Here is a 144,179-nt window from a genome sequence, read left to right as displayed (position 1 = left end):
AGGGTAACTAACTGAATTCCCAGAGAAGGCAAGCGGGTTAGGGGTAGAGAGAAGGTAAGGTGCGCAGATGAGATTAAGAAGTTTGCGGGTGTAAATTGGCAGCAGCAAGCACAAGACCGGGTTAACTGGCAGAACACATGGGAGAGGCCTTTGTCCTTCATTTGGCGTAGTCAGGCTGGTGATTATATATATATATATATATATTTATATACACACACACACACACACATATATATATATATATATATATATATATATATATATATATATATATATATATATATATATATATATATATATATATATATATTACACCCCTTTTTCTTTCTTCTCATTTACAATACATTGGTTCTAATAACTTCCCCTATACATTCCTTGGTATTGTTGTCTGTTAGATCTCATTATTATTGTGTCAAAACTCGGAAAAACGAACCCTCAGGTATACACCTCTTTCCTTTATTCATTAACGATGGTCTCGTACTGGCAGACCTGGTGCCGTCAGGTTGTAGGTTGTATACGAGGGACTATTGGTCAGCTTCCCGCTCGTAATAAGTTCACGTACTATGCGATGCCACACAGGCTCATGAAAGAGTGTTCCACACTCGCTGCTACGGCTGAAGATGGCACTGACTGACACTCCTACGTTTAAATTCACATATAAGCACAATAAAATGGCTGGAGGGATGGCCTCTGTGATAGCTCAGTGGCTAGAACATCTAACGCGTTATTCGAAGGTCGTAGGTTCGATTCCTGCTCATCGCAAGTTATTTTTGCTCACTTTTCTTTCTTCTTATTTACAATACATTGGTTTCAATAACTTTCCCTATACATTTGTTGACATTATATTCTGTTAGATCTTAATATTATTGTGGCAAAACGGGGAAAATGAGCGCTTAGGTATACAGTTCTTTCCCTCATATATGTATATATATATATACTTGCTAAGACACTTTCTTGCTGTTTTATTTTGAGTAGCCTATAACAATATGAAGAAAAAAATATAAGGGCTGAGAGTTCTTTTTAATGCTTTAGTTGAAAAATTAGGTGCTGGGGAAGATAACTTTTAAATGGGGAAACTTCAATCGGTTCTTGCTACAATAAATAACACCTGCCCAAGTGTACGTTTTTTGTTTTGTTTTTTACTTCGTAATAGATTTTTTGCATAGTCTGGCAATTATATTCTATGAAACAAGAGCAACTTTTCTTGTAAAATACTGGTTGGCAATAACGTTTGCGTCAACTTGCGTCGCAAGAAGACAATAATACCAGCCCACTTTGTGTAACCACAACGCGAGTCTTGTTCTTCTGTTCTACAAATATCGTTGTTTCTTACTTGAAACTTCCGACACTGCTAACGACAGTTACATCTGTGATAGACAGCTGAAGCTTAACCTTAAATTGAAGTCATTGTCGCTGAATACAAACAACGACACCTTCTTGTCGAGTAGGACGTTTTCCGCAACCGAATGAGAGATGTTCTGTAGTTTAATGATACGTTCTACGTAGGCGCATGAAGAAAACACTATCTCAAATTTCGATTGATTGATTGATTGATTGATATGTGGGGTTTAACGTCCCAAAACCACTATATGATTATGAGAGACGCCGTAGTGGAGGGCTCCGAAAATTTAGACCATCTGAAATTTCTCAAAAGCCCGAAGAATAAATTTTCAATAAAAATCACTTGAACTGCCTGAAAGCACGTGACTAGTATAACATCTTCAAAAGTAACCCACAAAAAAACATCAAAAGCGGATGCTTCGAGACAGATTGTTTCTGGGTCCAGGTGTTGGAAAAAAGCTGCATAATGTGGGACACCTACTGACTTGATTACCGTAAGAAAAATTCGAAAAAGAGAAAAGCCCAGCGGAATTTCGAAACTGAATTTGCATATTGAGTAGACGATACGGAGTTATCATGCACGGTCCATCGGGGTGACACGGACAGGCTCACGTTGCTCGAAACACCGGTAGAAAAATAAAGTTGGGTGTCGGTTATTCCACCACGAATAAGATTACGTGGTCTTATTATGTAGAAGCCGTCACATTGTTGTTCTTCCACATAGAAGCTTTGTGCTCAACTTCGGGAAGGCTGCAGTGACTTACACGTGCATACTCACCTCTTTTTACGTGACAGCTATGATTACGAAGATGGCAGACCACGTTCCGAAAAATATGCCGGGTCATTGTATATGCGCACAAACTGACAGCGTGCCTCGTCGGCATTGTCTTAAGTTGTAGCCGCTGATATAATTGCATTCTTAGCACGACGTTCCTTAGAAACCTATGAGAAACGTTGTCGACACAGCACGGAAAAGAGCCTTTTTGGCTGGACTTTTCTGCATCATTATTTTCCTTTTATTTTATCAGACCATACCCTGTTTCCTTTTCCTGAAGGGCTGCTGAGACAGTCTTTAGTTCAATTTTATTCTGGACTAAGAAGATATTATTTTAATAAATACGGCGCCTATCGTAACAAACTATACCCACATTTTCCATGGTATAGATAAGTCAGTGAATGAATCTGACGAGCGAAACTTACTTTTTTCAAACTAGTTTTTCTTCAAATGCAATTACTCGACGAAAAATATACAGTCTTAAGTTTCATCGCCTACTTACTTTTGGTTATTTTTCCTAAAACACATTATTCGACACCTGGAGATATTCTAATAATGCTAGCAGATGCTTCGATTTCATTTTGGCGGAGTTGGCATTCACATAACCATTTAACATTGACGTTACACACTATAAGGTGTAGTCATATTTTAAATGCGAAGCATTTCTTAGTGAACTCCAGCGACTTTGGACGTATCTATCAATCTATCTATCTATCTTATATTTGGGTGCTCTCATGGTCACCTCCTTAACTTGGCGTGAACCAAAATCAGCATGATAGGGTAAGATGGTTTGATGAATATGACGCGCTGGTCAAGACATGAATAATACCACAATTCTGTCGCGTACCTCGTCAAACACTTCCCGCCAGACAGTGACACTTACCTACGGGTGAGCATCTGCCACTGATATGCGGGTATGTGCCACAGGTGATTGACACTTAGTATCTACCCAGGAACGACGAAAACACGCATGGGCAATTTTAACGCGCGAAAGTTAGGAAAAGCCCGACACTGGTAGGGTCCACCTGACGAATGCAAAGAATAATTGTAAGGGTCCCACCTGGAATTGAGTCCAAGTATTCTGCGTAGCGATGAAGCCTTTTACCACAGAGCTACGCCAGGTCTCGCAACTACTTTTCAAATAGAAGCTAACCACGTTAATAGTGGTTGCAGTGCTGTCTACCCAGTTTTATAAACATTACATATGTACACATTGGATACAGATGTCACGTTGGGGTAACGTCAATTGTGGTTAGTTGCCATGCGTTGAAGTTGATGAATGTAGCAGTGCCCAGGGCCAGCATCCTCACGAGCATCAGCGCTTCATATCATCTTCTGGTGTTGATAATACGCATGTTGCAGTTGGCATCGTCGCGCAAGTGAAAACAACTGTTTATATAAGCATATGCAACTTTTCAACATATGTCTGTGCGCGCAACATTTGTACATATATTTAGCGTCATGACGTGACGTGTCACTCAATAAAAAAAATTAACAATGGCCACCTGTGCTCCACATGCTTCGCATAACGTCGATTCCCAGGTGCGTGGGATCTACCGAATATTTATTATTGTTGTTTCTATTATTATTATTATTATTATTATTATTATTATTATTATTGTTATTATTATTGTTATTATTATTATTATTATTATTATTATTATTAGTTCAGTATGACGATGGCTTTCCTATAAGAAACTCAAAGGTAGCCTTTGAGTTTCTAAAGCAGCTGCTTGTTCTTCAACAACATTATGAACCATCTCCCCGAAGGGAACCCTGATGGGATGGGAAGCAGCAGTGGTGCGCATGGCGTCGACCAGGTTGAAACGGGCGTCGGCGCGGGTGCTGGAGCAACGGTTTGAAGGGAAACTCGATGTAGCGTTCACTCGAGCAAATGTTTGTTTGAAAAAGCAAAGACACGGGTGGTGGGTTGTGTTTCAAGTAAAGATCATTGAGGAGAAACTAACCGAAAAAGCGTTTTCACATGAGGTGCGGTCAAACGTTGTGGTTGGAACGGCGAAGCGAAGGAGAAGTGTGTTGCGAGCGGGTGGTGCGCCCCGCCGTGGTGGTCTAGTGGCTAAGGTACTCGGCTGCTGACCCGTAGGTCGTGGGTTCGATTCCCGGCGGCGGCGGCTGCATTTCCGATGGAGGCGGAAATGTTGTAGGCCCGTGTACTCAGATTCGGGTGCACGTTAAAGAACCCCAGGTGGTCAAAATTTCCGGAGCCCTCCACTACGGCGTCTCTCATAATCAAATGATGGTTTTGGGACGTTAAACCTCACAAATCAATCATCGAGCGGGTGGAGGAGCAGGCAGCTATGGGCGCTGCGGCGAGCGTGCTGCGGTTAAGGGAGAGAGTGACGTCAGTGTGTACCTGGGAGCAGATCTTGCGAGGGGAGCGTGAATTCGTCAACGCGCAGTTGCGGCGTGATCTACTTGGCACCGCTCCAACATCTGACTCGAGGGGAAAGTTTTGCGGTGCGCAGTACGAACGCATTTACGTATCGCGTAAGAGATGTTTCGCATCTATAAAATTATAATCACAGTAGTATAGAAGTTTGCCCTGCAGTATCGTCATATTTGAGAATAATTTTGTACTCACGTGAGTGTTCTGTCATTGAATTTGCGATCATGTTGTCACTGTCACGTTGGTATAAAAATTTAGAATGGAGAAACACAAAGTGCAGATTGGAGTTGAGGCTCTGTAACTTGCGCCAGTGGGAACAAATGAAAATGAAAACGTTCTTTGTGTATCAAAGTCACAGCAGTCACCGTCGTTGGTCACCCATACTGTCACAGCAGATCTGATACTTTGATAGTAGTACAAAGACTACAACCAATTTCAGCATACCTGACAATAGTCACGCACGTTTCATAGCGTATTGTGATATTCGCGTAGCGCATGAATCTCCATCGACTAAGGAAAAAAAATTGAGAAGCTTCTGATACGTTAAGGGGTAGATTGCGCAAAGAGAGGCGGAATATCTCAGATGCGACAGCAGCAGTTCGACGTAATTTGTACATTGCGAAGAATATGGGATTGTCTTCGGCGATTGGAGTGAACAACTATAGTTACGCTTTCAGTGACCATTTCGCAGTTTCTACAGTGCCTCCCCATTCTTTGGCATCTATACACCACTGTGGAAGCGTTCGTCTGTAGTGTAAGTCTCCGCCTCCCTCCCTCGTATATTTGTATATGCCAGGAATGCGTTGCATCAGAGGGACACAAAAAACTGCCTCACGGATCACGTCAGAGCTCAACCTAGCTATGCTGTCTCAACAAGACCTGACACATATTCCTCGTCGTGTCTGCATGTTCGTATAATGGAAAAGTTGAGTTAACTAGAAGGTTATGCTCGCGCACACGAGCATTAGGATTGGGAACAAGTATCTTCGATGAATATAATACCCCTCCATTTATGTTCTTGCCCAAGTGAAAATTTCTAGTATAGTGGCTTAGAAATAACTAGCCAGGGACAAGGAATAACTACACTGTCTTTTGCCAGCCTATGATATCCTCGCAACATTGAATGCACGAGAAAGGCGGGAAGTAATGTTATGCATAAGAAGCGCCCCTCTGAGTATTTTGGAATGTGACCTGGATATAGGACAAGAATAAATAGTATTTCGCTCAACCACTTGGTTTCACTGCTGCATCAGGAAACATGGAGCGAAATGTACGAAATGTCTTACGCACATAGTCCGATGTTTAATATGTTTTCACAAATGAGGCTATAATTATTGTTCGCAGTAATGCTGAAGTGGGTAATTTGCGGTTGTTGTACAGTTATTTTAACCACGAAGCTGATTAAGCCAGTTGTAAAACGTCGAGCTTGTCACGATGCTGTTATCATGAACAAGTGTTTACCTCAGAAATAGGTTAAAATTCTACTTCTGTGGTATACGTACTCATTTATCACCAATGTGCTATGCTCGTACTCACAACTGGTAGGCAATAGTTATTCAGCCATGTACAATTTATCCCGGCTGCAAACGCTACTTACCATATCTAATCTGACAGAAGAGTGACGTTGTATATTTCGGGCGTTATTATTAGTGCAAATTAGCCGCCAGATTTACGCGCGACAAGGTAGCACGTTTTGTTTTGTTCGAGTTACATAGCCTACGAGTCCACTCATGTCATTTTGATATCGAAATACGTGCGAGACACCATCGCATAGCAACAGCTCAGAGCTTCCGTGGCTTGTCTTTGTTTGAGCAAGGTACGTGGTCTTTCGTTTAATCCTTCATCGTCTTTACTCCCGCGATGAACCCTGTGTGGTAAAGATAATGCCCCTTTACTTTGAGAGCTACGTTGAGCTCTAAGACTGTTTGTTTTGTAATTAAAGGATTCTTGATTGCCCCTCAAATGCTTATCTACTTGAGACAGCTGGAGGTAATAAGGACTAAAGGAAAAAAAGTGTTCGAAAAGCTGTGACGTATCAATTTTTTTTCAGTGAGGCGCATCGCAAATGAGTTTCTCATTTGTGATCCTAAGATGGTGTGCACTATGGTGTGCCTTGATGCTAGAAAGTATATTTCTATATTGAAAAAAAAATTTGCTAAATCTGTTATATTAGTAAAGATTTACGTAAGGGATCAAATGTTTGTTATGTAGGTTATACAGATGAGAGATCGAGAAATAACTTGGTACAAAAGCCCTCCAAGGAGATAAAAATGAACTTTTGATTGCACTTCAAATCTACACATATAACTATAATAGAGTTATCACTGTGTTATTCAGGAAGGTGTAGTCATCCAAGCATTTCATCAATACAATGGTTAGTGAAATCATGTCTGCCAAATTACATAGGTGGTCTTTACGCAAGCTGTATTTGCTTGACTAACTTAGATTTTTCAGTAAAGTTTATCAAAATAATAATAATTTATCGTGAAGACCTGTTGCAGATACCTCGTGGAGGTACTCACGCATATAAGCGACGTATTATTGCAATGATCTAGTGAGTTTGTGTGACCTAACGTGGCAGCAGACATATTTACGGCCGTAGCAACACAGACATGACATTTTCGCGTCCTAATCACAAAGTTTCATGGAATTGTGAAACTGTTGAAGAGTGACTATAGTTTTCGTAACTCCTGGTAATCACTGAGCTTTGAAGATGATTGTCACAGCCTTAGTCAACGAAGTCTTGTGATTCTTCATTACCTTGGATGTATAATTTCGCGACTTTGTTGATAACACAGTTGCAATATCGGATCATGGAATATCCTTTCACGGCAGTTTCTCAGCAAATATTTTCATTCTAACGTAAGAAATCAAACGATTCTTTTACGCGTGCCGTTAGGTCGGAGTGAAATTAGTACAAATGAATTTGGACATGTATACACACAAGATAATGCTGCTTTTAAAGAAACTTCCTATGTGTACCCCTGATCATATCGATATTTTTCCGCAACACCTTACTATCGAGTGTCCACTTCCTTATTTTATCTCCTTAACTTCAAGTACGAGAAATTAAAATTTATTCTCATATGTGCCGCCTATTGTAAAAATTGCTTCTCTCGATCTTTTACGAACGTGTACACTTGATATGCAAACCCACCACTAACGCAAGACAAATTCCGGCGTGACCTCCCGTATAATAAATGTTACTACCACTACTATACTCCCACAGAGTTTTCGTCTTCTCCGAGTAAGTCAGGCATGCATGGCGTCACTGCAATCCATATAGCGAGAGTTTTATGACCCTAGACACTGAGGGTAAAAAGCGCTTATTGCGAGGACACTGCCTTGGTGGACATCGTTCACGCTTTCGCCGTGACGTCTACGGATCGGCGGCCATCAGTGAATGCCCGGAACCTAATCACGACCCCCCTCCCTCCCCCTCCCTATAGAAACCATCGGGGTATACTCAGACGGCGCCAATGTGGCCTTACGAGTGCTGCCAGCTACGATGTCCTTGGTGTCGAAGGTCAGTCATTCGGGAATGAGTCAGGAGATAGTATACAAATAAAAGAAGCACACATTTCTCAACGAAAACTGCGAACAAACAAACACTCATAAATATTTACAGCAAGTGCATACGTGTATGAAAAAAAATATTGGATAGAGGAAACAAGAAAGCGAAACGATGGTGCTCTTTTTTTCTACTTTTTCTTTGTTTTGAGCAAAGTGACCATAGTCTAATGATCAGCCGGCCATATTATTCTTTTTGTTAACGATGATGTTGTAAACAGAGCATAAAAACACCTGGTAGAAATCTAAAAAATGCAGGGTGCCTGAAATAATCACAAGTCAAGCTTAGAAACTGGTCCCAATGAGTGAGTGAGTGAGTGTTCAGAGCTATCGCTCTTTGCAAAACCGTGAAACGATGACAGAAGCTAAGAAAGTGTTATGCGTAAATTGCATTCAAAAACTCAATCAACTCAGCACGTGGCCATGCTCTAAATAAGCATACGTACTTGGGGTGCAAACACTGGTAAAAATACGCAGTACTGTTTAGAACGCTAAGAACACAGCGCAGATATATGAGGAGATGATACGTTTGACCACTGCCCCTCCTTTTCTGCATCTTCCTCACATCAACCCACCACTACCTCCCTTTTCTTGATTCCTTGCTTTACTGTGACAAGTTCAAGGGCTTGTTTTTTTTTTATAAGACAGAAAAACAAGCCGTTGAATTTACACAACTTTCCTTTATAACAAACGTGGAAAACAAGGTTATACGGAAGCTTCGCTTCACAACTGCGCCGAGTTTTGAGCGGTCGCCCGCCACGGGTATATTTCACACTTATACAGCCCCACTTTTCAAAGGTACGTCACCGTGAAAAGAAAAAAAAGTTGCCAATGTATTTTCAGCTGGCAAGAAGTCAGCTGGTGACATTCTTGCATGCCCTTTACTTAATTTTATCAACAATTTTCGTCGTTTTTGTTTAATTGTTTTTGTTGTCATTTTACTGCTCGTAGCCGCACCGTTCACCAGTTGCGCCAATTGACGGGGCTGCACCATAATAGATATAGCTGCATATGTCACATGGTCACCATAATAACGCATTCACACCTCTGGTTCTCGCACAGTCAGCAGTATGACTTCACCGACATAACCACCTAAAATATCGTTAGAAAGCCGGCTGTTCTTCACACTGCCAGCTGGCACGATAGCTTTAGATAACCGAGTGGCATTTACCAATTGTAATTTTTACGTGTGCTTATATTGTTACCCACCTTACGCGATGAAGCCCGCGAGGGTTTGATTTTCAAGATCGCTTTGAATTGGCGTGCCAGGTTTCTCTCGTTGATAATGTTGCGTCTTCGTCCAACAGTGTTTCAAAAAAAAAACTAGTAGCTTTCTCGCGCACGATTACAACCGATGAGCGAAGCTCCTTCGAAATGGGACGGAAACGACTGCACGCCCAATCTCGCTGCTGCCATTCATGAAGGTGGTAGGGTGGGGACGAACGTTAGTGGAATATTGTTCGTGTGGACAGCGTCTGCTGCGCTCGGTAGCAGGAACGACTGAGCGAGTGATTGTGCGACGTGCGCTACCCAGCGCGCGCCATGTACCGTTGCGCCTGCACTCGCCGGGAGCACGCACCTGTTGTTTTACCTGGCGCATTTGCCCGGCGCTGGGAGCTTCGCCTGGTGCAAGGTCCCTATATGGAACTTTCATCTAGGGACCTTAACCCGGTGGCGATGGTGGAGTGCCGGTCTAAGCAGCTGCGACCCCCATGGTTGTTGAAAGGCCATTCTTAGGCCTAATACAGATTTTTCGGCGGATGACACTTTTGAGTAAATAAGCGTTACTCTTTGGTTATTGATTAATAATTTATAGCCCCGTAGGCCTCAGCCGTTTAAAAGGAAGTGACTGAGGGCTGAAATAATTTAATATAGTAGGTGAGGAAAGTAGACTTGTACACAAGGCACGAGAACCAGCCAATACAAATGCCGCACTCTTTATGGGTTGCGACAGGCCACTTATGACGATCACAATGAGAAGTGACTTTAGGGTATACCATGCAAAGCCAAAAAATACGCGTGCAAACCCAGGAGGTGGTAAATAAACAAACCAAAATAATCTCGCCCGAATCGACTGTCAAGTGCTTCCTCACCCCATTCAGGATTAGAAAGTGAACGAGCAAACCAGAAATCAGCCTTAACTTAAAGCGGCTCTAACACAAAGCAGCTCTGACCGAAGGTGCCCCGAGAATTAACTCCAATGAATCGTTGGCACCTTTTTCGGGTAGCTCTGGTCATGCAACTTACGTTTTCCCCTTTTTGTCCTGTGTTATTCTTTTGAGTGTTTTCTTTTTGTGCTTTGTCAACTATGGATGGTTCATTTTTTTTTGTTCTTTATAGCTGTGCTATTGGGTGCCGCCGCACCGGTGAGTTACTTGGGGACATTAGGTACGGTGTTTCTAGCATGCTCTTCAATTGAAGCTCACTGTATACTATATTGGTTACAAGAAGCGCAGTTTTTTTTTTTTTTTACAGCGAAAGCTGTTATGAGATCACAACAAGGGTCGCGTGCGCCGTATTTGACCGCCAACGCCGCCGGTGTCCGTAGCCATCATCGCTACCATTAAGGGAAAAAGCGAAGTATATAAGAAGCAATAGGGACAAAATGGGATTCTAACCCGGCTCCGCTCCGTTCGAGCCCAGTATTCTACCACAGAGCTACGCCAATGCTTGAAATAGCATATAATCTAGACACTTTGCATATGTGTCCTCTCGTTGTACAGCCCGATCAATTTTTTTTATGCGTGTTTCATTTTGCTTCAGTATTAGCGTGAAATAATAATTTATGCTCATATATAATAGTTTGTAGCATTCGACATATGTCGTGAATACGTTCGGACAAATATGGCTTCTGCTGTGGCTTTGGAACACGATTAGTTCACCTCAGGGCACATGAGTACACTTAATTTTTCGTTAAGAAACACTTGCCTTCTTCCTATAGCTTTTTATCGGTGGTGGATTTAGCGTGACATTTGCACGTAACTTCCGAAGTACTTTTGATTATGTAAATGCAAATAATTTTTTTTCACGTTGACTGACGCATCTACTGCTTGCTTCAGTCGTCAATGGTGAAAGCGAAGTGATGGATAGCGGACAACCACCTATATAGGCCCACAAACGTTTTTTTTTTTTCTGAAATGGTAGAGATCAAACGTTTAAAAGCATTTCTAATAGTTTGATGTCTTTTTCAAAGATCAGGAAACTGAAATAACGAAGGCTCTGGTATAGATAAGATCAACATTGTTCTTAGAATGAACAGAAAGCGCAAAAAAACACACGAAGCCTCAAGAATGGAATCGACTTGATCTTCGTATTTTTACTTTTTGCCTGAAGGTTTATGGGGATAAAAATTAGAAAGAAAACAATGCATTGACTTTACAGTAAGTCAATGAAGAAAAAAAAGTTTAAATCCGCGTATTGTTTGTGCCACCTAAAGTGCATCCGACAGAATTATTGTGTACCTAACTGCTTCTTTGAGTCCCGACACCACTTTTCCGGGTGTTCGGAACCTTTTCGCAAATTCATTGCTTTCTTGGCTCTGCTTTCTTTCTTTTCCAGCACTTTCACTTTTGCCATTACCATCAGCAACTTTTTTTTTTTGCTTTCTTATATTTCGCAGCGAGTAGCGCAGCTCGTTATTCCTAAAGTCTGTGAGATTTCAGTGAGATGCAGACCGCGATGCTGGGACGCTTCCAAACTTGAATAAGGCGACACACTGCTCTCCTAAAGAGCAAACGAGGCACCTTGTTTTTTCTTTGTTCTTTTTGTATGGTGCTGTACTGCAAAGAGCATATGCTCCGGAAGAGGTACACGAAGTTGACACTACAAATAAAAGAAAGAAAAGTGTTTTTCGACAGGCCACTACGTCTAAACACAACCATATAACGGATGGAGACGACGTGAGCTATTATATTCTCGAGAGTCGACTGAAAGACTACAACTTGAACACAACGTATACAAACAGGTTCGCCAACGGTGACTGAATACGAGCAAGTTGAGCAATAACGTACGTTCGTATAAACTGTAAAAGCGAAAATAGTACATTGAGAATAACGAAAAGTGCTCATACATTTTTGCTCTCATACATTAAAATATGAAAGACATAATCAAACGCAACTTGAACAGAATTTTGCAAAAATATTCATACTCAGTTTACTAAAAAAGTTGGTTGGGATAAACCTGAAAACGTGCTGCACAAAAAATTACACAGGTCATTTGAGAGGCCTCTCTCATAAAAATGTGGTTAGTTTGGGTCGTTAAACCCTACATATCAATCAATCAGGTAATCTATCAGAGGGCTGTGAAGCTCAACTCGACTATAGGACAGTTTTAGAGTAACAACGTGGACGCTGCGCCAAGAAACAATGACACTCAATTATCAGATACACCAATTTTTCAGCCACACACACACACACGCACACGGACACATGCGCACGCGCACAAGCACGCATGCAAAAGAAAAATGCTTCGCTTACTATTGCTGATGTAAGCGTTCTCGTACTACAATGTGGCCCATTCCTTGCTTTTGTTCTATTACCGCAGGGTCTCATGCGAGCCACGGCAGCTGCACTTCAGTGGCGGCGAAATGAAGGAACTTCGGTGAGCACAAATTAAATACATGTCATAACTCCAAAAGTTGAAAGTTCATTCAAGTATGTTTACTTCAGGGTGCTTCGTAATCTTATTGGCATGCTAAACGCCACAAATATTTGGCCGATATCAAAGCCAAACAATGGTGTACGGAGGTACGCACAGTGTGTCAAACCTTCTGCGCCCTTTGTTATAATTCAACGGTGACCCAAAACATTCAAACGGAGCACCTTACTCACCCAATAGTCTAGAGTAAATTAGAAAATACACTACGCTTAACCAATGAGGTATTCAGAAGTGCCGACTGGAACATGAACATTATTGAAAATCACAACTATAATCTTCGGCATATCTGGAAGGCTTCCTCAGCCTTAAGAATTTCGCGTAACACATGATATGTATATAAAATACTGTTTGCCTTACAGATTTATTTAAGTGTTCTATTGCTCTGTCCTCGCTCTTCAAAACAATATTGAAAAGATACCCCGGTAATACCTAGCGCCATGATACAAAATTAAAATGTTCACCTCATTTTGTCATCATCACAGGAACAAATAACAAAGGATAACAATAGACAAGAACACAACTGAAACGTTCTCATTGAAGTTTGTTAAGAACAAGTATTTCGCGCGTCGCACAAGATTATCCGTTCGTCGGATCTTTTTGTAGTGCACATTCAGTACTAGGCAGGCATTTCCTTCCTTCTTTTTATTTTGGCATTTTGTGGATGTTAAGAGCTCATGTCACTAAACATTTGTAATCGTGTGGAAGAAATTATACGCAGAAAATTTTTCAGAATGACCATACCGGGAATCTACATGTTGAAGCGCTCCCAAAAGTGCTCAGCTCATGCGGAAATTTAGATTCAGCCCGGCACACATACAGACAAATAGGAAAATAGAACAAGACTGAACGAATGATTGTAAATAAAAATTGACTTGCGAAAATTACAGGAGGCAGCTATCTGCTCCAGGCAGCTGTGACGATGAAGCGGTCTCTCTTCATTAAATCGTCGTCTTAAAGGTACAAAAAAGGCGAGGGTCGTTGCCCGGTACAGCTATCTCTCAAATGAAGATGAATTATTACTAATTAGTGAGAACGTGATGAGTATGTCCCGTACAAAACGGCTGACTCGCGTGTTTTCTCGGTTGAGCATGCGACATCGAAGAGAACATGACCAGGTTGAGGGACAAATCAGTAGCATAATTAAGCGGGGTGTTGTTCGAGCGGGCACGTATACAGGAAGCACGACAGCATACAACGAGTAATTACATGAGGCGCTGGTTCGATACCTTCTGCGTGTGCACTGTTTGTCAGAGTCATCGAGCTTTAGCTAATTACCTGTTGCTTCACTAATTACAGAGGCGCTATGCGCGCAGCACGTAATCGAAGTATACTGAGTGACTTTTATTATTGTTGAGGCACCAGTGTTAACACCCCAAAAGAGAATTATCGTTTGATAATTTTTTATTTCAGGAGTCGAATGTCTCGTACCACTTTGACAACTAACACTTTGTAACAATTTACCAAAAAATACGTATGCCTTTTACAGAAAGTGGTGCAAATCACCATTTAGGGAGGCTGTGGTGTGCCGAGTCTGGAACTGTTCCGACAGATGTAATATCTCACAATTGTGAGCGAAGATTGGGATCTTCCTCTCAAGTGATTTGTTTGATCTGGTGGATTGATGATTTGATTTATATGTGGGGTTTAACGTCCCAAAACCACCATATGATTATGAGAGACGCTGTAGTAGAGGGCTCCGGAAATTTCGACCACCTGGGGTTCTTTAACGTGCGCCCAAATCTGAGCACACGGGCCTACAACATTTCCGCCTCCACCGGAAATACAGCCGCCGCAGCCCGGATTCGATCCTGCGACCTATCTATCTATCTATCTATCTATCTATCTATCTATCTATCTATCTATCTATCTATCTATCTATCTATCTATCTATCTATCTATCTATCTATCTATCTATCTATCTATCTATCTATCTATCTATCTATCTATCTATCTATCTATCTATCTATCTATCTATCTATCTATCTATCTATCTATCTATCTATCTATCTATCTATCTATCTAGCCCCCTACGTTCAGGTGCTCTCGTAGTCACCCCATTTACTTGGCGTGAACTAAAATTAGCATGAGAGGGTGAGAAGATTTGACAAATACGATGCGCTTTTCAAGGCATAAATAATGTCGCGATCCCGTCGCGTACGCCGTCGAACACGTCGCACCACACAGTGGCACATAACCATGGAAGAGTATTTGAACCACGGAAGGGTATGTGAATTTTCGTGAACCGCTAATAGTGGTTTCAGTGCTGACTATCTAATTTTACAAACTTTACAGATGTACTATTCTGATACAGCCGTCACGTCCAGTCAACGTCAGGTGTGGTTAGTTGCCATGCGCTGAAGTTGATTTATGTAGCACTGTCCAGGGCAAGCATCTTCACGAGCATCAGAGCTTCATATATTCTTCTGGTGTTACTAATACGCATGCTCCAGTTTGCACTGTTGCGCAACTGCAAAGAACTGATCATAGAAACATCTGCAAATATTCAACATATGTCTGTGTGTGCGACATTCGTACAATAATTTAGCGTCATTCTATGACGTGTCACCCGTTACAAAAATTGCAACACGGTCACATTTCTTCTGCATGCTTTGCATAACGTGGATTCCTAGCTACGTGGGATCTGCCGGAGTTTTATTTTTTTTCTTAATATGCTTTAGCGGATGTGTAACATTGGTAGACCCTGGTGAAGACACTTTATGCCTGCCTGCAGCATAGCATCACGTGGTTACACAACAAGGGCAGAATGCACGAGTGGTACATCATCGATAGACATTGGTGAAGCTATCGCAATATGTCAGCCAGGCGTTTTATGCCTGCCTGCTGCACAGCATCACGTGGTTACATGACACGAGCAGAATGCACGCGTGGCACAGTTTTGCTGCTTTAGCGGAAGCATAACATGGAAAGACACTGGCGAAGCTATCGTGCTATGTTAGCAAGACGTTTCTTGCTGCCTGCTACACGAAGTCGCGTGGTTACACAACGAGGGCAGATTGTGCGCGTGGGCCCCTCGCCAATAACGAAGACAAATGAGAGACTGCAGCGTTCTTTTCATGGGGATGCAGTCAGCGCCAGAGATCGCATACTTCAAAAACAATGCTTTTCTCCGCTCATTCCGCACCACTTGGGAAGTCACCGGAACGACGGCGGCTAAGGCGAAACCCCGGCATCTTTCAGGATCATAAGTTCTCGTTCTGTGCGCAGTTGGAGACCGGCGAAGCTGGCACGTAGACGACAGAGCTTGTTTCCGCTTATATGTTTCCCAGAGCTTTTGCGATTCGTGCTCTTATTTTTTCTGTTATTTACTTTTGCGCTGGCTGCTTTTGTCGCAACTTGCGATGCAATTTTTCATGCTGTTTTTGTGCCGGTCACGAAACGTGAGCAGATCGACCGAGGTATGCTGATGTCGTGTCTCGTAAGAGTGGAGGAAGATTGCGGCGTAAGTATGTCGTTTCTTATCTCGTTGTGGCTCTTTATTGGCATATAGAAAAGGAAAGGCACAAGCGCTAACGCAGCGTAAGTCTTGCGATTTTGTTAAGCGTGATCGACGAGCATTAGTGTTCAAGACAGCATGCATGTTACTTCAGGAATGAAGCAATACACGAAAACGATGTATCGCAAAACTCAATTTAGGTTGCACGGACCTGTCGTGGAGTTGAAAATGTTTCTTGCGTAGATACTGCAGAGAAAAAAAACTTGTACAGTTAGCTGCTCCCAGTGAGCTCTTCAAAGGCTTGCTTTTTTAAGCAAACGCAGCTTCTTTGCAAATGTTCACTCCTTTGCTGCAGTAGAAACTTAGAACTTTAAACACAAATGTGATGAAGAGCCACGTGGGAAACTTAGCATGATCGTTCGAGGGATTTTATGCACGGTATTCTACAGAGCTTCGAATGCGCACAAACAGAAGAGCAATGCAACTGAAGCGTTATTTATACTCTCATTATTTGGAATGTTACGCCCTACACCCTTTTTTTTTTTGCCATGACGACTTTCTTTTGCGGGAGTCTTCACGCGTGGTGCGAAGACAGCCGTTGTGTGAGGTGAGGTGGAACAGAATAATCCGACAGAAAAGCGATTGCAGAGACTGCGAGAAAAGTTGTCAGTAGTTTTCTGTGCGCCTTTCATTAGTGTAATAATGAGATGGTAGCGAGCTTTTTTCATTACCGCCTATACAATGTTTTTCACGCAACCACCTTTATAACAGTGTAACAGACCTGTTCACCAGTTGGCATTCAGGCGCACATTTACGTACAGTGCAGCAAGAAAAGAGAGCGACACGTTTTCTCGCTGTACCATTCTTTTGCTGTTCTCTTTCGGTCGATGCCTCCAAACGTGGCCAAACAACTGTGCGTGAGACCGGCGGTAGCAGGTCGTTTCATCACAAGAAGCGACCGTGCGTGATCCGTCGGTGCTCGCTTTCTTTTCAGACAGATTGGACGAGCAGGGCGTGGAATAAGGAAGGAGCGCGCTGTGTACTACACGAGTAGCTCAGCTGCGCCTCTCTCATGTCGGAGGCGTGTGTGCGTGCAGCGGAGATCCACACGGTAGTCAGCCGACGAACGGTATCAGTGGTCGCGACAAGCGCTACGTATCGACTGCACCGGCGGGTTCGATTGGGAGCTGTACGTGCGATGCCAATCGATTTCAGGTGGTTCCGTGCGTCGCACGTGTGTGTAGGCAGCAGCTGGCGTACATCTCATCTCCTTACTGATGGAGAAGACCACCAGCTCTGGATTGTTTTGTGTGGCTCTATTCTCGCTTCAAACATTCCCTGTTCCCTTGATTGGAAGTTGGCGAGTTGTTGCTTTGTATTTCTTTTTAAACGTGTTCGTACAAAAATGGGGCTGTTGCAGGAGATCAAAATGAAGTTTCGGGACGACACTTCAAATACGAGGTGGGTAATAAACAAGCACAAGGCGTCAGTCCATTCTATAACTCCTATTTTATTTTGGGTCTCTATTTCGTTTGGGGAAGAGAAAAGTTCTGGACGCAGGCGTATATCCAGTTGCTTCTTTTTTCCAGCATCTGCTATGAGGCGCATGGGAAGAAGGGGGGAGGAGTGCTATTTTGGACATGGTCAAGCTCCATTATGAAAACGTAGAATTTATCACTCACCGGATAGGTCGTCATGTCTTTCTGGGCCAATCAGACCTGACATAGCGGCAGTCTTCTAAAGATGGTGGCAGCAACAGCACGCATGCTTGAGCTCGCTGGCTGTGCGTAGATTAAATCATTTCAGGAAAGTTTCGACTTGTTTGTCGACATATGCAGCTGGTGTGAACTTACATGAATAGCTTGTAGAAACAGTGGGGTACAACCACTAATTATTTAATAAAGGCACACTTAAGCTCGAGTTTCCCTTTGCTAGCAATGTAGTATACAGTGAAGCCGAAAGGGACCATACAATAAATACTCTGTCACGTCTACCACGCTACGTATTGGCTCATGCTGTTATATTTCGTATTAGATTCTCAATAAACAAAAAGATATGAACACTTGGCTTAAGACACTCAGCTGCCTTCAGAAGGCGAATGGGGCCAGGGAATGTAGTCATCTAATTTGCGCTTCGCAAAGCTAACTGCCGAATGACGGGGCCAGCCACACAAAAAAAAAAAACCGAAAAAGATCTTTTGTTTGGTTCCTCTGAATCTTTCCCACAGAGAAGACAAAGTGATGACTGGAAGATCACACATGGAGCTAGTGTTAAGGAAAGATCTCTCTCATGAGTGCACTCGTAGTCTACTCCTCATTTGTTGCTCAATCTCATGACTGATTCTTTTATTCGAATAAAACTCTGATGGTTCTGGTCTGGGGTCTAAACGACGAAAAAATAGCCATAAACAAGTGCAGTCCAAGTCAACAGGTAAAGATAAATAGAAAAAGGCACCAAGGTACAAGGCAATCGATAATAAAGAAGTGCATTTTGTGGGTGGCGAGAGGCCAGAGGGTAATAATGGCACTCAGCTAGTCTTCAATAGAAGGGGGTTGGGCGAGCATCATCAGAGGTTTAAGCCCAGGAGAGAAAGGTGTCTAAAGGCATAGCTCATGATGGCGGCGATGAACAGGAAGAGAGTGTACGTCTGAAGTGGAAGGAAGGAGGTCATCTTGGCTTGGCTGTAAAACACCGTCTTGCACAGAACAGGGATCTCAGTCTGCTAATGGAATATCTAATGCCCACGCTGAGGAAGGAACTGCACGAAAAATAAAAGAAAGCCGGCCAGCACTTCACCGAGGGTTAGCCCTACGCTTTTATAGTCCTGATGTAAGCTCTAGTTCTTTCTTTTTCTTCTTCACCAAACCTTCTGGTTATTTTGGGGCCTCATTCATGTCGCTGGGCAAGCGATATTAAATTCCATTGCATTTTCGTAAAACGGGATTTTATCGGGCGTGCCAGCAAGCCGCACCGCCTGAGTAATACGAAGCCAAGTGCTGACGAGATAAGGGTGGGTAGGTGCACGAGGAAGTACTAGAAATTTTTTCCAAGGGAATATTTGAGTGAAATTATGGGGTGAGCAGTTGACTGAGTTTTGAAAGTGCGCCGCCCTTACACGGAACGATAAATTCTACGGCTGGGAAGGGCAGGGAAAAGGAAAGGGGGGGGGGTGAGAAGGTAGGATTGCCTGCGAAGAACGCTATGAAGCTAATAGAATGCATTGCTGGCCTAGTTGGTTCGTAATCTTAAAACTTGAAAGTCCAAAATTTACGAGTGCAGGAAGGCGTCCTGTCCTTTGTCTGCATCTGTGTTCCTTCCTGTCCTCGTCGGCATTGCAATTCCAAGTTTTATACTTTGATGCTAGTGATGATATTGTTAGATGCATCACAGTAATTTTCTCTGCATTAAAAAGTTATCCCATCGAGAGAATTCCAATAAACGATGCTTCTCTACGGGCGTCACTTCAACATCCAATGTTAAATGACTCGCAGTGATGCTAATGCGTTCAATACAAGTTACAAGCAGTACTTTCCGCCTACAGAATCAATAGACAAAAGCGTAGAAAGTCGCGCTGCCCAAGAAAGTCCTACAACCTACAACCTACAAAGTCCTACAACCAAGGAATTAAGATACTACTCCATTCCCGAGTTCAATTAACCTCACTCATTATTTCATCTCACTCAACCAAAGGACTTGCTTACTCCGATTAACGCGATGATCTTGAGTACACGCAATAAATGTGGACGGCAAGGAAAACTGCTGACTTGAGGCGTTTTTGAAATGGCTCGATTAGAAACGAGCTATCGAGCGGGCGAAATTAGACACCTGCGGGCTAGAACGAATGGAGCTTAGTCTACTGAGGGTGGTTAGAACTTCCGTTCACTCATGATGTTTCTATAAGTGTCTGGTAGCTACAATAGAGTGGTCTCAGGCAAAGCAAATCTTTTTTCTCCCAGGCCAATATGTGCCTCTTCATATCCGTGTCGTGTAAAATCGAGCTCTTCTTTCAGCTCTTTAGCTTCGCGAAGTACCTCTGTGGGACGCAGTATTACGGCTTTTAAGTCCACGTCACCCCTTGAAAGTACAGTGTATTACTCAACGTATGTAGATCACAGAAGAACCCTGGTTGAGCTTAGAATTGAATGAAACCTTTTGGTTTGTTCTGTCGAGGGCGTGAAATAGGGCATAACGGGCCTAAGTCAAGCTAAACCACGTATGAGTGAGGCAATGCGGGCTCAGAAGCGTTGAAGAAGGATATAAGGCGCAAGTGTCCCCGACGCAGTTTCCTGGAAGCATTTTGAAAAGATCGGAAAAAAAATGAACTCGTCAACTGCTGCAACTGCAGCGTAAATTCATTTAATTGATCTCAAAAATGAGTCGGAGTCCGCAAACTAAGTTCAGTTTGTTTAACTTAAAGATTTTTCCATAAAGTTGGAGAACCGGTGATTTTTGAAAGTTCATTATTGTGAAATATTCGTTAAACCAACATTCCTGGAAGTGGTTCACTCTAGTCCGCCCAACATCAACAAGCATGACAACATACTATTCTAACAGTGCCTTATGCATAGACTCTTTTGCAGGGCTGGATTACCTGTGGGAGTGCCTGGTTCAAAAAATGGGAGGGGCCCCTCGCCTCGCCTCCTTTCTTTCCACTTTGTCATCTGGTCTAGCTTGAGACTTGACGCTTTTTAAATTTTAGCTGCGAAGAACACAAGCCATAATTATTCTAAGCCTCTCCAGAGTGTTTATTATTACCTGGGTGTTTTCGTTCTCGTGGAGCATGTGGAGAGAGTGTCATCGTAATAAATGTCTATATTAAGAGACGAAGACACATGGACAGAATCAAGTTTTGTCTGGTTTATTAAATCGTACTGAACGAGGAGTAAATTGTGCGAGAAGTCAAGACAAAAAGAAAGAATGCATACCACACTTAGAAGTGCAGTTCAAGCACCTGTTTATTCCATTCGTCTTAACCAATAGCGTTGTTTACCCTTATTTCAATGTAGGACATCTTCCCTCAAAAGGCAGCGAGGGCCTTTGTGAAAAGTAGCTTCCTCTATCTGCTTCAGCTTCACCGATTTGTTAGTGCACGCTGTGGTTCCCTGTGTGTGAGCACTGCTGAAGTGGACAGGCGGGCCTTTTTCAGAAACTGTTCGCACGTATTTACAGTAAGTGCGCTACCAATCGTCAGGTTACTTTTGATTTCATACAACGACACACATTCGAGCAACTGTAAGGCATCATTTCTACAGTGCTGTTATGCATATTCCATATACCATAATATGACAAAGAGGTTTCAACTCCCGTATGGGGGCCTTGTTCACAAATGAAGTAAGATTACTCGATTTGTGAGCAAAGCCTTCGTATGGGAGCCGAAACGTCTTTGTTCTTTCTATGTATTTTTGAACGGCGCCCTAGTTTTACCTTTTGACCATAATTATTCCCAATGAAGCAAGTTTTCGTTCAACTCGTCATTTCAACGAGGGTAATACCTTGTCATTTGGCCTACGAGACCTCCAGGTGCCTTCGATCACAGCAACGTCGTCACCGGCCCAATAATTTCAAAGTGCGCAGAAGGACCAAACCGTAAAAGATGGTATGCCGCAGTAACTGTCCGAAAAAGAAAACTGGACCATATATCCAAGTTCGAGCTCCAGTTTTAGCGCCTAATGTCTTCTCATGAATTTCTCCACCTACTATTTCGGCCCCACGCTGATCTTTCGTTATTTGTACAATGCTGTGCGTTGCAGTTCCATATGCTTTATCCTTCTGCAGATGAAAAATTGGTGCTCGTTACGCTACCAACAATGTGTCGAGATAAGGGCAAACAGAAGTTTCTTGAGCTCACATGCTACACCATATCCAAAGTGCCTTTTGGCAATCAGTATTACCGAAGTGAAGTCAAACTTGCCAGCCCTTGACAGCCTCGAAGTCACTTACCATTTCGGGATGCAGCAGCGTATGACATTATATGTTCGCTATTCGTGATTCTTCTCCGAATAATCACGAAGAATGGCACAGTGAATGCCTGCCTACAACAAAATGTATAATGACCTAGTGCGTACTCTGCTAGTGTGCGTGATTGTTACGCAAAGAGTGTTTAAAAAAAACTCTGAAATGCCGCTCTCTGAGCTTTAGCTGTGACATTGCCTTGCGTTCCACGCACGACGAATGTTTTTTTCGCAACAAATATTTTTCTGTAATCTTTCATTCACTTACCTCTTTTCCAATCCAGTGTTCACTCTCAGATATGGCACTCAGATAATGCACCCTCATAGATATGGCTAACCTTCTTGTCTTTCTTCTTGTTTTTTTTTCTTATCCCTTCCTTCTGTGGTACGTAATAGACTGAGAGGTAATAACGTTCTGCTACATATTCTCCTTTCCTAAAAAGTGCAGGAGACAAGGGTGTATATATGGGCATCTTACAGAAGTTGTCCTAAATATTACGCAACATCTTTTTAAAAAACTAGGAACGTCGTTACGCGGGGCACACATATAGTGCACATTGTTCCCGGCTGCTGTACAAGCCTCTACAACTTTTTTTTATTGTGGTTTGGTTAACTTGTCGTTATTATGTTTATAACGCAACAAGTACTCGCCAAATTATTAAAATGGTAATGGGGCATTGTTTTGCATCGTCAATGAGACATCTGGCTGCGTTATTTTCAGGAACGCAGAATCTACTTGCTCATTTTTTTCGGCTGATAAAGGCAGCTTCCCAAATAGGAGATATAACACTTACCTATACACTCCCACTCATAAAATGTGAGAGCGTACTCTCGACTCGCAACCTCGCAGTGATCGTGCTTGATGACGCTGGTTCCTGATAGACGCTACAGTCAAGTCACATCTTACCTTTTTAGATTGCGTGGTATTTTATAAATTGAGCAGTTAGATGTCATTTGAGCGTATATGTACACGTTTTAATGACGCAATAGTGATTAGAAGAGTATTTGTCGAGTTAATAATAATGACAGATTTGATTAAGCCTTATGGAGAAAAAAATTTAGCAGTGACTACTACGATATACTGGAAACAGTATACCTTAGGTGTGCTTCATAAAAAGGCGTTCCTCTTTTTTTTAAATCATGCTGCATGATATATGGGACCCCATCAATACAGAGGTAGAAGGTATAGCATTTTAGTATCCTTCACCTTAAGTGTAGGGTTACTGAAAGAGAGGCAAAAATGGCACCCGTATGGCAAAATTACGAGACCTTTGATAGATGGCTGCAAGTCGATGTAGGTTGGCTCTGCGTTTGAGTCACGCCCAGAAGGAGTCTTTACTCATTGCTGCTGCCAGCAGCCGCTTGCACAACAATAGATATCCTCCTTCTGATCAACTCACTGAGCATTCCGCAGAACCAATGGCTCCCAAAAAATACCCCTGGGTGCAAATAATTTGCAGCTGCATTTGTAGTGTATTATTCTACTTAAAGTGGTAAGTTGGACTACTAGAAGCCATGGATATTGGCAAAAGTAAACAATCCTGCTTCAGTGCACCATTCTAACTGCAAACAAAAAATCATGTGAAGAACCATACAATATACTCTAAATGAGCTATGAACTCGCCATATACTTGTGCAAATATTAAAAAAGTCAATCAATGTACAGTTTACATTATAGAGGTGTGTCGTCTTTTATTCTGCCATCATCCTAGTACTTGGCTGCAACTCTTCTGAGTTGGGTGTATTGGTACGTGATTACGAAATACTACAGTGCACAAATGTCACAAGGACAGAATGAAACTACAAGAAGGTCAGACTGGGAATGGGCTTGCAGATAGTTCGAAATATAGTGCTTGCTATGGTATTTTATTTCTTCCTTTTATAGTTTGTGTGCCTCTCTTGTATTAATTGTTTTGAGAGGTTCGTTTCAAGTACTAATGAGTTACCTCAGTTGGCTAATCTTAATCGTGTAGCGCAAACAATGAAGATGAGGTGCTAACGACTTTAACGGGCCCGTGTTGAAGGGCTCAAAATGACACAACAATTTGCGCCCTCATGCTTTTAACGTTAAACAAAAATACCAGATGTGTCAGCAAATGTAGGAGCAACCTGCCGGCACCTAGATTTTATGTTTGGTTTGGCAGAGAGCAAGTTTTTAGGGGATATTTCCTCTCCGTTTTGAGGTGGCCGCATACACTACTTCTCGGTGGTATGGCTGATAGCACCGCATTCTTGTTTTGACTTGTAATGTGCAACCGTAACCTTCAAAAACGGGTCTTTGAATGTGTAGTTCATTGCACGAAAGTTCTCAGTAAAGTTCACGGAAACAGAAAAGATTTACAAAGTTTACCCTAACTGTTTTCGAGGCACGTCATGCTCACTTTGAATTTCTGAGACATGTTACTGTGCACAACGTGCTATACAACATATTTCGATTACTGCGGTCGTTGTGTACCTTCGACTTACTTTCAGAAATAGATGAAAATTTGATTAGACAAAACACACAAAAGTGCTCGAAGACGGGCTGTCGCTAAACAGAACGTTTTGAAAGCCACTCTTGTGTTATCGAAGACAACAACTTTGGAGCGTACAAGACCCCTTGTCGAAGCAGTTGCTTTCCTTGTTTAAGAATATTTTACTTTGCCGCGAACGCATGTCTTATGCATGATACAAAGTGCAAAGTGTGTTATCTCATGTATGTTCTAGAGAGTGCGCTGAAAACGTTTTTCTACAACATCATGTATATTGCAATGCTCGCATCAAGTTTATCTGTTTCACGCATTATAAGCCATCGGTAAAAATAATTTTTAGGGTTTATTTTTCTTTCAAAATATTCTAAATGTTGGACCTCAGGGAACCTTGCTTGTACTATTCGGACTTTTCAACCCAGCAGATCACAAACAAAGCAAGAACTTTCTTGAAGAAGCGTGCGTGCTCTCATTCTCCTCCGGAGAATTCACACATCTATAAATAAGCGAAGCTAACCAAAAATTAAAGTTCGTTTTCTTGCCATATTTGTTTTCTCAGACAATCAATTACTTCCGCATACTTGGCACTTGTTGGTAGTTTATTTCGTTACTTTTTTGATCAAATTTAATGTGCCACCACTATGAATTTCCACATGCAATTTGTTTGCTGATTATTTTACGTTTAGCTGCTCTGCCTTGAAATAGTAAGCCCCGCGCGAGAGCAAAGAAGCTCTTTTCTGTGACGGTGGTGGAAACATTACTTCTTATTAGCCTGAAAAACGACCTGCAGTATTTTTTTTCTGCTGAAAAATTGAGTATGCGGAAAACCCTCCAACGTTGTGCTTCACAAGAAAAAGGTACATGATCACAGAAAGCGAGAAGCCTTCGTGTTCTTCAGAGCGCAATGTACATATATGAATCACTTGCTGTTTCATTTGCAGTAACGCTAGAACTACTAGTTGCCTCTAGGCTTCTTCCGGCCCAGAATTTTCAGGTTTACATTAACTACCTCATGGAATTTCATAGTTTGGATTTTCTTTCAGACTGTTTAGTTTACATAGAAGAAATAAAGCGCATGGTCAGACGGGAGTGTTATACGAAAAAAAACTGCAGTTCTGACAAACTTTCCAGTGTTTCTTATTAGGTTAGAACGTCCCGTAGACACGTCGACTAAGAATAAACCACGAATTTGCGTTGCGTCAATTTCTATAAAAGAAAAAAGTCTTAAACATATCGAAGCAGGGTTCAAAGTGTTATCTATCATACTCTGTCATTGATATACTTCATCTAGAGAGTATATCTATAGAGAGTACATCTCTCTCAGTATGAAGGAGGGCTCGACGCTACGTCAAAAAAGCACGCGCCGGCACTTTACGATGAATACGTGGGGTCAGGCCTTTAAGGGCTTTCCAAATTTCGCCTTTCCCATTCGTCTGAATATGTTTGCGGACGATGTTTCTACATATACTTAATGCGAGTTCAATTCTGCTCAGCAAAATATAAGTTTCTATAAAACAATGAACCCCTATATTGTAGTCAGTGGCAAGGAATAATTAAGGAACCGAGAATGAGTACATATTCATTGAAGGAAAAGCGACTCACGCCTTATAAGAGTGAATCTTACTTCTCAGAGAAGATCACATGGGATTGAGGTGCACTTTTTAGATTAGGTGAGACATAATTTTTTTGAATATCCTAATATAGAAAAGGGATGTACCTTGTGATTCGAATCATGATTACTGCAGCATGCACTTTCTCTCGCATAAAAAAACACCTTTCTTAATATTAAATCCAAGTTCTTGCTCACGCCAGTGAACTTCTTGTCACTTCATCCACCCTATTTTTTTTTACTCTAACGCTCCATATGCTGTGTTTCAAAGCCCTTCTGGCATTTTGAAGTCAACGAACGTAGTAACGTATTCGCAATGTACGAACTCGAAATTCTTTCATTAGATGTCGTAATTCTGCCGATGAGCTTCCCGCTCTTTTTACGTTTCTCGCCGTCTCCTCTTCAATACGTAGCAACCTGAGACAAGCTGAGTAGTAGCAACACATGAAGTCGTTTGAAAATCACAAATTATCAATACAACAGAAAATTGTGACATTCTTTGAACAAGGTTGTCGATTTCACAATATGCTCCTCGCGATAAACAGGTCTTGTTTCGTAGGACTCAAAAATTATGCCCGTAACTATTTTGGCTACTCTGCGAATACACATTGAAGCTGCCAGCAAAATTAACATTAAGGTAAATTTGGTAACCAAGCCTTTCGTGGAACTAAAAAGGTACAGCCATAACTGTGGGAGTTTTGTAAGGCAGTCTTATGAACGCTAGTCATAAAGTAAAAAAAAATTGAGAAAGTGAGTTAAGAATTTTTAAAAATACTGGGGTCACACATTGTTAATTACTCTTCTGCTATCGGGTATTATTTACAATTTATTATTGTGCATAGGATTCAAAGACAATGTCTACCGCCCGCGTTAAATGGTCGCTGTTAGCATTCCAGTGAAAGAGTGGCAAGTGGTATAGCTGTCTAGTTTAGAATCTTTGTTGCGATCGCAATTATGATGACACTCTCGGCTGCATTTAGCCGTCACTCACCGTATATATATATATACGTGTCCATATACATGAAAATGCAAGGAAAACGAAACTCAGAAAAAGACTCCAGCGCGCGCAATCGAACTTGGGCCCTCTCAATTGCGAGTGCAAGGCGTTAACCACTGAGCCACCGAGGAGCATGCTGCGCACTGTTCCAACGGCAAGCTATTTGTATCTACCACTTACCGCTGCTGGCGGGCTTCTCTGGGTGGGGGGAATTATTGTGCTTTCAGCAATACCAGCAAGATGGTGCATTGAGCACCCGTATCCACATTGCGTGTTGGCGCGCGCTATAATCTCCCGCGCTTACTTTTCCCCGCTTAGAGGAAGAGAGCAACGCTCCCTCGTGCGCTCTTATCTCGCGCTGGGGAGGAGGGGATGATCCTACGTCTCGGCTGGCCTCGGGCTTTACGTGTAACAATTCTGTTATAGTTACCGGGCGCACAAAGTTCACTGAAATCATTGCAGTCTTTGAGGTAATAAGCAACGCGAGTCAGGACAGCGTGTGCCATGGATGTGCCATGATTGGGGTGAAGCGTTCGAGTGTCTAGCCGTCCATCCGGACGGACAGAAGCATGGACACCCAGAGACGGACTCACAAAAGTAAAGTGAGGAATAGGGCTAGTTGGTAATTCATTCTTATACTTCTGAGCGCGAAAATTTCAGACAACGAACACAAGAAACGAGGACGAGTATCTTGTGTTTGTTGTCTAAAGTTTTCACGCTGGGAAGTTTATTAACGGACTCACATATAGACGGACGGAACCACGGAAGGATGGACGGCTGCTTCGCCCCTCATCATCATTCACTCTGTGAATATGCGTTGACAACCCCTAACGCCATTTAGGTATATTATTTCCAAGGGCATGTACACACGCGTCCTCTATTGATCAGCTCATAAACTAGAGGTGACTGCATGTCACTACTACGACTACAGAGGAGGGAACGACCCACGACCTGAGGAGCTTCGCCTCTAAAAACACACTGTGGCTCTTTTCTTCAACTCTAAGTGAAGAATTGTAGTCATCCATTTTCCACTTACATATAAAAGCCTTTACAGCTTAGTTTTACTAATTGGAAGCAACCCATGACCTAGTTGCGTTACCTTGACGAGAACATAGGTGCAAATTATTAGATGGTCAGCAAAAGTGATAACAAAAATGGCAGTACGCAGCACAAAATTTTTATTAGGACTCACGATGCAGTGATTCATTGTTCCCAGAAAGTTTACAAGATACATTACGCATCAAAGCACACGTACATCCTTCATGCAGCTTATATAAAGGTTACTTTTATAAAGACAACAACTTAATGAACAAATCACGTTTACACATTGGCTACAACTTTCATACGCTCAATATTTAGGAAATTATATATACGAGCAAAAATGAAACTTTTCATATAGACCTTCATAAAAGCCATTACATCTGAAAAGTGTTCTACTCTGAAAAGTACAAGTTTAAAAAGAAAAAAAAACATTGGCACGACACGTCCACAGACCACACACCGCCCTTCTCATTACATAGATTAAAATTTTGGGTGGTTTAACATCGTAAACTTAATCAAAATAGGGTGTAACATGGAAGTCAACAAAGCCTAACAGCGTGACAGGTCAGGTTTTCGCAGTGAACAAGAAAACGTTGTGAGCAAGCTTCTTAGACAAATGAGGCGACCTGGCTTCACATGGCTGGATTGGTGGTTATTGCGTTCGCATGTGGAAAGTTCATTTTTCTCCCTTATAGCCGGGTTTATCGTGTCTCTCTATGATTTACTTTTTTTGGTGTACTTTCCACCATATGGTTTACACATATAAAAGAACCAGAGATCTTGCCTGCGTGAGGAGAAGTACTGTTGGGCGGCCTTGGCTAGGCTGTTAATGATATCACACGCTGCGTGGTCTGTTGCGCAAATTTGTCTCGTTGTGCAAACATTTCGGCATCATTTACTCTTTCCATTATATTTTCTAAAAATGTTTGTTACTTCTGCACACATTCATTATGGCTGGTTTGTTTGTTTCTTGGTTTGTTTGTGGGGTTCAACTCCTAGGGCTAGCCAGGGTGTAAATGAAAGCACAGGGGAATAATTCCAAACATTTGGCTTGACGGAATTGTTTAACCTATTCAGAAACCACACAAGCCCCTCTAGCGTTTGGCATTTTTCGAAATCCAACGACCACGCCCTAATCGAGCACACGTACGTCTTATGCGTCAATATCTGAGCACCGTAAACACTATTCGACTGCAGTGGCCCATTCATCACCATCCTCATCATTTCATAGTAGCTTGAAGCCACAATCATTAAAAATTTTGTCAAAGTTAATATACATTTAGTTATTATGCCAGCAAAAGCTTTAACTTTCTTTTTTTGTTTGTTTCGGTGGTACCACATACTACGGCTCTTTTTTTTACTAAGATATAGTGTAATGGGCTTGTTCTTCATTTACTTTTCTCTGTGAAGGCTGGCCTTTTTTGCTTGTTTGATAACTGATAACCATCACAACCACGAGACAATAGCCAATCATGCATATCGCTTTTCTTGTGTGCTATCACATTCATTTTCTATAACATGTCTAAACCACAACCTAAAACACATAACATTCGAGTTAAAGGTCTTAAAGGTCTTAAAGGTTTAAAGATCTTAAAGGTCTTAAAGGTCTTAAAGGGTTAAAGGAGTTAAAGGTTTCGAGTTAAAGGCAGCTTGGGAAAGCTTCCCGGCATGTCACATGAAAGTCAGTGATTCTAAGCACTAACAAGCAAACTGGTTTTTCTATAATAATCTGCATCTTCATCTTGCCGCACGTGTAAGCCGGCAGGTCAGTACTGTATCAGAGCTCATGATTTATCGCCGGTAGTACTGCGTGGGAATATGTAGATGACACCGGCACCTAGTGTTAGCAGACCCATTGTGCATTTCTCGGCCAACAGAGGGCCGGGCATATGCCCAGTGACGCCTTTCCTCTCGAGTCATGCATAACAGATAGCGCCAAGAAAGGGCAAGAAAGGACGTACGAAGAGCCGCGAGATTTGGTCAAGAAGGTCAAGGTCGCATCACATTCACCGCAGACGCTATGCATGCACCCCTATACAAAAACCTGCAACAGTATATCACATGGTTGCCCAGACTTCCTTCGCCAGACAACAGTTGTCCCGCTTCTCAATCCAAAGTGTCTTATTATCTATTCATGTTCCCTTCATGTGGATGCCACTTCAAGCTGTTCTGCTTCGTTGGATTAACTAGTTAACCCTTTACAAACGCGTACAAACAAGAGACGACGAGGAAGTGTTTTTCGGCCAAACGCTGCTTATTTCGTTTGGGGTTTTTGTGTGTGTGTGAATTTAAGCATTCTCCGAGGATCATCGTTCTCCTGCGGGAAGCGATGAATCCAGACCCCACAGTACGCAATCCGGACTTGGCGTCACCTTTCACGTCAACCTCAAGGAAGCGCAACAGCCGCGAGAACGACAGCACCAGTGACAGCACTGAACTCTACACGGCAAGTAGTGAAGACAGCGATGAAGATTTCATCCCTGCGTGGAAGCGTAAAGCTATAAGGAGAATGGTCGGTGCGTTTTCGCCAGCTAGCGTCTCTATAGTGAAGGCTGCGTGCAGTTCTAAATGCCATACCATACTTTTTGTTCCTGTCAACTCTTCGATCAAACTGAAGAACATGAACAGGCAAGTGATATCAGCGCGTCTCGAAGCTATCGTGCCTTTGAGTTAAAGGATATTAGACTCAATCCACGGAAGAATATATTAGCCATAGACGTTGAGCACCCGGCTGCACTACATACCTTGTGAACTGTCATGGAGCTTGGAGATATCAATCTCAGTTCTTAAAGTCCACAGGATAGTGACACGACGACGGCCATCATTTGTGACGTTGATGTTTCTATACTGAACGCAGACCTCCCCTGCGGATAAAGTCAGCTACTGAGGCAACGGACATATTGCAAGTGTGCTGGCTTGGCGAAACCCGTTGCATCAAGGTGACCTTCAGAGGTGATTGGATCCCATCACATGTAAAGGTTGGTCACTTTCGTCACGTTGTCCAACCATACATCCCAAGGCCACTACAGTGCCAGAACTGTCTAAAACTGGGTCATTTTGTGCTGTGTGCAACAACAAGCAAGCATGCCCAAGTTACGCCGGACCCCACAAAGCATAGGTTTTCCAAGCAACTCTCCTAAAATGCAGCAACTGCAACGGGAACCATGAGACCTCATCCAAAGACTGCCCAGCACTCAAGAAGGAGAAGAGCATGTTGAGACAAATGGTGAAAGACGAATCCTCACAAAAGGAAGCGGTAACGGTTGTTCAACGATGGCGTTCCCGTCGACAGCGGTACTCCAAGAAAAAAAAAGCAGTCTTGTGCTGAATGTGCCTTCACTTACGCCGCCACCGCCACCACTGCCACGACCACAGCGACCTACCCCGCACCCTTCAACAGGTGGGCTTCGTCCAGAGCTGGCAGAAGACACTGTGGCGTTACAAAGAACATCTGGCTCTGAATGGCCCGCTTTACCGCGGGCACACTTGTCTACGGAAACACAACATCGACAGTCAACAATGAATATGCCCCCAGCAGGCAGTCTATCCGCCCAAGAGGTACAAGTTTTTGGTGTATTGAGGTAGTTGATGATTGTTATTCGCACTCTTTTGGCTAGTCTACATATCCCTGCCGCTAAATGCACGCTGCAAGTCTTGGACACACTAGAACCAATTCTTGCCGGACTCCAGTAACAAGATGGCCCACCATAGACCACATCAGCCTTTCCGAGAAAAAAGTAAAGCGTGCTTTCATAATTGAGTGGAACGCCAGAGGTACACAATCAAGAATGCCTGAGTTTAGGCAGTTCATTTTCGAAAATAAGTTTCCTGTCATCGTCATTTGTGAACCGCATTTTTTAAAAATACCTTGACTGTCAGGCAATGAATTGTTCGTTTCTTCATCGTGCATTGAGCAAAGTCAAGTTGCTGTGTACATCCGTAAAGAACTCACTTATGTTCGCCTAAGAGTAGAGTCTCACAATGAAAATTTCTACGTGTGTTTATATGTTAAATAGAAGAAGTTGTCGTTTACGCTAATAGGCGCCTATATAGCGCCGTCACATCGACTGGATCAACAGATAATAAATTATACATTTGCAACGACTCCAGAACCTTGGATATTGATGGGTGACTTCAACGCCCATCATCTACTGTGGGTGGGCATCAGGACAAATCGAAAAGGCACGAACCTAGTTGATCTCGCATCAGAGCACGGGCTTCAGGTGCTGAACGACGGCAGCCCTACTTATTTCCGAGGCGTAACTTATAGCAGCTGGCCAGACTTCACATTAGTGTCGCTTAGCATTGTCACGAAAGTCCAATGGTTCACAGATATTAAAACCCACGGCAGCGGCCATATGCCCACCTACGTGACAGTCAGAGGTTTGGACGATTCTCCTTCCCCCGGACACTCAAGACTTATTGACTGGGAAGAGTATCAGATATCAGTGGAGAGCAAGTGCATGCACGAACCGCCGGAATTCATTGAAGAAGGGATTTGTAGTGCGATGGAGACTTCCACGAAGATATGTTCGAAAGAATCGAGACGTACCGCACTCGACCAAGAGTTGGAAGGGTAAGAAGCTACCTCACAAAGAGATCCATGTTCGTTCTAACTGAAGATGGGCCTGAGAACAAGCATTTCACAAGTCGATGGGTGCCCCAAGGCGGCGTTTTGAGTCTGACTTTTTTCAACCTGGTTCTGGTGGGGCTCACCGAACTGCTGCCACAGACGGCTTATATATCTCTCTACGCTGACGATATCTGCATTTGGGCGTCCGGCGTGACACGGCCTCAAGTATGCGCAATGATACAAAAAGCGGCAACAATGAAATCGGCATACCTTCGCCAGCAAGGTTTGACTATCGCAACAGAAAAATGCACATCGGTGGCGTTTACACGCAAACCGGTGTCATTCTACCCATTGTGCATCGATGGCAGATCAATAGCATATAAGAGCAGCCATAAATTCTTAGGTGTCATTGTAGATCGTGACCTAACCTGGAGCCCGCATGTCGCATACCTGAAGAAAAACCTGTTGGCGTTGAAAATGTATTCGAAGTCCGCCGCCTGAAAATTATGGGGCCCAGCCGTGCACTCCATGTTGCAGTTTTATACAGCCCTCTTTCTCGGAATTTTCCGGTACAGCCTTCCTGTCCTGTCCAACACGTGCAAGACTAACATCCGTGCACTACAGAGCGTGCAAGCCCAAGCACTTCGGACATGTCTTGGCCTCCCAAGATACTCATCGACAGTGGCAACTGTTTTTGCTACACAAGAACAGCCGGTCACAACGCACATCATTGTCCAGACGCTGGTAGTGCACATTCGGCATTTATCACGGCTATACCGTCACATCATTAGCGTGTTTTTAGCCCCTTTCTTTGTTCTGCGGTATTGTGATAAAACATCAGGATATAATACGCCTGGCTTGAAGCTTGCGATGAATCCAGCAGCTACGTTACGGAGTCTCCGTCAACCTGACGTGCGTTTGTCAGTTCCTGGAATCATTAAGAAGGCACGGATGTCACTGCTAACCCTGAAGCAATTGACTTTGAGTCTGTTTAACGAAAGGTACTTCGACCGCATACATGTTTACACCGATGGCTCCACTAATTTCAACAGCTCTACACAAGCAGTGGTTCTTCTATCTGAGAATGTCTTGCTTCAATACAAGTTTTCTCACACCACGACGTCGACAGCAGCAGAGCTCGCAGCGCTTCAAGGTGCAGTAAAGTGCATTCTTCGGCAGCAACCTAGCCGACGGGCCATCTTTTGCGACTCGAGGTCAGCCTTACAGACACTACGGTTTGTTATGCAGCACGGGTTACACAAACAATCAGTATATAAAATAACACATGACTACCATGAAGTGCTCAAAAAAGATCACGGTATTGTATTTCAGTGGTTGCCGAGTCATTGCCGAAGTGTCGGCAATAACCGCGCGGATGAAGCGGCTCGATCGGCTAATGATCAAGGCCTGCGTACGCCCATACCACTCTTGAGAACGGACGCTGCAAGACGACTACAATCGCTTGCTCGCCGTATAACTCTCCTACAATGGATTACACCGGGTTTCTCCAACATGCACCTGTATACGATCGACCGAAACTTGCAACTTCGTTTGTTATCCGGGCTCCCACGATGTGCTGAAACTTTACTGTGTCGCATGAGCTTGGCCGTGGCATTTACGAATTTGTACTTTCGTCTCCTTGGAATGGCGAGCACTTCGGCATGCAACATCTGCGCCTGCGAGGAAACGCTTGAGCACATTCTATGTCATTGCCCAGCATACCAGACCGAACGACGTATCATGGAAGCCAAGCTCTGTTAGCTGGATTCACGGCCGCTTACAGAAGAGAAGATCCTGGGACTTTGGCCGACGGCTTCCCATACGCGCAAAGCCATGAAAGCCCTCTTGTACTTTTTAAGGACCACCAGACTTCACGACCTCTTGTGAAAGAACTGTGCGAGACCGTGCTGTGTAGTCTCGAGCTGTCTACTCATGCTTCTCTTTCTTACTCTTCATCTTTTCTATCTCTTTCCTTTCTATTATTCTCCCTTTCGCCCACCCCAAGTGTAGGGTAGCCAACCGAGTCAAGCTTGGTTAACCTCCCTGACTTTCTTTTCTATTTTCTCTCTCTCGTTCCGACAAAATATAGAAGTTTTGCTGGTGCTGAGATCGAGCGTACTGAAACAACGACCAACGAATGCAAAGCTTGCAGCACTCTTATATAATACCTAATTCAAGCAAGCACACGGTGCAAATTGAAGATTAAGAACCTCTCTCAATATAGGTCGTATGAACAGAAATAGATGTCGCAGAGACAATAACGAACGTTTCGAATGATAGACTTGTCTTCGTCAAAGGCAATTTATATTAAGAAAATGGTCATGCGCATTTCCTTTCCGGTTTCTTCTTTTGTAGACGTCAAATACCGACAGGTCAATACGTGACCTGGCCTGAATTACTAATATTTGTCAAAGCTTACAAGCCATTGATTCTGAGGTGCATTCTTGAAAGAAATGAATTGTTTCCTATTGCAGCCCTCTGGCTTGCAAACACACTAGCGACAATCCCGCAAAATAGCTAGAGTAGAATATGCTCGAATTTCAATACGATGTTTTAGCGGTGCTATTGGAGTGAAGCCCCATATAGAATGAAGGCTTGTCCGTCTACTTCCACGATGTCTATCGCGAGAAAATGTGTGAATGTGAGACATAAAACAAGTGTAACAAGAGCCTGAGGTTAATCTAATGGTGACAGAGCAATATAAACCGCAATAAAGCACAAACCTTTCATACTAGTCGACGACTTCATCTTGCATATTTTGGACCTTCGGACAAAACATTGTCGTCGACTGTTTGTCATTTTATGCCATATAATCTACGTTATCTTGGGCAACGTATGGTTAATCCTCCATGCGATACCCAGAGCTTTGCCTACTTGTCATGAATCACATCGTGGAAATATGTGAATTTTTTAGATGGTGTTGTTTTACATTAATTTATTATCCGTGAAATGGAAAATAATATTTCTTGCACCTGCTCGGCCTTACAAAGAGAATGGAACATCTTCCGTGGAGTAGCATAAAAGCGATGAAAAGGCCATTCATAGTTGAATAAGAAGAGCTGTATTTTGTTTTTCTGGTGACCATCTCCTGGTTGCTTTAATGAAGTTACATGCACGTCAGCTTACTTTATTATATGACCTCTTAGTTTGGTGTTTTTATAGCTACTGTCAATTGCCTAGTATTTCTCAATACAGAATGAAAATAATGAAAGCAAAAGAAGGCTATAGAAATGAGATGAGAGGCAGACTTCATTTCGCAAGTGTCATGCTCACGCTCAGAAGGAAATAGTAGCTAATTAGCCTTTTCTCATGGCTTGTACCCTTTTTGTACTCCACACTGTTGACACAAGCTAACTTAGCATAAAATGTAACTTTTGCAGACTGCCTCTTTTTTCAGGTCGCTTAAAAGCAGTGACTTGTAAAGGTATTGAGGACGTCAGAGCAAACATGCGATGTGAAGCTTTCTGCATCATTAACGTGACCGCAACTGTGCCGCAGTGTTTCATAAAACATGCTTCCGATGTTCTCCTTAAGAATTTTGTAATCCTGCACAAAAAGCATTATTTATTTATTTATTTAGTTACTATTTTATTATGTTAAAAATTATTTGTTAATATTTATTTATTTACACCGGACGCGCAAATAGTTCGGGATTCTTCCAAGTAGAAGTTTCAGTCGCAAAAAACTTCTTCATGAACATAGACGTCACGTAGCTAGCATCAGTTCCTGGTACCGCTGCTATGACGATTAGCACCCGCAGAACCAAAGCAGTATATAATTGAATACACAGAAAAGCACACGCCTACTCGGTGGTTCCCGTAACGTGCAATACAGGTTAGTCAGAAAGACCCTGTATTATTACGGTCGCTCGGGAAGCCTGTTTGGCTTTCGCCACAGACCGCTTTCTGGACTAATCGCGGTCAATAAGGCAGCACTGCTTACTAGGAGTAAGAAAAATTGGATCAATGGCTTAGTGGTTTCCACGCCACTGGGTTCTTGTACGGTACCCATAACTTATGGTGCGTACCTATTACTTGCAGCTGGTCAGACTCCATAGCCAGCTCCTTACTATGGCTAATATCACAGATCAAAGTGTCCGCATGGTGGTCGTCTTTATCCCCGTCACCTATAGGCAGCTCACGTTGCTGCTGGTTGAACACTTCCATCACAGGAGCAGTGACCTAACCGAAATTGGTATCTAGTGAAGCACCAAACCTTCCCTGTAATCATAAATCAGGAAAGTTGAAGTTATGAGCAAGGTACATATAGTATAATAGGAGGCGTGCGCCCGACTAGTGGAGCGCTGACCTTATCAAAAGCAGGATAAATGGCGTGATATTTTACGGCAATAAAATTTCGCAGGAAAGTAGCGAAAGAGTAATATTTTTGTGAGGCTGTGTTGATTTTGCTTTGCCTCCGTGATGTGCCTACCATTCACCAAACGATGAGGTCGTGTGATGATGTCATTATGTGACTTCACGTGATGTGACGTCATGGCGACGTGGGCTGGAAGGCAATATGGCGACATGGCGACGTGAAAGAATTGGGGGCTGGGTTACGATTGCTTTTCTTTTTTATGACGTTGCTTCTTCCAACTTTGTCGAATAGATAATCACTAGCGAAACAACTGAAATGGGCGCATAGTGTGTCACTATTTTCTCTTTTTTGTCCTCTTTTTTCGTGCTACTTGAGATCAAATTAACACGAACACACTTTGCAGTTAAAGCTGATCTACAACCACGACACCGCTTACTGGCTACAGCCGTAAACGGCTGCGAAAGCGGCTACAGCCTAAAGCGAATTGGTACAAATACACACTTTTGTAAAATCTCACCTCTCCAATTGTGCGGAATGAACGGTTTCATTTGCTGTTCCTAGAAATGTGGCATCATTGTGTCAAGCAGGGTCGCCTTGTAGGGGCGAAGCTCCTTAAGCCATGGGTTGTGCGTCCGTGATGTATGTAGTAGTTGTAGTAGTCGTAGTAGTCATCATAGTAGTAATAGGTAGTCACCTCCATGGTCGGACTAGAAGAGCGGCACGCGCGCATTCTTTTGAATTGAGGAGGAAGCCCACACACGTTAATCATAATTGAAATAATGGCAGATCCTACATACAGTGGGAATCAATAATATGCGAAGCACGAATGAGGAAGGTTGATATGCCACTTTCAAATCACCACAACGTTACGAGGTGGAGCTAAATTACGCCGTACACGACTTCCGTGCCATGATTATCATGTTCGGATGTGTTGTTTACCGTCGTCATCTATTCACGATACGTGATACCAAATTTGGTATATGTGGAGCAAGCGAAACGGCCGCGAGCACGGTATGAGTGTGGTATGTTGTCGTGTTCTTACATGACACGCATGTCGTGATTATCATGTTTGGATATTTCATTTAACTATGCCGTCCGGTCGCGTCCCGTATTACCAAATTAGGTATATGTGAAGCTAGTGAAATGGCCGCGAGAGCAACATGAGCGCAGCATGTAGTTGTTACATGACACGCGTCTCATGTTTATCATGTTTGCACCAGTCTCATACCTTCGTCGTCTATTCACGTCCCATAATACCAAATTTTGTATAAGTGAAGCTAGCCTGACGGCCGCCAGCGCATCATGAGCGTGGCATGTAGTCATGTTGTTACATGGCACGCATCTCATGATTATCATGTTTGCATCCGTCAGATACCTTCGTCATTCATTCACGTACCGTAATACCAAATTTGGTATATGTTACGCTAGCGAAATGGCCGAGAGCGCATAATGAGCGTGGCAGGTAGTCATGTGGTTACATGAAAAGCATGTCATGATTTTAATGTTAGTGTCATTCGCTTGTGTTCGCCATGCAATCATGTCATACCATACCAGTTTTGCAACATGTAATGCGAATGAAACTAGCGCAAGAGCAGCAAGACCATGACATATAAATCATGACATTCATGACACATGCCATAATTTTTATATTATGAGTAGACATATGCCTGTCATATAGTCATGTTATGCATTACCAAGTTTGGTATCGATACCATTATCCAAACGGCCAGGAGAGCTAAAAGTCGTAGGCGGCTTGATAGATAGATAGATAGATAGATAGATAGATAGATAGATAGATAGATAGATAGATAGATAGATAGATAGATAGATAGATAGATAGATAGATAGATAGATAGATAGATTGATTGATTGATTGATTGATTGATTGATTGATTGATTGATACGCTCAAAGTCACCGAAGTTCACTAAGAAATGCTACCCATTTAAAAGGCAGTTCTTTCTGATTAAATTACCGACAGAAAAGAATATCGGTGTCTTAATCTCCAAAACACTTTGCCTTGAATTCATAGCTTACTAAATAAAACTAGTATCAGATGTATGCACTTTAAGCACTATCTCACCAGAAAAGGTTGCCACGTTTAACTCGCTGGGCGCATCCTCCTTCGTTTAGCAAAGGTTGGGAAGCAGCGCCATGAGCTAGCGGCGGTGAAAGGTGAGAACTAGATATATATACGAAGCGCAGGCCGTAAGAGTGTGCGTGCGTACCACTCCTCTAGTCTGGGCGTGCCACTTCTAGTTAAGTCAATGTAATGTACGCTGGATGACGGTACTTTTATATGGTGAATATATGATGAAAAGATGCGAGATGGCAGTGCTTGGAGTGGTCACACGATGGATATATGAATGGTCGCACAGACGGACTCATGGACCGACGGAATCATGAACGAACGTATGGACGGAAGCGCGGATGGACTGATGAATGCTTAGTCCCACTCATTATTATACACTACGTGGATATGCTGCGATTTTTTCATTGAGTGTGGCCGTTGGGACCAGGGTTGCAAGGCGACGCTGGTGGCTGCGTGAAAGCGCTTTGAGCACCGGCCTCCTTGAAGCAGCTCACAATGATCGCCTTTTACGACGCGTCATTCAGGAAGTGTGCCCACAGTGGCGAGGTTACAATCTGCAGCGGCGCTAGGACGAAAACGATGGCTTCCTCTTTCTGTAGGGATGTGAAAAATCAATTCTCCTAGTTTCCGCGACAACGTCCTCATATCGTTTCGTTTTGCTCTCTATCTTGCTCCGCGTATCCCTCTCTGTGCAATAGCTTCTTGGCACGGCATGGCCTTTTTGACGCGACACCACACCCTCTCTGAAGAGATAGGGCGCGCAGCATCACGTAGCCATGCGTCCTTTCTCCTCATGGAGAGAGGACGTGGCGGCGCTTCAGAAACCGACGCGCTAACGAGCTGCGACGGGCGCATGTGGTCAGGCCTTTACACGCTGTGCGCTGCGCCCGCAAGGGTGCCACTGAAAGCCGCTTAGCGGTGGCCATCGGAACCACAGGCGGCCTGATTTCACAGCGTGCGTGGGCGAAGTGCGTGCGTACAATTTTCTACTTGTACGGGTCCGAAATAACTACTGCTCCTTTTACAGCGTGCACGAAGGAACATCATTTCATAACAGGAAACATGAGTCTAATTTCACAGGTGCAAACAGGGTGATGATGCTACCGCACGCATCAAGTGTTTTTCACATGACGAGCGTCAACACGCTTTCCTACTAAGTGGCGCTCACAATAAAATACGCGACATTCTTTTTAACGCCCCCAACTATGGACGGCCTAATTTCTTTAGGCATGAACCATAATTTTTATGGACACAGCTTGGTTTGTTTGCCGTTCATTTTTATAGCAAATTTCGAAGAGGCGTTGTCACGCCAGTGAATAGTTTTTGCAGGTGCGGTCACTTAAAATGTCAACTTTGGTGAAATTTCCAGACGAGCGCTATAAAACTGAGAGGAATAGCACGTATAAGAGTATGGGAATAATTGCGTCAGTTCTGGTTATTGTATAGTTTATTCTTTCACTGTTAAGAAAACGCTGGCTGTAAATCGAGGTCTTTTCCGTTGGTCCCAAGGGCTATCATCCTTTTTTAAAATACATTAGGTCACAGCAATGTTGAAAAAAACAAGCAATCAGTAAAGAGTACATATTTGCAGTATTCACAGTTTGAAAAGAAATTCGATGTGTGGTCATGAATATTTAAAGGTAAACATATTAGACAGAGCTCTGTCTGACTGAGTAAACTTACACGAATAAACGGACTCTCCAGCCTAGTTTGTTCTCACTTTTTATTGCTAAAAATTAGACACTAAACACGACTCTAGAGTTCGTTTTCATTTGGTCATAAATGTAGCTTGTAAACTACGTGCTTCTCTGCAATCATATTGAAAGGAGCTGGAATATCACCATAAAGCTATATGAACATATATTCTCAGCATTTTTATGCAAAAGAGAAAAGAAACAAGCATTAGTTTGCAGCGCTACGAAGAATAAAATGAAAAAGAACTTGGATATTTCAGAATCGATGCCACGCATTACCAGGCTTGTGTAAAGTGAATGCACACAAATGAAACGGTTCAGAGCTACATGCTCGAGTGCTTTCCGAAACCATGTCGCTATGCTTAAAGGCATTTAAAGCGAGGTTGTATGTTTGGTCCTAAGCCGTCGATTCTCTCAGGTGCCAGGTTGTACAGCTAACATGCAGGTAAGTGAGACGAGCGCACAGTGAACATTTTGCCCCGATGAATTCATGTCAGTGCCATCGATGCGGCCAATCGCGTATGCCACGTTTGGTTTAGCCGGTGTCTTTTCTGGTGATGCTTCATCTGCTTTTTAACATGCAATATTTTTTAAAAAACTTCTAAGCGCAATGACATCTTTGTAACTTCACTGCGAATTGTCTGCCTTTGTGCCTCACATCATCCGTTTTTTTTTTAGTACAACTAAAGTTTCTTCATTCATTCATTTAAAAGGAGGCGTCGCGTCTCACCCGTAACAACAACCTCTTGTCCATTGTAGTTTTCGAAATAAAGAAAAAGCGACTAACTGAAAGCTGGTCCCGTTCACAAGCATGGATAAACAGAAGCACCCTGATTCTTTAAAGGAGGAGGAAGAAGACGACGAAGTTGAGTGTGCAGCTAACCCTACCCTTGGTCTTCTATTTTTTCTTGTTTTGTGTTATTTTCCGTCGTTTTCGCGAAGACGTCTGTGGCATCAATATTTTGCCCTTACCGGGCCAATTCCGAGAAGACGTGACCGGAAGAAGGGTCCGATTTTGGGACTTTGGTCATGGCTCAGCCATGCAAGGGACCAGGACCGAGGCCTGATCCATCCCAACACACCAGCGAAACTACAAGACCAACGAGCGGGCGAACGTATCTGTGTTGACATCAATACAACCGATGACGACGCATCCACAATAGTGGTACTCGACGAGAAGGTAGACGACTGGTCGGACATGAAGGACGACAATTTCAAGATGATAAGCCACCGCAAAAGCAGGACTGTGGGTATTCTGGAGATTATATCACCTGTAGAGAGCAATAAAGACTTAAGACAGATGAACCCTATTGCTTTACATTCTGCGGTGACATCAGTCATTGACGCTGAGCGAGTTCGGAGTTATTTATCTGCTAAAGGTTCGCAAATGCTTGACGGGGTCACAGAAGACCAAGTAAATGCGCTGTTCAGGTGTGGCAAGCTATGTGGTGTAGAATTTAGTGCTCGTCTTCCTAATGCCTACCTGCGAAACATCTGCTTAATCAGAGGTATTCCGGAGTGGTACACAAAGGCGGGTCTTCTCGGATACAAAAACCCCAAGGCCTGATTCACGTCAGGAAGATTGTTAGAAGAGAAGTTTCTTCTACAAATGAGTGGAAAGTTAGACCCACGGACGTGGTGGTACTTGCGTTTACTCCAAACACCGAGCAACCTCAGACTATTAACCTTGGCTTCACTCGACATGAAACCACTGAATACACGGATCCACCACCGAGATGCATTAAATGCCAACGTTTTGGTCACGTGGAGAAATTCTACAAAGGAGAGCTGCGATGCAAACGCTGTGGAGGTCCACATGGCTTCAAAACTTGCAAGGCAGACTTTAACTGCGCAAACTGCAGTAGTGACCATCCCGCCAGTTATAGTGAATGCCCATCCCGAGTGAGTGCACTGCATAGACGAAAAGCCTTTCTCACGGAGCCTAAACTAACAAAACAAACTACTGTCTGGTCGGTTGCTCAATCACCTGAGAATTTTCCTCCCTTTGTGAAAGAAGGTATATCAACCAGTCCAAAGAATGTACGTGAGGTGCAATCGCAAGAATGCTTCCTGAAAGCAGCAGGCAATGCGAGTCATGCAAAACAAGGAGCCAAGCCAACTGAGTCTATTCAGAACATTTATACACAAGCTACCTATGCCAGAGTACTGAGACAACAATTTTAGGTAAAGACAAAGGGACATGAGAAAAATATCCACGACACTGCGGAGATTGTCCGTGTTCTTTTTGCCACTCAACGTTCTCACCTAGCGACAATGCCACCAGGTACTGCGAAGACCATGCTGCAGGCCGTACTGGCTCTAGAATCAGTACTGCTTGGTTGTTTCGGGCACAACCAGCAGTAGGATGCCGAAGGCCAAGCCTCAGTGTACGTTAAATCACCGAAAAGTGCCTTTCATAATGCAGTGGAATTGTGCCGGTATTGTTTCTCGCATGAATGAACTACACCTGTTTTTGAGAGAATACCAAATTTCGATCTTGGCTCTGTCAGAGGCCGGATTACCGAGACAAAGATCACTCACTGGATACGTCACTCACAAGAACTCCACCATAACGACTTTCCCAAATGGAAGCGCTGCTATGTATATACGGAGAGAGATACCACACGTTGCACTCAATGTGGCGGACTTGTGCACAGATTTTATAGAAGTTTGTGCGATCAGGACACAGATAGGAAACCGCTAAGTCAGCATTGCATCGTTGTATGCGTCTCCTCACAAGAAAATTTCCATAGAAAAGTGTTTAGAAGACTTATGTCATCGTTGCCCAGCTCCGCGCATCATTTGTGGTGATTTCAATGCGCATCACACGTCATGGGGGGACAAGAGTTCGTATGCACGGGGACGTTGTCTGGGAAAGGCTATTGATAAGCTAGACTTATGCATTGCGAATGAGTGCAATGTAACATTTTTTAGGCCCCCAGCCCCAGCTTGTACAAGTATTATTGACTTGACGTTGCATTCAAGTGACGTTCAACTCACGTGTTGCACAGCTCCGGACAGAATGGGCAGTGATCATTTCCCTATATTGATCAACGTTGCTGGCTACCGTTTGACGGTAGCTAAATCCTACACAGTAACTGATTGGGACCGCTACCGAGAGCATCTGGATCACTGATCAGGAGATATGTTTCATGATATGCTGACGAGCAAAGCGGCTGCAACCACTGTACTTAAGCTACCTGCACATTTTCCTGTCCCAGACTTAAAGCTCCGTGATTTGTGTGCGGCCAGAAGAAGGGCAGAGAAAAGGCTTATGCGAATAGGTGGTGAGCCTGCTAGCAAAACTCAGTTCAGCAGGCTTATTGCAGGAATACGGCGATACAGCAACAAACTTCGGAGGAAGCAATGGGCAGCGTTTTGTGAGAGTTTAAGTGTATTTACTCCACTGTTAAGGATATGGCGAGTAGTAAATAGGGTCGGAAGCCCGCCCGAGCTTTTGAGACCGTTTGTTGCCCTCGCGTTATTCAAGGATACATCAGCGCCGTCTCTCGCCGAAGAGTTTGCTGTCGTGTATGTTATTGGAAGAGAAAGTGAACAACCTTACCCACTTTCGCCTCGTTTTTCATCGGCCGTCGACGCACCTTTCACGCTGCGGGAACTTACGCCAGCCATAAGTTGTTTCCGTCGACGCTGTGCACCTGGACCTGACAGAATTACAAACCAGATGATCTCAAATTTGTCTACAGAATTGAAAAGCAGGCTTCCGATTCATTTCAACAATATTTGGGTATAGGTAAACATTCCTCAAGCCTGGAAAATGGCCTTGGTCGTGCCAGTGCTGAAGCCAGGTAAAGACAGAACAGAACTGGCATCATACAGACCAGTATCACCAACTTCGTGCGTAGCGAAGCTTATGGAGAAGCTGGCCTGTGTTCGGCTGACATGGTGGATGGAGAATCACAAGGCCCTTCCAGCATGTATGACTGGGTTTCGGCAACGGTTGAGTGCACAGGACAACATCTTGGACTAGGTGAGTCACATAGAACACCAACGAGCATACGGCTTTTCAACTATGGTAATATTCCTGGACGTTTCGAAAGCATAGGACTACGTGTTCCAAGGTGCGATAATTTGTGGTCTTGCATCTATGGGAATAACGTGGCACCTTTTACACTTTGTTCAGGCGTTTCTTAGTGATCGCTCGATGCAGGTGAAGTTAGGGACAGTGCTCAGTAGCTCAAGGAAAATCACCAGAGGAGTGCCACAGGGAAGTGTCCTGTCTCCAGTGTTGTTTAATGTGGCCATGGCTGGTTTACCTTATGCCCTCAAGACTGTGAGCAAGGCAGTAAAATATCAATTTATGCCGACGACATATGCATCTGGCTGTCTGGATATCAGCATAAGCGATCGGAAATGATTGGTCAAAGAGTTCTACTCTCCTCACAAACCTTTCCTGAATCTATTGTACTAACAATATCAGCCGAAAACTCTCAACTCATGCTATTTCCAGGTATGCGAAGACGAGAAACAAGGAAGAAAGTATTACTTCCTGATACACCAACTAAACAAGTTAAGTACATGAGATTCCTTTGAGCCACACTAGACACCAGGATGAATTGGCGACGGGCAGTAGACAAGACAGTATCAGCGCTGTCACCCCGTGTGAACATTCTTCGAAGGATTGCATGAACAAGCTGGGGGAGTCGCCCAACATCAATGATAAAATTGCATGAGGCAGTAATTGTCAATCACGTGCTTTTTCAATTGCCTCTGATCTCTCCGAGTGAGTCACAGTACGATCGGCTAAAAAACTTCATTGTAAAGGCCTCAGAGTTACTTTAGGAGTGCCAAAGTTTGCAGAGAGCATAAAGGTGCTTCTTGAAGCTCGTCTTCCGCCGTTACGTCTTCTAGCCTCTCAACGAATGCTGACACAGCTTTGCCAACTTGGCGAATCGAGCCCAGGACGAGCACTACTCAGTCACCTTCGGCGACGCACAGAATCGTGAGCTTTCGAGGCCCTAAAGACCCTTCCCTATCTTATCATCGATTTCCCCAAACAAAGACGACTTCGACAAGACCCACCTTGGTCACATGAGGATGTTGACTGTCAGGTGACGATTCCACGGATGCACAGCAAGCGTTCCACACCTACAGCAGAAGTACGTTCTTAAGTACTTGAATATAGTAAAGAAAAGTACGCCGATCATTTGAAAGTTTTCACCGATAGATCAGTCGACATAGTTCGCGGAGCAAGCGCTGCAGCATTTGTGATCCCGTCTCTAAAGGCGTCCTTGGCAGCGCGACTTTAGTGCGTTGTCTCATCGACAGCATGGAAAGCGTGGCAATTCAGGCAGCCCTGCAGAAACTCGAGTTTTGTAGGGAGCAACAAGTTGTGCTCTTTTCGGACAGTAAGCCCGCTTTGCACCGGCTAAAACATGGATTGCTTTTGAATCGATGCACTCGATGCACTCAAAGATCACTGAGAATTCTTAAAGACCTGCATGGCATTGGTATAAACATTAAGTTTTAATGGATTCCATCATATGTGGGTATAGCGGGTAATGAGGCCACTCACCGACCTCCCCGGAGTGCTCTGGAGCTTACATCAATGAAGAAGGCTCCTAAAGACAACCAGGGTATCTTACGAAAAACTGTCAATAAGCATTTTCACTCGTTATGGCTGATGCCTCACCAGCCGTGTGACAAAAGGGCTATCAAGAGAACAGGCCTGCTCGATTCATCGCATCCGAACGGGATCAGCGCGTACACCAGCATGGCTCCACAAGATCAGACTCTCCGCGACACCCTTGTGTCTGAAGTGCAAGTAAAACGGTGATATAGAACACTATTTGCTTAAATGTCGTGAACGTAAGAAGGAATGGCAAGGTTTATTTGAGGAACTGCAACAGTTAGGCTCGCCATGTGACAGCATGACTGATATTGTGTTTCCGAGTGGTTCCTCGATCTTCAGGAAACAGGTGTCACGACTTCTCTTGAAATTTTTATTGCTACAGACCTCGCATGTGACTGGTGATAAGTGACAATTATGTTCGGGGTATGGTGCAGCGAGATGGAGTACCGGCACGATGGTGCACGTGGATTAGCACAAAGGCCGCCGTGTTATGCAGGCTTACTTCGCGCTATGCACGATTTTTATTTTAAAAGCCTGCTCGTGCTTAGTTAAAAAGCAAAGGACATTAGCTACAATTACCAGAGAGGAAACCGGGTGGGGCGTTGCCTGCAAAATATGCAAGGCTAGATGCGCCGGCTACCTACATTATCCTTAACGTTAACCTTGATTCTTCAAACACAGCCGTAAACAATGCGCTTTTGCTCATTTTATACGTCGACCAGCGGCAATCCACCGTCGCCATCACTCGTGAAGAAGCGCCAAAAACTTGTAGAAGTGCGTCCTTTGCGTTCTTGGCGAGATATAGGGTTTACGGTCCTCCTCCTCGGGGCGGGTTCCTTGGCATGCCCTGGCCACTAGTTCTCGAGGTGAGCGTTAGCACTTTTGGTGCACTTCTTTTCTCAACGTCGAAAGCTCAATGAGTGCACATCTGCACGAATTCATCATGAACACCTTGGAAGCGAAGGCAGTGGTGTGGAGATCTTGCAGTGTGGTTGCGATGCGAGCCCGCCGCCAAGACCCCTCATTGAGAGCTCGCAATACTGAAGATGCCAGAGTAGGCATCAATTACAAGGCAGTACGAGCATTTATACGGAGGCGGTGACAGCGGCTATAGAGTTCGTGCAGCCGAAGCTAAGCGGGCTCGTCCACAAGTTGATCGCGAAGTGAGAGTCCGAGAAGCATAGGTGGCATGCAAGTGGTGGCACGAGAACCTTGAATCGGAGCATGCTGGGAGCAGCAGTCAAGCCGCTGAAAGCGGTCACTACCTTAATTATCTTAGTGGCACCGACGCGCAAGGGGCGACTTTTCAGTTTCTCGTTCAGTCACACCTGTCGGGCACACACGCACGAAGGCATGGACGGAGGGACAGGTGGACGCATGGATGGACAGTCAGGTGGACGTACGCACGAACGGACGGACTGATGGCCGCACGGGTGAACGGAGGCACGAACGGTGGCATGGATGGACTGACGCACAGACGGATGGACAGAGAGACAGACAGACAGACAGACAGACAGACAGACAGACAGACAGACAGACAGACAGACGCTTCGTCCCAGTAGTCATTCACTTTGTGGATATACTGTGACTTTTTACTTCCTTCCTCCGTTTTACTCTATTATTATTGTCTTACTTTTTTGTCCCAGTTTATTCCTATTTAGTTCTTTCTTTTTCTATCTATCTATATTTTTCTTTATTTGTATGTCATATTTTACTGTATCCTTTTCTTCTTTTCCTCGTCTTCATGCTCACATCTCTGCTTTCCCCTCACTTCCATTACCCATCCCCTTGCCATTCAGTGCTGTGATTCATTTGCGGGCTTAGTTGGCCGAGCAGTTACGGCACTCGCCATCAAATGGCGGGAACGCGAATTTGATTACGACCTTGGCAGAAAATGTTTTCCGCCGTAATTTTTCTCTATCACTACTCTCTTCATTTTCTCTCTCTACTTACTCACTTACTCTCTCTACCTTTTTTCTCTTTGCCCCGTCGTGGTGGTCTAGTGGCTAAGGTTCTCGGGCGCTGACCCGCAGGTCACAAGATCGAATCCCGGCTGTGGCGGCCGCATTTCTGATGGAAGGGGAAAGAGTGTAGGCCCCTGTGCTCAGATTTAGGTGCACGTTAAAGAACCCCAGGTGGTCGAAATTTCCGGAGCCCTCCACTACGGCGTCTCTCATAATCATATGGTGGTTTTGGGACGTTAAACTCCACGTATTAATCAATCAATTCTTCTTCCTCTCTCTCTCAACTTGTTCGCCAACCAGCATTGTTCCCACCTCCCCCGCCAGAAAAATCTACGCACGTGGCCTAAAAGCGAAATAGGTGAGGAGGAGGAGAGTGCGAGCTGTTTCATGTGGACGGTACTTTCGTGTTCATACTACGCGGTGCTACGAAAAGCTTGAAGAGCAGCGCTGTTAAAAAAAAAGAAAAGTGAAGCTCATCTCACTGTTGGAACACACGTTAATGTCACAGATGCGAGTACATTAGAACAATGTAAGTCAACTGGCTAAAAGTTTCCTGTAGCCGAATGCTTTCCTTGATTCTACGTCCCATATCAGGGACATACCATTAACCATATCCTACCTGTCTTTCCTTTCCTTCTCCCCATTCCTCTCCTCTCTCTCATTAGGCCCTTCACGAATTTCTTTGTAACAAATTGTCCCACAAAAGTTTCTCGTGAATATAGAATAATGACTCTCAGCCTACGTACGTTCTATTACATGCATCAAAAGTTCGCGCGACAAGACATTTCTGGTGTTTTAAGTCCCAAAACTTTGCTATGGTTATGAGAGATGGCGTAGTGGAGGGGGCCAATTGTTTCGACCATCAGGTGTTCATTAACGTGCACAGATTATAAGTACGTGGGTCGACAGCATTTCGCCGCTACCAAAATGCCCCTGCCAAGCCCCGGATCCGATGCCTTGACATTCCAGTCCACAGTGGATCACCGTAAACTCTACACAACCGTAGTGGGTGGAACGTATGAATCACCCAGCTATATTATTGTGATAGCAATTATACGGATGCTATCTACGGGTTTTCGTCGTCGTCTTCATCTCGCGAATACAGTTCAAATTGATAACATCTTCCCGTGTGTGGCATGTTCTACCATCGCATAAAAGAGCGCGAGCTGGGGCGAGAAACTCCGTCACTCAGAAGGCGCATGTAATACCTTCCCCCTCTCGGGGGGGGGGGGGGGGCTGCGGTCGAAATAGAGAGGGAACGGCCGCCCGCCTTGAACTAGAATGCGAAAAATGCGATAATGCATGTCAGCATGCAGCTGTGCCAAAAAAATGTCGCTCTTACTTCAGTAGCCGTATTATGTTACAACAGTGTTTTGCAGTGTCACGACAGATCTGATCCAGAATGTTAGCTGCCAACCTCACTTGTTATAACAATACTATTTGTTGCTATCGCATTGGTTCCTTCTCATTTGCGGGAAAACCGGATGTTTTTGTATGCGTACTGGAGACGAAAACCTTCTTATGGTGCATTATGTAATCACAGGCGCAGTCTTTCAATTTTTTCGGTTCGTTGGAAATTTGAAAATGTTTGTACCGGCACTTTTTGCATTTGCGAATGAAAAATTTCTGTGACAAGAACTCGCCAAAGTTCACATTATTAAGAAATTTGAACCAAATAAGAATTTCGCAGTACTGATAAAGCAGGGTCAATAAAGCAGGGCCTTGATAACACGACGTCATACCAGCAGCAAATAATTTCTCATGTGTTGCGCACCAAAATCACAATCTGAATATGAGGTATGTCGTTCAGGCAGACCGCACATTATATTTCTGCCACTTTTAATTCTTTAATGCGCGCTGAAACTTAAGCACGTGTTTTTTGTGGTCGTCGTGACCGGAAATTAAAACCACACTCCTTAGGTTAGCAGAGTATCCGCATATTGCCCGCTAAGCTACAGCCGCCGGGCACATTAAAGTTACTCGATCATCCATGCACAGTGGTTCCTACAACCTTGAGTGACAATATCGTAAGTGGTTAGTCTCGGCATGGAGTCGTCAAATAACCTCTTAATTAAGTACAACATCAACAATATCAAGCGTACATGACTGCCTGGCTCAGGAACAGGGGAGAGGCAGTGCGCAGGGCAGCCATCTTATTTCACGCTAAGTATGATCTCGCGAGCTTAATGGCATCCTTTTAGCCGTTCCTTCTCACGTGATCGTTTGCGTCGTGAATAACTTAGCGTGAGCCTATAAGAGGCCGAACTTGGTGGGAAGATTCAACCTGCCTAGAATGCACTGCAGCGCCACCGTACTTAGTATGGCAGTACTAGGCTTACGTCCTCACAATAGTGCATCGTACAAGCGTCACGAAGTACCGCCGACAGCTAGGGTGCTCTTGTCGGGGTTCGCGGATCAGTCAAAGGACATTACGTATATGCTGACACATCATGGGTCGTGGCTCGGCATATTTTATCACACTCGTTATCCGCAAGAAGAATTTATCCTCTAACCCTCATTGGTACCGCCAGGGCACGGCGGCGGGGGTTGAATATTCATAAAAACTGAGCCCCCTCCTCTGACACCTGTCGAGGCGAAATGATTTCTTTCAACGATATTGAAACTTTGTTTTCTTTGTTTAGTGTCGCAAACTATCGGTCCACTTAGAGCAGCTGTAATTAACCGCAAACACTGAAGCCTTGATCATGAATTCGCCCACCGTCACAGCCGTCTTCTCCAATGGACTGGTAGATAAAGGGTGAAAAAGTGAAAGCATTGCGTGTTTAAACTGATTGTTTGTCACGTGTTTCACGCAGTTATAAAACAAATAACGACGTATTTTGGTGTCTTAAGGCATAAGCCGATATGAAAAAACTCTCTATCTAGATTTCTCCTATTGCGGTATCTATAATAGATAAGCAAGATGTGGTTCTTCCTTGGAATATAAAAGTGCAGTACAAGTATTTACCTTCATAGTTTTTTATTGATGCAACAGCCAACAAAGACATTAGCTCCTTAACGAACCAGCCAATAAAGACAAGAATGATAAATCTCGGGGTAAATAGTGTGTTCAACAATGGAGCATATGTTCCCAGCGTGGTGACAAGTTCCAGATTACCACAAGGAGCAACTTGCATGCCATAAATTAGTTATTTCTTTTATTTTTTGCAACATTGCTACAAAGATTTAGCTTTTTATCTATCGGACAGAGCCATCACTACCCGTCCTTGGCCCTTCATATCACAATATACTTTTTCTAAGCAACTGTTTTCATTCATGACGGGTTATGACGGCGTACGTCGGAACAACGACACTAGTATACAATATACAAGCACGAACTGGTTACAACACCACTAATGATGAACCTTAAAAACTTCATGTCAAGATTTTTTTGTTGCTAAATGAACTTGACTAGAAAGATTTTTATACAGCCATTCTAATTCAAGCTCGGCTTTCTTCTACATCAAAACTATGACAAAAGAAGACAGAGCAGTCGCATTCTCACTTTAAAGCATGAAATTGGCAACATAGTTTGCAACAGTGTTGCCCGTCCGCTTCTCCAGACCTGCATCTCACACACTTTACACAGCACCACACCCATAAGCCCTGTATCGCAAGGCTATACGTAGCGTATTCTTGCTTCACCTTGTAAAATATGTAGTAGTTGGCAATCCTCGCATACCTATCTGCGTTGTTTCTGTTGCCAAGTTTGTTCAGAACGAACTCTAGGCACGAAAAAACTATGAGCGAGCGTGAATAACCCCCAAGGCTACATTGTATCACTGACACCACCCTTGGAGTGCGACGAGCGCTCCTCATATTTTACAAAAGTGCGTAAAAAATATCCACGCGCAAGGAAATACGTTCTCTTTCGGTTCGGCTTTCCCATCATGCGATTCACCCCTTTTGATGGTGCTTTATTTTTTTCGGCATGATCCTGTAACTCACGATGAACCGGAACAAGGCAAGCACTCTTGAAATGAATGCTGCTTAGATAGCACACCCCTTTTCTGAGAAACGCGCCCTGCTTTCGCACTTTTCGTGCTGTTGCAAGTAGCAAACTGCATCTACCTTTCACCATAGTTCATTCAATCAATCCCTTCCCTCAAGCCTCTTCTACATCTTACATATACCGATAAACCGTTTTCACGTCTCCGCAGTGCTGTATGATTTTACTTCGTAGCCGTTCTGTTGTTTGGCCGTTGAGTTATGTATATCTACAGCTTGCTTTTTTTTTTTTTGACACAGAGATTCTATTTCGCGTATAAGCGATGCTAAAATCACGCTGAAGAGCTTTCAGTGGTGGCTACCTGAAACTTCATGCACGACTAAAGCACATTTGCGTTGTTTTGAATGTAAAAGCTTCTTGTAGGGCTTTATTTTCTTTTTCATTTTCCCGTGTCTCTTTTCACAAACCGGTTTGAATTTCTCATCTGTTGATTGATATGTAAGGTTTAACGTCCCAAAACTACCATATGATTATGAGAGACGTCGTAGTAGAGGGCTTCGAAAATATTTACCGCCTGGGGTCTTTAACGAGCACCCAAATCTGAGCACATGAGCCTACAGCTTTTTCCCCGCCATCGAAAATTCAGCCGCCGCAGCCAGGACTCGGTACCGCCAGGCGAGCACTTTAGCCACTAGACCACCGTGGCGGGGCAAATCGCTCATGTAAGATGCTTTAAGAACGCGAACGAGTTAGTGACTACTAATGTATAAATGATATCAAGCTATTTGAATATTGGTGTCTAGCTATTGCTCTTTTTGTCTTTATCTGGTTCTTGTTAACTTTCCCACGTTTTGAATTGAAGAGCGGGGCGTTGCCGCCACCTATGAGCTGTGAAGTAGTGAGGCATGACACTTACTAGCACCAAGAACAAACGATTCGTCAACAAAGCAGTTAAAGCATGACGTTCGAGGATGCACACCAGCACGCAATTTCGGAGGCCACGGTTAAAGCTGCTCGATAGGAGAGAAAAGTCCTAGTTGCGCTAACATTGGATAGTTGCCGACGGAGTTATGCTTCTATGCCTTTCGCTTCGTGTTACCATATATGACGGCTCGTTGTCGGAGTCATGCAGTGTCCGCATACTCCAACGCTCTTTCGACACCGAGTATACTTCGTGTTCAAAAACACTGACTAACAAACTGTAGCAGTAAGCACTGCAGCAAGGCAACGATGTCGCGGACGAATGTCAAGTCTTGGTGGAGCGAGACAGTGCCAGCGGGACGTGGAACATAATGAGCTCGTTTGCGGTTCAATATACGAAGCTGTACCTTTCGTGTTGCTGAAGCACAATGCGATAGTACGCATGAGCGCAGACGCAGGTTACCCTATTACTCAAGAACGCACACCATGCCGTTTCTTTCTCTGATTGTCGACGTGTTTTGAAATGTACCTATCGAGTACCAGCGTTTAGTGTGTACTTGTTCATGTCACATTCCGTGGGATTCACAACATGCCATGTCCAGGTAAACGTTGCCAACTTCAGCTACCACAAAGGTTAAGTGATGGTTATGGGCGTTAGCCATCGTTATGCACCACTACGCGCCAACGTGGGTGTATTATTTTCGAATGGTGTTATATATAGGTTTCCAAACACCAGTAGGCGTTGTACAAGCTGTGATATATCACCACGCAATGAGCACTACTTCAGTGAACTACTTCAGGATTTATTTATTTATTTCAACATACCCCTGCCCCAAAGAGCTCTGGCAGGAGTGGGCCAATGTAACACATAAGAGCAACGCAGGAGTAGGGAAATACAATACATCAAAGAGCATAACGAAATTCTCTGAACATCACTTATTAGTAATATACAATAGCAATTGTTGTTGGCAAAATCTTTCAAGTGATCCATATCGAACATATATGCCCAGGTAGAGCATTACACAATTCTATAGAACAAAAAGAAACTATATTTAATTAATTCATGATAATGTTGGTTGGTTCTTGATCTAGGGGGTGTGATGTACTTGCTGAGTAGGGATAATCGTGGGCAGTGAATGAAATTACAGAGAAATTTCGAACATTCAACTTGACGACGAGAACAGAGACTGGTCAGCTGAAGAATCGGAAGATGACAACTATAGGTGAAAAACACCTGTCATAGCGAAGATAAATAAAACGTGCGGACTTCTTCTAAACAGATTCTATTTTGGTGATGTCAGAAATTTTGTGTGGGTTACACACAACAAACCCATATTCTAACACTGGACGAGCCAAAGTTTCATAAGTAAGAAGTCGAATGTTGAGAGGCGCTGAACGTAATGTGATTTGCAGGTAACTTAACTTTCTAAGCGCATGGTTACACTTGAGTTCAATCAGCCATGTGTTTTACATCAATACTATATTAGATCATCTAAATGTAAGATTTACCATTTAACCAAGTGCTCGTAATTGACTTAGATAAATACATGCATCCACGTATATCCACAATGACCTAATTGCTCCCATTTAACTAAAACTGTCTCGTCTCCATGGTAGATAAAATGAAGTTCTTAAAATTTAGACCCGAGTAACTTTAGGGCCCCCCAAAAAACAGCGTTGAGCCTACTGCGCACGCGCGAGTCCCAAACAACGTCTTGCTTTTCTGTGAAAGCCACTATTTCTTCAATTTAGCGAGAAGACCAAAAGCCTTCCTCCATAAGCTTCAGCGCCAAACAAATATGGAGGCAGCCGCTAAAGTGAGGGCTCTCGGCCAAGACTAGAGTGACCTATGCAATTGGGAGAATGCCCAAAGCGCCGCAGATTCTATTTGAAAACTTTTAGCTCCTGCTTGTTCCAAAGCGAGCGCATAAAAAGCGCTCTGAGACACTAAACTTCAAGCGCTCTATTTTAAAACTCTTTCATTACTAAACGGTATTGCTCACCCCTAATTACGCAGATTTTAGGCTAAAGAATTTGCGTCCACTGTCTGACATAAGCCGTGGCCTGACATCAATAATCTAAATTTTATGTAGTTTGACAAACCCAGTTTCAACCGTGGAATGCGTTGTACAAGCTTAGCTTTGGCGCTTGAAAGTAACAAGCAACTTAAGCATACTAGAACTTTGCGAGCACTCGCTAATTTGCTTCGATCCAGACGGACTGGAAAGTCAATATGGGGACGCTGCTGGAGGTACGTCTGGTCGATAACACTAAACGTAGCACGCGAGAACAACAGCCGTCGTGCGAAACGACACACGACAACCAACACATCAGGCCTCTCGAAAACTTCGGTTGCTGTGTGTTTTAAAAGTCTCCCATTGTCCTTTAGGTGCGCGCTTCTACATCATTGAAGAGAAGGGGGGAGAATCAACAATGGGTGTTCCTCAGTACGTGCGCCAACTTGTGAAAGAGAGGGTTACAGTTTGACGTGTTTTGGTATGCGTACAACCGTGTGCGACGAAGAAACTTTTGTTGAAATTTTCACTACTTGTGAGCATCTAGTTTGCGCCAAATGCCAAATATTCGATACGAACGCTCGACCGTAGTACCTTTCTAAGTATCCAAATCACAGAGCTACTTCATTCTCTATCATGGTTAGCTGTTTCTTAGGCATGACAGAAGAAGATATCAAAAACTGCGCACACAAGACAACGTTCGTCATCTGTGTAATGGGGCAGCAAGGGACCTTCGCATGCATGTTTTAGATGCGAAGCTTCTTACGGTCGAGCTCAATCCGGTGTGCGGCGTGACCACGCTCACAGCGCATGCTCGCCCCTTCTCCTATCTCTCCTCTTTAGCGCCAGCGTCAACGCCGCCGCCAGTGTAAGCGTTAGCGCCCGCTGCTTCGCATCTCTACGTGGTTCCCTTTAGTGGGAGTTGGTGTAACTTTTTTCGTGTCTCCCTGTTTCGATCTGTTGAAACTTCGAAAGGCTTCGTATCAACTTGTTCAGACTCCTAAATCGTTATTCGTGTTTCGGTCCAACTAGTTGTAGCTAGAAGACAAATATTTTTTGTTCTTATCTGCGGTTTCATAATATGTAACTTCAACACGAGTACCATTCAAAAACTTGAGCTCTTGCAGAATTCACCATGACTTCCACAAGCAAGTAACTTAGTTTCTGCATTAATAAGTCATTCAGTTGCACTTGTTAGCTGATAAGAGTGAATAAAAATAACCAAAAAGGCGTTACGGTAGTAAATAACCACCCGGCTAACGCAAAAAACGCCCACTCATCTTGCTTTATGGAGGCGACTTTCAGGGATAAGAGGCGCTGCTCCCCTTTCGCAGTACATTTACGCAACACCGAGAAGAGCGTACTTTGCGCGCCCCACTCTTAGCACCAGCTCTCACCATGGCACTCCTGTTTGCATTGTTCTTACATCATGCATACGACTTCTCTTCCACTGCAATTACCAATTCATTCACTGGTGCTGTCGCGTGGCGTACACGTGCCTGTTCTACACTCCGCTCTACTCACTTCGTTTCGTTGGTTATCTGCTCGCATCAACAACTTTCCCAGCTAGCCTGCATGTTTAGTTCGTTTCCTGTGCTCACATAAGGCGCCCGACAACTTTTTTGTCAGTTGAACGTGGCGCATGACTGCACTGTGAATTCGAACGTCAGCCCTGTGCCTCATGTGATGATGCACTAGAGAAGATCGCGTGAGGGCGTTGCAGTTATCTACAGGCGAAGAAATGTTGGACGGAAGGACGAAAGAACCTATTTTTGTTTCTTTATACTAGTGTTCAGATAGAGCCCAGTTCTTTTATTCTTGTATAACAGGGCCCGGATTCACAAAACTCACTTACGAAAACATTTTTGCGCAAGAGAAATTTTCTTGCGTAAGTCGATTCACGAAACGAAAAAACGTCGTAAGAGGCCATAGTTGTCACATCGGCCGCTGCACATAAAGCGCGCTGTGACTGCCCGGGAACATGTCAGCGATGGTGATGCAGTTGCTATATTTGCTTACGTCACCGAAAAGTGCTCGTAAGTGGATTCACGAAGCGAAATTGTGCGTAAAAACAGCATGGCTGAGAGAAAATCCCAAGAGTGGTCCGGACCACTCTTAGGAACAATGTGGCTACTTGAAACCTGCTGCCGCAGCGGTATACTTTGGTGCCCTGGCTGGTTTTGAGTTAATTCACGCCCATCAAGGGCTGCCTGATGACTGCTGGTGCGTTTTTATTTCTTTCGGCGCTTTGAGCTTCGCGTGTTGTTTCCCTTGTACGCAGTGGATGGTGTTGACAACCACCATCGTCCAATAAGTACGAAGTCGCAGTAATTGAAAATTTCTATTGGGCGTCAATGGCATAAAACTACGCATGTAAAGATTTGTGGTTGGATGAAAACCAATGTGATACGTGAATAGTCGGTGCATTCGAACGCGACATGAAATAGGATCAACCTTATTTGTTATGTTGTTGTGTTGCGCCCCATCTCATCCATTTAAAAGTGCGACTCGAGATCCTTGCCTCATTGGTGGAAATCACGACCAAAGAGGTTAATGGGAGCACATTCTTTGCACGCTATTGGAAATAAAAATGAGAGGAAGTTTTCAGTGAGTAGTTCCTAAAGTTTGTGCTCTAGTGTACTTTCATTGGCTCTAACTGTCCAATGGTTGCGATCTCGGAAATACAGCTGTCGATACACTTTGGGACGATCTGGAACAAAGCGTACTTTGTAAACCAAAGCGTATTAGGGTTGCGCATAATTACGCATGGAACTACAAACAAATCATGCATCTTCACCTTCACTGTTCAGACACCGATATGGACCGTGATACTATGGCAAGCAATCGGAATGAAATGACCCTAGTAACTTTGTATGACACCAAAAATATGCAAACCCTCACGATTCTAGAGCAAACCTTGGCTGAATTCATCCCTGCGTCAATTACCAGCCATTTAACTTGGCGCACGAACATCATTCAAAGGTAGAGCGAGCCATTGACATGTATTTTGTGCGACGTAGCGACCACTTGACCTGAGAATAATAGCGTTGCGAAGGCGAATCCCCTGTCGCATGCTCTGATCGAAGCAGACGACAAACGCGAGCAGACGACGGCTTGGCTGACAGGCACAGCTTGTGATTGGTTGTGAAGCAATACCCTCTACATCAGCTCACTCCGTGACGTTGCCAAAACACTTCTTTCATCTGGCACGCCTGTCCTGTTCGTCATATCACCCATCTCGCACATAAGAGAAAATGTTTTCACGCCGTGAAAATAGTGCAAGTACTTTCTAAGAGCTCTCTTATTATCGTATGTGCTGCGCAGTTGTCGAAAACAACATGGCGTCGTAAACAGCATATCGGTCGGTGCGACTTTCAGCAAACGCTTCTCGCACGAGTTACTTCAGCGTTTGACCGGATGTGTTGTGATTACAGCAGCTCTTTCGGTGCGTGTAAGCAGTGCGCAAAGCTGTGGCAGTGCAATGGTGCACGGTGAAGCGCAGCGAAGCCTGTGCGTCGGTGTGGTTATCAAGCGGGGATCGGCGTCGATGTATCGACGACAACTGGCACTCGACAAGCCTGCAATGTGTGTTTGTGTGCCGGTAACAGTTCGTTCGCTTGACTTTCCAGTCCCTCAGTTTGGTGCTGTGTGACATTTCGGATTGACAGTGCTTTGACACGTTACTTGAGTGACCCCAAGTACGTACGGAAACGTATGAACTACGCGCTAGGTTCTTGCTTCGCCACTAGTTAGCCCGCACGCTTCTATTTACTTGAGAGCAATGTACTGTTCGGGAGTGAAACGATCTTCGTTGTGAACAGTGGTGCTGTGTTGACGTTCCAAGACTTGTGAACAAGCTGTGCTCGTGTGACCGAAACTTGAAAGACAGCGTTGATAACTGTTTTGCCCTGCGAAGTCGTGGTGGGGCAGCTTGGCGCTTTTGTGTGTTAAGTCGTCACTTCTACTTTTTGTGATAACCATAGTCCTAGCGCTGTGATGTGATCAACCAAAACTGAGAGATGCTACATTCTGTTGTGGATCGTGTTACTTTGGAAGCGCGCCTAGACTGTTCTTCGGTAACAAATTAAGAGTTCTATGTGACAGCGAGAGCCCGTGAACGTCAAGCTTCCCTCCAGCTCCCCAAAAAAGCAAAGATTTCACCGGTGCCTTGCTTTGGATGAAGTTGTAGGCCAATATCGCCTAACTACAGGTTTCCGAGTTCGTCTGGCCATCGTTTTGCACGGCACTAGAGCCTTGACAACAGCCGGTCATGGCCAGTTCTTACACTTTATCAATGGACGTGCACGCCTGGCCAGCCCTTCATTGCTGTCATTGGCAGCTTCCAGTCTGCAGATGCCCTTTGCCTGTTCGCCGTACTTGGTTCCTTATGACACCGACGGCCACTAAATGCTGCCATCGGTGAGTTCACCTTGCAGAACTAAATTTCACCGGTACTATAATTCATGCAGTTCTATAACGTGTGCAAGTTTTTAAGCCCATCAGATGTAATGTTTCTCTATGGTAAGTTGAAGCATGAAAAATTTACTACTACTTTTATATACATACATATATTATGGAGCAAATACATAAAAAGTTTTTTGTGATTTGATACAAGTGAGCTCTTGTTTGATTATGAGGTTGGGCCTGTCGATTGACCACGTTTGATAGTTGGAAAGTTATTGTGAATTTATTTTTCAGGAGCCAGGTTGCACTTTAAAATTTATGTCATTTTGGAAAATTAGTTCTATAGACGATTACCACTGTGGTAGTACTATACTTCAGTAGGACATATATATTGCGGTACGTAAATTTTACATGAGGCTTCAGTTTATTTCAAAGTGATTATAGCAGACTTTGGTCACTTTATCGAAGTGATAGCTTCCTCAAATAAGTATTAGAAGTGAGTGCTTTTAATGATTGTTTTTAAATATCTCGTTTTTGGCTCTTCACAGATCGCAGAGATTGGTTTGTTAAGGTCCTGTGATGCATCGGTTGCACATTCTGGCACATCAATCCTCATCATTACTTGGAGCACCTGTACAAAAATAGGAAGGACACGTTCTCCCTAACTGTGCAAGCCTATGTCACTGCTCGGACTGTTATCATTCAGCGGATGTGGCGTGGAAGCATGCATGGCAGCCTCATCTGGAAGGACTGCAATCTGCTTGGGAGCTTCGAGGGCACAAAACTGCCTAACGGCTGGCTGCAAGGATAGTTTTTCTTTAATACAAACGATTACGTGAACACCACTTACTCTGCACAAATTGAAAACCCAAGCATGGTTGCTTTCAGTGGATACCTGTAATATTCTTACACATAATTCTTATTCCACATTTATATAACTAAATTGCAAGATAATTGAGAATGTTGAAAGCTGAAAGCCTGCAGCTTATGAATGAAACTCCAATAATCTGAGACTCAAAAGCTTGTGCTTTGAAACGAGCACAAATACTTTGATTCCTTATTGAGCTCTCCAGCTTGTGACTCCCTCTGTGGATCAAGTGCTCTGGAAGAAAATAGCAAGTGGGTGAAAATTGCCTGGCTGTTCACAACTTGCAAGGAGAAAGACCTATTGAAGAAGCCTCAGATGACATAAGGCCAGTAACTGCATCTTTTACCTAATGTAGCTTTTTCTCTCTCAGTGCTGTTGCTTGTGTTTCAGCCGAACATGTTCACCACGATTGCATAGTGATATATATTTTTCTACAAATTGTACCTGACCTAAGTATGCATCGTTGATCTCTAAAGGTGACGTTCAGTGTGTTTCAAAGCCATGGCTTCTCATTTCTCTGACTGTGGCTAGCCTATTTCAGAAGCAGAGCGATGCAGCTAGCACACATGCAATCCAAGTCATGGAGCGCTCCTTTGGTGTTCTGTGCAGGACACAGCATATCCATCCGGCAAAACACTGGTATCAACAATAATGGTGAGTGTTGGTGGCACCTGTAGGAGCCCGTTGTGTTTGTTGTGTATGATTATTTCCCCTGATGAAGTGCATTTTTGAAAGGTTTTCTTCATTTAGAATAATAGATGTCAGAAACAAGCACACTCATAATCCACAAGTTCTTTGTGTCTTCTAGACTGCCCATTTGCTCTTATATGCGGTATGGTGAGCTGGCTATGTCAGATAGCCTTAAAGTTATCAACATTGGCTGTTGTGTTGTAATGCAGTCTAACTTGTGTTTCTTAGTGAACTTATTTGTGGTCTACTTCTCGCACCTAGTGTAAAGTCGAAATAAAAGAAACTCTATTGGCTTTTTATGCCTGTCAGAAGTTTCATGCCTTCATCTATAACATTGTGGTTTTGCTCTTGTATCATATTAAATATATTTTCAGCCTTCACTGTTTGTGTGTGTGTGTGTGTGTGTTGAGGCTTGTCATTGGCTTCTGAAAATACAATATCTGTAAATATGAGCACATAATTGACAACTATACACTCTTGCATGTAGCATGGTTGTAACAATGATCTGTATTTTTCTAAGTTCCAGCAGTAACAAGGGGTTCGGTGCTTCACAGTCATGTACAGTGTATCAAGAACAGAGCACAGAAGACCAACAAGTATAAAGGGACTGCCAGTGACTGTTCTCCTGCTCAAAGTTTACAACAGCAGAAAGAGCACATTGTGATGTCAGGAGCAGCTGCTGCTTAACTTCTTAGCAGTGCATTATTCAGCAGTTCCTTTGCTTGCATTCGAAATTATTTAAATTTTGCATAAAATATACCAAACTATGACACTAATTTAAAGGCTGCTGTAGTGTTAGTGGGCAAATATTTTTGAGCTGAAGTTTTTAACATGTGTGTTAAGTGCCTGCGTTCCTCTACATTTGCATGCCAGAAATCACAGCATCCATGGTCGCCAATGGTAACTGTGTTTGCATTCTTTGTAGTACAAGAAGTAAAGCCATGGATGCAGTAATCATGTACTTAGTCGATGTAATCCTTCAGTGTACACTCATTTGTATAGCACCAATGATGCCATGAGTGTATAAGCTCTGGGAAGTGAATCTATGTGGATTATTTTATTTGGAAGGAAGAGGATCATCACTACTCCTAGTATATCTTAACAATAGATTTTAGTGCTTGGGTATTATCCCACTGCCTGTCCGTCCTTCAACAGTCTACTTATCTACTGTGTAAGTGTAACTTTTTAAATGTATACTTTGCTCGGATAGGTTTGTTCATAATGTAATGCAAGTGACTTATCATCTATGCAGCTCTACTCAGACTAGAAATAAAAGTATTTATTTTTATATGTAGCTATAGCATGCATTCACTTGTGTTTTTCTAGGTGCCTGTACAATTGTTTAACCCTACAAAAGTTCTGGTATACTCTAATATTGAATCTGGCATCTTAAAATAGTTTGTTAGTGGAAGTAAGAATGTGTTTACAACCAATATTACTATCCTCAGATGAACTTTGAAAACTCTGTGGAAATTTATTTACAGTTTTTGAATGTTGTGAAGGCAAATGTTATGTTCTTTTATTGTGGTCCCTGTTTCATGCAAATGACCCATAATTACTTGGCAGTGGCACAGTATTAGTTGTTATTTTACACATGTGTACTGAGCAACATCGCAGTTGAGGCCAGCAGCAAGACATACATGCAGTACAGAACAGAACAGAACAGAAGGTTTTATTGTGCTAAATGAAGAAGAATACATGTGCATGATATACAGAAAGAGGTCCCATAGTCAGAGACTGCAAGGGGACCTCTTGTACAATGTAGAATTGAGAATGATTGTGATGTACATAGCAGGGAGACAGAGCTACAGTAAAATGCAATTGAAACAAATAAAGTAAGAATATACCCTTGTAATCTCACAGAAACAATTTAAAAGTAAGAATAACGTGCTAACTTCAATGACAAATGATTACAAAACGCAACTCACAATGAACAGGAATCAATTAAGAAACAGCAAAACAGGCTAGTTAGTTGACATGATATGATTTTTTAACTTCGATTTAATTACCTTCAGGGAACGGCATACTTTAATGTCGGAAGGCAAACTATTCCAAAAAGAAATTCCGGAAAAATGAATGGTTTGTTTGCCATAATTGGTGCGAACTTTTGGCAGTAGAAAGTTATTGTTAAGGGCAAACCTTGTGACATTGTTATTTGAGAGAATGGTAGTGAAATGTGGAAGTTGGTTATTTATAGTTCTATACATGTAAATACCAAGGTTATATTTAACTAGCTCAGATACAGTTAATATATTGTTTTCGTGAAGTAGTGACTTAGCGTTAGAGAGATATGGGCTTGACGTGAGAATTCTTATCACTTGGTTTTGAATTGTCTGAACTGAAGTAAGATGAGTGGTGTATGTGTTGCCCCATGAAGTAATACAGTAAGAAATGTGCGAATGAACAAAAGAAAAATACAGTGACATAAGTATTGATGGATTGAAATAAAGACGAGATTTAATCAGTAGTCGAATGCCATACGTCATTTTTTTTCTAATATATGCAACATGTCGGTGGTATTTCAAGTTACTGTCGAGTTCAACGCCTAGGAATCTACAGCAGTCGCTCACAGGGATGTCATTGCGCGCAATTATAACAGGAGGGATAGAAGGCAAGGGTTTTTGTGGTGAAGAGAAGACAACAAATTTTGTCTTAGACGTGTTAATTTCTAACATGTTATTACTGCACCACCGAACGAGCTGTGCCAGATCAAAGTTTAGTTTTCCAGTTAAGGATGTAATGCTGCTATCGGAGTTAAAAATTGTGGTGTCGTCGGCGTATAATATACAACTGGATGAAGAAAGGCATTTCGGCAAATCGTTAATATAAAGTAAAAACAAAAGGGGCCCCAGAATGGACCCCTGGGGTACACCAATATTAGTTAATTTGGTTGACGAATATGCATTAGAAATTACCACCTTCTGTGTCCTGTTGCAGAGATAGCTACGCAATAATAGTAATGTTGGGCCAGTTATACCAAATGCTTCAAGTTTATTTAAAAGAATGTGATGATTGATTGAATCAAAAGCTTTAGTTAGGTCGATGAAAACACCGCCCGCATAGTAACCGTTGTCAATAGCCTTTTTTAATTGGTCAGTAAGTGAGATTAGCGCAAGGTCACTGGAGTAGCCAGAACGAAAGCCAAATTGACAAGGCGATAGTATATTAAATTTGTTCAGGTAATTCGTGAGACGTGTACAGATCAGTTTTTCAATTACTTTGCTCAAAAAGGGTAAGATGCAAATGGGGCGGTAGTTATTCAATAACGAAGCATCTCCTTTTTTATGTACGGGGATTATTTTACCCTGCTTCAGATCATGCGGGAAAACACCTGTTCTAAACATTAAATTCACAATTGAAGAGAATACATTTGATATAAGGTGAGCTACCATTTTTACATGGCAGTGCACTGGAGCATCACCTCACATAGTGTACAGTCTTTGCCCACCAGTAAAGTCAATATTTTTCAAGCAGACTAATAGACAGCTGTAAGGGAACTGTGTTGGTGTGGAAACTTTGAAGTCTTCTTGAGGAGTGTTTTTCATCATTTTTGTCCAAGTGAAGTAGCTACCCAAGGCCACAACTGGTGGGAATGTGGTGGTTTCCTCTCTCCAAAAGCACTCCTACCAGCTGCCTCAATGTTAGCATGGGGTGAATTCACGAACTGGAAAATAATTGGTCTTTGTTTTCTTGGCCGAAAGAGTCACTTCCACCGTTGAGCCACCACGATGCGCCATAATAGAAACTTTTAGCTAAATAAAGCTGATTCTACTTTTGAGAAGTGTTTTGGGGAAACGAAATGGCACCTATAGCTGTCAATATAAACACTGTTTGCACCAAGAAGCTTAGTAGCTTATATTTGTATTATTCATGTATTGTCTAGAATTTACTCGCGCTGTGCCAACTTTCAGCCCAAGTGTCCTAACATGCTTTGTTAGTGGCTTGTGAATGAGCCAAGCTATGTAAATAAACAGAGTGATATTGCAGACATGTACAAAATATTGATGCACAGCCCTTTTCTTTAGCATGACATTGTCAAGGGCTTAATTCTTGTGTTTTTATAAAGAGTGCTTGTCACTGGGCATCAGTGGAAAACTATGCATCAAGCTTTTGCGAGATGGTTCGAGAAACACCGTGTTCAGACATAACAGTGCCGGTGGATTTCTCTCGTAAGTTACTTTCTGTAGTATATTCAAAATGAGTGTATTAGAGTTGTTGTTTTATAGCCATTCATTTTATTATTTACACCTGAGTGTATGTATGTATGTATGTATGTATGTATGTATGTATGTATGTATGTATGTATGTATGTATGTATGTATGTATGTATGTATGCATGTATGTATGTATGTATGTATGTATGTATGTATGTATGTATGTATGTATGTATGTATCTTTTAAATGAGAATCTGTTTATCATTGGTGAGTAAGTTTGGTAATGATATGGCTGAATTTGTTTCTAGTTATTTCTCTTTTGAGTCATTACATATTTCAATTTATTTTGTACTGCATAAAAATAAATGTAACCTTACACAGAATATGTGTGTTCGAAGAAGTTGTTTTATTTACCAACCTACAGTCATGGGCAAAAAATTGGGTAAAATGGAACGGACCTGCAAAGATTAGTTTAGAGCATAGCTACTCTACATGGCATATCTCGTACACATTGCGTTGGTTGAATATGTCGATTTCAACCTTTCAATTTTAATCAGAATAAGCAAGCTATCACCCGTGGTTGTATATGTGTGTGATATTTATGCATACTGTGATACCGGTTCACAATTACAATTAAGGTCACAAACCTAGTCAAGCTGAATACACGAATTTTGTCCATGCACCTTTCATCTGCACTGGAACTGTTGTCAATAAAAATAAACTTCAATTTAGAAATTTATTCTAGTAACCAAAAGCAGGGTATTTCTTTATCACACAAATCAAATTGCCATTGTTCTGTTCCATTCTGGACAATAGGGGACCCTCTCAGCAGAACTCGATTAACTGCTATAGTTCATTTTAATCATTGACAGCGACATTACACTGAAGCGTGCAGCATGACAAATAGCGGGAGAGAAGACACAAACTAATCACTCTGTTTGCGTCAGCGCTAACTGTCCGTGCTCTTTGGTCTTGCTGCATGTGATGATGCCCACCAAATTAGCACGAAAGCGTGTCCCTTCAAAGGCAGTCAACTTGGCTGCAAGCAGTTAGCTCACTGCATGTGTAGATTTTCTTCAAAACACCGTGAAGACTGATTGCTGGTCGAATATCCAAACACGTGAAAAGTAATATACCAGGTATAATTTGGTATTTCAGCACTCGACACTTTTGCGATAAGAGAGAATGGAGGAAAAAATTATGAACCCTGAATTGTTTAATTTTTGAAGGAGCACAATACAGCGCTTTTGGGTAAAAAGGGGAGTGAAAGAAGCAAGTGCGAAAGCCTACTTCTCAAAAAATTAGTACCCGCCACCACGCCTAATGTCAGGCCGGGCAACCTCTTGAAAAAAAAAAGTTCTCAGTGATTCTGCGAATCGAACCAAGAACCTCATAGATTGTAGATGAGCGCTGTAACCGCTCGTCCACTGCAGCAGTGCTCGCATTTGCCCTATTGCTGATATATCGCCATTCCTTCGAATGAAGCCAAATGCAAAAACGTCCGGTGAAACTTTGTCAAAAATAGAAAAAATAGTTAGAATGCGTTTGCCCAAGGTTACTAGAAGATAGAAACCGCCACGTGTGACTGTATAACCGTGCGCTATTTATTCTTGTACATTACTTTCATGACGTTGGGATAGCCGGCTCTAACGTAGGCTACCTTCTCATAGTTTGCCAAATATAAATAAGAAAATAAAAATATATAACAGCCTGTGACAACGCTAATCAAATATTATGAGTTCACTGTCACTAGTGTCACTTTCACTAGATGAATGCTCAGTTTGCTTCCATTATCGTTATTTAGGAAAGTTGTGGCTCATTAACTCAACTCTCCTAATTAGCAATGATTCTCACATCTAAGAACAGTCACACTTCATCTCGCTTTCTGAGTTGCTGTCACTCCCATATAACGCGTACTCCTCTTTTTTATGCTCTCCGAGCATCTGACGCTGCTTTGCGGAGACTTTCCCTGACGTCTGCTGGGCCAGAAAATTGTCTTTATTATCTATCAATTTCAAGCTTTCGCGAAGCCGAAACGAGAGTCTCTCTCTCTCTCTCTCTTCATCCTTTTCGCACGTGTGATAACGTCTCTCGACCTCAAGACTCGTATACACGTCCCTTGCTTTGTTTGCGCACTCAAACAACGCTGGACGAAATATTTGCACCGTGTTTTGTGAAAAGCATTAGCACTGAGACACCTCCCGACGAGTCTCCCTCATTTTACGTAGACATATACCTAAGCGTAAGCGTATGCACGTTCTCGCATTCTGGCTTTATAAAAATGCCGCGGTGCATGAAACCAGCGAAATTGCGCTCACAATTTCATTTGATTACTGCTGTTATCTATTTTAGCACAATTCGTCTGCAGGCACCAAAGTCGCTCATGTGTCTTGTAATAAGAATATTGTAACAAAGGCTACCTTTGACTATAGGTACAAAACACCCTTACGTTCACCAGTATACCTTGCTAGATTGCACGGAATTAATTAAGTAGCAGTGCAGCTTCAATGAAATGTAAGGTAAGTGGTCGCTTTAAATAAGGGAAGACATTCAAGGCACATTTTCAAACATTGCATGCATCGATTTATGTGTGGTTTCATTTATGTGGTGCACCTGGAGTGTTGTTTACTTGTACTTGGCGAGATAGTGCATGGATTGCTCGGTGGCTTAAGTCCATCAAGCAATTATTTTTTTTAGCTACAGTCGTTGATTAAAGGCGAGTGCTTGGCTTTGCACCGCCCACCAAAACGTCTATTACAACGTACGCGGCATCCCGTAAGCGCTGTAGCAGACGCTCGCGGAACTGAAACTTAGATGCAGCAAATCATTGGCTATCATCGTATACTCTCGATGCTAGACGCTTTGCGTGCTACCTTGATATTATCGGCACACACTTCTTTCTTTCCTTGTCGTTTCATCGGCTATCGTCGGTCCTCCTTGCCCTCTTAAGTGCCGAATAAATTAAATTCATACCCGCGCTATAGTAATCCTTCCAGATAAGAGAATTTCTGGCTAAGAAAATGCGTAGCCAAAGAGAAAGCTTTGTGAATTCGGGCCCAGGTGATTAAAGTTGCAAACAAAAAGGAGCTTCTGACATGTGTAGGCGCTTATGTTCAGGCGTACATTCAACAGATGTACAAGAGCTGCCGCAGATGTTTGGGCCTGTTAGCATTATTCATGTGTAAAAATGCAAAGCCAAGTGACGAACGGTAACTACTTCGTATGCAGTTTCTACATCATGCCTACAGAGTCAACGAAGTGCCAGGTTAAACGTATCTAGTTATTGCTCGTTGGCAAAGAACATTGCATAGTTACGTCAGCTACGTGATACCGTACAAGCAAGAATACCACAAACGTGGCTCCATACTTTTCGGCGCCACCGTACTCTGCCCGCGAACACATCATTCTTACAAGAAAGCCTACTTGACAAAAACCGATGGAATGCATCATTTTATTAGTTGCTTGACGTCATTGTGCTGGTGCCTATAAGCAAGTATGTCGGCCACTATTGCGACGTAAATTTTGCATATTCTACGTCTGTTCGCTATGTGCTGCATTTCGTTTTATAGTTTAACGCTTAACTTGATATCACTGGTCGTGGAACCACGCAGGCGGCAGTTCTTTCCTTGATTTAGGATACTGAATCTTCCTTTTTTCATCAACAATTGTAGCCTTGTTTCTTTTCATTTGCTCATATTCAAACAGGGCAGCAAATATCAAAGCACAGAAGTGTCCGCATGCATGCCATGTATGGGGAATGGACAAATGATACTAGCCTGCGGGCAATGATGTAGTTTTGCGTAATCTGGTAGATATAGTTGTAATGTGAAAAAATTCTCTCCTATACCATAAATATGTCCATAGAGGTAACTATTCTGCTAGAGTAATAAGTGTTGACTGAAAGAAGAAATAGAAAATATGAATCGGATAAGGTACGGTGCTCTCAGCGACACTATATGACAATATAATTTCACACGATTTCCCGCATACGGTGCAGAAGGACAAGAAACGTTAGAGAGTAACCTTCTTTTATTTTTATTTTCATTTTAAAAGTAATTTTTATGTTAGGCACTGTATAGAAAGGTCCCAAATGTGTCAAAACTATTTGACCAAACTTATTTAGCTCAGCGCGTCTTGGACAATGAAATGAACCATAGCATCTAAAGGTCGACGTCGGCTGGTCGACTAGGCATAATTCCTAGGAAGCTAACATTTTTTTTGCTTTTGCCAATGCTCTCAATTTAACTTCATCGCGGCAGGCGGCAAGCTTCAGGATCATTACAGCTGGTCTGGGTGTTGCGAAATGACAGAGTAAATGGGGGAAAACAGTACAAGTCATTCGAATAACTTCTGGGTGAGAAGAACGAGGTCAACCGCGGGCACCGGAAAAATTAAACCTAGAGCAGTTTTTATTTCAGACATTGATTTTTTCCTGAAGAAGACAGGTATATATATGAAAGAGAGAGAGAGCTACAGCACGCGCGTGTGCTTTTTCCTCTGGATATGCGCGTGCTCAAGTCACTGCAACGCGCTTAATCGACTGAAGACAGACATCCTTGATTTACCTGTAATTGCAAACGACTAGGCTCTCCGATCACCGCTGGTACTCTTGCGATAAAGACATTGTAATTGGCCAAGCGGTTATATTTGTGTGTATATAAAGATGGGTCACATAATCACCGGTGTGGGTTCGACAAGTTGCAGTGTTCAGTCAGGCAATATATAATTACTGTATGCGTTCGAGAAAAAAATATACGATCTGCATGTTACACTGCGAATTATCACTCAAGAAAAAATACCTCGACCTTAAATAATAATAATAATAATAATAATAATAATAATAATAATAATAATAATAATAATAATAATAATAATAATAATAATAATAATAATAATAATAATAATAATAATAATAATAATAATAAAAATAATAATAATAATAATAATAATAATACTTTTTACGCAAAGAAACCAGGATATGATTCTTAGGCATGTATTAGTGGAGTTCTCCGCAAATTTCTACGCCATATGGGTTCTTTACGATCAACTTCACCATAAGTTGTACACGAGCCTCGACCCAAATGCGACCATTGCACCTGAGATTGACCCGGCCGTAATGGTCGGTCCGAAAGCTAGATTTCGTTAGCTGTTACCTTCACAAGATTTTATTAATATAGAAATGGATAATTATAAAAAAATCTAAATTGAAAGGTGAGGCTATCACCAATAGTGATCACTCGAAAAACGGCTGCTTTGAAGGTGGCTGCTGAGAAAGCAGAAGTCCCCGCCAGAGGCTGCGAATGCGTACAACAGGTTCAACGCTCAGTCATCCTTGAAAAGCATGAATTTTTGTTTAATATATCGCGCAGGGCATTATGACGGACGCGCATAATCTAAGCAGCTGCCTTTCTTTGAGAGCCATCTTTCTGGCACGCTCCTTTGGTTTTGCGTTCGCTTTCACTTTCATCAAGGTTTCTTCTAAGCAGGCTTTCTTTTCTGAAGTCACCACTACGTGAGTACAGCCTCACAGTCACCCAGTGAAGATTGTTGTTTATAGGTTTTTCGAGCTGACATTCTTTTCTTCTGATTCTCTTGCATGTCATGTTTGTATGTTAGCTACTGTCATTGTTGTTAGCGATAGGAGAAATAAAGAAACCCTGATGTCCTTGGTAGGGGAACGACATTCTATGTTTGGCATGGTGGACAGGAGTTCTGTTTTACTTTCACGGCACAATGTCGGGTGTATACACCCAAAGACCACACAAAAACGCAGAGAGGCCTCGTCTAGACTGACTACAGGTTTTGTCTTAGATGTACGTCAGCCGGAGCATATAACCGCATATTGACTAGACGGAGATGGCTTGTCAGTATGTTAGTGATTACTACCTATCAGTGAAAAAAATTGAAAAGAAAACGTAGTTGATCCTTCCTTTTAGTAATCAGTATAACACGAAACTAAACCGCGTCCTCGCAAAGGCAGTTGAGCCTTCTTTGTACATTGTTTTGCCACAAGGGTGAAGGAATGACTGCTGCAGTAACAAACTGCGATGTCACGCGAAGAACGGCAAGCAGTTCGAACCTCGCAGCTCGCACTTCAAGCAGAAATCACGCATAAAATGAACATACACAGGACAATAGCGGAAACACAACTGTTACAGCTGGACACTGAAAGCATGCTGATCAAACAGAAGGAAAGACGCACAAAATGAAAGCACAAGTGCACACTGAAGGAGTGCGACACAACGGTCACAATTCTTACTTCTTCGTGTGTAAGCAGCATGCTGCTTCAAGCAAACTTGCGGTCGAAGCACAAGACGTACAACCCGCCCGAATCCAGAGATAGCCCTGCCGTGGTGGTCTAGCGGCTAGGGTAGTTGGCTGCTGACCCGCAGTTCGCGGGATCGAATCCTGGCTACGGCGCCTTCGTTTTCAATGAAGGCGAAAATGCTGCAGGCCCGTGTGCTCAGATTTGGGTGCACGTTAACGAATCCCTGGTCGTAGAAATTTCTGGAGCCCTACACTACGGCGTCTCTCATATTCATATGGTGGTTTTGTACGTTAAACTCCATATATGAATCAATCAAATCATCACCTAATCGAATCCGGAGATAACCACGTATGTGAGTGAGCCACCGCGTGCTTGAGAGCACGTATACGCACTTAGACCACAGTATGTAGAGTCGCGCTCGCATGGTGACGCGCGGGATAGCACGATACAATGACCTATAGAGTGCGCACCCAATGCGAGCACGTCGTGCTATCTCGCTATTGATGAAAACGCCTTGAAGTTGCCGAACTAGGAGGACGGCCAGCGCTATATATATAAATGGCTCGCCAGGTGTATATAAATGGCTCGCTGTTTACTTGCTAGAGAAGGGTAGTTCTGTGGCTGAGTGGTCAGCGTCGCGTGCTAGGGAGCGTGAGGTCACCAGCTCAACGACCCACTCCGGATCTTTTTTTTCTCATTTATTTTTCTTTGCAATCTGTTAGTACATATTTTACAATGTCATATCAATAACGGTAATGCGTCACAGAACCATGGCTGACCCCGGCATAAAACTCTTTCATGTTAAAACAGCACAAAATATACGAACCATATAAAGAATCACACAGGACAAGTGCTAGCTAACAACTGTCAGTTTTTTTGTTACAATGCAATATAAAGCAAAAGTGAGGGGTAACATGTATTGTGGAATTTCAAGCTGTTCTTCACGAAACAATCTTAAGAATACATCAAACAATATTCTTCGCAATACAATTATGAAGATTACAATTATGAGAATACACCCATGCACATGAAAGATAGTTAATCATTCCTTTGCTTAGTGGTACCGACAGTTCACCAACTCATGCGTCGCCCATTAGTTTAATAGCAAAATCTGCGGTTATCAGACGACTGTACGCACTCACGTTGGTCTACCTAACAGCGCCCATGCAGACACGACCACTCACTTCGATCTGAACTTGCCCTTGAAGCCCACCGAAAGCACTCACAGTAACAAATAAATGGTGTACTGAGCTTTGGCTTGGTGTACCATCTCACGATCAGGATAAAACATCAGGTATGCCAGGCCATTACAGGCAATGACAAGCTGTCTCTTTAAACACGCCGGTCAAGGCTAACGCACCAAGGATTTCAAAACGGATCATGGAAATGGCTCAATATGGTCTCAATTACATTGCTGTCGAAGTCGCTAAATATTAATCTAAAACAAATGCAAGCGCGAGTTTAGAGCTTACGGGCCAAAGAGCCCACAACCACGACGTTATAAACTCGAAGTCGAGGACCGCAGCGTGCATGGGTGTAGGCATGTTCTATATTTTTCGGTGCTACCATATGCTTGCTGAACGTGTGCGCGCAGACACCAGAGGGACGCCGAGCAGATGATCAGGTCCGATTGAATACATATGAAGGGGCTGATCGCCCATCGAATTGAATAAGTATCTCTGTGGCCTCTACATTGCTAAAGAAAACCCATAAGAAAAAGTACAGTTAGAAAGACAATGCGCTTTGGATAATGAGAACATGGAGGCATGGCTTAACATTTTCACATGTAAAGAAGAGCTTTTTTTACGCCTATGTTTTATGTACGCTGTACGTCACCTTGGAGATGTCTTCTCCCCACCGGTCAGCTTCAACGTGGCAGTAGTTGGTCAAATATGGAGCATCATGTCCCACGATAATTGGGTGCACATGTTCCAAGCATAAGATCACGTGAGTACTTGCACAATGCTTCCTCGAAGAACATGGCTCTCGAGATGCTTTATATTGTCAAGCATAACAGATGGCAGCTGCTGAGAACGAAAGAAATAAAAAGGAGTACTTTACGATATATTCTTCGCGTACTGGCCCATATGTCAGAAGAAGGAACTAGCAAAACATTGTTCAGGTCGATATCCATGCGGGTGCCACGCAGATCCTCGTCACTTCAATATTGTGAAGCGCCAGGGAGAGCGTCTCACAGCGCATAATAAGCAGCAGCACCCCATCGTAGTATCTCGCTCTCCAGCTTTGGCATATCAGCCCAACCCACGCGACCACGCACCTGGCGTGGTTTTTCGGGCTCCCCTAGCACTTCTTTTTTGTTCAACTCTGGGCATGCATAACAACGCAAGGTCCCAATGAAAATACACCTTTCCCCCTATTTTTCATTTTTCATCAAAGATTTCGAACAAAATGCTCGGCAGGAGCCCAACACAGTTGAGGTGATCTTCCCAATACGACGTGTCAACACACGGGGCAACCACCGTTGTCCGCACTGAGAATATGAATTCAAGCGCTGCACGAGGAGATGACGACGGTGACAGGTCGATGCACGCTGTACTCCTACCGCGCGTGTCGTGATTCAAAATCGCAGTTTCGATGTCTTTGCGTTCTTTTTATTATCTTTCCCATACATTTTCACCATACTATTTGCCCAATGCGAAGCTTACTTCATATGTTTCTTCGTTTTTTTTTCTTTGCAAAGCACGAACCTCCTTTCGTATACAAATAATGAGTTGGGAGTGAAGGAGCTGTAAGGTGCGGTTCTGGCCTCACCGCAAGAGAATTCAAATCTCCAAGCTCAGACGAGAAACGACCAACAATGATGACGTTGAGAGAGCTCCCTCCTTCTCACTTTGTGGGAGCACGGCGCAGCAGAGAAGATCAGGTGTCGCATGGCTGCTGAAAAGTACGGGATGGTGGCAGCTGCTGCTATACCACTTGTATATACTGTTTGCTCTAGCTACGAGATATAAGGAGAGAAAGCCTAATACTTACAACAATGTAGGGTATGCCGTGTTGAAAGAGAGGACACATCAGCGCTTTCTTTCCTATCTTTTGTTCTCTCCTTTTGGTTGCGCTGATATGCACTCATCACGTAAAGGCTTATTCGTGCTAACCGGAAACTAGTGTGGTGGGTCGATGGAGGCGGAAATGTTGTAGGCCCGTGTACTCAGATTTGAGTGCACGTTAAAGAACCCCAGGTGGTCAAAATTTCCGGAGCCCTCCATTACGGCGTCTCTCATAATCAAATGGTGGTTTTGGGACGTTAAACCCCACAAATCAATCATTAGTGTGGTGGGTGCCTGTGCCGGTTGGCGCTTATGGTTTCCTTGCCAAAGACTTTTTTGTCTTGTACGCGCTATCAGACTGAATGTAATCCGCAACCATCCTCTACCCCTCCCCCCCAACCTCTACCTATTTCGCCTTGAAATAAAAAAAAAACGTGTTCCTACTTAGTATAAACTCATTTGTATGAATTTGCAGAGTGTGCGTGAATTTAATGCTTAATTACATTAAGCTGATTGGTGGTTTGAAAAATATTAATTGAATAGAGGAGTTGAGCTGCCTAGAAGGCCCACCAACCACTTGTTTATTCATTCTTGGGTCACGTGGGAGCTCCGAATATCTCATTACAAAAAAATCTACGCGTCTCCACGAAAATAGTTATTACGAGTGGGCGAAGCTAGGTTGTAAGGTTCAAAATGCCTACGTTGAAGTCGCCGACTGGTGTAAAGAGTTTGTGCTTATAGCTGCTGTACACTGTTTCATCACAATACTAATTGATATTAGTCAACTAGTATACCACCACCTCTTCCATTTCTATAATGCCAACCGGATGCACCCAATCCAGCCATTCACAATTCTCTCCTCTAGCCCTCTCCTGCTCTCGCCCAACGCCTAGCCTTCACATGTGCTTTGCAGTCATGGGGGAGAGAAACCGTTAAGTAGCGTCTGACGACAGAAATTTTCTCAAGTAATTTCTTGTTCATTTGTGTACAGATCCGTGGGGCGTCCTCTTGTATTCCTCGAGTTGACAATGTTGGCTCTCATGCTGGCTCTGTAAAAGATATGCTGTTTTGAGAAAGCGTGTTGCCGTTCGTGATGCTATACGGGCAACCAATGGAGAAGCGTCACTGCAACGCTATGGCATACGCAAGCCTTAAGAGCACTGTGATGAGATGGTGGCATTGCTTCGTGCCACAAAGGACGGGGACGGAGTAACGAATCTGACTGATGTAGGATATTGAAGTGGGAGTTACGTGTATTGCATCACCGGGGCAAAGCGCTCGGACGCCCGTGTGACGCAAAAAGCACCACGACCTCTCCCTGAACTAAGGCGGTCCGACGGCTATGGTTGACAAGCACGCGTTCGCACTGGCATTGAAGGAAATAGTTGAGGCGTTGGTTAAACCTTTTTTTTTTTGTCTTACAAATATCTTTAGAATACTTTACTTTACCCGAATATTGTCCCATATACTGCATCTGTGACAACGGACACAGTACAAGCCTCGCCCCTGCAATGTTTTGCCCCTAAAAATCGAAGCATCTAGCGAATGCTTGATCTATATGTGTGGTTTAACGTCCAAAAACCACCATGTTTTTGAGAGACGCTGTAGTGAAGGGCTCCGAAAATTTCGACCACCTGGGGTTCTTTAACGTGCACCCACATCTGAGCACACGGGCCTAGAGAATTTTTTCTTCCATCGAATATGCAGCTGCCACAGCCGGGATTTGATCCCGTGACCTGCGGAAAAGCAACCGAGCAGCTTAGCCACTAGACCACCACGGTGGGGCGATGTGGCAAATGATGTTTAACTCACTAACATGAAAACTGAGGAGAGGAAAATACGCAGCGTTTCGCGAGAGATTCCTTTGATGAAAAACTAGTGGCGCCAAGCCTGAAACTGGGCAGGTAGGTGAGGTTGTTACCACTCTGCGAACTTCATTCTAAAACTGCGTCGAAATGTAGCTCACGCTACGGTGGTGCTTCGTCTTCCCTATATTCCAAAATTGAGTCTCTACGGCATGTACATCAGGTTGTTTCTGCTGCAGTAACGTCGTCAGTTAGTAGAGTGGCTGAGTGCTGCCTTTTTTTTTAATTATTGAACCCGCGGCGTGTAGTGGGTTTTCCCATTGTGGTACACACCTGTTTTCATACTGGATTGTGACTACATGACAAACCGTCACGACAGAAGACGCCGACAAGCTATAGCATCTCAGATCCTTTGCACCTGATGTTGTTTACTAGGAAGGCAGATCAGAGCACCCAATGAGCAAACATTGAATAGCATGCACAGCCTTCTGTGAACCAAGCATCTACTGTTCAAAACATGAGTTTGCTATAACAACAAACAAAGATCTTTGATCGTGGTGCGAAGCGCCTGTGTACCCAACTAAAGGTTTATTCGTGAATATTTCAATTTTGTTATACCTCTTTTTTTTTAACTTGCAGAATAAGAAGCATGCGCTGTCTTCGAGGAATAGGCATACTGTTCAATTACGGTGCAAGGACGTTACCTTGTGTTTTTTGAAATGGTTAGTATACTCGGAACTCAAAAATGAATAATTATATTGCCCCTCTGTTGAATATTTCCGTGAATAAAAAATGACTGGCTGCCTTGTTATTGCATTTCGGACTTATTGCCCGAGCAATTTTTTGCCGTCTTCATTTCCAAAGGACCCCGCTATCTCCCAGAATTCGCAACAGCAAACTTAGCAAGATTTTACCAGACACAATGAGAATATTGTTTTGTTACGTCATCATGAGGCTGGTGAGGGCTAATCGGCAATACACGACGCCGAAATAAAGGCTGCAGGTACGATTTTAGTGTCAGGTTTCTTGTGCTCATTGAGTAGCCATAGCATAGCGCAGTGTTATCACACCTCAATACGCTTTCTTCTTAGCACCGATCACTTAATATGAGGGAAAACATTGAAGCAAAGTGCTTCATCTGTCAGTGTCAAATCTCCCAAAATGCGAAGGTAAATTAATGCCCACTCACCTACGTGCAGGCTGGACAATGGAAGTAGTGGTAACGAGCACGATATATAAAAATATTCAATATGGAGGGTATACACATGCGGCCAAAAGGGACAACTTGTAAATTAATACTGCAGTGTCAGTTCGACTTTATCGACAGGGTTTTTAGTTTATTTTTTTTGTAAAACCCTCAGGGTACATTTGTACATTATAGAGGGGAGGGGCGGAAATACAGATGAACAACGAAAAAACTACAGGATTATGTAAACACATTTAACATGAAGATAAATATAATAATGAAGTTTTGCATGCAACGAGTACACTTTATTAAAAAAAACAACTGAACTAGAACCACAAAGAATGCACCAAACAGTCAATAACACTTACGCGATTAGTACGCGATTCTGAGTTTATTATTGCAGTTCACGACTCTGAGTTTATTATTGCAGCCTTAAATCGAGTGGTGTCGGTGATGCTTACTAATGATGCAAGTAGGTTATTCCAATCTATGGACGTCTTAGGGAGAAATGATTGTGAACACGCTAAGACCCTCGTCAAACTAGAGGGAAAATGTTCCACGAGGGTCTCTGTGTTATTCTGCATCTGTTCTATTATTTGCTATCCCGTCAGTTGACAATATTTTCAGTGAAAAAAGCAGATACAAAGACCTTTTTTAGTTATGTACGCGGGTCGGAGGTGGGTGGGTGGGTGGGTGCGTGGGTGAGTAGGTAGTTAGGTAGGTAGGTAGGTAGGTAGGTAGGTAGGTAGGTAGGTAGGTAGGTAGGTAGGTAGGTACGTACGTACGTACGTACGTACGTACGTACGCGGTTAATATTACCATATAGATTGCATTCTACCAGATAGGTTTACCATGACGGGCTTGCCGCTTGTCGTCTACTACTGCCAAATGGATTTTGCGCAATTTAAACTCGACGTACTATTTATGACTCTTTCTCAACACGCGGGATGATTTCTCTGTGAACTGCTTTCTTTTAACCTTATCGATGTCTCACCGAGAGCATGAAGACTTGCCTTTTGCGCAGAAACTGGTGTTTGCTTTTATTCAAGTTAATCCCAGTAAGCGGGAGCATACGTAACTGAATGTGTGACAAGTTTGTTGAACGGCAATTATAAATTTATTACTCTAATTACGTTCACACATGGATAGCATGACAACATTAGGTGAATTTCCCCAATAAAACTCAGAACAGCTCAGAACAGTCTTCAGCTGTTCGAAAAGGAAGGGAAGAGGAAGGAAGAAACAAGCGGAAGGACAGAATTTTCCCGCTAATCATATCAAATTACGAGTTTTTCTGAGTCAATCTCAAAATCTGAAGGTTAGCGTTACACTAGACTATTACTATAACATATGCTTATATTATTTTCGGTCATATCATTAATTTCTTTGTAGAAGAACCAGTGTGAACAGAAAAAGGAGGTGTTACACAAATTAGAAGTAGCTGCTGTCTGTTTTAAACACTCGATAATAGATTACACGTTGTTACTCTCACGGTAAGTACAACAGATTGCTTGCGAAGTATTGGTACCCTGAAATATTGAAACGAGACCCCAGATATGAAAAAAAATCACATACCCTAAGAAAACCTGCTCATTCCTTCTATTTACATGTCTTCGTTTCGGGATGCATATTGCATCTCCTGGAAACAAAAGTTTACTCCCAGGTATTGGTGTATATAAGACAGCATATACACTTCTTTCTTTTTTTGCTTCCTTTGAACATAGAAGTTGTTTATTTTGTCACTAACTCCTACTTCGTCACTAGGTTTGAAACAGCTTTAAACATAACAATTAATTAGCTGAATTTCTAAAATACGGCGTTCAACACAAAGCCTTGCCGTTAATGCTTGTAGTAGAAGACGAAATAGTTATGTTTGATTTTCTACAGCTTAACGCCTTGCTTCGCAACAACGCGAGTTTCTTCTACGCCTCTCTAACACCGCTTGTGCTGAAATGAGCCAGACAGGAAGTCCTTAAGCTTCAACAAAGTGGAAATGTGACGTAAATTCAAAGGCTTTTTCCTCATGCCGAGAACATTTGATTAATCTATTGTATACGTTTACATTTGATAACTTCAAAGAATTATTTGGGGGATCACTTTAGCATTGATCCAAAATTTCTTTCGGTCGCCATCGTCATGCTAGACGCTGACGCGACGAAGGAATTTGCGAGACTACCTCAAGTTCGTTGCTCTTCATCTTTCCGCATTTTTTAAAGCTTGCTTTCCCACCATTCAAAAGTGTGCCACTGCGCCGACATCTGCTGAAGAATGCCGGCTGCACGCATTCTACTGAAGGAAATGTCAAAAGATGGCTTCCCGTCAGGTAGCCAAAAAAAACCAACCAGACGAATGAAATAGAAGCAGTCGAAGAGTTTTGTTCTCCTGAATTGCACATGCCTACTGCGCATACTGTCGTGGCGCACTGACCGTCGCGCGCGTATATCACAATAGGAATACAGAAAGTAAAACTTTCGTTGAACGGTATGTGTGTCTATTATAGTGTTTAAATCTAACAGCAAAACAGCAAACCATGCTAGCTGTCAAAAAAAAAACCTGGAAACTGGCATGTGAGGGCACCTGAAGCGTAACGCACCCTGAAGCCTAAATTATACAAAAACAAACACAAAGAAAAATGGCCACGACCCAACTCCTACTAGAAGAGCAACTGAGAAGCCCAATAAGCTTTTTGTATAATTGTCAGTCATAACTTACACTGAATGTAAATAATTAAAGAGACATGTGTCTAAAAACAACCCTGTTTTGATCATCTTTGATAATGAAGGAAATCAAAATGGTACTGTGGGTGGGAAAATATGTAGATTAATTGAACTAGGGTAATGCTCTGCGTGTCAAATAAGGAACTTGAACTGGAATTGCAAGAGCACTCCAAACCTGTATAGGGCGATGTATTTCAGTCAGCTTTCAGCAGCGTATGTGCAAAAAAAAAAAAAAGAGATGTAAACGATTCTCTTGAGAGGAGACGCTGGCGTAGAGGTTTCTTTCTTTTTTTCGAAAGTATATCCTTAGGCATAATCATATTTTTATTCCGAAATTCACATGCGAATTTCGCCATTAGTGTTACAAGCACAATATCCAATTATTGTGAAAGAGAAATCACATAACCTGTGTGTATGTGTTTATAGATAGCTCGAACAAGAAGCATTCATTTGTGCGTTCGCTGAGCAGATTGTTTTTCTCGCTGAGCCTGACCTAAAACTAAACTAAAAATGACCTAAAACTGATAGTACTAAAGACAACCACCTTCCCTTCTTGCATTATACATCTTCGAAACCACCTAGAAATAACCGTCTGTATTAGGAAAATAATGGACCAAACGACACAAACGCACAATTGCACCGCAAGCCTTGAGAGCTCACATAAGGCATTTTCTCGAGCTCGTAACCACCACCTTGCTACACTGCTGTTGGAAAGACCGTTAGCATCTTACTACGCAACAATCTCGAGCTACTCCGCCTATGTACCACAAGGCTTGAGCTCCGAATCTAAACCATCTGTTCCATCATCGTGTTTGATTCGTACTTCAGTGCACCTTAATGTACCAAAAGTTAGGAAAGGAAAATCTGATATGCCATGGGGTGTCTTGAAACATCTATCTCTGCTTGTACTGTTTGAGAAATACACCAACCAGGTACATATTTGTACCGATGGTTCTACGACCATCCAAAGTTCGTCCCGAGTGATGGCTGCGCCAGCGAGAAGGGCAACCGCTAGTTTTAGGACCGACAACCCAACAACCCCTGTGGCTGCGGAACTCTCAGCTCTTCGGGCTGCACTTTGTGTTGTAAATCATGAACAACGACAACCATGGTCAATGTTCAGTAACTCCAAAGCAGCCTTACAATCATTCTCATCGCCCCGCCGCGGTGGTCTAGTGGCTAAGGTACTCGGCTGCTGACCTGCAGGTCGCGGGATCGAATCCCGGCTGCGGCGGCTGCATTTTCGATGGAGGCGGAAATGTTGTAGGTCCGTGTGCTCAGATTTCGGTGCACGTTAAAGAACCCCAGGTGGTCGAAATTTCCGGAGCCCTCCACTACGGCGTCTCTCATAATCGTAAGGTCTTTTTGGGACGTTAAACCCCAGAAATCAATCAATAATTCTCATCAGCCCTGAGCATGAATCATACGAACAAGTGGCATTCGGGATAAGACAACTCGTTCATATGTCATTTGAGAAGGAGCACCAAGTGAAATTTCCAGGGTTGCTCACTCACTGCGGCGTGATTGGTAACGAACATCCTGACAATACCACCCAGTCATCTCTACAAGGCGACCAGGTCCATACCCTTTCAAGGTCCCATGTTGCTGCCATGCTCCTAAGAATGGCAAAAGATATCGCACTCAACATCACCTCAACATCAACTCAACTACATCAAGAAACCAAAATTATCGGCACCATCACCTAAACGCGTAGTGAAGATTTCAAATAGATATACTAGCTGGGCTCTGCCAAAGAGAGGGCACTCTGCTATCTTGCTTATGGCTAAAGCTGCTTCTACAATGTCATATTCGTTTCGAATAGGGATAGCCCACAACGCTCTTTGCGACACTTGCGGAACCAAAGAGTCCTCTGCCACATGTCTTCCCCCCCTTTTCTCTCTCTTTCTTTACTGTTCTTTCAATCTCCGCCATCCCTTGCCCCTGTGCAAGGTAGCGTACTAGTTATGCCAAACTGGTTAACATCTCCGCCTTCCCTCTGTCGTTTACCTTCCTTCCTTCAGGAAAATAAGGCTACTCATGTTCTTTATTTTTAAACTGATTTTCTTCGTTAATGCATGGCTTGCGCATTACGTCACTATTGTGGCGGCCCTGCTGCGGTGGCCATGTTGGTGCGCAGATAAGCCGTACGTACTAGCCGTAAGGCTGCAGCACTCAGTACGACGGAGCTGAGAAAGCCGTATTGCTACGGGCACTTTGTTTTACAGCGAAAGCTGTTATGGATCACAACTCGGGTCTGGCGCAGCGGCGTAGTTGTCCGCCGTCGCCGCCGGTGTCCGTAACCGCTGTCGCGTGAAAAAAAAGAACTTAGTACCAATGATACAGTTGAGCTCAAACCCGGGTCCTCTGCGTGCCAGCCCAGTATTCTACCACTGAGCCAGGCCGGTGCTTGGGACTTGTTGGCAAACTTCCGTTAGGCAGGCTTGATCTCGGGAGACCAATCGCGTCAATAGGACTTGTAAAGAATTTTAACATGCCGAAAGAACAACCAGTCGTCGCACAATGGGAATTGCGTAACGAGTGGGTCGTCCAATGCTCCATCTGATTACAAACGCTTGTTCTTGTTCCACTACTGACTTTGGCACATACCAACTTCAGACATGATTTCTCATCGTCGCCAGCCACTGCATAAACAATTGACATAAAATTTCTTGCCAGTGTTAAGCGCATACCACTCTTCTTAGAAGAATTCTAAAAAATAGCATAGCGAATGCTGGCCTACTACTCATAAATTTTTATTATTAATGCCGTAGTGGGTTTCAAGCAAGTGTGCTTGCAGCAGTTACCCAATAAGTGTTTGAGGCTCTGAAAGACCGCTCTTCTAGCTTTCACTGTGAATGTGCTTCGCCTATACCGCGCAGGCTTGGTGTTTTTTTTTTTTTGGTGGGAGGGGGGAGGGGGGCGATTTGTTTCTCGAGCATCATGCCGCCAGTTAGAACAAGGCATCAGTCCAATGCTGTGCAGTATTAAGCTAGGTCAAGAGTGTTCTCGCTATGAGAATTTGAACGTAGCATCACCCTCATCGCTATATTGTAACCATGCAGGCGAAAGATGAAAGACGTTCCTGTCAAATGATAATGAAATGCTCGCGAAGATTGGGCTTGCACGAGAACAAAATAGAGACGCATTGCTTGCTCGTCGGTGAAAATCGCGTCCTCAAATGCCTTGCCCGGAAAGCTGGGGAGCCGGGCTTTCAGTTATTTTTCAATGAAGCACTCTTTCCTAAATGTGTCAATCTGCTAAATTCCATCTGCAGAAGTGCCACATTTAGAAAAGAAGCTGCCTAGCCTTATATGTTGTTGTTGTACGTATGTATCTTACTTATGCGTGTGTCATAACTATGCGTGACACTTATTATGCTCATACGGGTACAGTCGCTACTAACAAATTTGTTTTTCATGTTCTGCTGTTGTTAAGATCAATGAAGGATAAAAGGCGTAAAATTAGGAAGAACTTTAGGTAACGAAGACTTTTTTTTCTTGGTTCAAATTTCGGGAATATTAAGTATAGCGCAATGCACTTCACACTCACGCTCTCACGTACTAACCGGAAAGTGCGTTAGAATGGTTGCATCGGTTCTCGGGAATTGCATTCTTCTTCGACCACCGTTCAAGTGCCATTAGTCTCTTTTTCGTCGCGTAGATTTGTGCAAATGAAAAGAATGTCTCATATTTTATGCCGCTAATATATTGGCAGAAACGTGAATGTTCAGAAACAATTCACAACATAAAACTCGGAGTCATGTATTTAGATTTTTTTGCATTGTTTGCAGCTTTAAATTCTGTCCGTGAAATATGTGTCAGTGCCAATGTGACCAGCATGCTATTCTCTTTTAGTTATGATGCTACTCACACAAGTCCATGGACATCATGCCCAGTCTGCATCTCGAGCCGCCCTGAGGGTGTTGCTTTTCCTGCTAGCAGACGGATTTAGAGGCAATCTTAGATTGTTTGCGGACAACGTTGCTTGTTAGTGATCAGATAGTGCTCCAGTCACTACACTTTTTTCCCTACTGTCACAAACTTTCCTTCTCTTCTATTCTTTTACACCTCTTTTTCCTCCTCCCACGCCCAGGGTAGCAAGCTGGAGTCCCCTTCTCGTTAACCTCCCTGTCTTTCATTTATCTCCCTCTCTCGCAATAGTGCGAAAAATTCCATACCTTCCACGCACATGAGGCCTATGGTTAGATCATTACTTTCAGATTATAAAGAATCTCGATGCCAGACCTTCTTTCATATGACGGGGCTTTCATTGATTAAGCCATGCCGCTTGATTACTTCAAGCTGAAAAGAGCCCAAGGCAAAGTATCGTCGGCACGTGTACGTCCAAGTGAGCACCAAAACTGTCATTTTGTACTACTCAGCAGTGAGAAGAAACTTTGCAAACAAGATTTCTCGCAGCACTGTAACTACGGAGAGATGAGCAGCTGGGACGGCAACAACTCACGCTTAAATTTCAGAGTTCAGCGAGAACGTACAAAACAAAGCAGCGTGGAAAGTACCGAAAGCGTCACGGCGTTTTTCGCTGTAGGCAGGACGATTCTTTTTCGAAAGAGTATCGACAGTGTATCAGAAGTGCATCTATTAGAAGCCCAGGCTTTACCCGAGAGCTTCTGTGTGTGATGTGCAAACAGTCGTCAGCACTTCGCACTGCCGCGCGTGAGTACTTGAACGAACGCACGCACATCAGTGTGGATCACAAAGATGACGTTGGCGTTTCGCCCAAAGCGGTTAGTGAGCTTTTTTTTGTTTCCTTTTGAGTTTAGGCTTCCTTTTACGACCAGATACTCACTTGGAGGAGGAAACACAGTAGTTCAGACACTACTGTTGACGAGAGAAAAAAACGAGCAAGATTGAACGAACTCCATTCTCTTGTTTCTTTTTATTTTTTATACTTCAAGAAGAGACTGCAGTGAACGGTTTGTTACAAAGAATCGGCTCTACCTCGACATAAGTATAGAAATCAACACACACAACAATTTATGAGCTTGCTCATGTTAAAAAGAGAACCAGAAAGAGACAAAAATAAAAAAATAGCCACAATGTCGAGTGCAGTGCATTAAAGGAAACCAGAAAAGAGCAATTTGAACAGCTGCAAACAGCACTCGTAGATGTCTGTCGGGGCTACCACACTTCTGCCCTTTACAAATCAGCAGCAAAATATTATTCTGGAAATAATGAACAAAGAAAACGAATTGAAAAACAAAAGTTTTTTCTGAATAATTTCAAAAATATCAAAATATACAGGTACATGATAGAGGCGATCTCTCACAACAGGTTTTGAAGATGATGGTCTTAAAAAATCAGATACCGGTTTGACTGCAAGGTTGCAAGGTTTATTTTGCTCTTATTGCGCAATAAACTGCAGTCTGCGACAGCAAGAAATGGCAAAATAAATTAAAGAGAATACAACACTGCTAACAGTCTGTCCATAAGACCAAAAGTTGCAAATATGGCGACCTCACTTCGAACTTTAAGACAGTACTTCGTTCTTCGATATCATCCTGTTCTTTACTGTGTTTTCACTTTTTTTTTTCTTGATATCGGTACTCGGAGCGTAAAAGAGCTTTGCGTTTCTGGAAGCGCGTTGGCAAATGCACCCCTTTGACAATCACATTTCCTTAGCGGTTCGTCACTGCGCGATGCAGTTATAAAACGAGGTCTTAGGTTCGACTCTCTGCCTTGTTCAGTTGCAAGAGCAGTTGTAAAAAAGGGTGCCTTCTGTTCACTTGTACATCAGCGGTCCTTCGCCTCACTAAAGAGCTTGAATTGTCCGCTTGAGAACAAAGTTTTTCTGACTTACTCTTTGAGAGACACATCGCACACTATAGGCCTCCACCATTTACATTGGAATATCCACCATTTTGATACAAGGCATTCAATCATCTAACAAAGACATACTTTAAGAATAAACACGCTCATTAGTCGCTAAAATGCTCATCGTGTGCTTTTACGAACACAGACACACAGAAAAGACACTAAGTTGCATCTGCAGTCAGGTGGTCATATACATATTGCATCTATAAAAATTCAACACATCCCACGTACCTTAGGTATCACTGTTATGTGGAGCACGCGGAGGGAAGTTGATTGTGTTGTAATTATTGAGACGTTATGAAATGGCGCTAAAAAGACGTACAAACGATTCCACGCACATACCTATATACAATAGACGCTTATGTTTTATATAATCAGTTGTTAGCACTCGCGTTTTAATGCCAACAGTAACATGATTGTTAGCAAAACCAGACGTGGTAAGCTGATATGTAGCGCTTGTGCTCGCAAGTATGGTAGCCTTAGACACTGCTACATAAATCAACTTCAGTGGATGGTGCTTAACTACAATTAACGCTAACCCGACGTAACGGGTGTAATATAGGAATACATATGTAATAATTATAAAATTGAATAGCCAGTATGGCAACCACAGTTGACGTTTCACCAACATGCCCGAACAGTCTTTTTTTTAACAGTTCCGATACTTGGCGTGGCTCTGTGGTAAAATACTTGATCTCCAGGCAAAATCATTGGGTTAGATTTATTAGTGACCCTGATATTCATTCTTTGTATTCGTCGGGCCAATGCTGCTAATTTCAGCTTTCTTTCTTGACGCTTTCGAGTTAAAATTACCTATGCCTTCACTCGCTTATGCTAGGTAGACAAACTGTTAATCTCCTGTGGCACATAGTCTCATAACTGTGGCACATACCCACCCGCGGTATGTGCCACACTCTTAATGTCTTGACCTGCCAGTCATATTCGCCGAACCACCTTACCCTCCCTTGATAATGTTGGTTCACCCCAATGGGTGATCACGAGAGCACCCAGACGTAAGCTGATTGATTGATTGATGGATGGATGGATGGATGGATGGATGGATGGATGGATGGATGGATGGATGGATGGATGAATGGATGGATGGATGGATGGACGGACGAACGGACGGACGGACCGACCGACCGACCGATCGACCGACCGACCGACCGACCGACCGACCGACCGACCGACCGACTCTAAAAGTACCTGCAGTACTCAAAGAAATGCTTCGCATCTAATAAACAAGAAATAAGAGAATAGTTGTGGCATAATAACCAGACAAGGCCTTGAATGAGCTGCCTGAAACAGAGAGAAAGCTTTGACCCCAGTCAACAATAAGATGTTCCTTTGGAGTAATATTACCATGCATACTTTAATTTATGTGCGAACCTTATACCAAAGCCGTAGCCATAGTCGGGAGCAGCGCAAGATGCGAATATAGAGTGCTTGCCGCCTCGGTAAGGTTCGACACGTATGATTCAGTGACAATTGCGGTATATAGAATATTTGTGTCATACCGATAGTAGAATATAGAAAACCAGTTTTTTTTTTCACAAGTCTCTGTGGATATCAAGCGGAGCTCTTGATAATTAAAGCATGTGTTTTCTGACCAAGTAAGCGTTCACGAGTTACGGGATCAAGTAGCTGTTCCGTAGGAGATTACTTACCGCATACAAAAAAGTACACGACTGATATGATATCTTAAAGGGCTAGTCAACAGGCTCTGAAACGGGCTGGAAAAGCTCGCGCATTTTTCCTGCGCGTGAACAACCTCCTTATACGCGCAGTGACGTCAACTCGGCAATCGGCGATGTGACGCAGCACGCAACTCGTCGATTGGTCTAAACCAGGTCTCAACAAAGAGTAATGAAGTCAACGTCACCGATCGCTGAGTTGACGTCACCACGCTTGGAAGGAGGTTGGTCAGGCGTTCGAAAAATGCGCGAGCTTTTACTGCGTGTTTCGGAGCCTGTCGATTGGCCCTTTAATGTATTATGTCACAGTTTGGTCAGTGGCTCGATTATCACAGAAAATAATAAAAGAAAAGTACGTGAAGTTTTGCTTATTCATTGATCAGCGTGATGTAAGAAAATCCATGGCTATTTTACCACTACATCCGTATGGAAGCGTTTTGGATAGCTGTGATGAAGATTCGGTGGGAAAAAAAATGAGTGCAGTCATTTTTGCTCTCGTGAATCTATCCTTACGTTATTTCTTCTGTGTGCTCAACAAGGCCTGGGGACGGCAACACAGAAATGGGAATCCAGTGGTCGTTAGCGCTTGAGACGTTTTCTATACAAGGAAGCTATAAAGAAAAAAAAGGCTGACAAGGCAATGTATAGTCGGCAAACACCCCAGGACAGAAGATAGATCGCCGGCATCATTATGCAAAATTTGAGCGCTGCCATTGAAGGAAGCCTTATAACGCGGCTCAGTTATCGCGTTTCACGGCTTACAGAAAGTCAAGTTATTGTGGCTCATGTGGAACCCAAAAGTGCTTGCGGAGGTTGTTTGCCTGCACAAAAGCATAGAAAGAAAAAAAGCCAGAAGCCAATGATCATCCAAAAGTTTTACTCTTTCATTTCCTATTTTCTTTTCATTGTCTTTCTGGTAAGAAAGGGGCTTTAGGTACAAGCTCACATGAAAGACGACGGGACGCTGTGTTGGAGAAAACCTTCTGCAATTCCTGGGCTCCTTATTTTTTCCTCTAAGTTGGTATTAAAAAACCGAATAAAGAGGAAAGCGGATTTTCGTTTATGGCCTGAAAGAGATGGCTTAGACGAGCAACACTACGTAAAATTGCCTTATGGGAGCTGCAACCATTGACAGGAAGTGTTGATTGTTCTGACCACATTTAAGTAGCAGGCAACCCTACCGAGACTGTCGGGGAATAAACATGGGTCTGCTTTGCGAACGTTGCTGAATTCTGTTCTGTAGCCTAGCTCAGGCAAAATAAGGTGCAAGTAAGGAAAATATTGCTCTTTCAGAGATAATATAAATTAAGATGATAATTCCTTTTACCGCCTATTCAGAAACTGCCCGAGCATGACGTGCCTTCATTACGCCTCCTGTACTCATCTACACTCATTAGCATAAATGTTTTGCATATTTATTTTTAGGAAAGCCCTCTCGTTGATGCTCATATTCCCGAGTGTGGGTGAGCGATGACGAGACTCGATATAAGGTTCAACAAAAACCCCGACCACATTAACGTAGGAGCGGTGGTAGAGGCTGCATTAAAGTAACTCGGCTCATTGTTGGATTCTTTCAAACTACAACTCTATCACGGACGACCTCACTGTCGGGAAGGTGGCTTAGCGAAATTCGTGACTCCTTTCGTTCACTAAGTGCAATTCTCGAGTGACGGCAAGCAATGCTTGTACGGTGATCCGTCTTGTTTCGAAGCAGGTGACTGTTTTGGTCATTGGTTTGGCCATAGTGGATTTATTATGGAAAGGCGTATCGATGGACAGGTGAGGGATTCAAGTAAAGACGAACTTTTTAAATGCGAAGCATTTCTTAGTGAACTTCGGCGACTTTGAGCGTATCTATCTATCTAGCCGCTTACGTTTGGGTATCGTCGTGATCACCCCCTTATCTTGGCGTGAATCAAAATTAGCATATAGGAGGGTAAGGTAGTTTGACGAATATGACACACTGGTCAAGACATGAGTAATGTCACAATGGCGTCGCGTACATCATCAAACACTTCCCGCCAGACAGTGGGACGTACCCACGCGCAAGTATGTGCCGCTGGTATGCGGGTATGTGCCCCAGGTACTTGACACTTAGTATCTACCCAGAAACGCCGAGAACACACATGAGCAATTTTAACGCGCAAGCGTTCAGAAATACCCACATTAGTAGCGTCGACCCGACGAATGCAAAGAATAAATGTCAGGGTTTCAGCTAGAATTGAACGCAAGCATTCTGCGTGGCAATAAATCATTTTACCACAGAACTGCTTTTCAAATCTTCGTGAAACGTCTAAAATGGTTTTGGTGCTGGCTACCCAGTTTTATAAACATTACACATATACTCCTTTGATACAGCCGTCACGTCGGCTTAACCTCAATTGTGGGTAGTTGCCATGCGCTAAGGTTGATTTATGTAGCATTGTCCAGGACCAGCATCCTTGCGAGCATTAGCGCTTCATATCAGATTCTGGTGCAGCTAATAGGCATGTTCTAGTTGGCATTGTTGCGCACGTGCAAACAATTGGTTATATAAGTATCTGCAACTATTTAACATATTTCTGTGCGTGCAACATTTGTACATAAATTTAGCGTCATATCGTGACGTGTCACTCAAGAAAAAAATTGCAACGCGCCCACCTTTCCTCCACATGCTTCGCTTAACGTCGATCCCAAGGTAAGTGGGATCTGCTGAATTTTTCTTCATTTCCTAAAAGCGTGTATTATTGCCCAAAGAATGAAATTTTCAGGCTGCTGTGCCATGCGGGAAAGCAATGCAGTACAGGCAGCTTTTGTCATGTACTATAGCCGTCAAATGATACCCGAACAGCGGTAAGTATTCGTTGCGCATTAGAGTGCGCCGTCCAGCTATTGCCATAGACAAGCGCTCATATATGCGCAGTGCTGGCGTACCCGATGCAAACAGCTGTCCATGGTGTCGACTGGAGGGCGCGCACTATACCACTGCGAAAGCCTGCCGCTGACCGAGCTCCATCTGACGAAAATCATACGTTTTTCGACTATAACACCTAGAGGGGAATCTCGCATTGGTATCTGAGCGGTCTCTTTCAGTGGTGCTGTATCATTTTGGGAAATATGGGAAACACAAGCTTCTGATCTGCTTCGAATGGTTTTCGTTCTTGAGATTCGCGAAGTATGTTTTGTGAGTGTTAAACAAAGTGGTATTAGGTTTATTCCCAATAAAAATTACTCCAATTTTAAACTTAAAACTCACTGCCGAATCTTTCCTTGAACATGAGATGGGACTGAAATACAGAAAAGTTTAATCACCAGGTTATGTATTGCTCTTTCGTTGTATTGTATGGTCCACTTTACGATATAATGCATTATTTTTGCGATTGCAAGTATGGCACTCTTGACGGATTCATGCTTCGACTTTAATATTTGTACAATGCATTCTTCGGGTCAACGCTGTCAAATGGCTGTTAGTATTAACGCTCTCACATCTCAAATTTACCGCTGTTAGTTCTCGCCATTCCTGCTCCAATCAAAATTATCAATCACATGTGGCGCATACCTGCATACCACTGTCCGTGGCCTATGGTTATGTGCTGTTTGTGTCTGGAGGGAACGGTTTGACGACATACACGACGGGATTATAACATTATCGATGTCATGACCAGCCAGATGTACTCACTGAATCCTTTTGCCCTTTCTTACTAAATTTGGCCGGCACCAAGCTATGCAGGCAATCCCGAGAGCACCCGGATGGAGGCAGCTAGAGAACTATAGGTAAGTAGATAGAAATGCTCAAAGTGCCTGTAGTTCACTGAGAAATGCTTAGCATTTAAAGCAAACTGAAACAAACAAAGTAAGGACTTTTGAAGAGCTGTTTTACCAACAGCGATGCGCATCGCGCGTGGTTTCCGAATTCTTTACAGAGATGCGCATCAGGGTTCACGCAAAATGCACATGCGTATAGTGAGATATCTCACAGTTGAAGGCGCTTTTACTTCTTGTGTTGCAAACGTGAACAAACAGACAATGGTTCGCTTAGGCTGACAAAAATAATGAATACTCGGAAATAAACACAGTAGAACAAAAAACAAGAAGCACCAAAACGCGAATGACTGCCTTATTGTTCCCTCGTTGAAAACGGCTAGTAAAATGCGCGATTCCGCAGCGCACATAAGACGTGAGTCAGACACGGTCCTGCGCGATTTCTCGCTTGCTCCACAACCGCGTTCTTAGAGAGAGCCTGCGAAAATATCGGGTTGAATTTTCTGCCATTGGGACGTGACCAGGAAGAAAGTCGGAATGAGGATGGTGCTTTGTTGTAGCGATTTGGACAATTTTTGGAGGTGCTTTTTATTTTTTCATAAAAAAAGTGAGCAAACTGAACTGGTGGCGCAGAGCTGAAACCATCAGCGGAGCTAGTGTATGAACAAGTTTTACTAGTAACGTCACTGCTTTGCTAGAGAGGATGAGTTTTTACCATTAATACTACGCAAGGATAGACTTTGCTAGACAGGTCACGTGACTTCCCATTACGTAATGTGATTTTTGTCACGTGGCTGCAGTTGGTATGTGGCTCTTGGCCGGAACATGTCAAGCAGGCAAGCAAATAACTTTATTTGAATCCGGGTACAAGGCTCAGGGGGCGACATCCGCTAGCCGCACCCATGACGGCACGGCAGAGTGCATCTCCTCGGCCATGTCAAGGGGCACTGTCGAAAGCCCTGAACTGGTTTCACGGCACAGGATGTTGTATTTTTTATGGCGAGTACGTGTCACGGAAATGACTATTCAGTGCTGTTGCGTGATTTTGTCATGTGTCTAAAATTCACGTGAGTGAAACTCACGTGACTGGATACAGCGTGATGTTATGTGATTTTTGGTCATGCGAGCAGCTGCTAGATGTTAAGTGATTTTAGTCCCGTGACTAGGTGCTGCGCGATTTTTAGCCCCTTGACAAGTCATTAAGTAATGATACGTGATGTTAAGTCACGTGACTAGTTGTTACGCGATGTTACGCGATTTGTACTCCGTCACTAATTATTACGTGATGTTACGCTATTTTCGGCCGTGTAACAAAACGGCCAGTGTTAGTTTTGCTACGTATTTTACGCCAGACAACTTCGCACATGCAGGTTAGTGAGAGTGAAAGCGAAGTTCAAGGGGACGAAGCGAGTGCATTATGGTGCGGGATTACAACAATTTGTGTTCGCACTACCCGCGGTACAGCGAAAATATTAAAAAGCTCAGCTCTCAGTAAAGAAAGTGATCGAGTGTAGAAAAATGAGGATGTGGTTTCAGGGTTCATCCGAAGCTCAAACGAAGTGGCAGTAAAGGAAGGAAGGAAGGAAAATAGGAGGAAGGAAGGAAATAGATTAACTGTTTTTCTGTTAGATGTTTCGTGAAGAGCGTTAGATTTGTAATGAATATTCAATGGAGAAGCACATCAGTATGATCGATCGGTAGCGTCACTATTCGGTAGTTTCGCAGACCAGTTTTGCTTCGACCGCCAGAAGCCAATAGCGCTTCGCTTGCGGCGATGTTAGCTTGTTATGAAATAGCTAGCTCTATATGCCAAAGTTCTTGTGTGTGCTTGTGTATGTCGATATTGTTCATCAGTGAGTAGAAAAATGGGAAAGCATTTTTTTCATAGTTTAACAACTTGCATACCATAGAAACTACTCATGTTCAAATGTATCCGTAAATATCAAAACTTACCGGATTGCAGGATCGGTGGAAAGCCTCGCATAATATTCGAAAAGCCACTCGGGACAATTTTATGACTGTTATATTGTTGAATTCGCGTGAGACAACGTTTGCAAAGTTCCTTCCAAAGTCCTTAATAGCAACCTAAAGAAAGGTTTTTTCTCACTGTTGGTTTCCTAAAAACCATTTTGCAAGACATTTTTTTCTATAGAGAGATAAGCCACGCAAGGCAGGGAGGTTCACCAGGAACACGTCAGTTTTGCTACCGTGCCCTGGCGAAAGGATTGAAGGAGCCAAAAGAGAGACATAAGGAAAAAGTGAGATGAATGTAGTTATAAGCACAGTTGGGAGAGCACATCGCCTACAGGTAATCACACAGATCTGTTGAAATCAGATATCTGAGTGGCACTTTCGCTGTCGTTTGTGCTTTCGACGGACATATATACACATATAGTCCTAAATTCTTCTTCACAGAGAGTTCGCAATATATATATATATATATATATATATATATATATATATATATATATATATATATATATATATATATATATATAGAGAGAGAGAGAGAGAGAGAGAGAGAGAGAGAGAGAGAGTAAGGTTCCTTATAGAATTGTCTAACAATGCTCGAAAGCGACAGTTGTTGTGCTGTCAACCTATGTTTCATAACCACACTAGAAAAGTTTCCGAGATTTGATTGTATGAATTTTTGAGGGCTTTCAGTATTAATGATTAGACAAAAACAACTGTAAAAAGAAAATGTGCAATGATTCTTTGCACCTTCTTTTTGTTCTTCTCAGTCGATGTATGGATCGGAAGGATATTCGTAAAATCACAATAGACCAAAGCCGCTGCTGTTCTTTTCAACTACAGCAGAAAATATTGCAGCCCTTAGCCTTAGCGTGTCGGCTTGTAGGCATGTCATGTCATCGTCATGGTCTATGATTAGTGGGCATGTGCCACAAAACTTTGATGAATCTCATTACTCACACGATTACCTTAAATCACATATTAAGAGTCAAAAGTTCGTCGTTACTCCGTGAAGCATTGTTTGACTAAGCAACGGTGTCAAAATCGTCGACAAAGTTCATAAAGCTGCTCACGTTTTTTATCTAAATCAGATGCACAAACGTGTACCTCTACGGTGAAGTCTTATTTCAAACGCCACTTCTTGAACTTTATCTGCCGAGTTGTGATGCGTTTATGGACCGCAGGTGAGTAAAGTAGTAAAGAGTCAAGATTTTGCTGTGAGATGCATTGTCGGCACACATATCTTGCTTCAGCCCTCTATCATAGGCTGTACGGTCATGCAATAAACAAAAGTTGGAAGGTTAGTGCTCATGCTGTCGTCTTTTTTTTTCTTTCTTGACTGTAGCGTCTTTTGTTCACGCTCCAACTGAGCCGCGCTAAAGCAATACCATTTTTATGCAGAACCAACTCGCCCAGTCACCAGTAGTTCCCCCCTACACTGGTGTTACGTTAGTAGAGCTCAAACTTCATCCCCCTCTGCTTTTTTTTGTTAATGAAGCTGTACATGGCAAAGTAAGCGCGCTTCTTCTCCTGTCAGCGTCCAATTCTTCTCCTGTCAGCGAACCTGTTTTCCTTTTTTTTCGTCGGTTTCCTATATAACGCATCACCCACGCGGTAACTCGTAACGCTTTCTTGTATGATCCAAATCTGCTCACATCAATTATCTTTTCTTCACTCGTGGTGGTAGTTAAGCATGCCACTGTCTTTTCTTCGTCTTTGTTGTCATCACTGTCCGATTCATGCGTGATGTCATAATCAGGGCTTTGTTTTTCATTCTTGACCCACGTGGGGCCTTTCCACCATAATTCACTGTCCAGCAAACGTTTCATCTTCATCCCCCTTGTCATAAAATCCGCAGGATTTTCATCACTTTTAACATAACCCCATTGACTCTCATTGGACTTGCTCTTAATTTCTGCTGCGCGGTTGCGAACAAACAGATCTTTCGTCTTGTTTGACTTTATCCAGCATAACACAATTTGAGAGTCAGTCCAGAATTTCACATTCCTCAGTTTCCTGATGAAATTCTCGGTTATATGACTGGCCAATCTGACTGATATTGTGGCCGCCAACAACTCCAATCTTGCTAGTGTGATCTTTTTGATTGGAGCGACTCTACCCTTTGCAATGATTAAATTTGCTTCATTGCTTCCATCGGAGTATTCTGTTACAATGTATGCTACTGCTCCATATGCCATTGGACTCGCATCGGAGAACACGTGCAGAGTCGATGCTTTCACTTCAGCTTGTCTGTTGTCATAGCATCTGTTAACGGTGAAGTCATCTAAGTGCTGAAGCTCCTCCGACCAGTCCTTCCAAGTTGATCTATGCTGGCTTGGTAACGGGTCATCCCATTTCAGTTTATCCATCCAAATGTTTTGCAGCAATATTTTTGCTCTGACTGAAAATGGTGTCAAAAAACCTAAAGGGTCATATAGCTTTGCCGTGTCCTGCAAAACCTGTCTTTTTGAGAGTTGTCTCGTGTCCTTGTCATTTCGCCATGTAGTGTCGGGAAAGCTCAACACGTCGTCTACGAAATTCCATTTCAGTCCCAAAATCTTGATTTGTCCCTCTTTTCTTATCCCTCGATCCAGATCCTCTCCTTCTTCATCAAAGTGTTTTCTTAGCTCGGCGTCATTTGAAATCCATTTTCTTAAATTCATTCCTGCATAGCGAAAAATATCTCGTGCTTTTTTGTATATCTTTGTCGATGTCGAGTATTCGTCGGCTCCTAGTAAAACGTCATCGACGTAGATTCCTTTCCGGAGTTGCGCCACAACTGCAGGATATTTTTCTTCGAATTTATCCAAATGTCGATGAATCGTGGCCGCTAGAAGGAAGCTACTTGGTGTAGTTCCGAAAGTAACCCTCGTCATCCTCCACGTTTTTATCTTCGGGGTTGGCATATCTTCGCTGGGTATTCTTTCCCACCATATGAATCGCAGTGCGTCTCGGTCATTTTCATGTATCTTGATCTGCAGGAATGCTTTTTCCACGTCGGCTGACATAGCGATCTTGTGATGTCGAAAGTTCATCAGTAAGCTTGTGATGTCGGGGTTTAGGTTTGGCCCCTTTTCCAAGTTGTCATTTAAGGATTCACCTGGATTCTGGCTTGACGATGCGTCAAAGACGATCCGTATTTTTGCCGTTGTTCGGTCCTTCTTGATTACTGCTTGATGCGGCATGTAGTATACAAATTTGTTCTGTATATCGGATCCAGCATCTTCTTCGACGTTTTCTGCTATTTCTTGCTCAAAGTACTCTCGAATAGCTTTGTCATAGGCTAGGAGTTCATCTTTATCCTTGCATAATTTTTTGGTCACCTGCATAAGCCTCTTCTCTGCAATGGTGGTGTTGTCGTCCAATGTCACGTTTTCCTTCCATGGTAGCCGCACTTGGTATCTTCCTGCCTTGAACTCCATTGTTTGTCGGACGTAGTCTAGCACATGTTCATCGTTCATCTTTGTTGCTGGGTTCTCCTTGATGCCCATGTTTTCCAAGTCCCAGAATCTCTGCAGTTGGTCCGCAGTCGTGTCCGACTTGGCACTGACCTTGAGTACCATAACCGTCGATGATTTCAGCGGCACACAATGAAGTCCTACAGGACCTTGGACCGTCCATCCCAATATTGTTTCTATTGCCATTACTTTTGGATGAATCTCGCAAATGCTACCAGTGACGACAGTCCAGTAATAATCTGCTCCAATTAATATAGAAGTTTCCATATTTTTTCTTTGTTTGTCCTTCTTCTGGTTGTCATCAGCCAAACGAATTCCCATCGATCTTGCTCTTTCGTGTATTGTCAATGGTGGCGATGGTAGCACGTCACAGGATATAACTTCTATCTTCAGTGCCTCAATCGTGACTGGCTCCGAGATGGTATCCTTCCTCACGCTGACCTCGACGACTTTCATGTCTAGTTCCATCTCTCCTCCTCCAAATGATCCTACAGTAATCCTTTCGAATCTTTTTACCTTGCACGCTAGTTTTCTTGAGAAGCTTTTGAGGATGAATGTCCTCTGACTCCCGTTGTCCAGCAGAATCCGTGCGTAGCACCCGCTGCCTTCTCCCTCCGTCCACGAAAAGGCTGTCTGCAGTAGTATGCACTTCTGTTCATCAGACTGCTGTGCGTGCATGTTGCAGGACTCGCTGGTGTCTAACCGGTCAGGTTGCGCGCTTTTAAGCACTTGCTCAACATCCCCGCTTTGCTGCTGTGTTGACTTTCCTGCAGGCGCACGTGGTCGACACATGGATGTCGCGTGCCTTCCCTTGCATGTTTTGCAGCGTACGTTAGCACGGCATATCTTCGCCGTGTGGTGAGGTCTGGTGCATCTGAAGCACCTTCGTTCCTGTTGCAAGGCTTCTTTCTTTTGTTGCATACTAATGCTTCTTCTGCAATCTTCCGTGTAGTGTCCAGTCATCTCACAAAAGATGCATTTTTTCATCGAGGTGCTTTGAAGCGTAGATGTTCTAGTCCGCCTCATACTGTGCGGTGACTGGGTCACGTCGTATTTTTCCTCTCGAGTTTCTTCTCTGCTGCGTATATATATGTTTAAAAACTCCATAATTTCTTTCAAACTGCTCGTGCTGTTTCTTGACGCCGAGTTCGATTCCGTAGTTGCTGGTCTGTTGTCACCTTTCTTTAACTCCTTCATCTTCATCTCAATCCTCATATCCACCGGTAGCGCAGATTTTACAACAGGAGCTATCACTGTGGCGTAGTTATCCATTTCCACTCCTAACGACTGCAGTGCTCGTGTGTTCACTTGCAACTTTTGGAAGAGTTTCTTCAACCCATCTACATCTTTAGGACTCTTCACTGCTTCCAAATTTGCAAGCTGTTTTATGTAGTTCTCTTTTAAATTATCTTCTCGTCCGAAGGTTTCTTTCAAAAGAGTGACTGCATGCTCGTAATTCTGATCAGAAAACTGCAAGCCTTCTATGAGGGAAGCAGCCTGCCCGCTCAGAGACGCCAGGAGATAATTAAATTTTTGATTCTTCGGCATATTCACTCTGTTATGCACCGATGTCTCGAACTGATGCCAAAACCTTGGCCATGCTGTTTTTTTCCCATCAAACTTGATCATTTCAAGGCGTGGCAACTTAACAAGCTCTTGCGTCTCCGAGATTTGGTCAGTACCTTGCACTGAACTCGCCTGTTCTGTGACTATTCTCGTAGTCAGTTGCGTCGCTTGTTCTAACTCGCGTAATCGCTCCTCAATTTTTGTCGTTGCAGCGACGATCTTCATCTCATAATGCAAAACTCTTTCAAATTCTGCCTCCGCGCTGTCTTCTTCAATGAACGGTTCTATCTGTTCGTTAACTTGTCTTAGCGTCTGTGACACGCTCTTCATCTGGTTTAGAAGCGTCATAAGTTGCGCTCGATCGGCGTCTTCTTCTATCTTCTTATCGATTTCGCTCGTAAGCGTCGTCACATTTGCTCGAAGCGTCTTCCGCTTCTTCGATAGGACCTCTTTATTCATGCCTAAAACGTGTTGAAAGAGCTCTTGCCTTTTTTATGTGCGTCGCCAACAGTCGTCGGTCGTGGTCCTTCTCTCGACGGTTAGTCCTTGAGCCAGACGCCACTGCTTCGTTCTTCAACCCGTTGTTGCGAATGGGGTTGAAGTCTCTGCGTCTGTCTTCAGATCAATCCTGGTCACGGCACCATGTTTCAGAAGGACCAGAGAGACCGCATAACCGATACGTCTTCGGTTTATTGTTGACAGAACAAAAAAAAAATGTGCAGAGCGTGACCCTGGCTGCTTCTTCTTCCTCGCCTCCGAGCTCCATCTTCAAATCTGTTTTCTACAACTTGTCCCTCTAATGCAGTCATCCCGCCTTTTTTTTCACTCCTCTCAACCTCAATCTTATTCGCATGTGTATGGCTTAAGGAGGCTGGCAAATCTTCTAAACTTCTTTGCTTTCGCGGCCCTCTTTCGAACGAGGCTGCAGAGAAGGGGTTAAGGACATCTGACGAACATAACAAGACGGCAACGAGGCAGGATTGCGTGTCAGAGATTAAGCGCTCTTTCAGAAAGGACGGGTAACGTCAAGCAGCGAAGCGGGCTTTTTATCGCTTGATTGCAGGAGTATGCAATAGTTCGCCGGAAGTGGCCGAGGAAAGCTTCACCATTAAGTTGGCGCCAATTCTGCGAAGCTACGAAAGAAAATGACACACTCTTCTTCATGTGACGTCTGGGCATCGTCGCTGTCACGCATCTCTCTAACCCCACCCGAGGCCAAGTAGAGAGTCCGGAAAGCGCCACATGGATAAGACAGTCTGGCTCGAGGGAAGGCGGGTTACGGACAAGGAGGGTATGGCGCAGAGGTGTGTCTCTCCGAGCATCCATCATCGATCGCTATGCAACGTCTCTCGAAGGCATTCCCTACTTTTCTTTATTTTTTCAAAACAGCTCGGTCCCTCTGTGTGTGCGCACTTTGTTCATCCCCTTTTTTATTTTACTTCTCCGTCTTTACATCGACCATCGCTCCAATTCTTCTTATATTTTTGTTGGTGGCGGTGGTAATAGCACGCTTTTTTGTACTGTTTCATCTTGCAGAAACAAGGTTAACTTCGATGATGAGCTTTCTTTTTTTCGCTCAGTAGGAGTTCGACCACTGGCTTTCGAATCGATGTCACACTTGCGCTGCTCGCTAGGCGAAGCCAAGTTAAGTACGGGGACGGCAGAGGTGGTAGTGCTCGCAATTCGATTTGCAGCGCTCCTGGGTTCCGGGAATACGACCACACTGGCATCGCCTCGTCATGATGTTTGCCGCGACGGTGACGTCAACTTTGCTAATTGCTTTATGTACTCTGCGTTTTCCGCCCCAGGAGCCTTTCGCTCAGGCGTTCGTTCTATCAGCACAGTATAAGTCTGGCTCCGCGTTCCAGTGGTCTTTAGTGGGGTATGATTAAATACGAACATGAGCCAATAAAGTCTAAGGCATGCACACTTATTCACGCCGCTAAATTTCTCGCACAGTCTCTCTAACTTCTCTCCTCTCGGCCATTCCGCCAGGGTGCACTCCTTCAACTTTTATATTGAACTTTTAATTTCCTGTAGCCTTCCTTAATTATTTACATTTTTTCATCCATCAGTGGAAGGAACCACTGCTGCGGCTGCTTCATGTTGGTGTAAATGTAGTATGTTGAGGACAGAAAACTATTTTCGCTCTCCATTTATCACTTTTGTGTGAAAGTTTAAAATTTTCGCAAATAAAGACACCTGCATGTTTCTTCCTTGCACAGGGTCTTACTAAATTTACAGTGCAATTGATTGGATTATTCCACAACTATTGTTTTAGCAGTGTTTGTATGCATTACACAAACTAAGATAGTCACGGGGAAACCTAACTGTAGAAACAAGGACACCGATGAACAGGATGCGCAATACGCCATTAATTATGTTAATTTGTTCATGACTGGTACGCACGTTTTTTCGTGTAGTTAAAACTTAAACCTTTTCCCACCCCTGTTTATGTACGCAATGTGTGATTGCAGCAAGAAGCTTCTGATGTGTTCAATCAAAACGTGTGCTTGCTTTCAGACTGTTCGAACGTAAGGCGCTCGCAATACTTAAGAAACATCTGTGTTTGTCGTGATATGGATGGAAGCTACCTTATTGTATATGGTTTTTTTTCCAAGCTACAGGTATACTCACCATTGTCCGCCGTCTTTCTCGCGCCCCGTGAGTAAAATGTCTTGCCAGGCATGGTCCCTAGCTAATGCCTGCAAAACATGTTTTTTGACTCATTGAACCAGCTGCAAAGTAGGCTATCTGTATCGCTCTAGCATGTGTAGGTCTTGCAGACACAAGACAAAACCGATGTAAACCAGGTAGACAAAGAGCTAGGTGAGCGCTTAGCGCGCTTAAGTTTCTTTACCTGCTTAGTCACTGTAGCAGCCACGGGCCAGCTGTGTGCACGTCATTATACTAGAAGATACGCAAACACGTTAAAAAAAAAGATAAGGGTATATTCTGAGGGCCATGACATGTGCCCACGTCCATTCTTTCCTCTGTGCAGATTTGAGCACGCCTGTCGGGATGACAGAAGTGAAAGAACGCTCGGCTTTTTACTACGAATCGCTGTAACACCGCCCATACGTGAACAGTTCGAGATATTTTTGCGGTAATCGATTTGTGAGGTATTAAACTGTGACCCTTAGGCTCGTCGAGGGTTATTTGTAGGAGCAGTGCAAATGCTTTTATAGAATAAATTTTTATTTTTGAGCATTTCTTCGCGTACTGTAAGCATATTGAATGTCTAATCTATCTATCTATCTATCTATCTATCTATCTATCTATCTATCTATCTATCTATCTATCTATCTATCTATCTATCTATCTATCTATCTATCTATCTATCTATCTATCTATCTATCTATCTATCTATCTATTTATCTATCTATCTATCTATCTATCTATCTATCTATCTATCTATCTATCTATCTATCTATCTATCTATCTATCTATCTATCTATCTATCTATCTATTTATCTATCTATCTATCTATCTATCTATCTATCTATCTATCTATCTATCTATCTATCTATCTCTGTCTGTCTGTCTGTCTGTCTGTCTGTCTGTCTGTCTGTCTGTCTGTCTGTCTGTCTGTCTGTCTGTCTGTCTGTCTGTCTGTTTGTTTATCTGTACATTTGTCTGTTTGTCCACTCCTAACGGCACCGGATTCTTGAAACGGCCGACCCCATCCGCAGCGCCTACCAATGTTGCTCAAGATTTAGCGTTCATACTTGTGCGATTATCAATTAAAAAGCAATTATTGCGCATGTCCGGGGCACCATAACAACACGTATATATTCTGCAAGTGCATCTTTTATTAGAAAATGGGGTAAACCAAAATTAGTATGGGAAGGTGAAATGATTTGACGAATACGACTCGCCGGTCGCGTAACGCATAATGTCACAATCCCTTCGCGTACATCATCAAAAACTTACCAAAAAGCTCCAGACCATCGCGGAAGGCACAGCACAGTCACAGGGAAAGCTAGAATAGCCTTTGAACACTGATTGGGTAACACTTGCTTGATGTCCACTACGGCATTAATAGTAAACTTCTTAGGGTAACAGGCAGGCATTTGCTATGCTTTTTTGTCATTTTTCTGGAAACCATGGTATCAGCTAAACTATTGTGAGGAACTTTGTGCCAATTGTTCATGCAGTGGCTGACGACGATGAAGAATATATGTTTGAAGTGGGTATGCGCCACAGTTAATAGCTGAACAAGAACAAGCTTTCGTAATGGGTTCGAGCAATGAATTACCCACTCGTTACGCTATTTGCATCGAGCGATGACTACTTGTTTTTTTCGCTGTTCTAAAACATTTTATAAGTAATAATAAAGCGATTGTTTTCCCGACATCAAGCCTGTCTAAGGCAAGATTGCTAACAAATCCCGAGCACTGGCGTAGCTAAGCGGTAGAATACCGAGTTGTCACCCAGTGGACCCGGTCTCGAGCCGCACCGTGTCATTGGTACTAGGTTGTTTCTTTCTAATTTCGCTTGATGTGGTTACGAACACCGGTGGCGGCAGACAACTACGCAGCTGCATGAGACCCGAGTTGTGTTGTCATAACAGCTTTCGCTGTAAACACAGTGGCACATACCCAGGGGCGCATATGTGCCACTGGTATGCGGGCATGTGCCACAGGTGTTGGACAGTTTACGTCTGTCGTGGAATGGTGGCAGCAAACATGGATAATTTTAACGTTTGATTGTTAAGAAAAAGCGGAAATGAGCAGAGTTGACAGGACAGATACAAAGAATAAATTCAATTGTCCCAGCAGGAATTAAACCAGTATTCTGCGTTGCAATCAATTATTTTACCACAGGGCAATGCCATGTCCCGGAACTACTTTTCAAATGTACGCTAATGTTCGCGAAACACCAATTGTGGGTGCAGGAGTGCAGTGCTGGCTTTTCAATTTTTCAAACATAACTTATGTACTACTGCGGTACAGCCGTCAGGTCGAGTGAAGATTAATTGTAGTCGCATGTTATCCACTTAAGTTTATATATATATATATATATATATATATATATATATATATAGCAAAGTCCGGGTTTATGATCCTCGCGAGCAGCAGCACTTTATACTAGCTTACCGCTTCGGATATTGCTAATATTGATGTTTCTGTTGGCATCTTTACGCAGCTGTAAACAACTGGTGATATAAAGCATAGGCGGCTGTTTAAAGTATGTTAGTGCGTGCATTTGTACAACATATATTTAGTGCAACTTCGTAACGTTTCGTCGAACAAAAAACTCACAAAACAGTCAGCTTGCATGCGCATGCTTCGTTTAATATCGATTCTGGAGATACGTGGGGTGTGGCGAATTTCTTTGTTGTTTTTTTTGAAGTTCTTCTACCCTATTTTTTCCATGCCGGACAGTAATTTTGTCTATCGTAATATGAATTATTTGTCTCCAAACGACTGACTAGTGAGATTACCTAGGCGTAGCTTCCTTGCACAGCCACATAATGGCCTAGTTTTTTCAATGTTTCTTTTTGTTTGTCCTACCCTATTGTTACGCGTTTGCCTGAGAACTTAAAAGAGGAATCACTTCACCCCTCTCTATTTTATTTATTACCAATAGAATACGTGTGATTTTCCTTTGTATAACTGAACTCGCAAATATACAAGTGTAAATGCATCGGCTTTCTAATAAGCATTTGTAGTTAGATAGATTCAATAGTCACTTTCAAGCCTGTCCGCGTGTCAACAACTTTTTATAAGCATGTCCACAAGCAACTCGTGAAATTCAAAAACTTTATGCTTTAGCAAGAGGAGAATGCCGTATTGTATACGGCCTCCAACCTTCCGATGTGGCGCGTTGTGTTTACCACACCGAAAGCTACAGCTCGTCTTTCTCAAACCATCTGTGGCCTCGCCAAACAAAACAAAACTCTCGTAACGCTTGAAGGCTTGGGGAATGTCTAGACGCATGTAAGATGTGTCGAGACCGCATGACGCTGACCAATGATTTGGTTTTCTTAGTAAGGTGACAGCCCAGACTCATTCGCACTTTCAGATATCTGTCCTCACTACTTGGAAACTCTGTGTAAAGCTATAAAAATAAAGACATACATCTAGGGCTTTGCTAGAGAATGCACCCCCAAGCAGCAGCATCACGAATGAATGGCCTTCGCGAGTATTTTTTTCTTGTGTTATTTTGCTCAGGCAAGTTTACAGAAGTGTGCAGCACACAGGCTCGAGTAAGTGGGCACACTGTTGAAAACTAGAGGTGGCTGAGAACGTGGTACAGGGGTGACAGATTGGACGAACAAGTGCAATATCGTGAAGTGGAACAGTAAAAAAAAAGGGGGGGGGGGAGTATATGGTGCATGAAGGAAAATGCGTGTGGGTTTGGATGATAGAAGCAGGTGTCAGCTCTCGTCTGGCATCATATATCACTGCCACGCATGAACGCCGCTGAATCATATACGCAGCAGATAAGGGTGGGATGGAAGTAAAATAGTAAAAGAAAGGCAGGGATGAGAGATTTAAGCGAGGTGTTAGATTTTTGCAGGCTCACCAGCACTTTCCTAGGAATAAGTGTTCCACATTTTGTTGCTGCAAGTCAACTTACAGGAGTGGAATCAACAGGCTGCCATTCCCGTCTACTTCGTAGTACAGCATAAATTGTAGCCGGATCCGTATAATCTCATTTTATACTCACAAGACTTTTGTTTTTCTCTCTATACCTCCTCACCAAGCTTTTCTGAGAATTTCTTATGTGACACGCTTAAGAGCGCACACAAGGGTTGCAGGGACGGACTGAAGAAGGCACCAATTGCGTACCGCACCTTTACTCAGCGGGGCCTTTCGAGACGTTTGTTAATGCACCGGTATATGGATACACATGCTTCCTAGGAGCAAAGCTCCTTGGGCCTGCACTCCACCGTCACCGTAGAAGCTCCGGGAGCGCACTGGTTGTTTTGCTGAACACGCTCGTCCAGCGCTGCGCGCGACGCTCACTCGCTTGGTCAGTCGTTCGCGCCACCGAGTGCAGCAAGCGCTCTTCCCACCCGCTCCCCACCCTGCCACCTTCATGAAAGCCAGCTACAAGATCAGGCGCATAGACACTTCAGCCCCATTTCTAATGAACTTCCCTCATTGGTTGTATTCGTACACGTAACAACTGCTAGTTTTTGACAATAACGGTAACCGAGGAACCAGGATGGTTCATTCAAAAAACATTTTTCTTTCCGCTTTTACTTCCCGTAAAGGCAGGGCCTCTGGCAGGCAGAATTGAGAGGCACATCATTACTTCTTTTTCACTCGTTTCATCCATGGTGGAGCTTGCTTGGTTTTTTTATTTTGTTTAGACTAGCCAAACGGGAGGACATGGCGCTGCTATGGAAGTCCTCCCCTGTCCCCCTCCGAAGATTTCTGCTCACACCTACGCTTAGAGGAATCAAGCGGCTATGCAATTGTTGCAAGAAGCCCTGGGTTTTTTCAAGACGGTAGTCTTTCTTGGGGACCTTCGACGCAACAATTTTGGTCTGTCTGTCTGTCTGTCTGTCTGTCTGTCTGTCTGTCTGTCTGTCTGTCTGTCTGTCTGTCTGTCTGTCTGTCTGTCTGTCTGTCTGTCTGTCTGTCTGTTGGTCAGTCTGTACATTTGTCTGTTTGTCCACTCCTAACGGCACGGGATTCTTGAAACGGCCGACCCCATCCGTGGCGCCCACCAATGTTGCTCAAGTATTAGCGTTCGTACTTGTGCTATTGTCAATTAAAAAGCAATTATTGCGCATGTCCGGGGTACCATAACAACACGTATATATTCTGCGTGCGTCTTTTACTAGAAAATGCATACATAAGTCATTGCAAGGACTGTAGCGATGATCAAGCTGCGCTGACCATGCAACGCTTGCACGAAAAGGCGAGTGTTTCCGACGCTTTGCTAAGACGAGATGGTGGTGGCATCCACCCGCCTCTTTGCATTCTACAACTTATCACCATTGAGACTGGTGCGCACACCCGTCTCGCAGCCACGCGCTTCGTTTTCCAAGATAACTGCGAGATGGCGCTCATGTCTCAAGTGTGACGTTGTTTGATGCGCTCGTTCGCCTCTGCTGCACGCTCGAAGCACTCCAACGCAGCGCCTCCAGAATACCATTCACCGATTGTCTTGCGCAGAACATCAAATAAATGGCCATCACTCTCTCCACACGCAAGATTATCGTCTTTCGACGACAATTGCAAATTAACATGCAAATACGAGGCCATTATATTTTTAAATTCTGCTCTTTCATTTCTGGTTTTGTTTTTGATTGTATTCGCTCAAACACTCATCATACCTGGCTCATCATTCCATATAGACTCCCCACAAGAAGTTGACTAACAGTCACATGAAAGTTTCCATCGGAACTACTGCACTGTGCGCTCAATGTTCGAAGGGATAGGTTGATTCCTTGCGTTTGCATGCTTGAACGAAACAATTAACACATCATAAAAAAATAGCAGATCCCACGTACAGTGCGAATCGACGATATGCGAAGTACGAATGAGAAAGGTTGATATGTCACTTTAGAATCGGCACAACGTTATGAGGTGGGGGTGAATGATGCCGTACATGAGTTAAGTGTCATGATTATCGTGTTTGGATGTGTCGTTTACCTTAGTCATCTATTCACGTCTTGTGATACCAAGTTTAGTAGATGTTGAGCTAGCAAAACAGCCACGAGCACGCTATGAGCATGGTATGTTTTCGTGTTCTCACACGACACGCGTATCAGGATTATCATGTTTGCACCAGCCATATATTTCATACTTCATTGACGTCACGTAAGACCAAATTTCGTATACGCGGAGCTAGCAAAACGGCCGCGAGCACATCATGAAGGGCCGAATATACTGCAATGTATCATTGACGCACGCACACGCTGGGCACAGCGACGCTACGTTAGCAACATGCGAGCACTCTATACTCTCGCGCCAGGTGTGACCAGCGTCCATCGGCGCAGCCCGACGGGAACCGGCACGAAATGCGACATGCTGCATTTCACGCCGGTGCGTTACCCAGACAACACTGCGTCTCCCTCTTTTCGTGACGGATGGACGTCGGACAAGTTGAAACGTGCATGCGTCAAAGCAACGCAGCGCGGCGCGCGCCTGCGAGTATATTGCAGGACTGGCGCCTGGCATGGCAACGCCGGCGTGACGCGACGAAATGAACGCCGGTGACTCGCGCACCGTGTCACGTCGACATGAATTGGCGCCTTGAGTGTGGCATATAGTCATGTTCTCACATGACACGCATCTCATGTTTATCATGTTTGCACTAGTCACATACCTTCGCCATCCATTGGCGTCTCGTAATACCAAATTTGGCATATGTGAAGCTAGCCAAACGGCTGCGAGCGCATCGTGAGTGTGGCATGTAGTCATGTTGTTACATGACTCGCATGTCGTCATTATCATGTTTAGATGTGTTATTTACCTATGTCATCTATTTGCGTCGCGTAATACCGAGTTTGGTACTTGTGAAGCTAGTCAAACGGTCGCGAGCGCATCATGAGCGTAGCAAATAGTCATGTAGTCACACGGCACACATCTCATGACTATTATGTTTGCACCAGTATCACACCTTCGTTATCCATTCACGTTCCGTAATACTGAAGTTGGTATAAGTGAAGCTAGCGAAACGGCCGGCAGCTCATCATGAGTGTGGCATGTAGTCATGTTGTTACATGACACGCAACTCATGATTATCATGTTTGCACCAGTCACATAACTTCGTCATCTATTCACGTATCGTAATGCCAAATTTGGTATATGTGACGCGAGCGAAACGGCCGAGAGCGCATCATGAGCGTGGAATGTAGTCATGTTGTTACATGACAAGCATGTCATAATTTTCAGTGTTCGCTACGTAATCATGTCATACCATACCAGTTTTGCAGCATGCCATATAAACGAAACCACCGCAAGAGCTTCAGGGCCATGACATGTAAATCATAAAATTCCTGACATACAAGTTGTGATTTTCATGTTGTGACTAGTCAGATATGTTCCTCATAAAGTCATGTTATGCCATACCAAGTTTGGTATCGATACCATTATCGAAACGGCCAGGAGAGCTAAAAGTCGTAAGCGGATAGATAGATAGATAGGTAGATAGATAGATAGATAGATAGATAGATAGATAGATAGATAGATAGATAGATAGATAGATAGATAGATAGATAGATAGATAGATAGATAGATACGCTCAAAGTCACCGAAGTTCGCTGAGAAATGTTTCGCATCTAAAATGCTTGTAAATTAACCACGCTGTTGTTTTTTTTTCCAAAAGAAGTCATACGATTCAGCAATAAGAGCGTGCTATATTCAGATACGGGTGCCTAAAGCTTTAAATTCTGATAGAGATCCATACAAAAATGACAACAATATAAGAATTAAAGATCAATTTTATATCATGACATTGGTAGTGAGACGTAGTTACGTCATATTATAACGACGCAGTCTAAAGTGATATGAACAAAGTTTGACAAAACGTAGATATTGATAAATTATGGATATTATCAACAGTTCCAAGATTGGAGCTGAAGTTCCGTAAAAGTTTATTTTTTAAAGTTCGGGACAAATGAATCTCCTCTACGTAAATCGCGTAGCCTAAATAGTCGCTTGCATAACACAGACCTTATTTAAACCCTGCCAGTGTGTAACGCTTTATCTGTTACAATTTCCTTCTGCAAAATGACATTACTTTTTATATCTATTACGCCATCAATAAGTTTGCTCAAGTGTGCTCTTCTCCATCCTTCACCATATAGTATTTCTAAGTTTATATTTACTCAACTTAGGCGGCTTCGGCACTTCAAGCTTACGCTTGCTACATTCTTAACAAAATAAGTTTACGAGCGAAAATATGTTCAGCAATGTTACTAGGCTAACAAACATTTACTCATAGCAGTGTGCCCTATGCACAATAGCAATAAACCGCATTTTATTACTTAAGAAGTGTGAAACCTTGTAGTGGTAAGTTCCTTTTCAATAAACGTCAAAGCATCTTTACGTTGTGCCGAAGTTTAAACTTTTACAAAACTTCTTGGATGCCTTATTCAGTACTTCCGAGTTACATTAAACAGTCTGGAAGTGAAGAGTAATATATATATATATATATATATATATATATATATATATATATATATATATATATATATATATATATATATATATATATATATATATATATATATATATATATATATATATATATTGTCATGACCAAGGAAGACGCTGGCGCTTCGGCGTGCGGGCAGCTAGGGCAAAGAATAGAAGAACGAAGACAGAATAAGAACAGCTGGCCCAGGATCGGGTGTTGTCTCTTTTCTCTTATTACAATGGCGCAGTCCGACAAGTGAACCCTCTGCAGAAAGCCACCGGTACGTGTATTCGTGGTTCGTCGGCAGCGCGGGCTTCTCCATCAAGGAACGCCGTTCACGCTTCCTTAGCGATGGGGTATCATCCGCCGCTTCAGCCAGCCTTCAGACCACCTGTGGACGGCGTCCAGGCCTCCTCCGTGGTTTTAGGCCATGACCTGATTGAAATCCTGCCACCGTTTTACGGCAGGGATCCACACCGGCTCCTGCCCCTTGGGAATGCCGCTCAAGATTCCCATGGCCTACATTCCCGTTGCGGGACTCTTTCAACAAACGAGCCGCCACAGAACGCCGTCCATGCTTCCCTGCTCGTCGACCTCACCGGTGTGAGTGCTGCAATTTCTACTTACTCAAAGACCACGATCACCGACTCTTCGGGCTTAACGCCCGACAGCAACGCGGACCAGCGCCGTACCATCGCGCTACTCCGCGTCGAGACTAACGAACTGACAGCGTTGATCGCCGAGCGAGCTCCTACAATGTTGCCAGCATTGTGTGACATTAACGCAGTGTTGGATGTAGCTGCCTCATACGACCTTGAGGCAAGCACACCGGAGCAACGCAGGCAGCTTCGGTCTTCTTTCATCGAGCTTTCACACCAGCTCAGCTCGACTGCTTCGCGTCGGTGATCTCTGCGTTGCCACCTGCCACCCCACAATTACCAGCCGTCTGCGAACTACCGGAATTCCACGGCGTCCGGAACGACGCCGACAGCTGGGTGACAACCGTCAACGCGCTAGCAACGCGCGCGGCCTGGACAGAGAATCAAAAATGGTATGTGGCTATAGACCGTCTTCAGGAAGGTGCAGCGGTGTGGCACCGGTATGAAGGCTGGAAGCAGCAGTCATGGGCGGAGTGGAGCTGCAAGCTCATAGCTGCTTTTGGTCATAATCCTTACCACCTCTCCACCACCACCCCGTCCAACCTGGTCGGTATCGAGGAGCGAGCTCCAGAGGTTTTCGACCTCGAGGCTGCAGCTGTGCGCTGCAGCTTACCACACGAGAAGTTAGACACTTTGTCGATACCGAAGCAAGTTCCACTGCGGCCAGAGGCCGCTAACAAAGTCGGACCTCTTGAAGGGCGTTGCTCCAACGAAACAGCCGCGGAGAATCATCTCGACTGTGCTGCATTGCCCTTCACCGACGCACCCACATTCGCACACCGAAGTGGATCAACACCTCAAAGGTTCCTCGGAGCCCTTCACCCACGTGGCAGAAAGCTTCTCCGCCTGTCCTACGAATGACGTCAGACGCAGGTGCGACACGCCACTGCTGCTCTCAATACCCGCGCCGGTACGCGACGCCATCATGACAGTGGAAGAGGCTGATACCAGTCCTCATACAGCTCAGTTAGAGAAGCCAGCCCCAGTATCACCTTTACTGAGGCAAGTCGAGACACCAGCATCGCCTATGCTTGAACCGCCTTCGGTCATGCCGCCGGTAGAGCCCAAGGTAACCACTGCTGGTCTCACTGACCAAGACCATGAGGAGAAAGTTGGCGCTCAAGATGCAGACAGCAGCCAATACGATGACAGCTTCACAAAATGTCCTGCCGCAGATGCCAAAACCGGCCGTAAATTATGTTTTCTGCCACAAATCTCAGAAGTTGCGTACCCATTCTCGACACAATCAAAGGTACCCAGCACGTCTTTTGGGATACTCTTTCGGATACTCGTTAAAAAGTTTGTTAAACTGCTCCTAATGACAGAGTTAGTTGCGATAATGCATGTTTATTCCACTATTGAATCCTATAGACATACCTAACAGATAATAGATATGTCTTTTCGGGGCGAAGCTCCTTAGGGCGTGGGCTGTGCGTCCCCTGTATGTAGCCACCTCTAGTTTAGTTCTTGCAGTGTTCACTAGATGGCGGTACCGTCCCCTGTATGTAGCCACCTCTAGTTTAGTTCTTGCAGTGTTCACTAGATGGCGGTACCGTCTCCTGTACGTAGCCACCTCTCGTTTAGTTCTTGTAGTGTTTACTAGATGGTGGTACTTGTAGCTGATGATGAAAAGATGCAAGATGTTATAAACTAGAAAGCGGTACTTGTAGTTGATGAAAGACGCGAGATCTTATAAAATAGGAATGATGTCACATATGGCGCGTGTCATTGGTTGAAGGCAATCGTTCGATTTAGTGCGGCGACGTACGCTAGGGGGAGCGATGTAATAAAATTGAGTGGGCAAAATGTACAGAGGATTCATGGTTTACCAGGTTTACCTCCGGAGCTTCGCCCACTCATCATCATTCACTTCGTGGATATGGCGGCACTTTTTTTGACGTGGAGCTTTGCAGATATGGGATTTATTATTTATCTTGCTTTAACTGTATACAAGTGTTTTGAGGCTTTCGATACTTTCTATGTGAGTTCCTATGCTATAGAATACAGAACCACGTTCACTCTTTGATCTATGGTACGTGCCACACCTTGCACAAAACGCTCTGAAAGTGCGAAAAGAAGGAGACTTGTTAAAAAGAAAGGGTGGTAGAAATATTTCGCTGTGCATCGACACAGAGAATTCAAGAATTCAAGCGTGATATATCAATTTTTCTCACTGTTTTTATATATGTAGCCCTTTGCTGAGTCACGCGCTCTGTAAACGATCTGCACATTGGAAGATGCTCGGTAACCGGAGAACTTGGCGCAGTTTATGACTGCGCCTCTCATGCAGCGTAATGCAACTTGCACCAAAACTGACTGACATTGTTCGATTATTTGAGTAAATTAGGAGTTCATTTGGTTCCATGCTAGTGATAAAACAAATCTCTTTGACTCAGCTAACGTGGTTGCTTGTGCGAGTTTTTTATGTAAATCTATGACTCAGCCAGGAATTACAATATACCAACGGGTTTTGACGTCCGGACATTGCGAACTTATTCACCAACCTTTGACTAATGACCGAGCTACAGAATGATTGGGAGGGCGCGGTAAACAGCTCTAGTCACGTGAGGGTGTGGTATTCTATTGCCCTGAAGCAGCAACGTCATTACCTGCACTACCCATGCAGCGTTTTTGTTTCTTCGATTTCCGCAATACAGACGAATTTTGTGCACGCTGATTTTATTTTGTGTTACTAATACAAAAAGTTATATACAATTTTTTGCAACTTCGTCTCCACTTTTTCAGTTTGAATAATTACACATATTTCTTAGAGGGTTTGGTGGTTTAGGAATACCAGGAAGACAAGATGAAGTGTCAAAATGGCTCCTTATTTTTGGTACAAATAGCAGGGGCGATAGGGACAGTGACAGAAGGCTTTTCGACTTCAGAGACCTACTTGCGCCAGCAAAGGCTGGCTTATGCGAGCGCAAGGAGGTAAAAGTAATAAATCCTGCTAGAAAGCGACGCCATTACAACTGTCTTTTACTTGAGTCGGGGTTGGCCTTCTCTACATTTTAAAAAAACACTACAGACAAAAAGTGATTTTTAGCGTATTAGTAAATTACGGTTTTGTCAAACCCAAGCAGCTGTTACCTTAAAAAATAACTCTATAAGTGAGAAGAAGAGAACAACAACAAGAGAGAAGGCAAGAAGGTTAGCAGCTACACGCCCAGTTGGCTATTCTAGGCCGGGGGAACGAGCAAGAGGAATGTAAAGATAAGATAGAAGACCGAGAAGAGAAAAAGACAAGAAGATGGTCAGTAAGTGGGAAGTAAGAAAGCGACCCAAAAGAAAATGTTGGTGGTGACTCTCCCTAAAAATACACGCTGCCAACTCCACGTTATCACACTATGTGACATCCTAGCCACTAGGCCTTATTCAGTTCCTAATCAATAAAGATGAACTTCAACACTGCACTTAGAAGGCCATTGACTTGAAATTTGAAGTTTAGAAATGATCGCATCGGCAATGTCGCAAAACTACGAAAACTGCACTCGGAAATTCGTGACACCATGTGCAGAGGTGGGAAATGAAAAAAACTGCACTTCAACCTTCATTTCTTAACTAATAAACAAATGACGCTGAACTTTACAAGAAATATGGTTTATTCATCTAAGCTGATTCATTGTTCACATTTGGTGTCCCTTTGATATTTCGCAACGAAGTGAAAAGCAAAAAGCCAATTCAATGCAAGAAAAAATTTAAGCGCGAAAACTTGACCCCTTCCTTTTCCAGCCCTCGTGTTTCTGTTCCCCATGTGCCTGAATCGCATAGCATCTCTGTTTAGGTGACCTGCTTTCATGAAAGAACATTCGTAAGGGGACGAAAAGGGCACATGACTAGACGATAAGCGCATACGAAATCGCCGTCTGGGGCTTTAGGCAACTCTGAAAACGACAAGCAACGACAAGAAAGAACTGGCGCTAACTGCGGAGATTCACGAATAGCCTATCTTCATTTGCATTTTAGGCTTCTAGCGTGCGCGAAGCCATCAGAATAGTGTTGCTGCTCGATCCATTCGTTTGTACACGTAAGCGATGCGCATTCATACGGTTACACATGTGCCTTTCTTATACTGCGCGTCTGTTTGTCGATGATCGTTCGGTAGTTTCGTACTCCCACTAACTGCTTACATGACAGAAAATTATGGAAGTGCTTTTCAGCGTAAGTGTTTTGTGAGTCATCAATGTCAACAGATGAATAAAGAAGAGAAAAATCGATATAAAAATTAGCGGGCTTTCAAAATAGCATCAAGGAGGGGCAAATGAACTGAAACAGCAATGCCAAACGTGTGATGCTTATAATCGAAAGTGAGGAGCTACAGATGCGTGTGCTTGCCCGAGCGTGATGTCGTGCGTGCAGCTTCGCATCTAGATAGAGAGGGCGATACGGTGGCACGGTATATATTCGGGGAAAGAAACCTGAGAAAACATGCTGCAACAGAAAAAGAAAGAATCCTTGGAATAAGCGAAATTCGACAGCAATACCTGCGTGCCACGAGACGAGCGAGACTGACGGCCATGGATGCCTCTCTGGCAGCGTGCATCTGCACCATTACAGAAGGCGAATCGCGTGAATGTTTGCTCTCCGCCACGCTCGCATGCACGCTGGGAGATCTGAAGAATGCATCATCGGCCGACTCTTTCACCACGTATACTCGGCTATTTGGCGTCGTTTCGCGTCGATGGCCACCCTCGGCGTCACAGGACGTCAGCTCCAGTCTAACGGGGGGAGGACACATAGAAGGGAAACTGCAAGACACATGGTGCGTATGACATTTTAAGACAAAAGATGCGCTAGCATCGTGAGCTCTTCGAGAACAAAGGTGACGCTGCAACTATACACGGGGCGCATTGTTGGTTTAATGAGTAGATACGTTTTCTTAGGCTAAGCTTCCTTTTTATTTCATTGAAAATTTCCGACGTCTAACATTCGGAAACAGCAGTATGTGCTGCGCGGCACATCGTATTCGGGAGCTGTTAACTAATTACGAGGCGTTTTTTTAAAGACATGCAAAAAAGGCACCTTCGAACTAGTGCTTCCACTTCTCAGAGAACAGCGCAGTTGGGTGGCCTTCCTTCTTTTTTTCCTCTTTTTTGCATTGTTCTTTCCTCTTTTCATTTTTCTCTATGCTTCCCTGTCTCTGTCTAGTCTGTTTCTCTCAACATCTTTTCTTTTCTCTTTGTATTCCTCCTCCTATTTTTTTCTTTTCTCACCATTCTTTCTTCCTCTTCCTATTTCTCCTTTCCTTTTGCTGTTCGTTACTTTTCCTTCGTTACAGTCTTGCTCCCACATTTGTTCTTATATTTTTGTTTGCTTCTTTCTTTTCATCTATCTCTGTGTTCCTAATGTATTTATTTCTGTGTGTTTCCACCCTTTTCTTCTTATCTTTTTTCTTTTTTCTCTCTTTGTCTGTTTTTTTTTGTCTCCTCATTTCCTATTTCTATATCTCTCTGCACTCGTTTTTTCACCAATCCAGGTTATTGCATCTCGCGTCGGGCAAAGTGGCAATGCGGGAGAGCTTCAGCACGACGCATGTGTCCGGAGAGTGAAGTAGACGACACAAAAGGGGACGAAGAGAGCGTGTGATGGCCAACTTACTGAGTCACATTGCACGCGCTAGAAAGACCGAGGTGGTTCACGACGATGATCGTTCTTGTTGACACAAAACGATAGAACGCCAAAACAAAACTGCTTCGCTGTTTCGAAAACGGATGCGGTACATGATCTATATTGAACTACGCTTTCAACGCAATAGATTTCCCGTGGTCGAGAACTGAACTTATGCGGTGGTGTTCAGTGGAACGGCGTCATAGGCACTGAGTCTGTACAGCACGTCTGTTTTTCTGTTTACATTTGACAATTCCTAATGTATCTCGCTTTGTATCTGCATCACAAAAAGCAAGTAGTTTTCCTATTTTTCACGAAGGTACCTCTCTTGTCATTTCTATGATATCACAAATCAGGGACATTAAACCTCTACATATGTCCCAGTGTTACCGGCGATCATGAACAAGTGAAAAGAGCAGAAGGGTTACAGCTGATTACGCTAACTTGCTGCGTGAGATGATTCCCAGTAGTTGTTTTTTGTATTGTTCCAGCGTTAGATGACAGTGAGCCCAGAGAAAATTGCACGTGGTGGATGGCCGGCAGCTTGTTAGCCACCACGCATGGTGGTTGAATAAAAAGAGCGGCAAAGGAGAGTATTCTTGTGAAGTTCTATTTGTGTCTCAAACAGCACAGTTGTGAAATAGCTCAATTGCCACAGTTGACCTCTCTTTTCGAGATTGCATTCAATGTTTATGAGGCTGTACTTTCGTATCACAGAAATTGCATGGTGGCACTGAAAAATTAGCTTTCAAATGATTGTCATTAGCACAATACGTAAACTCGTATACACAGCTCAACAAAGTTTCTTGCTTGGTTGTTCATTTTATACTCATAAATAAATACTACTTAGCCGCAACATATAGCACAAAAAATAGCACAGAATTCATGCAGTTGTACGTGGTTGGGCCGCAGCAGGCACTTGTGGGGCACAGATAGCCCTGGCTTGACTAGGCTTTCACGCTTTTATGTGACCTTTTCCTAACCATTGCTATACTATAGTATATTTTATACATGGCTGTGCTGGTCTCTTGCTCATTTGTTTTTCTTGGGAATTGTGTGCACGCTTTCCCACGAAGCTTTTTCTGGGGGAATCGATCCTTGCTCTGAATAGCCGGCTTCATGCCGTAATCGGCAATATTCCTGCCGTCGATCACAGCGGTATCATCAGTCTGTATCAAGTTCAGCGTACGGTCTTTGAAGTCAATATGTCAAAGCAGCTCTCGTATCGCAAGCACGCCTAATCCTCTTTCGAAGGAGGCGCGTCAATGAGGTCTTTAAGAGATTGCGAAGAAAGGAAATTAATGGCGGCGAAAAAGTGAGATAAAGTCAAAAAGAAATAAGCGTGAAAAAAAGCTACTTGAGGTAGAAAAGGAGTTGTCCCTAACGGTGAAGCTCTTCGAAGCTGCTCTACTAAACATTCGGCTAAAGTAGATAGGCCTGCGCAGCACTCTTTGAGGAACGAAAGAGAGAAGATAGGGGCAAAACAATTCAAAATAAAACGTTTTGTAAGCACGCGCGAAGTGTGAAAAAAGAAGCAAATAACACATTTGCATAATTGGGCAGCGCACAAAAGTAGACACAAAGGAGAAGCAAACCGGACAAGCGCTGGTCTAACAACTTGACTTCTCCTGAAACGCCAAAAATTTACGTGTTTCAAGAGGACGCAGCATCATTTCAAAATGCCAAATAAGCCACACGTTAAGCAAAGCATGGGAGATTTCAGCGTGCACGCGCAGAGACGTGTGCCAGAAAGCAGTTATGTGATTTCAAAATGTCTGTCAGGATAACCTCAATTTCCTGGGTGCCATCGCTTCAAGCATCCTGTGCCGATGTAGTTTCTACCTCAAGCGTTTGCAGAAGAACTATACCCAGCGAAAAAAAAAATGAATGTCTCGTTGCTATGATCATCATCCGCCCGAATGTACAGGTCCCACCATGCAATGCTTGTTGGTGAAGTGTGTGCCCGACTTGTTGAATGAGTGGTGCTGCAATAGTCTAACTTATGAGTTCTTAGATTTCTCGAGCGTTAAAAAAATGTTGCAGATTCCCACTTGAAACTTCCGCTACAGCGGGTGCTTTTTTTAAATTTCTTCGCTGTGGAGACAGGGAAATTCTATTTAACTTTATGAACGTTCACCCAAGACCAGATTCCTTCGTTGCCGCGAGAATATCATTCCTGAAAACTTTAGTTTTTGAAAGTTTCCACTGTATTAACTTTCACGCTAGAATTGTAGCAAAATAAAAAGATAACATACAAGAACACTTAGCAAAAGAAAAGGTAGCGCTCGCTAAAACAAAGAAAAAGATGGGCCTGTCGTAAAGCATTCCTAAACCACCGGGTGGCTAAGGGAAAGCAAATATGAAGAAGCATACACACATACGCACAATAAATAATAACGACCTGTATGTCGTTCTTGTCCGACTCTTTTCTCATACATGTCCGTTCAATTTCTTTTGTCCCCGCCTTGAACGCGCCTGTCTACGCTATACTTGCCAATCCGAATGTTTTCAGAGGACGAAATCCGGGTATTTCAACGCCTAAATAAAGATTGTTATTATAGGAGCGTCCGAGACTTTGCATTGTCATAAGAACTACTGAATGAATACAGCTGCAATATAAGAAAAAAACATAAATTAGTAAACGAAAAAAGGCGCATAGATGAAAAATCTGAAGAATCGTTCCTTAGCTGAGGCTTTATTGTGAGAGGCGATTTGGTCGAGCGAAGAAATACTGGCGCGCACAAACGCGTTCTGGGAAGAAAAAAAAGTTATTCGCAGCGGCTGGTTCCTCTTTTGGAAAGTGTGGATTCAGCACAAGACAGAGAAATGAAATGAAACAAGGGCAAAAAAACAAACAAACAAAAAACAGAAGAGTGCAATGAATGCGTCAACGTGATAGAGAAGATGGGGATTAGAAAGTGTGAGAGCCGACCATGCTTTATGCAGTTCATGATTAAATAGAATTAGCGCATTTTTCACACTGAGCGAAGGAGAAAGCCGAACACTGAAGTGTATTGAAGTGTTGGCTTGGAAAAAAAAAGAAATTCGCCTCAGTTTTTGCATTCTGGTGTCGCATATACATCTTTTTCCTCCGTCCGGTGACGAAATGTTTCGATGAATGCGGAGATTTCGGAAAATTTCTAGAAAAAAAGAACAAGAATGAAAAAAAGGAAGTATTGGCTGAACGTCTCTAGGGATAAGCCGAGAACGGCATCGTAAAATGTCGCTCCTTCGCTCCTACACAAAGACGTAAGCTACTTCTTCTTGGAACGGGCGATGAGGTGGACCTTGAAACCGGTAATTCATTTTTGGTAATCGCAGTTCAATAGCTTTCACCAACGCACAAAGACGCAGTCGCCCCGAAGGCGACTTTATATGATATGCAAAAGTAAAATTGGGACGAGGTCATAATGTGCCACAGCAGAAAAAATTGTTCCCTTTTCCTAGAACTGCTTCACCTTGTTTACCTTTGTCACGAATGAATCGAAGCAAAGAGAGAGTTTTTATTGAAGAGCAGAGAATTTAGCCAGTCTGTATGTGTCGCTGACTTGCTAGTCTGCGTGGGGAAGGGGATTGGGGACTGGAAGGCAAGAAGAGAGAGAGAAAAAATATTAAGAATTAAAATGGAAAGAAAAAAGTAAATATACAGACATTTTTCTGTCTCTTGAGCGGGGATGCGTGCTGACAGCATGACTTCAGTTTTCAAGGCGCCCCTACAGGTTGTGTAGCTGCCCGATATTGTCTAAATACGTGAATAAACGTTTCATCGCATGCCTCTGTTGCATGAAGCTGGGGAAAGGGCTTATGACACAATCAACTGATAAAGTTCTTTGGGGTTACAAATGCATGCAGTGTTAATGGAGCCACGCTCATCGGCATACGCTCGGCACTCAAACAAGATGTGTTTTACAGTTTCCATGGAGCCACATTTATTGCAGTATGGACTGTCTACTTGACCAAAGTGATACCGTAAATTGTTTTCATAAGCACTGTTCAGCCGGAGACAAGCATAGTAGATATCCATAATCAGAAGGGGCAACGTGGCGGATCAAATAGCAGCGACCCTTTCTGAATGGTGAAGAGTCTTGCAAAGTTGGGCGGTTGTTGAAGGCGTGAATTCCAATCTGCTTGTATTTCGAGAAGTGCTGCGCAGTGGTGTTCTCTGCGACTTTCGCTTGCACTTTCCCAGTATGACGTGTCTACTGCCAGGAATGCCCTCCGATCGTGGTACCAAAATAAATATATTGTTAGAGAACGCTTCCGTATATTAGAAAGGTGATTATATGTAAATAGAGACCCTGAAAAAAAGGAAAGTTAGTTTCACAGTATTACCTTCCTCAATAAGTGATTAACGTGCTCTATAATCACAATAATTTCAAGCGCGCGCACTCATGATTACGCACACATAAAAAAGAAATAGGGAAGAGAAACGTTTGCCCCTCTCACGTGTAGCCTGCATACCTTAGCAGTTTCGCATAGAGGATACATGACTGTACATGACTCCTACATTGTCAAATAGAGGTTATCTTCCGTGTTCACACTGTACGGTGCACAGGTAGACTTTGTGATTTCAGTGTACGGGCTCAGGCGGACGAAACATTCTCTGCGGTCTTCACTCCAGCAACACTGGTCTTTCAAAAAGGTCTTTCAACTGGTCTTTCAAAGTTGTTGCTGTATTGAATCAACACACTTCTTCCTGAGCACACAACTAACGTTACATCTCCTTTACATTGCACAAGCCATGTCTACAACTGCGGAGGGTGAGAGATGTAGTGAGGGTGTCACAGAAGGACTGAGTGAAAGGGCGAATTATTTGGCCGTATGGTCTACCCAAAAGTGCTTTTTAAGTCTCTTGGGAAACAGCATTGCTAACTTTTCCCGATTGTTGTCTTTAAAATGGAGATCATCTTGAAGCTTCTCAGGTTTACCTCTTTAGCTTCGTCTTATTGCACTAGCTTCTAGCGAGATCAGTGTATAACGGAGATTTTGAAGGAGTAGTGAACAAAAAACAACTGAACAAAAAAGTGACGCAAAATTTCAGCTCGAAACAAATATAGATAGAGGAGATAGGAGATGCACAACAATGGAAAGAGCAATAAGGAATACCGATCTTCCTTTAAAACTTCAAGTTACCCACGGCTAGCTTTGTTGCAATACCACATAAAGTGCAGAAAAGCACGCTTTACAGGAAGATTACTGAGAAAGTGCTAAAAGGTTTGTTTTAACGCGATAGCGTTAAGGAGGTTGTTCCGCGAAAATTCCGGCGTCGGCGTGGACATTGGTGTCAGCGTCCACGTGGTTGTTTGAGAGCGAGAAGTCATTTTGTGCATGACCGAAAAAGCGAGCCTAATGCAAATAAAATAAATTATGAAGAATTCTGGGTCCGAGTGGGAATGAAAACCAGTTCGCTTGCGTGGCGAGCGGGCGTTCTACCGCACAGCCTTGCGTCTGTTAGTGCATACAGTGAAAACAACTTACTCTGCTCGAAAATGCAGTGAATGTAACTTTCACGCTTTACAAACACACGCGTTCTGTATGCACTGATCACAATACAGCATGTAATATCGCAGCAATACAGCTTGGTAGAAGCGCGAATTAGCATGGGACGTCCGAGCTTATCATGACTTCATGGTTTAAAGCCAGTCACCAACTACAAAAGGTACACATTTTACTGCGCCTATTTTTTTAGGCATAGTCGTGGATGCATCATCATCATCATCATCAGCCTGACTACGTCCACTGCAGGACAAAGGCCTCTCCCATGTTCCGCCAGTTAACCCGGTCCTGTGCTTGCTGCTGCCAATTTATACCCGCAAACTTCTTAATCTCATCTGCCCACCTAACCTTCTGTCTCCCCCTAACCCGCTTCCCTTCTCTGGGAATCCAGTCAGTTACCCTTAATGACCAGCGGTTATCCTGTCTACGCGCTACATGCCCTGCCCATGTCCATTTCTTCTTCTTGATTTCAGCTATGATATCCTTAACCCCCGTTTGTTCCCTAATCCACTCTACTCTCTTCTTGTCTCTTAAGGTTACACCTACCATTTTTCTTTCCATTGCTCGCTGCGTCGTCCTCAATTTAAGCTGAACCCACTTTGTAAGTCTCCAGGTTTCTGCTCCGTAGCTAAGTACCGGCAAGATACAGCTGTTATATACCTTCCTCTTGAGGGATAGTGGCAATCTACCTGTCATAATTTGAGAGTGCTTGCCGAATGTGCTCCACCCCATTCTTATTCTTCTAGTTACTTCACTCTCGTGGTTTGGCTCTGCAGTTATTACCTGCCCTAAGTAGACATAGTGTTTTACAACTTCAAGTGCACTATTACCTATCTCGAAGCGCTGCTCCTTTCCGAGGTTGTTGTACATTACTTTCGTTTTCTGAAGATTAATTTTAAGACCCACCTTTCTGCTCTCCTTGTCTAACTCCTTAATCATGAGTTGCAATTCGTCCCCTGAGTTACTCAGCAATGCAATGTCATCGGCGAAGCGCAGGTTACTAAGGTGTTCTCCATTGACTCTTATCCCTAACTGTTCCCATTCTAGGCTTCTGAAAACCTCCTGTAAGCACGCGGTAAATAGCATTGGGGAGATTGTGTCCCCCTGCCTTACACCCTTCTTGATTGGTATTCTGTTGCTTTCTTTATGAAGCACTATGGTAGCAGTTGATCCCCTGTAGATTTCTTCCAGAATGTTTATATATACTTCATCTACGCCCTGATTCCGCAGTGTTTGCATGACGGCTGATATTTCTACTGAATCAAACGCCTTCTCGTAATCTATGAAGGCTATGTATAGTGGCTGGTTATACTCTGAGCACTTCTCTATTACCTGATTGATAGTATGAATGTGGTCAATTGTTGAGTAGCCTGTTCGAAATCCTGCTTGTTCCTTTGGTTGATTGAACTCTAATGTTTTCTTTACTCTGTTAGCAATTACCTTTGTAAATAGCTTGTATACTACAGAGAGCAAGCTGATCGGCCTGTAATTCTTCAAGTCCTTGTCATCTCCTTTCTTATGTATTAGGATGATGTTAGCGTTCTTCCAAGACTCTGGTACTCTTCCCGTCAGGAGACACATCGTAAACAGGGTGGCTAGTTTTTCTAACACAATCTGTCCTCCATCTTTCAGCAGATCTGATGTTACCTGATCCTCACCAGCAGCTTTGCCTCTTTGCATGCTCTCGAAAGCTTTTCTGACTTCTTCTATTATTACTGGTGGGGTGTAATCTGGGTTACTGCTAGTTCTTATAGTATTAAGGTCGTGGTTGTCTCGGCTACTGTACAGATCTCTGTAAAACTCCTCCGCTATTTTAACTATCCTATCCATATTGGTAGTTATTTTGCCTTCTTTGTCCCTTAGTGCATACATCCGACTTTTGCCTATCCCAAGTTTCCTCTTCAATGCTTTGACACTTCCTCCGTTTTTCAGAGCGTGTTCAATTCTCTCCATGTGATACCTTCTTACATCGCATACCTTACGGCTATTAATCAACTTCGAAAGCTCTGCCAGTTCTATTTTGTCTGTTGTACTTGACACTTTCATGATTTGACGCTTCTTAATTAGGTTCTTCGTTTCCTGAGAAAGCTTGCCAGTGTCCTGTCTAACTACCCTGCCTCCAACTTCCACTGCACACTCCGTAATGATACTCGTCAGATTATCATTCATTGTATCTACGCTAAGGTTGGTTTCCTCACTAAGAGCCGAGTACCTGTTCTGCAGCGACACTCTGAATTCCTGTACTTTCCCTCTCAGTGCAAGCTGATTGATTGGCTTCTTGCGTATCAGTTTCTGTCGTTCCTTCTTCAAGTCTAGGCGAATTCGAGACCGTACCATTCTATGGTCACTGCATCGTACCTTGCCAATCACTTCCACATCCTGCACGATTCCAGGGTGTGCACTCATTATAAAGTCTATTTCGTTCTTATTTTCGCCATTAGGGCTCCTCCATGTCCACTTGCGGTTTTCTCGTTTTCGGTAGAAGGTATTCAAAATCTGTAAATTATTGCGTTCTGCGAATTCTACTAGTAGCTCTCCTCTGGCGTTTCTAGTACCGATGCCATAATCTCCTACTGCCTGGTCTCCAGCCTGCTTCTTCCCTACCTTTGCATTAAAGTCGCCCATCACTATAGTATACTGTGTTTTTACCTTACTCATTGCCGATTCCACGTCTTCATAGAAGCTTTCAACTGAAGCGTCATCATGGCTGGATGTGGGCGCGTAAGCCTGTACTACCTTCATTTTGTATCTTTTATTCAGTTTAATTACGATACCTACCACCCTTTCATTAATGCTATAGTATTCCTCTATGTTGCCAGCTACGTTTCTGTGAATTAGGAACCCCACTCCCAGTTCTCTTCTGTCTGCCAAGCCCCTGTAGCAAAGGACGTGCCCATTCTGTAGCACCGTATAGGCCTCATCTGTCCTCCTAACCTCACTGAGCCCTATTATATCCCATTTAACACCCTCTAGCTCCTCGAATAGTACAGCTAGACTTCCCTCACTAGATAAGGTTCTAGCGTTAAACGTTGCCAAGTTCAGGTTAGTGAATTCAAAAAAATTTTCATGCACTAAGCATTTGGAATACGCACTTGGGACAGAATAGCGCTATCGCCTTCACCTTTTAAACACAAACACAAAGCTTAAGGGTCCCCCAATTTATTTGCGTTCTGCCTAAAATATTTCGCAAATGTCCAAAAAAGTTAACGGTGAGCAATGTTTTTTGTAGCGTTCTTAGGTTGCACACTTTGTTCACATTGAAATATATATAACGATAAGCAGTTGAAGATCAACCATCAATATTTGGCAGAAACTATAGAAGACAGAATACAGTTATGCCTTCCTTCTTAAACAATTAATTTTCTCTTTCCCGCTGTGTACGAACCCATATGTTGTCCATTTCCCAATTGCTGATGTGCCTTCTGATCAGTGTTACCTTGTTATTAACTACCATCTTAACTACCATTAACAAGAATCCGAGGACCTTTCCACCGATCCTTGTTAAATTTTATACATGAGTAAAAGTTGTTTATTTGTGGCTGATGAGTTCCTGTCGTTTTTATGTATCCTTGGTATGCCAAAAAGCGATGTTTAGAATAAAAAGCTACTATTTATAATTGCCTTCAGTGATAACAAAACACAAAGCTGAACAATTGTACCATGCTTCAACAATTGTACAATTTAACGAGACTTATTTTTTGGTGAGCTAAGTATATTGTTACTTTTTATTTATTCATACTGCCATTCTTAAGGAGAGGTTATTGTAGGGAGGACAAGCATATAGAATAGATAAATGAAATGTGTCAACGAAATCATACAGCCATACTAATTTAGTCTTATTTTTGGTAGTAATGTAATGTACATTTTTGTTTTATGAACAACATGCAACGCTACATGGTCACTAGTAAATAACTGCAACTCAAGATACACAACTGTCAAAGGGTGCAGAAGCGCATAATAGGTTAGAGATTTATTTTGTGTGTGCATGTGTGCTTTTCTTATATGATTGATACAACTTTTACTATAGAGAAAGATAAAGTAACCAAAGTAGACACAAGCTATGATAGGCGTACCCAACGACGATTGGTTGGAAAGAAGAATATAATCGACTAAAAATTGTCTCCACTCAGCTCTCGACATCTGTAAGAATTGTGAAATGAGTTTTGTGCTTTCTCATTTTGGCCACCTACAACCGCATGTTGGCGTATATTTGGGTATGCGAAAAAATTCAGGTCAAGCTATTTTAAAATCATTCACAGCTTCGTTTAGCCATGTTTCCGTCATAGTTAGGAAATTTGAATTGTTAGGAAGTGTAAAACATTGAAGGTAGGTTAGCTTGTGTAGTAGGCTATCAAGATTGATGTTCTGAATTGTTATTTCTGCCACTGATGCAGGCGGTGAAGCCTAAAGTGATACGCCCATGGCTCACTTCTGTAAGTCTTTTCATTTCTCCTTTCAAGGCAGGTGTTGTTTGAGGAACATATCTTCCTTGTCACGATTCCATATGGAGAATTCACTGGTTATGCGCACTTTGTCAAAATTTTGAGCTGCCTTATCCCTGGTCTCTTTTCTAGTCTTAGCTGCGTTTCGTGAATTTGTTTCTATTCCCACGCTCTCTTCGTTCGAAGTGTTCATGGTGCGCTTTATTTTGTAATAATTCTAAGCTTTAGTTTTGTTTCTGCAGTCAAGAAGTTCGATAAATAGGAGTAATTATTATATCTCTGTTTGCCTATCTAAAAAGAAAGAGAGATGAAGAAGAAGGTCAGTAGGTTAACCAGTAATAGCATCTCATTTGCCACCCAGCGTGGTGGTGGGGACATAAGGGCAAGAAAGAGGGTGTAGGGAGAGAGAAAAAGGAGAAGAAAGAAGTGCTCCTGCTTGCACGGTAAAACAAGCACACAAACACACAAACACACACAAAAAAGGGTGTACTAACTACACAGTTTCAGAAAGGCCCGCCAATCACAGAGAGCGTAGTTGCACTTTTAGGTCTTTCTGCTGAATTCTCTGAACGGCTACGGGATCAATCGTCATCGATTCCTCTAAAGCATTTTCAGAAACTAGTTCTTCCAGCGAGTCGTTGTTTTCCCTTCTCAATGGCCGTGCAGAACTGAGCTTGGTCTTCTGGGGCGATTTCCCAAATCGTCAATATTCAACTCGAAGGATGTTACAACTTTTTGAAGGGTGTCTTTGTATGACGAGATCTTGTTATTCAAAATGGTTTGTTCTTCTAATATTTTTGTATGGATTAAATTGATCTTTGATTTACTTCATGTCGTCGTCTGTTTGCTGAAGCTGCTTTTAAAGGTGAGACAAATAAAGACCAGGGTTTGTTTTAATTTCACGAGCTTGCAATAGCAGTTTTACCACAGACAGAGATAGATCGTAACACATTGGCCACAGCAGCCGAGGGCACCTCACCACAATTAGGCAAACATTGTGGAAACGAAAGCGTTTTCCCTAGCGTATCTCTGTGTAACCAGTAGATAAACGAAACAGATCGTATACTTTCGTGTCGCCATGCCCTATGGCTCCCATCACATGTCTTTCAGACTTTACGCGTTCTGTGCCCTGTTCACGCGCCGTTTTCAGGTCCCTATCAGCCGCGAAGGTAGTCTCTGATGGCGTCCTAAGATGGTTGTCGAGGGGGCTCGTTTCTATCTGAGTAAACTGGGCACTTCTTGCCAAAAAGCCCAATTGATTGGGCAGATGCGCAAAGCTGTTTGCGCCAGGCAGATTGGGAGCATTACACGCTGCTGATATCAGCAGCAGAATGCGAATCACATGTCACAACGTGAATCACATGCATCGCGAAGTCATGACCTCATGTTCAGCAGAAATTGGTGCCGAAAACATCGAAGTAGGAAGAAAATAACAGTAATGGTTGGCTGCTTAGTTTACTGCTTTAGCACCTTGAATTTTCGCTAAAACCCTTTACGGGCAAATACGGAAAAAACGAATGCTCTATTAACGTTCCAACTGCGTTTCCGAGCAGCTTATCAAAGCTTCATTAAGAACGGATGTGTAGGCTTACGTGCAGCTATGCGCGGCGACAATATGAAGAAGCTTATGTGAACCAATAGAAAAAGCTACTCATTGGGTGGCTGGTATTATTGCAGAACTTAGGTGCAACCAAACGAAGACGAAGTCAAGTGAAGGTTTAAGTAAAGAATATTTTATGTGAACATTGTTTAGGCTTTGTGTTATACGTGTAATTTTGAAGTCGTTAAGCTTTAAAATAGGATTTGTGAATTCTAGAGTCAGACGGAAACCCGTAGAGTTGAGAAGAGACACGAAAGCAATTAAATATAGGTACCGACCACGAGCGCTCATAACACCAAAGACATATCAGCTCCCGTACTGTAACCCCACTCACTATTCTGGCTCACTCTGGGCGTTTACATAGAAATGCTTTAACTGATGAAAAAAGAAATATCCTCGCTTCCACCATAGGAAAGAGCGTTCTGTTGTTTCATATAAAGCAACATGTTCAGTGAGCCACTGACTAGCGCATGCTATTTCAACTGCGTATTTGCTCACGAGCCAAGTCAGGGGCTCGGGGTTGTGTGCCCTGCTAGAGAAGTGGAGTTCAATTACAGCAAAGCTCCCTCGTCAAACAACGCGTGAAACGAGCGAGGAGCAGCCGCTCCTCGCTCGTTTCACGAGTTTTGCCTTACGGGAGAGACTTCTCTCCCACAAGGCATGCAGCGGAGAAGTTTTCTCTCCTTCTCTCACACAGCTATCTGTAAACTCGTGCTGCCGTGAAAGGTATTAGAGTTGTGCCGCCTGTGCTTGCGTGCTCTCACATTGACCCTGCCGTCTTTACTAGCGAGGTCACTGCAAAGGTCACATAAACGCTGACTGCCACTTGCATATTTCGACACAGATGCAAAAACTTTAAAATATTTCGTTTTTTTCTTTTCTAATAACTGATTTTAATTCAATTCGCCAGTACTATTTTAGTGTCTGACTTGAGTTGAACAAAACGTTGCTGATGCCTTCAGAGACAAGCAGGCCCTTGCTTGATGACAAGAATACGAACTTCGCAAAAACAAGAACGAGACATACTTTCTAGGCGATTTCAGGAATGAGTTTCGAAATTCCCCTTCTGTCTGACCTACCACTGTGACCAATGCCATGGCACTGCATCTCACGCTAGATACGTGCAAAATCTGCTTACAACAGGCAGGATAAGTTACGATACCATTTGTTATTGCACCTGTATTGGTCATCTTATAGCATTCACCTTCTCCTGTCTTCAACCTGCCGTGAAGTAAGAACGCCTTCACGCTCGTCCTAGTCGATGTATCACTCGAACTCAATGCCAACCATCTGCCTCAAACTTGGCACTTCACTCCCAGACGTGCTGTGCCTTCTCACCGTACTTTCTACTCTCGTGACTGCCAGTGCTTTTCAATCAATTCTTGCCCTGACTGCCTGCATACGTCCGCAGCTTTTCTGTGGGATTGAATCCATTAGCGATTGGATGGTTCGGAAGTTGTCATTAGAGAAACGCGGGCTTTGTGCGCAGTGAAAGCTGAGCCCTAATGGAGCCCAACGATGTTTATCAAAGTGAGGACTGAGACATATATGAATCAAGAAAGAAATAGGAATATAAGGAAAGAAAAAAGTATAGGTTGATTCATATTGAATTACCCAGATTGGATGAATAGGTAATGCCTTTGAGCGTCAAAACGTAAGTGATTATTTGTTCGACCCTAGTTAGTAAAAGGAAAAAGGCATATTCTGGTATTCAAAAACAAGCAATATTGCGTAGCTATAATTGCTGTCCGCGCGAGAAATGTTAAAAAAATAAATCAGCTTGACGTCAGTTTTGGTTTGCTGAGCTGCTTCTCAGGCGTGCCTTGGTTGCTAAAATTTTGATACAGCGCTAAGCTCTGAAAGTACCAAGAATACATCCTCAGTTGGTATAAGCCTTGCACTGTAACCTTTGTCAGACCTATTTTAAATACAGCGCGCATATAAGCTCGAAAAGAAAGAAGCTGAAGCTGACTCTGATGATGGGACATTTTTATTTGAGCAGAGTTTGTGCACAACTGTCTCATGGTGCCTTTCCAGGTCACATCATGCCCCGACAGTATGCGACTACTATACAGCAAGGTAGGTAAGGTTAGAAGAGATGGGCTCTCTGACACACCTCAGAAATTTAGGTAGCCTTAGGATGTAAAATGGGGGAGCAAATGTACAACGAAATTTTTTTCTCCAGCGAACCACAAGGCAACGTGTTAGAACAACAGTTCCCTAAAGTAATTTTGGAGATAGGTAACAATGTTAATATTACCTTTAGTTCCGGCAACAGAAGAAAGTGCCGTGAGCCGCAAAACAGCGCGCATAGAATTTGGCGAAGCTTGCACAAAGCCGTGCAAGGTGTGAAACTGCGAACCTAAACAATTATGATGATTATTCTGGTTACTTCTAAGTGGTTTTTAGGCCTTAGCTAGGGGGTGCACTTTGTTCTAGCTTGCTCCTTGGACACTGCTAGGCTCTTTCTAGGTGATGATGGGTTGTTTTTGCTCTGATTCTTAGCACAGACACGTAAGAGTTAATTAGACAACTGACAGTCACAGAAACGACATGGAAACATAGTCGTTGGCATAGGCCTTCTGTGACTTCAAGGTCATTTTGCAGCCACCGCTGCCTTTACCATTCACTAGTGTTCTACCGTAGTACGTTCTCAGAGTCCAACTTGCCGTTGGCACATCAAAAATTTACTGGCTAACCGTTGCCTTTTTCATATTTAGTGAAGCAGTGGTGGTGAGTACCGAGATTTACCTGATTTGTGAGGTCCATATTCGTTTATGGTGATGACACTTTTTTGTGAGAAGCTGCGAAGTGATTCATACTCGACAGGCTGCACAAGTTACGGCTTGCCTAAACAGGAGGAGGAGGAGAAGGACAGAGGTTAGTAGCCTTAACATTGCATTCAGCTCCTTGCTTTAACAGAGTATTCTAAACTGCTTCTCTGTTAAAACAAAATACGCTGCATTTATTCTCGTGTGCAGCCTAATATTTTTTAGTTAGTTCACTGCTGCTCTCACTTCTAATAATAGAACGTTAGCTTAAATTAGAATTTCGGTAATTGAATACTTACTAAATATCAACGAATGTGAAGTTGAAGATAGAGAGTTCAGAAAAGGAGAATTAGAAACAAAGGAAGACGAAAATGAAAAAGCGCTGAACCTAGTAGCCGAGCACGTGTCTTTACAAGATGTCTGCAATGCACATTATTCTCCACCTCAGCTGTGTCAGCAACGTCACCAATGCCGTGGACGTCGATGCAGTCTAATATTTCACACCCGCTGTCAAATTAGCTTTGTTTGCAACCTAAATAAAAAAGAACCTGACCACTCGATAGTTCCCGCCAACGTCTGCAAATGCTGCAGTGTCCGAGAGCGTCGACTTCACTGGATACGCGCCATATTGTCGTCTAACTATTAGCACAGAGCACAAGCACAATGTTTTGATTTGGAATTATTAAGCTGATCAGGTTGATTCTGTGCGGTATCTTGTGCGTGTCTTGAGCGTGGTATCCACTCAGGTGTGCATTCGTGTTCCTGAAACTATTCGATTGCCCTATTAATACATCATCCTTTTCATTGCGAATATATAGCGCTGACTGACGACGAATAAACGTTGCTTTTCTTTCGGCTTCGGAGGGCGAAAATGAAAAGTGAAGAAAGAGCAAGTATTTGACAGATAATACAACAAAAACAACAAAAGTTACAACACACAGGTTAATTTATTACGTTTTTAGAAATACAGATGAAAAACAATGCCAAAAAGTGAAATGAATCAGTTAGGGATGACATTTCAGATCGCGTACCTACACAAAGTCACACGTCTATACTCTAAGTATACCGAACATTAGTGATGTAGAGCGTGATTTTCGCTGGCCTTGAGGTGTCGATTTGATTGCGAAACGCAGATGCGAGGCACAAGATTGAGAACAAATGTTCAGAGCTTGTGCTGCAATTTTTTTTAAGCTTGAGTGCTTAGCGCCAGGAATTTCAAAGCTCTTTTCTTCGTTTGTTCATTGCTATCATAACTATCAGTGCTATAATAATTATCAGTTCCATCATCATTGCTATCATAAGTATCAGCAGCATTGACGTTATGAGATATGGTTTAGGGAAGGAGCAGCGATTGATTTTTTTACTCTTGATATGTGAGGTTTAACGTCCCAAAATGATTTTTGACTCCTTACATCTCTAAATGAACATCGAGCTAAGCCTGATATGGTTGAAGACGACATAACACATACAGATGCAATACAATTACCGCGTTGTTTCCAGAGAAGGGCAAACAGTTGCAAAATATTTCGATAGCGTACTGCCTGTTCACAAATTTCAGCACATTAAGTATTCAGTGAGCTTGCTTTCAGCGACATGTATGCACACATCAATTCACTGTGGGCTCTATTGCTTGCGAGTGCGTGTTCCATTCCAGTCAATGAAGTGGAAGTCGATTATTGTCTAATTCGATTGATTGTAAGTCGCGATGCGAGCGCTGCCTCTCTCTCTCTCTGTACGTTGGACCACGTATTTATTCTTTCAAAGTGTGGCTTGCCCGTGGCCGCAGTCACCATTTTTAATGCTTAAGATTATCTGTTAGAATATTGTTACTCTTGAGTGACATTTACGAGGCTGGGACCGTGAAGCTTTAGAAATAGAAAACGGTGCTCTTCTGTATGAGTCCATTCATATCATGTATTTGTTCTTAAAAATAGAAAACCAAAAGTGTAATATACACAACTTCAGTAGCAGCAGCCCGGCCTTCTGGCGGCGGCGGGTTTTGATAGAGCCACTTTGTAACTCAAGTACTGCGTGTATGCTTGTGTTGCCGCTGCTGTCGCACCAAAGGAAGCAATGGCAGTGGCAGCTGTCTTCAATTTTTGTTTAAAAAACACTGGCGTATAGAATATGAGTTTGCGGGCAACCGCGCCACCTTCATACGCACACAGACACATAAAATGCGAGTTGTTTATATGGAAGGTCACCTCCAGCAGTGCGAGACGCCGCAACGTCGAGTAAGAGCGGGTGCCTGTAAAGTTATTGGTTTCGATAGAGAGTGTCACTTGCAATCCAGTGAAGTTGTATTAACTCGCTGGCTCTTTTTCTTTTCTTTACAGTAAGAGCTTTATGTGAATGGCCAGCAGGCGCCGCCGCCCAGGAGTGAGTGGTGAATCCGTATAACGTGGTTCTTGTTCACGTCGTAGTGTATATTTCTATCATTTTTGTGTGTTTATATTAGACCGTTTTAGTTTCATATTTTTAGAACCCGCCTAACTCCGAGTTGACCCGTTAAACTGCAGTGGAGCGGCGGACGATTTCTCGCATCAGTTATGTGTGTTTTTTTTTTGTTTCGGAGCGGCATTTTCACAGTAATAGTACCCTCTGGCCAACTTAAGCCTTGTTAAATAAAACTACAGACTGTATTCTCTCTTTCACAAATTAAAACAAGTATTCATAACTCATTCGTTCACGAAGTATTGAGATTTGTTTTTACAATGCGTTACCAGTTAATTTCACTGAAAAAAAAAAATAGAGCATCAACTTTAAGATAGCCACCTGATTGTCAGCAGCGAGATTGCATTCCAGAGCCAGTTCAGTTCATTTGGTCGCCATTGCATCAGAGAATGTTTCTTCAACTGTGTCGTCTTCTTTACCTTGTATCACTATCCTTCATCCGGTTACTTGAAGTAAGCACAAAGGACTGTATTTGTGAGAGCGCTTTCGCGGCTTGCGCAGAGCAGCTGAACATGAAGCCACCATGCACGTAGGGACCCCGTTGAACACTGGAGGCAGCCATCTTGGAAAATGCGGTCAGTCGACGCACGCGTTCTGGAGGGCGCGAACTCGACACTTATCGCTAGCGGTAACGATAAACACGCTACACGCTTCGATTACAGGTCGCCTAAACGGAGCTTCGCTCCGATTGCTCGCTTACGTCCAAGCGAGAGCGCATGAGCGATTGCACCTCTGCTTCGCTGAGCGAAGTTGATATTGATATGTGGCGTTTAACGTCCCAAAACCACCACATGATTATGAGAGACGCCGTAGGGGAGGGCTCCGGAAATTTCGACCACCTGGGATTCTTTAACGTGTACCCAAATCTGAGCACACGGGCCTACAACATTTCCGCCTCCATCGGAAATGCAGCCGCCGCAGCCGGGATTCGAACCCGCGCCCTGTGGGTCAGCAGCCGAGTACCTTAGCCACTAGACCACCGCGGCGGGGCGCTGAGCGAAGTGCAAAAACAGCAAACTAAAATGTTCTATTGCTTCGCTTTCTTCTCCCACTTCCTGAGCAAATCCGTTCTTTTTTCTATCAGACTGCCCAAGCTGCTTGAAATCCTTGGACAGCCGGAATATAGAGAGACCTAGACTGTAGAAGAAAACTTTCAAAAAGGCGTGAGTGAGTGAGTAAGTGAGTGAGGGAGTGAGTGAGGGAGTAAGTGAGTGAGTGAGTGACGCATAATTCTTCTTTGCAAAAGAGAACCATGTTACTTCTTGAGCACTTTTTGTAAATTACCGAAATAACCCTGCAGATGGCCTTTCTACTTCTTTGTTTTTGAAACCACGCATTATGCGTTAATAATAAATAACAAATGTCGAACTTTCTCCGCAGACAAGTTCTTGTTTGGAGAGGTAACATATACAGAGGTCCGATTGCTCTTATTTTATAAGGATAATCATCCACAATGGGAAAAAAAAGATAATACAAATAAAAACAAGCTGAAATTTTTTCTTCACAAGGAACACTGCTGATAACAGAGGCTGCACAACAGATAAAGTGTACTTAGACTATATAAACACCAGCCATAATTTGTTTTCGGCACTTCTGTTGATTACTGAAAGTGAGAATACAAACGAAAGACGAAAACGCAAACGAGGAAAAAAAAACAATCTGTACGCACATATGGTAAACCAGGCCGACACATAGCGACTCAAAAAAAAAAAACAGCGCATGGCTCCTCTCTTGCATTTGTATGGTAATATAAAAACCCAGCGTACACTTAACTACAGCACAACTTTCGAGAAACTTTTTCATGCGTACATCTCCTCGATTCTGATAGAGTACCGCATACCACCAGTCTCACGTGCTAAGACAACACGCGGAGGTACACACTGTCACACACAATTCAATCAGCAATTTCCAGCAGATTGCTTCGAAGCACCAGCGAACCGCCAATATGGAGCAGCAGAAATCCACTATTGTAGCAAGAAGATATAATGTTATTTGGCTGACATTCGCTTTTTCAATTAACAGGTTTTAAAAAATGAATAATGAGGAGACGTTACGGTTCGAGAGGGAACCAAGACAGTTGACATAACGCGTGTCCTTTTCTTTCGAGGAACATCCTCGGAAGTGTTCGAGCGTGTGTAGAAGGCCCACATACGTACACCCGTCGTCCTGTACACGAGATATTTAAAAATCCGAGGACTTCTTTACCTCGGGTGCTGACTTAGAGAAAAGCTGTTACGCATGATCGATAGCAGAAGATTGTCTTCGTTGGTGGGACACACTTCATACATTACGTGTACACAGGCGGCTTATATCTCTTTTTTTCTCCTGACATTGAAAATGAGGGCTTGCATTCGTCCGAACAACTGAGCATGCATGCACTGCCCTATGGTTGCAGCCAGTTTTTATTCGCGTTTGTTTTGCTTGTTTTATACTACTTTGCGGATGAGGAGAGGGTCGGAATGAGAAAAGGAGACATGGAGGGGAAGAACAAATAGAAATTTTTTCACGAACAGAAGTACCCGAAGGCTGAGCATTCATTTTCAAAGTTGGTTGCTCTGACCACTTATTTTGAATTCTCTCTGCCCTTATGCAGCTTCGTCAATGCAGGTTAGAAAGGAAAAAGAAGTAGATAGTTGAAAGTAGCGCTTTTTTAATCATAAGCAACCCAATGTCAATACATAGACGCAAAAGCAGCGAAATATGGCAATCACCAAGGAAAGTCATTGGGAGCATGCAGATGTGTACATTGAAAGGTGTTCAGCTCCAAAGTTTACATGAAGCACAGTAAAACATGGACTGAGAGAGAGCCTGGCCTATCGCTTTCATAGCCATGCATATAGCCTGCTGCTCCGTTGCATTGTTCAAACGTATTTTGACGGTAATGACATCAACGGAGTAAGGCTGTTATGTGGAGCCTATAACCCACGGATTTCGGTGGCGCCGTTGCACGCAAAACCCGAAAACCGGCGAGCGCAAATGAATGCTGCCCTCAGTAGTGAAATGGTAACATGCACAGTGCAACGGGGTTGTTGTGCTCGAGGGAAGCCGAGAATAGTAGATGAAAAATTGTCGATAGAAAATTGTAGATAGTAACCACCGAGAATCATAGATAGAACACAGAAAACTCTCAGTCACTAATCAGGCGTTTTGTTGGTTAAAAAAGAACCCAAACGCACCTACAGAGAAGCAACTTCGTTCGCGGCACAATGAGTAATTGAAATTACCTTGACCGTGCTTCTGCCGGTTGAGGCTTCTTGCCAGCCACGACCTGAATGTCAGTAGTCAGTTGATGACAAGAGAGACTCCCACGTGTCGGGGGAGGAACCTGACAGCTTTATCTTAGAAGCTGGGTTCCCCTAGCGTTCTCGAAGAATGTGGTTTCGGATACTATCGCATCATGCAGCTGGAATGTCGACCATTTGGCATAACTTCTGGGCAACGTTTAGACATCCGTAAAGTCCAGAAAAGTAATCAGTTTGTATTTGCCTCCACATTGTAGCATTTTCTCTTACTCGGTCAGTATGCGGGGCCGCACATGTTTTGTGATTTTCTTTATAATAAGCAGTAATTTCGTCATATGTGGTGATTTCTTCCCGTGGGAAATCTAGAGTTGCGTGCCCACGAGCACTGCTATGACCCAGCCTTGCACAACTTAGTGTCAGCCACACTATTCTTTTTTTTCTGTGTGTACACCATTTTCCAGTAAATTATGCTTTCTTGATCATGAGTTATTGGCGATCAGCTCTTTCTCATAGAGCCATGTTAGTTTTTACCGAGGTGACCCGACATTTGCCTTTGCCACGTTTCACAACTATTTCCTGAATATGAACGCATTACCATCATTGCTGCCTGCAGCAAGATAAGTGTCCCGGTGCTAAGCACGTGAATAAAAATCCAACTCCCGGAATTCAACAAAGAAACACTTTGGAGGAAATATAGCGCAATGTGAAAGAAAGAAATTGCACAACCACTGCGCGCATGCTAAATTGTTGTGCAAACACCATGGAGAAGGATGCCTAGATGAGAGGGGGACGTGATCATCGACTAGGAGCAGGCGCTGCCTGCGTCGGTGTTGCGAGGTGAGAGATGGAAGCGGAGGAAAGAAGGGAAAGGAGGCGCGCCACGCAGAAAGGGTGGTCACACCGCACACGCGACTAAGCTTGACCATAATACGCTTTGCACCTCTAAAGAGAGAAACAAAGAAAGTTAGTTTCTCACGCCGGTACATGTCATTACTAGTTTACCCCATTTTCACGTTAGCGTAGGGCTCCTGATTTTATTCTGTTAATCTTCCTTTCGTTGCTACAACACGAGAAAAGCAAACGTAATATTTCTTCGTGACTCCTAAGCAATTACTTTACCACGGACTATTTGGTTACTATAAAAAGTACTTTCTCGGTTTCTGTTGATATTTTGCGGTAGCAACACTCACCAGCCCCGTACATCCGCATCTCAAGTTGGCCGCAAGTTCACTTCTACTGTAGACGGTGAACAGGGGCCCTCTTTGAGCAAAAGTTTGCGGCTTAAATGTGTTCTTTTATCATGCTGCTTCTTCACTCACACCCGTGGGTGGCCACTCGTTGAGGAATCTCTGCATTTTTGTTGTTAAACTACACTGCGTTTCCGACTTCAAGTTCCGCTGTTTTGTTGTCATACTGTGTTTCTTTGTTTTTTATGCAATCTCACCGAAAATTCCTTTCTCTAGCTGACTTTTGCGCTTCTTGCAGGTGACTACGCTCACGTAAAAATTGTGTCCAAAAAGTTTACATTTCGCAGTAGTCCCTTGGTTTCCCTTTCTTCCTTTCATGGAGCTTTGGAAAGCGACGAAGCGCACGCTCTCCTGACAGTTTCGCCTTGCCGCAAGGCGTAAGAAGTACTGGCACTCTCTGTGAACATAAACAACAATAGAATGACAGCGGTATCACCAACGTAACAAGTAAACAGAAAATAGAAATACAAGCGTCACACGTTGCTCCAAAAGTTGCGACCAAGTGTGCTTACGCCTAATTTTGGGTTGGGTTCTTTTCACCACGCAGTTTCTGCGAGCAATTCATTCCTTTCCGGCTTCTTTCTTTTAGTGCCCTCTGTAGTGACCCTGGAGGATAGGTTTGAAAAATTTTATGTTTTTCTTCCCGTATTTCATCACCTACACTTTGTTGTTTATTACTTACACTTCGATGTTACGCTTCGATGTATCACTTACACTTCGACGTAACTGCGATCAACGTAAGAGCAAAGAACAAATCGTACTCAAAGTTGCCCAGCAAAAAAAGAGCACAAGCAAACAAAAAGAAGTAAGAAAAGTAAATAACACGCTGCCTCGAAACGGAAGTGAAGTTCAAGATTTGAACCTTCAGATTGAAATTTCTTGTGGAAGTCTTTCTAATTTTTTTCTTTTTTTATTGAAACATTTTGAGCTTTCTGAAAAAAAAAAGAAAGTAGTGTGGTGTTGCGGAAACTCCCAGTTGTAGTGTAGCATCAAACAAGTTTCAACAATGCGTAAGAAGTTCAAAAGTGGGATGTTCTGCTCTTTGTTTTTGTCCTTAAAAATCACAAAGCATTGTACTTATTTCGGCCTTACGTACGTCTAACACATGCGCCTTACGCAAAGCTCAGTTCTTCTGTATATATAATCGAAGTAAGCGCTTCGAGAGCAGCAATAGCACCGCTGTTTGAGAGAAAGCACAGTACAGCCTGTTCTAGAATAGTACTTAGATATTGCTGGAATGTTTCAGTACATCTTTTAAAATTAGTTGTCCTGCTAGTTCGCACTCGTTTTGTCTATCTGGTTATTCTGGCTCCACACAACGCGATGAGTTCGATGTCTTTCTAGGAAAGCATCTCTTCATGGTGTATATTCCCTTAACGGTTATGATAGCGTCTTCTTTCCTTATAGCAAAGTGATAAGCTAGGCGAGACAACCACGTGGAAAAAAAACAGCATATCTACGGTATCAATGATAAGTGCAACGAAGCTTCAGGGGGTTTTATCGGTATACCATGAATTGTCCGTCTATTGGCCTTGTCTGTCTGTCTGTCTGTCTGTCTGTCTGTCTGTCTGTCTGTCTGTCTGTCTGTCTGTCTGTCTGTCTGTCTGTCCGTCTGTCCGTCTGTCTGTCCATATGTCCGTCTGTCTGTCTGTCCCCCGACTGTTTGTCGGCCTGTCTGTCCATCCATCTGTCTGTCAGTCCGTCTGTACTTATGTCTGTGTGTCTGTCTGTCTGTCTGTCTGTCTGTCTGTCTGTCTGTCTGTCTGTCTGTCGTTTCATCCGTCCATTCATCCGTCCGTCCGTCCACCCGTCCATCCGTCTAGTGAACGCTCCAAGCACCGCCATCTCGCATCTTTTATCCAAATACTCATCATACACAAGTACCGCCATCCAGTGGGCATTTCAAGGACTAAAAGATACGTGGGTATACATACTACCACATATATGGAAGACGCACGACCACGGCTTAAGGAACTTTGCTTCTAAAATTTATATGTAAACATGCTCGAACATACAAGGGCACAATAGGAATAATCAGGAGGAAGCTCCTGGAACCTGGCACCGCGGTGGTCAGAACACCTGCCTTTTCTTGCAGGAAAATAGAATAGAATAGAATCTGAAAAGTAAGGGTAAGTGTTTCAAGCAACCTTTTTTTTTCGTTTTTTAGTATGCCATGCTAGCTTTACCCCTTCAATCCATGACCACGGGTGACTATCTTTCTATCAATGCCGTGCCCAGCACTATGCATGATAGGGGCTGTTGTTAATGCGCTGTGTAAGTACAGTGGGCTTTTATTGATGATTCAATTGTAATTGCATAAGCGCGAGATCAAGGGTACAAATCTTGCAACGCATTCATTACCTCTTCCTTGCACACACAGGCCTGATGCACCGAAAAGGCGAAACGGTGTGGAATCTAAGGTAGAAATCTGCGTGCAAAGCACGGTATATTAAGCCAGTGGGTCATATTTACTTATAGGCCCGTTTTACCCAGTGACAGGATCTTAGAGATTTCATGTTTGTTATCTATAATTTAGACTTCAAGACGAAAAACCTGGCGCTACGACCAGAACAAGTTACAGCCTTGCAGAGAGGGAGAGAGAAATATTGTAATGAAGGGCTGGATATGTTTCACTTTTCGTCTGACATGCGACTCCAGGTGCTGGTTAATAATTGTAATATATACTGTTAAAACACATAACGCATACAGCCCCATACATAGACTACACTATAAAACAAAGTTTCATTCATGTGCGTAACCCGCAACAAAGTCAGCAACACTTCTGTGTCGTGTACCGCGTTGGAGCTGCTTTTCCATGGGCCCAGAAAATGTGTCAACTCCAGTACGAGTCCCGTTGGAGATTCGTGTCCCTTCGGTGAGCCACGAGACCTCAACAGACACGAGGGAAATTGCTTTACCCCGCATACGATAAAGCGAAGCATATACCAATTAGTTAAGAAACACGATTGGACTATACAAGTCACCATTGTGTGTCCGATGTAACTTCCCAGAAGATCTCAATCACGTCTACGCTCTACGCCTTGCAGGTTTACACTTGCTGAACAATGCTGTAAGTAGCTTGTTTTGACTAGTAATTCGCAAGGCGACATCGACATTTCGCCTTTTCGTCTGCTTGTTCTTGGAGTGGTAATCTGTCTCGAGTGAGGTTGCCAAACCAACCGGCAGTTAATTGAAGAGGTCCTGGTGACCTTTCCACCAGTTTTATGACTTTGATAACAAGCCTGGCGGGAATGTTATCATGTTCAGTTATAGTTCGAAAAAATGGAAGGTCAAACAAACTTGTTTTATTGACTTTTGTTGTTAGCGACCAGGGTTTAAAAAATTTTATGCGTAAAATTACCGTGCTGCTATCGAAACACTGTGTGCTGAGGGTGTACGTAAAAAAGATCATTTATGTTTCCGTTTGCTCTGAACGGTGATGTATTATGAAAGAGAAGGTCACTGACACCAGCTGATATAATTATTCCACTCGCACACTAACCCCCTTGGCGGAAACGCGCAGTCATGCGGTATTAACATAGTCACTGAAAGCTCTTACACAAAACTGGCGTTCGGCACAGCGAACAATTTTCGTATTCGTTTAAATTAAGTCTTGTTCTGACAGAATGCGCTGGCGTGTGCAAATCATCATAGATGTTGCAATACGCTGTTTCGGCAATTTTTTTTTCGTTACAATATGTGCGTCTCCAGGAGGAACTGATGTCCACATTTTCATGTCTTTTACGTTCTCAATGCGCGGATACACAAAGAAACGTTTCATTTAGTGCAAACTACAAGACCCGGACAATATTAAATGTTCAACAGCATGCGTTTTTTTTGTGGATCTGTGTATGTGTGCTGCCTGCATTGATTGTGTTTACTGATGATTGTAATGTGTTGCATTCCTAGGATTACGAGCTGGCGTTGCACGGCGTGTAAGGTTTCGAAATCTGGATTTTTATTATCAATTCAGCAAATTTACAAGCAAATACGAACATGTGCTCTTAACAATTGTATTTTTTTAATTATATGCTAAGCCTCCAGGGTGGTAAGGTGGTGTCTCCTGACGCTTCTCTACTCGTAGTTTAGTGAAGTATTTTTGTCGCATTATACTTACATTGATAGGTCAGCTTGGGCAATCAATCAGATATACAAATGGGGGAAACTTCGCACGCCTATAATCCAGCTAACTATTTTTATCGTGAGTTATAGCGTCGAGCTCTTAGTGTTGGTTAAGTCGCTGCAAGTTTCGCCAGTGCCTTTGATTAAGTTGAGGCTTCATGTTTCATTTTGCACGATGCTTTTCTTCTCGAGGCGATTCTTGCAAGCGGCATATACGACACCTGAGACAAGTACTTTTCAAAAGGCGTACTTGATTTTAAATGTGATGCATTTCTTATTGAACTTCGGCGACTTTGAGCGTATCTATCTACTATCTATCTATCTAGCCACTTACGTTTGGGTGCTCTCGTGGTCACTCCCTTAACTTGGCGTGAACGAAAATTAGCATGGGAGGGTAAAATGGATTGACAAATATGACGCGCTAATCAAGATATGAATAATGTCACAATCCCATCGCGCACGTCATCAAACACGTCCCATCAGACAATGTCACATCCCCACGGGCCGGCATGTGCCGCTGGTATGCGGGCATGTGCCACAGGTGATTGACACTTAGCGTCTACCCAGGAACGATGAGAACACACATGGGCAATTTTGACGCACGAGCGTTAAGAAGTACCCGACATTGGCAGCGTCCACCCGACGAATACAAAGAATAAATGTAAGGGTTGCAGCTGGAATCGAACCCAAACACTCTGCGTGGCAATGAAGCATTTTACCACACAGCTACGCCAGGTCTCGGAATTACTTTTCAAAAAGACGCAAATTCTCGTGAAACGTGAATTGTGGTTGCAGTGCTGCCTACCCAATTTTATAAACATTACATGTGTAACTCTTTGATACGGCCGTCACTTCAGGTAAACGTCAATTGAGGTTAGTTGCCATGTGCTGAAGCTGATTTTTGTAGCATTGTCCAGGGTCAGCATCCTCGCGAGCATCAGCGCTTCATATCAAGTTTTGGTGTTGCCAACACGCATGTTACAGTTCGCATCTTTGCGCAAATACAAACAAATGGTTATATAAACATCTGCAAATCCTCAACATATGTCTCTGCGTGCAACATTTGTACATATATTTAGCGTCATTTCATGACGTGTCACTCAATAAAAAAATGCAACAAGGTCCCATTCCCTCCGCATGCTTCGCATAACCTCAATTCCTAGGCATGTAGGATCTGCCAATTTTTTTATATCAATTCTTGCGGACTGAGTTTATGTGAAATGTTAATATCAGCAAAAAAAGAAATTCAGAAAACTACGTACACTGCCTCATTGCAAGTAGCAATCAAACCTCCCTACTGCGCGCAGTTGGCAAAAAACTGAGGCGGAAATCGGGGCGCAAGCGTTTGCGTGTGTGTGTGTGTGTGTGTGTGTGTGTGTGTGTGTGTGTGTGTTTGTGTGTGTGTTTGTGTGTGTGTGTGTGTGTGTTTGTGTGTGTGTGTGTGTGTGTGTTTGTGTGTGTGTGTGTTTGTGTGTGTGTGTGTGTGTGTGTGTGTGTGTGTGTTTATGTGTGTGTGTGTGTGTGTGTGTGTCGCATTCGAGAATACATTCAATAGGCCTTTTGTTGGTGTGCGTACACCAAGTGCGTACAGCAAGCAATCATTACAGGCTTCGCTTTACAAGCGCTACGAGTACCGTGTGACACTCTCGTTTCTACTGCAATTATTAAGGATCGAGTATTTACTTCAAGGTTTTCCAATATATACAAAAAACTTGAAAGCATAAAACAGGCACAAAATTGGTGGTTCGGTCACAACTAAGATATATACAGCACAAATATGTCTTCAGTGTTAAATTTATATAAGATAAGGACCAATTACCTAGAAGAACAATTCATGAAAGATAGTTCGCTGAGTCGTCAGAAAAAGCAGATGTTTTTTTTTGTGGGAATATTTGCGGCACTTCTAGAAGCATATCTTAGCCACACGCTTCTCTCTACGTGACCTCCGACATCTGCTTTCTGCAGGAAAACAAAACAAACTTTATCTGAGGCAAGGGTTTCGAACACGCACTCCACCTTCGGCTTGCACATGCCAGTTTTTGTCCCCCATTTTACATTTTAAATGAGTACTTTGTTTCTTACTAGAAGCTGCACATGAATGGCTGATCTAAAGCATTGTTTTTTCGTGAGGTACTGCATGTGATCATCATCTGTTAAAACACAACCTTGCAACAAAAGCTACATTTCTGCATTGGCGTCGAGATTTTAGTTAACCTTAGCGCCCTGTTTTCTTCAGATATGTCACGCATCTGATATTGTAAACGTTTTTTTAATGTTGACGGTTGTTCACAAATTTCACAAACAATCCCCCCTTTCTACCTTCACCCTTTGTCGGCCCCTCCAAGACTAAATTCCTAGACTAGGGCGTGCACTCGCTGAGGTGATAATAACACCCCTGATTTAAGCAATACACCAGAACACACAAATGCCGGCATGCATGTGTGTGTGATGACTCGTGGCTACCAGACACGTAGGTCAGGTATTCTGGTCCTCTCCAATATTTCTCTCTCCAACACGTCTGTTTTCTTTTTCCCTGTCGGGCGTTGACTTATGGGAACTTTCGTGCTTTTCTTCTGAACAGAAGTAGGCGACAACGTAGCAAAATGATTCTCTTTTAGCAATTGATGTACTGTTGTTCACAATAGAATATAAAAATTAGTCGCACATTTGCCGCAAAGGT

Source organism: Rhipicephalus microplus, chromosome 1, assembly GCF_043290135.1.
Source record: "Rhipicephalus microplus isolate Deutch F79 chromosome 1, USDA_Rmic, whole genome shotgun sequence".
Taxonomy (NCBI): Eukaryota; Metazoa; Arthropoda; class Arachnida; order Ixodida; family Ixodidae; genus Rhipicephalus; species Rhipicephalus microplus.
The sequence above is the reverse complement of the archived record's forward strand: the minus strand, read 5'-3'. Positions refer to the sequence as shown.